A 144,179-nucleotide genomic window follows, 5' to 3' on the forward strand; every position below is an offset into this window, starting at 1 on the left:
CCTTTATTTCGAGATGGTCCAGAGATCAGGGCGCTTAAAACCAGATCAGGTGAGGTCCTGCAAATGAGAAGACTTTTTAACACCAGGTGTGTACAAGACTATGTGAAAACTTAACAGGGAAGGTGTGTGGGGGGACAGATGGCAGTATTTTGTGCATGAATACCGTGTTTAATTGTATTTATTTAATTGGAGAGCAGACACTCATTAACCATTTCTCGAACCAAAGGTAGTCCAACCTGTGGTGTACAATAGGAGAAGGCTTTGATATCAAAGGTTGGATGATGACTGTGTGCAAGAACCCATGTGCTCCGTCTTCAGGAACCCTACCATTATTCCATTAGCTCCACATGGACTTGTACTAGTCCACGAACGTCACGGTTCGTTTTGCAGTCCATTTAATCCAAAGAAACTTCCATAGGCTATAAAGAGATAATGGTATCCTGTGAGTTCAGTACCATGGAGAGCTCCTGAGCTATCTAGGTGAAGAATGTTTTTAACACGGGAGTTAATGGAGGTGGCCCAGGGTACTAGAATTCACAGCATAATTGAGGCAGATTACGTCACAACTTTTTTCACTTGATCCCTCCAAATATTTGATGTTTCTGATTTTTTCCCTCTGTCAGCCTGTGTATTTTTTCCATGCCTAATGATTTCATGACGTACATCTAACAGCTCATCAACATGTGATAATGTCCCCAGCCTGGCTCAGTTCCCGCTTTCCAATCCTGTCACCAAGGCAATGGTGCATCCTCCTCTTTAATATTCTGTTTTTCTTTTCCGTGCTTCACTTTAAATTGTTCGAAAGTTAACCCATAATTGGAATGTTCAAAGCATGTAAATGCAATCGTCGACAGACTCTGACTAGTAATACATGTCGTTCGACCCACCATGGGCCCTTTCAGTACTGAAGAGTGAAGCAAGGAGCCTGTGATAACACAACAATGCTGCCATAGCAGAACAACCCATTGTTAACACAAGAACAAAGCATCGGTGCTTAATTAAAAATAAGTGCAGGGGCACAAAAGTATATCTTTCAAGCTATCCACCAGTGCTGATGATTACGGAGGTTGCCCAATACCAAGGCTGCCTGGTATTGTTTCCGCCTCATGCCTCTTTCTTCCACCACCTTACATACACTTCCTGCTCTCGATCTCTGTCTTGTAGGTTCTTTTTCACCCGTTTTCTCCCTTTGTCAGTGTTTCCTATCTCTCTCTTGCTCATTTGACCCTTTCTCTCTCGACCTGGGGCAAGTACAGTGAAAAAAATGAATATGGGTCACTAAAATGAATGCTGGCATCCACCACCTGCATAAATTAAGCACTAAGGGTCACATGTATGAAATGAGCATTTTGCGATTACCAAATGGCAATTTTTACTGAATCGCTATTTGGCAATTGCAAAATGCTATTTATGTAGGAATCGACAAAAATTTCGTGATTCCTTAATATTACCTAATAGTGATTCAGTAAATAGCAAAGCGCTATTAGGTAATATTACTCCATTCGTTCCTATGGGTCAAAAGGCCACTATGTTCGAATTGTTTTGCATTATCTAATTTGCGATTACCTAATTGGTAATTGCAAATTAGCTAATGCAAAGCCAAAGGTGCCGGGGGCCTACGGCCCACCTGAAGAACCCCAAAAAAAGAAAATGTGCACATGTAAAGCACATACATGTCCTAAGCGCCAAGAAGCTCCTGGGCGTATGTGCGCTTTATAAATTTTAAATAACATAACATAACATAACATAAGGGCATGTGTGCGCTACATGGCACTTAAATTCCCGTTTTGTGCGTTTTTCAAAGTTTACACATGGTTACCATCAACTTGCAGTTGATGGTAATAGTGTTTCCTAAATGCACAGTTTGCATTTAGGAAAGGCTTCTTCCATGTGCATTAGGGATTCATAAATTGCGATTCCCTGTTTGCATTCGCAATTTAGGTAATCGCTAAAAATTGTGATTACCTAAATTGCGAAACCCAAAGCCTTTCATACATTCAGAAAGGCCATTTTGCATTTGCAAGTGGGGGAATATAGCAATTTGCAGCGTTTGTAAATGGCAAATTCTTTGATATAAGTTCCCAAAGCAACTTAAGAGCCCTGGGGCTTTCAGATAGAGGCTAGCCAGAAGCCTGTACATGAAGAAACAAACCTCCTTCTGTAAAGCTGAAACCATACACGCCAACATTCCTAATTTAGGCAGGAGACTACTGATTTCAAGGCTAATCTCCTGCCTCTCAATTCCTGCAAGCAGAAACCCGATTGCCGAGTGATGATCTGCTGGTAACAAGGCAGCTTGAGCTCCAAAAGGATCTCCGCCCCCAGTAGTTGTCAGCAAAATGAAGGATACATATAAACTTTCAGACAGTCGTGTGCGCTAGTCAGTGGATTTTCCAGCTACAAGGCAGCCTAAATCTAATGGCATCTGGAAACAAACACATGTTCCTACACGCTTCAAACACATGTGTGCCAATAAACCCGATTAAGGTGGGTTATTCCAGATTTTTTAAGCCAAAATAGCTTACTTTGGCTGCCTCCAGCCTGAAATTGCCTCTTCTACAATAGAAGTCAGTGTTGGAAAAACATTCTCCCGATTCATTTTTTTTTAATCGCCCACTTTCCTCTTCTAAAATGTTGGCATGTCAACCATGCTAAGTACTACGCATCAGGGGTCAGATGAACGCATTTTAGTGCCGTGTCCGCATCACTGCATTAAAATGCATTAGTCAGGCATAATAGCTCTAAACTTGATGCAGAGAAGCAGAGAAGTCTCAGACCGCGATGCTGAACAAGGCTCATAGATTAACTTGCAACGTGGAAATAACCCTCACCCTATAATATCATTATATATAGAGTGAGTTGTACCACAAGACTCCCATTTCTAGGCCCTATAGTTTTCTTATCAAACTGTGAGCTCACAACTCACTTACTCTTTCTAGCATACCTTGTGATTGTTTATGAGGTCTTCAGTTTAATCCTTTTAGAAATGATGTGCAAATTGCAGACATGTTAGCATACACTTCAGTGTACACAAAAGTGTAATTTGTGAAATATAACTATTTACAGGGACACAGCTGCTTTGCTCCACTTGTGCGTTACTCAGAGTGTCACACCTTAGACATTGAGCAGGTGCCCCTGTGCCTAGAGGAAGGGCACCCTTAGTCACTCCATGGGCCAGAGTCCTGCCCGCATAGGAAGTGCAACTGTCCTCAGTGGCTGGGGGAACATAACTTATAGGGCTCTCTGTGGTGGGCCAGTGCTCTACAGGGTGAGGCGGCATGTGGGTGCCCATTGGCTTTCCGGCGCTCGTTGCCTTGATTTGGAGGCTGCCATGCGGTAGCCTCCGGTGAGGGGTAAAGCTTGCCCACGGCCGTCATCCTGTAGCGAGCCAGGAGCTGTGGCTCGGAGGCAGGGTTTAGGGCCATTAGTCGCACATGCCCATCCAATATGCTGCAATGCATACACACAGGCCGATTGTGTCCCAGGAGGCCGTGGGGGGCCAGGGAATGGATCTGGGGTGTGGGTCTAGCCGACATGCATAGGGCGGCTGCATCTGTTCCAGCACATAAAGAAAGGGGCGGACGGGGTTGGCTATTTGGGGGGGTATGGCGTAATCCACCAGATGCCGATCAGAGTGCGGGGAAGGCAGGTTTGAGCCTTGGGTTGTCCCAACTTAATGAAACTCCTCCCAAACTACGGGGCACGGCGGGGGTATCATATGCTTGGCACATGAGGCATTGACAGCGTGCAGCTCAGAGTGGGTGGTTCTGTCGGACAGAAATACACAGTGATATAGTATTCCAATAATATTATTTGTATACTTCGTCCCTCATCAGAATACAAAGGCAATGGTTCAGATACCAATACAATTAACCACACTGACCACAAAGTAAAAAATGAAAACACATTTTTACTCATATACTTTCATATTTCGAATTTGAAACAGAAAAATTCCAGTTGCTGTCCATAGAACAAACTTAAAACATACACATCACATAGATTTTGTGCAAAATTGATACACGATTAAAACAACAAGTAAAATTGTCACTTCATATACTTATTGGTAATGACAACTATATATACAATAATCTAATAGGTACATCAATTAAATCTTGGGTCCTTAAAGATTTTGGATAGTTGGTTCGTGCAAGAAGGGATTGCGTCGATGTTTCGACCCTGGGGAGCGATGCGGTAATTTGACGCATCAAGGACGGGTCTTCATCAGGACTGTATATATGTAGGACAGCCTATTAGACATAATGGACATGTGTCAGGTATTAGTCAGTGGTATATACAGGAGGTGGAATGAGGCGTTGTTTCTGTGATCTGAAATGAAGGGAGTGATGTATTCCATTAATACCGGATTTACTGTGGACGATGGCTGCATTCTATTAAACGTAACTGCTGGGTTACCTTTAATAGAATGCAGCCATCGTCCACAGTCCACAGTCCCACCTCCTGTATAATTAATCATTACAGAGGTATGTATTTACTAGTGACTGTGGGGGGAAAGTACAGTACAGTCTCTGCTTGCAGTCAGCCCCATGATTATTGGATCTGCTTCTCTGGTTTTTACCCCCGTCAGCAATTGCATGGTATGTCCCTGCAGAGACAAAAGAGAAGGTTTATAAAGGGGAAATTATCGATATTTTGTACTTACTTAATGGGTGGGTGGTCCCAGGCAAGGCCAGGCGGGGGAAGGAGAGTGAGCAGAAGCCTAAGAAGGTATGAGTGGAATGGTCCCTCAAAAACTGGGTGACAGGGTTCTCAATTTATGCTGCAATTCTGACTGAGAAGTACCCAGCACTGGTGTCCCAATTATTTGTTTTTTATGTCCCTGATACATGGGGCAACCTCGGAGTTCCAAGGTTCTTCCTGGCTCCAATATGACGTTAAGCTTAGACAGATGAATGCAGTTAGGCCAGAGATTGCTTGGGACCAGGGGGAAATTAATATGTGGCATGAGTTTAACATGTCCCAGTCATCAGCAAAACGTGTGCAGTCCTTTTGGTTTGACAAAAACTCTGGGGACAAACAACTGGCCTGCTGGCATTACAACAAGAGGGATTGCACCACGGGTTCAGCATGTAGGTTTGAGCACCTCTGCTCCTTTTGTGGGATCCAATGGTACATCGAGATTAAGCACTTTAAGAAGCATGGGAAACAGAGAACAATCAGCCCCAAAAGGTCGTCAGCCCAACTAACCCTAACAAAGTGCCAACACCCATTTGCTTCCACATACTCACTCACCTCCTCAGCGAGCATTATAAAGGGCAAGGTGTGCATATGCTGTACTACGATTTAGGGATGGGTTCTGCAACCCCTTCCACTCCCTTCCACGTCCTTCCTACCCTGGTTCTCCCCAAGAACCAGTTGTCAGTGCTGCAACAGCCTGTGGTGGTGGGAGAGAAGATGATGAAGGAGGTGGGTGCAGAGAGGGTTACGAAACCCTTCAGGTCTCCCCCATGCTCGTCTCTGGTGTGCTCACCTCTGGATCTTGTCCCTAAGAAAGGACTTGGAAAATTCTGCTTGATTAACAATCTGTCCTACTCTACCAGGTTGTCCGTTAACGATGGCTTAGACCAAGGGCTGTGCACAGTGCGATATACATTGTTTGATGAGGCCATTACAAAGCTCCAGAGTTTAGGCAGAGAGGCCTGTATTGCCAAATCAGACACTGAGGCGGCTTTCTGACTTCTGCCCGTGCGTCCAGATTATACTCGGTTACTTGGTTTCACTTTTGAAAGCCATTGTTTTGTTGATTTGTGCCTGCCCATGGGATACTCCATAGCGTGCTCAGTAGTCGAGACATTCAGCAGATTCCTAGAGTGGGCAGTGAGGGACTTGGTGATATCAAATGATGTGGTGCATTACTTGGATGATTTTATGTTCATGGGTCCTTCGGGCAATACAGGGTGTGAGAGGGCCCTGCAGGGATTCCGGTGACTGTCGCTGGCTTCGGAAGTCCCTTTAGCAGACGACAAGACGGAAGGTCCCACATTGTGCTTTGCTTTCCTAGGTATTGAGATAGACTCTGTGGAAGGGAAGTGTAGGTTGCATCAGGACATGGTGGCAGCTTTCATGGACTAAACCATGTGTAGCAGCCAGGAAGGTCTCTTTGCACCAGTTGCAGGTCTTCGGGAAGTTGAACTTCTTCTTGAGAGTGATCCTCATGCAATGGGCCTTTTCAAAGAATATTGCTAGGGCGATGTCTGGCCTGCAGGCAAAGCAGCACCACGAGGTGGCCCTCTACACTGAAATGGTGGGCAGTATTGGCTTTGCGGCAGTGTGGGACTTCAGGTGGTACATGCAACATTGGCCAGGTGATTCGGTAGTGTCAGGGATCACACGCAATGTTAGCGTTTTAGAATTGTTCCCCATCATTGTTGCCTTACACAATTAGGGCTCTCCTTAAGCCAATAGCAGAATAATTGTTTGATGAGACAGCATGTCAGCGGTCATGGCAATCAATAACCAGAGTGTGAGATGCCCTTTAGTGCTACGGTTGCTTAAGGCACGGATTCACTTATGTCTCTCACATAATGTGCATTTTTCTGCAAAACATGTGCAAGGGGTTGTTACTGCAATTTCTGATGCTTTGACTCAGTCTAAGTAGGCAGAGTTCAAGGCGCTGTAGCCAGAAGCAGATGAAGTGATATCGGAGTTTCCGGAGGAGTTGTGGAGGTTTGGTGCCCCTGATGGAGCAAGGATTCGCATACGAAGCGTCTTGCTTGTACTCATGAACCTTGACTAACCTTAACGAAGTAACCAATCTGTTTGTTGTACTGATTTTGCACATCTTACATTTACATGGGGTATCCGAGCGAAGTTTGCTTATGTGTTTTCTAATCCTAATGCGCTTGCGTCTAAAATGGCTGCTGCTACGCAGGAATTTCTGCTGCGCATGCGTCTGTCATACCCATGTGACATGACGTACTCGCAGTTGTGGAGGGAAGTCTGTCGCATCTGCGCCCTAGCGTTAAAATGGCTGTTCTGTGTTCTCACATGCTAGAAGCTTGCACTGCTGCTTTTGCTAAGCTGTTTGTCCTGCTTAATCCTAATGCTATAGTTTATTTTAAAGTATTGGGTATAGTGTAGAGATTCATGGTATAAAGTGTAATAATTTATTTCTGTGTTTTAAATTGTTTCCTTTTACCTTTCATGTATTGTATTCTTTGGGCCTGGGAGGTACTTATTACTCCATCTTGGAAGTATTTTCCGCGGATGACAGTCTGCAGCGGGAAGTTGAAAACATTTGACATTGAATGGGATCCAAGAAAAGTCACAGCCAAGATGCGCCTGGGAAGATGAACCCTAACCCTGCTAGAAGAAGCTCAACTGTACTGAAATTATTACATTGTATTTAATGTTAAATTCACCATTGTTAGATGGAAGGAATATGTCATGTGAACCTGAAATTTAAGGGGCGTATACGAAATTTGAATAGGATGACAGAGGAAGTCTAAAATGTAGGTGGTGTGATGACCTGTCCTCCTCCTTTGTCCAATCAAAATAGGGGATCCTTACACTTGCAACATTGGGGGGTGGTACACTGACCTGAAAAACAGTATAATTTGCGTAGGCTTAGCTAGAGAAATTGTCCGACTTGTCTGAATAGCTGACCTGTCACTGACCCAACGCACTCAATAGGTGACTAAGAGCAGAGAGCTGCGGAGCACTCTGTCAGGAGGTTCGAGAACCCAATCGGGGTTTTGGCAGATCCCTTGCAGAGAGGGAGTAGCGCAGGCGTTGCAACCAAAAACTGCGGGTGCTGGTCTTAACCTTTGGTGGTCCGGTCCGGATCCGAATTCTAGGGTTATCCTGTCCTGATTGTCCATGAGCTGCACCTGCTTGCCTTCTGGCACTGAAGTCTTTGGGGTTTCTCCTGTCCTTTCCAACTGACCCGTGGCCAGGGTTGGTCTTCACACTGTTCTAGGTAAATATAAATCTGTGTGGGTGATTGTCTATCTAAATCGCTTCCTCTTCTTTACCCTCCCTGAAATATTGCAAAGTTTTGATTGCATATGTTCCTTTTCTTTCCCCGTCCTTGGTAAAATGAGAACTTCATGTATTACTGTCTATTAGCGTGTTCCAATTTTCAACCCACCTTTAGTCAATGCTAGATTGTTTCTATAATATTATATGTTCCTTTTCTCACCCTCCCTTTAAGGAGATAAGCTGAATCTATAGAGTGTTCCAATTCTTACCTTCCCTATAGTTATTGTGCTAAAATCTGATTTTCGAATTGCATAATTGTGTTCTCTTTTTCAAACTGCCAATGAATTACGAAAGTTCTTGGGTTTAGTATGTTCCCTTTCTTTACCCTCCTTTAATTAAGTTGCAAAACTCTGTTTCTAAAATTAGCATGTTCCTTGTTTTACCTTCCCTTTATTTCAAGTTTGCTAAATGGTTGGCATAATCTATCTTTTACATAGCTTTACGCTGGTTTTGATCTTGGTTATTGATAGTTTATTGCTTTTAATCTATGGCTCATGACTTTTGATAATGATTAGATAAAGATTTTGAACCTGTCCTGAGTCTGTGGTTATTATATAAATGCAAATGTTATGATATTTTTGAGTGTCTTTCTTTATTGAACTCCCTGATTTATCGTGTTTAGGTATCTAGTGACAAGGAATGGTAAGTTACTGGTATAGGAATTAGAGTAAGCACAAACTGATAATAGAAGCATGGGTTACCTGTCTGAGGTAATAAAATTGATGTCGTTTTTTTTAAGTATGGGCCCAGGCGAGTATTGGTATATTTCTTGGTAGCAGCAGTATGGTTAGGGATTAGTTAAATTTAGGTAGTCAATTAGTTAGTAGGTTAAAGATCATATTTTATTGATCAATCAAATGTGGTATTATTGAAATGTTTATTTGATGCTGCTATATTGAAGTTTATGTATTAACCAAAATTGTTCGTACCTGTTATATGTTTTGTCTGGAATCCCCGGGGGCAGAATAGCGGGTGGTAAATAGAAGCCACATCGCTGCAAGGTCACTTACCTGTAGGAAGTTAGTGCATGGTTGGGCAGAACCGGAAGCACTATTTAGGGTTCTTCATATGAATGTGTGAATAAGTGATAGCAAAGAGTTTGCTAGCAAAACTTCTATTGTGATATAACCTAGTGAGGGTCACACGGAAGGAATAGCAGGTTCGTCTAAGCTTGATTGATTGCAAAGGGGTTCGCTGGGGAAACTTTGGCCTCAGTATATATCCCGGAGTGGATGAGTCTGGAGGAGTAGCAGGTTCTCTAATGCTTGTGTGAAGGGTTCTACTTGTAGTGTATGAAAAGTAAACGGAAGGGATTTACTTGCAGTGAGATACTTCTTTCCTATCTAGTCACTTGGGTACAGTGGCGAATGTGTGTCCGTTGTTAAATAATCAAATCTGCACTTTAAAACAAAAGAATTTAGTTTTCGAATTACCGTGTGAAGGAGGGAGTCAGTTGCGGAACTGCGCTGACGTCACTCAGAGCCGCGCTGATATTGGTCAAGACAGCGGGCGTGTAGCTGAGATAGCATTGTAAAGGAGGGGTGAGCGCAGGAGCGTGGGAACACGTCTCACAAGAAAGGCCACACACCCATTGGTTGAAATTATTTGAAACTACAGTGTTGTTTGTTTGTCGGGAAATAAAAGACGTGCTAGTATTGGAAGCATTTAGTAAACAGAAAGAGGTATTTTTGCACGATTTGAATTTTTGTGAAATATATGTAGTGTCCAAGTCATCCAGAAACTCGACCTGATCCCAGATACTTAGGGTTTGCTAAGGATCAGATGTTAAGAGGCAGACCTTACAATATGTATGGAAGTAAGAGAAAATTGTCACTTGTCGACAAAGTAAAAAATTACCTAAAAAAAGACAAGCCCATTAAAACGAGAGAAGGGGTCATTATTCCACCACCGAATACTCCTGCATCATTCATGATGTTTGACAGGGGATACCGGGGCATATTATCAAGGGGGTTTATCTCCGCTTTTTTGGCTTTAAAAGCCAAGAAAGTGGAGATAAAATTATCTCCCTATTACCTAGCTGTCGCTAACACCAGTTAGCGACAGCTAGTAGGAGATAGCGACCATCTTGGGCCCCACTTTGCATGTCAGTGATATTTATCACTAATGACATGCAAAGTGGGCGTGCCAAGATGTTAGCGACTGAAAACAGTCGCTAACATCGCTATCTCCTATTACCAACTTTTGGAGATATTCGCGTTAAGCGCGAATATCTCCAAAAGCTAACACCTGCCCTGAGCAGTTCTTAGCCATGTTATCCAATGGGAGGTGGATAACATGGCTAAGAGCATTAGCTCGGTAATGCATGAATATTGCTGACTTTTCAGCGATATTCATGCATTGCGGCGATTTTTATCGCATTTGCGATAAACCTTGGTAATACCAAGGTTTATTTGCGGTAAAAATCGCCGCAGCTCAGCGGTAAATTTTTGTCTCTAACCAAGCAATAGCGATAATTATCGCTATTGCTTGGTAATATGCCCCATCATTCCTGTGTATGGTTAGAAAACTGGGTGGAATATACATAAGATGATGGGATTCTGGCATTTCCCTTAGAAGGCACCTTTAATGGAAGAATTTTGTTTAATTTAAGGACCCGAATGAACGACTTACATCCCAGACCTAGATTAACGCAATATGAGGCATTAGAAGAATGGGAGATTGAGGCTTTTGAGCGAGTCAGACCCAGAATTGATAAAGAACTGAGTACATTTTACCCAAAGGTTCCACGAGATTCCAAAGAAAAACAAATGAAACAATGGAGACAGAATATGTTGGTGGAAGTGCTTTACCCAGTACTAACTTTAGAAGAGCCTGTGGGAGGTAAAAGGACTGAGAAAGCTAAACATTTAATGACTAGTGGTGATTCAGACGATGATTACATGGAGGATTTATTAATGAAAAATCCACCACCCTATAACAAAGAAACGAGAATAGTAAATCCGAATAACCCGTTCTTTAAACCACCTTTATAATGAGGAGTCAAGCACATCGAACCCAACTGCCCCGTTTTTAAAGCCACCTTTAATTCCGCAAGTGATACATGAGACCTCCATCAAAAGGGTATTACAAGAAAGAGAAAGAGAAGCTTTAAATAAACAGAGAAGTGAATTAATTCAGAAAATCTCCCAATTAAATAAAAGTCCTGAGGCTTTGACAATTCCAGTAACTATTGGCCCAGTTGTTCCTTTGTACAGAGATAAACAAGCTAGTCCAAAAGCTCCAGTTATGACTGCATCAGTAGTACAGCCAAGAAAAGAACCACTGATAGTAGATGATGAGGCAAGTGAATGTGAATCAGTGATATCCTTAATGAATTTACCAATAAGGGAACCTGAAGGTGGTTCAATGAGGAAAGCCTCTCCTTTAACTTCGAGAGAAGTACAGATGGAGACTTCCTCAGGCTACGAGAAGTGCCACTGTAGTAACTCCTGAAGAGATAGACAGATGGACACGAGAAATAGAGAGACCAAAGACACAGCCCAAGCCATTAGACATATACAAATTAAGGATTGAAATAGAAGAAATGATGTCTGGGAATGTGGGATTGGAGAGATTAAATACCCTTAGTGAAGATGAATTACTGTTTATCTGTAAAAGCATCACTAGAAATACAAAGGTGTTTCACGAAAAAGTAATGGACACGGCAGCTAGCATGGGAATCGACATTGGTAAATCTAAAGTATTGCAAAAACCCTACGAGTAGAATTCTCTGACAAAGATTTAGAAAACATGAATGTGTCAGGGAAAAAAGTGCAGATAAGAGAGCTGATGAATTTAATGCAAAAATGGGGAGAACTAGAGAAATGGAAAGCAAGATGGGCAAAGAAAAAGGAAGAAATTCGATCAAGGCAAATGACTTCAGAATATGTCTTAAAAGAGGCAGAAAAAGTAGAAAAATTATGTCCAATGTGAGAGGTACCAGGTGGAGGCTATGTGCATGTTCCATGGTCCCGACAAGATATTTTATCATTTACAAATGATTTTCCAAAACTTCGAGAAAAACCTGTAGAATGGTACAGACAGGTCGAGAGATTTGTAAAAGTGTCGAAGTGTCTTTTGAAAGACTTAGATGGCTTATTTGACATTGTAGTCTCCGTAGATTTGTGGACAGAATGCAAAATTGCTGTTGATTGGCCTAGTGATGAGTACCCAAGAGACCCAAAGACAGGGGCGCCTTCCGAGGATGTAATGAAAAAATACAATTGGGTAATACTTTACCTGAAAGGAAAGGTGCCTGCAATAGAGACAGATTGGATGAAAATAGATAGAACCACTCAGTATAAAGACGAAACTGTGCACTCATATTATGAACGTCTATTACAGACATTTAAACAATACAGCGGACTAGACAACATCAACATGAAAGACATGACACATTTTATTTATCGATTTGTGTTAGGATTGAGACCAGAAATTTCACAATGGATTAAAGACAATAACATTTGTTGGCAAGCTAAGCCCATAGATGAGGTCCTGAAATATGCAAAATATTGTGAAGATGAGCTAGAAAACAAACGGAAAGAATTAAAAGAAAAGGTTATGTGGGCACAAGTAAAATTAGCAGAGCACCAAGAACAACAGTTAAATCAGATTAGGGCGATGGAAGTGGGGGAAGGCCCAGGGGAAAATTCTATAGAGAAGATGCGAAAAAGAAATTCCCCTGTCACGGATGTGGCAAGTTGGGGCACTGGAAGGACGAGTGTAAGGCTCTGCAGAATGGTAATGTGCAAAATAATGATTTAAATCTGCAGACGCAGCCTGAGGTGCCACGGAAGACCCAGCAGCAGGTAACACAGAACCAGATACCCCCGGCGCCTATGCCAAATTATAGGAGCAAAGCACAACAAAATGTAGAAACTCAGAATTGGGAAGGAAGGGAAAAAAGAGATGCATCAACCTCACAATTTCTTTTGAATGACACATTCTTTTGTGAAGAACCTTACTGACGGTGCCTGAGGGGGGAGGACGGGGAGTGCGTGCTTGGTGCCTCCTTGCCGGTAGGCCAGTCAGGGCCATACATTGAAGGAAAGGTAGAAGGAAATGATGTTACCTTTCTGTTGGACACTGGTGCTACCCTTTCTACTGTAAGAACAGCAGACGTTCCAAACCTACCCCTCTCGGGAGAAGCGATCCAAGTAGTGGGCGTTTCTAATAAACAGATTAGTACCCCAGTCACAGAACCAATGGAAGTAAAAATAGGGAATTTTAAAGAAATGCATAGATTCGTAGTCTGTGACTCAAGTCCTGTAAACTTGCTAGGACAAGATTTGTTGTGCAAAATGAATTGTACCATCTTTTGCACTCCAAATGGCATTGAAATTCAGACCCCAGACGAAGACGGAATTTACAAACTAATATTAGCCAGACCAGAGACAGAAGTTGCCAGAATGACAATAAAAGACTTACCAGAAGAACTGCAACAGACGGTAAAACCAGAGGTATGGGACTTTACGGGAAAGGATGTAGGATTAATGGCAAATGTGGACCCAATAAAAGTGACCATAAAAGAAGACGCAGTTTACCCAAACACACGACCGTACAAAATGAATGTAGAAATAAAGGCAGGAGTTGCAGTAGAAATAAAGCGGTTATTGGAAGCAGGCATCTTGCAAGAAGTAATGAGCAGTCCTTGTAACTCCCCTATAATTTGTATAAAGAAACCCACCGGTAAGTCCAGAGTAGTACAGGACCTCGGAAAAGTTAACAAGATTGTTGTCCCTTGCTGTCCAGTTGTGCCAAATCCTGCAGTGATTCTGTATCAGATACCGTGGGAAGCTGGATGGTTTACTGTCATAGACCTATGCCATGCATTTTTCTCGATCCCATTGCACCCAGATAGCAAATTTCTTTTCTCATTTGAATTCGACAGTCATGTCTATGTTTGGAATCGTGTCTCTCAGGGGTACACAGAAAGCCCCTCAATCTTTAATCAGATTTTGAAAAAGTGTCTGGAGTCGTTAGTACTACCTGGACGGTCAGTCTTAGTTCAGTACATAGACAACCTTTTGGTGGTCTCAAAATCACGAAAAGACTGTGTTGCCGATACCATTGCTTTACTGAATCATCTGGGTGAAGGAGGACATAAAGTGTCCCCAGAGAAATTGCAATTTTGTGCTACCTCAGTGAAATATCTGGGATATCAAATAGAGAGAGGTGTCAGGAGAGTTTCCACAGAAAGAATCAGGATAATTAAAAACATGAATTTGCCAAAGACACAAAAAGAGGTCAGAATGTTTCTTGGAGTCATAGGATATTGCAGGCAATGGATTGTGGGATTCGCAGTCCTTGCAAAGCCTCTGATACAAATGACAAAGAAAAGAGCCAAAGACCCAGTAGAATGGGATGACGAAAGCATGACTGCCTTTGTAAATTTGAGAAACTGCCTGTGTACAGCTCCAGCATTAGGAATGCCTGACTATTCGAAAGATGTTGCACTTTTCTGTGACACACAAGATAAATGTGCACTTTCAGTTTTGACTCAAGATTCATGGATTAGTGCGACGACCCGTGGCATATTTTTCGTCCACATTAGACTCAGTGGCCGCCGCATTACCTGGATGTCTGAAAGCAGTAGCTGCAACGTGCATGAGTCTTGAGCAGAGTGAATCCATCATTATGGGACTTCCTGTAACCATATATGTTCCACATTCAGTTGTAATCTTGCTAACCAGGACTAAGATTTAGTACCTCACACCTAGTCAGCTGACTAAGTACGAGAGAATTCTTGTAGGTGCAGGAAATGTAACCATTGCTAGGTGCAACATTTTGAACCCAGCAATCCTACTGCCAAATTCATACAGTGCAGAACTTAAGGAGGAAGTTGAGCATGACTGCATTGATCTGACTGAATACAGTACAAAGCCAAGGCCAGACATAAGAGAGGGGCCCCTAATTGAGTCAGACTATGAGCTGTTTGTTGATGGCTTATGTATGAGACATGAGGAAGGAGGTTTAAGCGCTGCCTATGCAGTGTGTATCTTGGGAAGCCCAGTGGAAGCATCCTATTTACCTGGAGTCAAGTCTGCACAAATTGCCGAATTTATTGCCCTGGCAAAGGCTGTAAATTTGGGAAAAATTGGAAAGTGACCATATTCACTGACAGCCAGTATGACTACGGCAAATTATGGATGCAAAGGGAATTTCTGACTTCTGCAGGCACCCCCATCAGAAATGGTCAATATGTGAAAGATTTACTGGAAGCAATCCAGTTGCCAAAAGAAGTGGCTGTGGTAAAGTGTGCTGCTCACAAATCTGGCAATGACAAAGTGACAGCTGGTAATCGATATGCTGACTAGTTAGCCCAACATTGTGCGAAATACAAAATGGCTGTAAATAAGAAGGTTGAAGTGGGCGGAAACAGCTACCAACTTATGTTACTGGATGGTGTGGATACATGGGAAGAAGTGAGAGATTTGCAGAATGCAGCAGAACCTAAAGAGAAGGAACAATGGAGGAAATGAGGATGTAAGAGGAGGGTTGAAGATGGTGTCATTGTTTACCTTGACGACACAGTAGCGTTACCCAACTGTCTGCTTGCTCCTATGGCTAGGTTGATTCATGGAGATTCACATTTGGGAAGAGATGCTATGATACGTCTGTTCAGACGAACATGGTTTAATGCGAAATTCAGGAACATAACAGAGGCACTCTGCCAAAGGTGTTTGGTTTGTCAGCAAATGAACCCAGAGAAGAGAACAGTGGTATTGCCAGGAAAAATTGGAAAGGGAGAAGGTCCTTTTATTCGATTGCAGATTGATTTTATTCAGTTGCCCTCTTGTCGAGGACTAAAATATGTACTTGTCATTGTCTGCCTGTTTTCAAAATGGGTGGAAGCTTACCCCACACGTAAGAACAATACCATCACCGTGGCTAAGCTTCTGCTTAGAGAGCTTATCCCACGGTTCGGATTTCCAGTAACAATTGAATCTGACAGAGGAAAACATTTTAACAGTGAAATAATGGGTCTACTTTGTGAAGCATTCAAAATTAAGCAAAAACTCCACTGTGCATATCGTCCACAAGCATCTGGAGTGGTAGAACAATTGAATGGCACTATAAAGTCAAGATTGGGAAAGATGTATGAGTCAACTCGATTGGAGTGGCCAGATGCTCTGCCACTTGTTCTGATGGGACTTAGAAGTATTCCAGACCGGAACACAGGCTTAAGTCCCCATGAAATACTGATGGGAAGAGTAATGCGGCAAGCATGGGTGCCAGGACACAGACTGCTAAACATATCTGATGATTTGGTACTGGAATACTGCAAAGAACCAGCTGACCAAGTGAGTTCTATCTCTCGCCAGGTTGGGGAAGACGCTGTCCCAGATCAGCAACTCCAGCTCATGACTTGAACCCAGGGGATTGGGTTGTCATTAAGAAACATACACAAACATTTTGCCTCACACCCAGGTGGAGTAAACCACATCAAGTGGTTCTGATTACCACCACAGCAGTAAAGTGTGCAGGAGTTCCACGCTGGATCCATGTCAGTCACACGAAGAAGGTGACGGAAGCTGATGAAACTGAGGCTGAAGGTTGCGCAGCTGAAGGGTCCCGAGATATCGATCCTGAATTAGTTGAAGAAGAACAACCGAGCACCAGTCAAGATGATTGGATTCCAGAAATCGACATACCTGCAGAATATGTTCGAACAAGGAGTCAAACTTATTTAGACAGACAGAGTGATAGCGAGGATGAGACAGGTGTAGAGCAAGATACTCAGGTCATTGAAATCCATGTTAAAAGTGATTCTGAGGAGGACCAGATAGGGAGAGATCAAGTAATCGATACTCCACCCAGAACTCCTGAATCTGAAAAGGGACAGATAGAAATTAGGGCGGAAACTCAAGCGGAAGAATATCAAGAGTTCGGAGAGCTTGAGCAGGACCAGATAGGAATAGACAATTGTGTTCAGGACGAAGAAAGTGAAACAGATCAAAGGCAAATCCAACAGATTCCTGAACAAGGCCAGTTTAGTAACCAGGCAGAAGAAAAAGAAAAAAGGCCTGGAACTAGTCAGATAGAGAGGGAAGAAGGAGAAAAAACTGAAATTGATGTGCCACAATTGAACGAGAATAAAAGAACATTCGAAGAGGGCCAAAGCACAGTGCCACTTAAACGACTCAGAAAAGGATACAAATGGCCTAGATACGTCAAAAGACTGAGACTGCGGTTAAAGAAAATTAATGAAGAGCCTGAACAAGTGGATGAGGTAACAAGTCACACTGATCCACCTGTGATACAACCCAGAAGAAGAAGTCCGTGACTAAAAAGACTGAACAACAAATACAAAGGCCCTGAGTGGACCTACATAGTACTGGAAGAATTTGAGAACCTAGAGATAAGTGACGAGACTGATGAAGAATTGATTGTGGATCAAACTACCGAAGAAGTAAGACCCACCTGAGAGTTGCACAGGGTAAAGACTGTGTAAAAGCTTCAAAGAGGGGTTGAGACTCCTTTAATCCAAATGGCTGATTCAACTGTTAACGGAAGACCGAAAAATAGTTGTTTAAAAACATGCTGCAAAGTATGTTTATGTAGTGTAGTAATAGTACTTATACTTTGGATAGGACTAACCATAGCTATTCCTTACATGATGAGTAAAGATACTAATTTGTACCCTGCTAAGCCAGGGACAATGGACACAGAAGAGCTGCAAACGAAAGATACACCACAAAGAGTAGATTCACAAGAGAGACCACTTAGCCTTAGACAAACTAAAATAGACTTATATGCACCAGATGAGGAAGGACTGCATTATGATAGAATCAAAAACAGAACTCATTTAAATGTATTTGCAAAACTGTTAGTAAACTATGTAGAAGCAATGGAAATAGAAGACTGCTATGTCTGTTTGAAGCTGCCTACTTCGGTAGCTATGGGTGTGACGTATCACCACTTGCCGCTAACATATGGAATTTCCTGTAGTATTCTAACTAGCTTATTTTACAAGAAAGGACCTTTACAATATTATTATTCTTACTCAGATGTGATATTTTCCGAACTTCTTGTACGTAGAAATCAAAACCCTGTCCATACTACTAGAGATGTAGCATGTTATATGAATGAATATTTTCTAACAGTAGGTAAAACAGATATAGGTGACGCACATTAAATAACTTAACATGTCCATTACACGAAAAAGAAAAGATATTTCTAAACATGGTAGAGAAAAGAAGAGAGAGTTTCCAGAGAAAAGCAAATGACAAGAATCAGAAAACTCCTAAATGGGCTGAAAGTATAGGGAGCACTTCAAATGGTGGAGCTAACGCTGCTATGTTGCTGGATTTCGAAAAGAAAGGGAAACTCTGTCTTCACAGAGAAAAGACTAGCTATTATAACAATATATTCATTTGTTCCAGTGAATGCAGTGTTTTACTTTCCTTCCCTGAGATTAGTTATAGTGACACCCAAACACTAATAAACAATATGAAAACAGGATCCCCTCTTGATTTGATACCAGCTAAGCTAACTGTTACCTTGAACAATATTCTTTGCCCCACAATTCAAAAGATTTTAAACCTCTCCTTTAAAGAAGGTCAGCTCCCTCGGCAGTGGAAGGAGGCAGTTGTGAACCCAATACGGAAGAACACGGCCTTGCCATGGACAGAACTCTCCAACCTCCGCCCCATCTCTCTCTTACCTTTTTTAAGTAAATTGGCAGAGAAGCATGTAAACATCCATGTTTCCAGGTTCATAGAGGCGACAGGGGGCCTGGACCCATCACAATCTGGGTTCAGGCCCAACTAGAGCACAGAATCGGCACTCCTCTCCGTGACTGACAACATCAAGATGTCACAGGATAGAGGAGGATCAATGATTCTGGTGCTGCTAGACCTGTCGGCAGCCTTTGATACTGTGTCTCATTAGATTCTTCTCGGCCGATTACAGAGAGTGGGTATTGGAGGATTGGCACTGTCCTGGTTGGAGAGTTTTCTCTCCGGCCGCTCACAATCTGTTAGCATGGGACCCTATCGTTCCACCTCGAGGGTACTCACTAAGGGGGTGCCACCGGGCTCATGCCTAAGCCCCACATTATTTAATGTGTATGTGGCCCCCCTTGCAGAGATTGTGAGAAAGTTTGGGTTCACTCCAGTGTCATATGCTGATGACACCCAGCTGCTTTTCCCTTTCAACTCTCTTACGCCCGATGTGAAGAACAATTTTGCCGAAGGCATGAGAGCAGTTTCCAACTGGATGGCTTCTAACTGCCTCCAGTGTAACGTCGGGAAGACCGAGGTAATGCTATTTGGGAAAGCTAGCATGCTCTGGTCTCCCGACTGGTGGCCTTTAGATCTTGGCCCCGTCCCATGCCCAAAGCCAACTGTTAAGAACTTGGGGGTGAAATTGGATCAGAACTTGAGCTCAAAGGAGCATGCTAACTATGTCACAGGAGCCTGTTTTAAACAATTGGCCAGTTAAGGCGAATTTTCCCTATGCTGCCTGACAATCACAGGAAGACCCTTGTACAGGCCCTGGTGATAAGTCGCCTAGACTACTGCAACGGCCTCCTCATATCAGCGAATGAGGAGGCGTTAAATCGTTTGCAGGTGGTCCAAAATACGGCGGCCAGACTAATTCTAAATGCTCCCGCAAGGACCCCGTCCAAACCCCTGTTAAGACACCTTCACTGGCTGCCCATACGACAACGTGTTACGTTTAAAATCTGTTGTTTAGTGCACAAATGCCTCTATGGGCAAGGCCCTAGATATTTGGCACAAAAATTTCAGACATACAAACCTGAACGTCTATTACGTTCCAGCAACCAATGTCTACTGGAAATCCCCACTATAAAAAAAGTCAGACAAGGTGGACGTGCCCTATCATTTATAGGCCCAACCATGTGGAACAAACTTCCATCTGACCTAAGACATAACAACAACCATCTATGTTTTAGGAAGGCCTTAAAAACTCTTTTGTTTCAGGTAGCATAACCTTCCCTGTGGTATTCCACAGAGGCAACATATTCCAGAATTTTTGCGAGCAAAGCGCGGAGATACCTCATGGGTCGATTCTGGCGCGATATAAGCAATTAAATAAATAAATAAATAAATGCGAGCACAATTACAAGGTAATTGGGGGCTGGGGTTTCAAAGATGGGTCATAACCTGTGTTTCCTGGAATTTATTATATATGTGGGAACAAGGCTTATTTCAAGTTACCAGATCACTGGTATGGAAGCTGTTATTTTGGTATTGTCTTCCCAAAGATATACCATGTGGATAAAATCACTGGAAGCAATGAAGAAACTACGGCTTAGTATGTAGCAAAAGAGAAAGTGTTGGAGAAATAGTAGGTGATATATTTAGTGCATTGATACCTACAGTGGGAGTGGCTCTGGATACCCACAGAATCTGCAAATTGTCAACAGTAGTAGATCGGTTATCAACTGACACTGCTAGAGGTTTCCTGATGGTCAATACCGAATTGGTTGCGATCAGATCTATGGTTTTACAAAATCGACTTGCTCTTGACACATTATTGGCCAAAGAGGGCGGAGTCTGTAGAATGTTGAAAGCGCAAGATTGTTGCACTTACATTCCAGACAAAAGTGTCGAGATTAAGAATTATGTGAAAAACATTACTAATTTGGAAAGAGAGCTTAAACCACTGGAGGTTGATAGTGCCTGGAAGAGACTGACTGATGGTCTCTCCTCTGTAGGTAGTTGGTTTTCTAATCTAGGTAAGAGTCTTGTGAGTAAAATACTGATGCCTATGGCAGGAATAGGTTTATTAGTTTTAGGGAAAATAATTTGTGGCAAATGTCGAAAACATAAGAAGAAATATTCCGTAAATCAGCGAGGAGTAAAAAGAAATATTGAAGAACTTGAATTAGAAGAATTGAAGAGCCAGATTTATAAAAAAATGAAGAATTCTCATCCGACTAGAAATAATGAGAAAAAGAAGAATAGAAAGTTTGAAGAGATTGAAATGGGAGAAATGTGAAAAGTTGGCATCTGTTTCACTAAATAGTTATGATATAAAATATCTTCAAAGAGGGGATTGATGTAGCAAGGATTCGCATACGAAGCGACTTGCTCGTACTCATGAACCTCGACTAACGTTAACGAAGTAACCAATCTGTTTGTTTTACTAATTTCGCACATCTTACAATTACATGGGGTATCCGAGCGAAGCTTGCTTATGTGTTTTGTAATCCTAATACGCTTGCGACTAAAATGCTGCTACGCGGGAATTTTTGCTGCGCATGCGTCTGTCATACCCACGTGACATGACATACTCGCAGCTGTGGAGGGAAGTCTGTCGCATCTGCGCACTTGCGTTAAAATGGCTTCTTAGTGTTCTCACATGCTAGAAGCTTGCACTGCTGCTTTTGCTAAGCTGTTCGTCCTGCTTAATCCTAATGCTATAGTTTATTTTAAAGTAACGGGTACAGTGTAGAGATTCATAGTATACAGTGTAATCATTTATTTCTGCGTTCTAAATTGTTTCCTTTTACCTTTCATGTATCGTATTCTTTGGGCCTGGGAGGTGCTTATTACTCCATCTTGGAAGTCCTTTCCGCGCATGACAGTCTGCAGGGGGAAGTTGAAAACATTTGATATTGAATAGGATCCAAGAAAAGTCCCAGCCAAGATGCGCCTGGGAAGATGAACCCTAACCCTGCTAGAAGAAGCTGAACTGTACTGAAATTATTACATTGTATTTAATGTTAAATTCACCATTGTTAGATGGAAGGAATATGTCATGTGAACCTGAAATTTAAGGGGCGTATACAAAATTTGAATAAGAAGACAGAGGAAGTCTAAAATTTAGGTGGTGTGATGACCTGTCCTCCTCCTTTGTCTGATCAAAATTGGGGATCCTTACACTTGCAACATTGGGGGGTGGTACACTGACCTGAAAAACAGAATAATTAGCGCAGGCTTAGCTAGAGAAATTGTCCGACTTGACTGAATAGCTGACCTGTCACTGACCCAACACACTCAATAGGTGACTAAGAGCAGAGAGCTGCGGAGCACTCTGTCGGGAGGTTCGAGAACCTAATCAGGGTTTTTGGGAAGTGAAAGTGCTGGTGAAGCACTTTGTTGGTGAAAGCTGTAACCCAATCGGGGTTTTGGCAGATTCCTTGCAGAGAGAGAGTAGCGCAGGCGTTGCAACCGAAAACTGCGGGTGCTGGTCTTAACCTTTGGTGGTCCGGTCCTGATCCAAATTCTGGGGTTATCCTGTCCTGATTGTCCATGAGGTGCACCTGCTTGCCTACTGGCACTGTAGTCTTTGGGGTTTCACCTGTCCTTTCCAACTGAACCGTGGCAAGGGTTGGTCTTCACACTGTTCTAGGTAAATATAAATCTGTGTGGGTGATTGTCTTTCTAAATTGCTTCCTCTTCTTTACCCTCCCTGAAATATTGCAAAGTTTTGATTGCATATGTTCCTTTTCTTTCCCCGTCCTTGGTAAAATGAGAACTTCATGTATTACTGTCTATTAGCGTGTTCCAATTTTCAACCCACCTTTAGTCAATCCTAGATTGTTTATAATAATAGTATATGTTCCTTTTCTCTCCCTCCCTTTAAGGAGATAAGCTGAATCTATAGAGTGTTCCAATTCTTACCTTCCCTATAGTTATTGTGCTAAAATCTGATTTTCGAATTGCATAATTGTGTTCTCTTTTTCAAACTGCCAATGAATTATGAAAGTTCTTGGGTTTACTATGTTCCCTTCCTTTACCCTCCTTTAATTAAGTTGCAAAACTCTGTTTCTAAAATTAGCATGTTCCTTGTTTTACCTTCCCTTTATTTCAAGTTTGCTAAGTGGTTGGCATAATCTATCTTTTACATAGCTATACGCTGGTTTTGATCTTGGTTATTGATAGTTTGATTGATTTTAATCTATGGCTCATGACTTTTGATGATGATTAGATAAAGAGTTTGAACCTATCCTGAGTCTGTGGTCATTATATATATGCAAATGTTATGATATTTTTGAGTGCCTTTCTTTATTAAACTCCCTGATTCATCGTGTTTAGGTATCTAGTGACAAGGATTGGTAAGTTACTGGTATAGGAATTAGAGTAAGCACAAACTGATAATAGAAGCAGAAGCGTGGGTTACCTGTCTGGCGTAATAGAATTGATGTCCTTTTTTTTAAGTATGGGCCCAGGCGAGTATTGGTAAGACCCTAGTCGGGTGACCTGCGCGCTCTATCACCCCATTGCCACAGACTTAATCACTGCATCCCTTGCTCGCAAGACCAAACGTATAGAGAGGTCGGGGCAAATCATTGTCACTAGTTCAGGGCAGTTGTCTGCAATCACCTTCTTCACAGGATTAAAAGGGGTCTGGGATCCCACCAAGGACTTAAGAGTGAGGAGGGCCATTAGGGGATAGGAGTGCTTGGCCCGGGCTGTGGAGGATGGCAGGAGACCTATTAATGTGGCTAGGCTAGCACAAATAGTTGGTGTGCTACATCAGATTTGCCTGTCCCAGTACGAAGTAAAGTTCTTCAGCCTTGCATACTCCTTTGTGTTCTTTGGCGCCATTCGCATCTCAGAGTTGGGAGCTTCCTCCAAGGCAGGAAGGGGGTTTTGAACTGTCTGATGTGCTCTGGAGGGAGGCACTCTCCACCTGAGGGTCAGGAGATCCAAAACAGACCCGCTTGGGAAGGGTACGTGGGTGAACCTCCATGCCTATTTCCCAGGAACTTTGGCACGGCATTCCCTGCTATGGCGACCAAGGGGAGGATTTTCCAGGCTATTAGTGCACATTGACGGGACTCCAATAAATCGTTTCCATTTCACTAGGGTCTACATGCATTCTTTTGCGCTACTGGGTGAGGAGTCGTCCCTTTTTAGCTCTCATTCGTTGCTCATTGGAGAAGCCACCACAGCTGCAGGGATGGGACTACCGGCGGAGGCCGTTAAGGGTGGGTTGATGATGTTCAGAATGATTTGAGCATTACGTGTGATCACATCTAGTCTTGTTGGGTGGATGGGGAGGAAAGGTCAATCAGTTTTAACACCAGCAATTCTCTCTCTTTTCACAGTTGATGAGCGTCAGCCATTTCATGTGTGTTGGTGGGGCAATACCTTTATTAGCAGAGCAGCTCTGGAATTTTGCAGTTCCGGCCTTGAAAAGGCCCAGTTGGATGCACCACAGGGTGGGTATTTGGGGGGTTTAGATTTCAGGACCCAGTGAGCATCTTTGGGCATCTTAGGCAGGCCTTGGGGGGAAGCGGACTCCACACACCAGTTGTTTTGATCATTCATGCGGGGGGAATGATATGACCCCATTAGGTAGGCGGGGAATGAGAGAAGCCTTGTTCTCCACTATCTGTAGGATAAGAAACCATTTACCTGCAAACTCAATACTGTGGTCGGAGCTCATTTTACGGTCAGTCTGGGGGCAGGGGTGCACCAGTAAGAGCCAAGAATGAGTCCGTGAAAAAATGGAATCATTCAGTCCAAAGGATCTTGGCTGGTTCCACCATGGGCACGATTCAGCATAATTTGCTCCAGCTATGTAAAGCAGAACTGTTTCACAATGACGGTGTTCACTTTTTTGTCAAGGCTCAAGAGCTTTTTATCCAGACGATACTCGGGGCAGTTGCGGAGCTCAGGCAACATCATTTGGGGGGAGGACGAGTGCGGCAGTAAGCTTCTCACTCTGTGGCAGGTCCTAGGCAGATAATAAACGGGTATACACAAGAATAGAGATTCTGAGAATGGGCTGACCTTATGAGGGGGTATGATTTGTGTGTACACCGGGCAGGCAGTGGGGGTCTGGACTGACCTGCTGGTGGTCCTGGACTCTCCTGCCCTAACCCTCAATGTCTGGATTGACTAAAACTTTGGGGAGGCTGCCTGTGTTCGGGTACCCTAGTGGGTGGGTGCGCTAAGCGGTGCCCTGGATCTCAACTCTTGCTAAACTCCTCTATTCGACTTGATTCTTGTGCTTTCTCTTCCACATTGGTCTAGGTCAGGGCCAGCCTTAGCACTGGTGGCGCCCTGTGCGACAGTGTCTTTTGGCGCCCCCCCCAATGACCACCTCTGCCACGGATTCCCTCTCTAACACCCTTTAACAGTGCCCTCCACTGCCTCTCTGATTCATTTAGTTTTATAGCACCACTCATATCTGTGTAAGGTGTCATAGCACTTTACACCACACACACATTGCACAGAGACAATCATATGTGTGTAAATCAGTGTATAGGAAATGATACATCAGACAGCAGCGCAAGGTGTAGTGTGGGAGTGACATGTCATTGATACTGGTAGGCAATATAGCTTAAGAGTCCTTATTCTGGAAAAGCGCAGATTCAGAATGTAAAACATAACATCATTGTTAAGGGTTCTCTATAATAATAAGAATAGTTTTCTAACCTAATGAACCCTTTTAGCAAGATTATGATAATGAAAGACGGAAAAAAAACATATAGCTTTAACATATACCTTGCAGTTTACATGCAGCTCTTTGATGACATTTATAGCTCAATGCAGAGGCGTTTTAAGGCATGGGCAAAGTGGGCCCTGGCCAAGGGCCCCAGGCTTTTAGGTGGCCCGATGATAGAGGCAGCTCAGTTATGCAGAGAGGCTTGCCCTGATGACCTCTTCGCCGGGGCGGGCAGTGCTGAAAAAAATGACTTGTGCTCAGTTCGGACGGCCCCCGGCCGTCCTCCACACACGCTGACGTCTGGCGGCCGGGGGCCGTCTTACGCATCGAAGAGGTTAATCATTTTTTGCTTGTTTTAAATACTGTTTTATTTAATTTTTTTAATGTGTGTGATGTGTGAGAGGCTGCTGCAGACAGTTTCCAGAAAATATTGTGTTTACATTTATTGTAACATCCATAAAACAAGTTTCTTTGAGGTTAAAACAGAACCTCGCATATTCGAAATGGGAGGAAGTCACAGATTTTATTTCACAGAAACTATTTGAAGTAATATTAGTGAGCTGCTGGTGTCTCTCAGTATCTTAGATGTAACTGCATTTACAATTTGGATGAGTGCTACTGTGCACTGTCTGTGACCTGGCCAGAGAGAGAGCTGCAATTGGTTAATAAATTCAAACCTAATCCAAACAAGGGCCCCCAAAATCCTCTAGATGTCCCTGGCTCAATGTTCTATATTAGAATTTTGACTTATAAACAAGTAACAAAATTAGCTCTCTTACAAAAGCAGCAACCCACTGACCTATTTACATTATATGCACTTTGTTATCTGCATGGTACACGTTCTTAGCAGCAGGCAATTTAACACTCTGCACTACCTTAGGTGTCAAAACTTCCACTACACAAACCTCGGGTCTCTTTCCAGGAAAATGATTAATCACTGTAGTTCCCTTGGCATTTTAATTGATGCCTGAAAATTGCTGGAAGCCAGGAGGCGGCAACAGGTGCTCCTAAATGATAATATACTTGGGAAAATGACACCCCCCACCCCAAGTCAGCGCCCGGTGCGGTTGCACCAATCACACCACCCTAGATACTGGTAGGCAATATAGCTTAAGAGTCCTTATTCTGGTAAAGCACAAATTCAGAATGTAAAACATAACATCATTGTTAGGGGGTTCTCAATAATAATAATAATAATAGTTTTCTAACCAAATGAACCCTTTTGGCAAGATTAGGATAATGAAAGACGGCAAAAAACATATAGCTTTAAGATATACCTTGCAGTTTACATGCAGCTCTTTGATGACAGTCCATAGCTCAATGCAGAGACTTTTTACTGCATGGGCAAAGTGGGCCCTGGCCCAGGGCCCCAGGCTTTTAGGTGGCCCCCTGATAGAGGCAGCTCAGTTCTGCAGAGAAGCTTGCCCTGATGACCTCTTCGCCGGGGCGGGAGGTGCTGAAAAAATTACGCGTGCGTGGTTCGGACAGCCACCGGATGTCCTCCGCACACGCCCACTGTGACGTCGGCGGCCAGGGGTCATCTGACACATCGAACAGGTTAATAATCTTTACCTTGTTTTAAATACTGTTTTAGTTTTTAAAAAAATCATGTGTGTGATGTGTGAGAGGCTGCTGCAGACAGTTTGCATAAAATATTGTGTTTACATTTATTGGAACATCCATAAAACAAGTTTCTTTGAGATTAAAACAAAACCTCACATATTAGAAATGGGAGCAAGTCACAGATGTTATTTTACAGAAAATATTTGAAGTAATATTAGTGAGCTGCTGGTGTCTCTCAGTATCTTAGATGTAAATGCATTTACAATTTGGATGAGTGCTACTGTACACTGTATGTGACCTGGCCAGAGAGAGAGCTGCAATTGGTTAATAAATTCAAACCTAATCCAAACAAGGGCCCCAAAAATCCTCAAGATGTCCCTGGCTCAATGTTGTATATCAGGATGTTGACTTATAAACAAGTAACAAAATTAGCTCTCTTACAAAAGCAGTAACCCACTGACCTATTTACATTATATGCACTTTGTTATCTGCATGGTACACGGACTTAGCAGCAGGCAATTAAACCTTCTGCTCTACCTTAGGAGGTGTCAAAACTTCCACTAGACAAACCTCGGGTCTCTTTCCAGGAAAACGATGAATCACTGGAGTTCCCTTGGCATATTAATTGATGCCTGGAAATTGCTGGAGGCCAGGAAGCAGCAACAGGTGCTCTTAAATGATAACATACTTGGGAAAATGACGCCCCCACCCCAAGTCAGCACCTGGTGGCATCAATCGCACTGCCCTACAGCCGGTCCTGGTCTAGGTTTCAGCACTGGACACACTATTTGGGTATAACCATACCCTTTACAAATCTGTTTATTATTACTATTAAGTGGTGCAATGTTCTTCCTGGCCAGGCCTCATTGAGAGCGCAGCAGGCTTTTGCATGGGTGTCCTGATGGAGCCAGGAATGGGATGGGAGGTTGGGGCCTTTTGGCACAATGCGTGCAGCGGATGTCACAACAAGAGGGGCTGGATGGGCCTAAAATGGGGAGGTGATATTTTAATGATGCGTTCATCTTCCCTACAGCCTTTGATGACTATGGATGTTTGTTTTGTAAACTAATGCAAGAATACTAAGAATACTTCTCTTTCTCGCCTTAGCTTTTGAATAACCTTGTGTGATGTAAATAAAAGGCCACGCCTTGGAAAACCATGACATGAATTGAATTTTTTCTTGAGCATTCAACAAAGCGGTTGGAGCGAGGAGGTGTTAGAAGGAGGCCCAAAGTGGCACGTTGTGCACGTACTATGAAATGTTACACATAACCTGAAAACATAGAAATTTCATACAAGACCACAATGAAAACGTGGCAGCTATTGACATGTATGTGAAACATCAAATAGAGCAAAAGTTCTAAGCACATGCAATCTGTAGTCCAAATGAAAGTACTCCAGAAGTCTTCAGGTTCCTTAAATCTTGTCTTTTTAATCAGATAGCATATTTCACACCTTATTATTTATATTCAATGCATCACTATCAGTTGTGGTTTCTAGGTGTCTAAGTATCCAAGGAATCTGGTTGCCACCTACCGAGTGTGGGCCAGCGTGTCCAATTCCTCAGCACGGTGTATCGGTCCGTGTCAGTCGATCGAAGCCAGGCGTCTGACTCCTTGGATACTTAGACGCCTTGAAACCACAACTGATAGTGACACATTGATTATAAGTAATAAGAATATGATACATATGAGTCAGAGACACACCACGCGAAAGAACAAACAGCCCTGAGGAAGTCGTAGGGTGAAACCCGAAGACGAAACACGTGTTGGCTAGTGCGTGGATGGTGGCTGGTGTGAAATATACTAGCTGATTAAAAAGACAAGATTGGAAGAACCTGAAGACTTCTGGAGTACTTTGATTTGGACTAAAGATTGCATTTGCTCAGAAATGTTGTTCTATTTGATGTTTACTTGGGGATGTGGGTTGACATCCCTACGCTTGGAGCACTGTTTTGATTATTTGCATTGAAATTAATATGGTCACAATGTTCCAGCGCACCCAACTTCCCTTATTCACTGGTATCAATTCAGGTATGCGAGTTGTGTATAAATCTCGTTTCAGGGCCCCTCATGAGTGGAAAACGAGAGGGAGAGGCCGGGGCTTTAGTTATCAGGGTTGGGGAGCCCAGTGAAAATCTGTTTTTCCATTGGCATCCTCGGGTCCAGTGGCCTAACAAAAGCACCGGCAGCCCTCCGCGGTGCGGGAGGCCCCCAACCTCCGGCTCCCCCGCTCGCCCCCCCCCCCCCCCTTCTAAGTCCCTGGCCGTAGAGTTTCAGACTGGGTCTGGAAGTGGGGGGCTGCATGGAATTTGCAGGGGGGCCCTCCCGTTTCATTGCGCCACTGCTCGGGGTCACCTCACGGGAACAAACGCTTTTAAAATAGTTTCTCCGGTGCTCCGGGAGAGGTGGGCCGAGCCTGGCTTAATGCCTGCCTGCGGCCTCTACACAGACGCAGCCTGGACTGGCGTCTCTCGGCGTGAGATCACAGCCCCCACCCAGCGCGGGTTCGGGGCGCCCGGTAACCTCTCATCACAAAAACTTTCCACAGCTGCCTGAGAGATGCAGCGGCCTCCTAAATATAGAAGAGGCTGGATGTCTGCCCGGCGAGGCCTTATAAACCCAACAGCTGCCCGGGCCCGTGTTTTATTCACTCGGCTATAAGAGTACTGAGAGGCCCAGCCACCTGGAACCGCTCCGGCTCAGACCCACCTCACGGAGTCATCGCGGCCGCCACGGTTTGTTTAGACCTCATTTTCACCAATCTCTTCCAAGCCCTCCTTCGTCAATGAGCCTGAAATCCACCTCTGCCTTCCGAAAGGAGCACAGCTTCAAGCAGAGCTCGTCCTCGTCTTCCTCCTCCTCGCTGCCACCCCGGGATCAGTACATGGAGAAGACCCTTGGCATTTTTGGCGATGACTTTGGGAACTTCCGGAGGCCCCGCACTGAGGCCCTTGGGTTTACAGGCAAGTTTGCGTGTCGTCATTTGGAAATGCCTGTTCGCCCCCACTAGGCTCAATTGGGTTCGCAGGCAAAGTGTTGTCTTATTTGGAAACTTCGAGAGAGTCTGGAATGAAAGGTAAGTCTTTATAAGAAACTTACAGACTACCGGAACCAGCCCCTGGGGTTGGTGGCCAAGTTTCCTTGTCATCTGAAACGAACCACTGAGGTTCAGGTGAAACGTTTGGTCTCTTTGGGAACTTCCGGGGGGCGTAGCTTCCATTGGTGGAGCAGGTGCAGTGGCACCAGGGCCCAGAGGCATGAGGGTCCACCGAACCCCGATTACTGCTGTATTTTATCCCTCAAACAGAAAATAGGGGACCCCTTTGCTTCACTGTAGAAGGAACCATAACACTGTGGCTATGCCGATGCCAAGGGCTCGTCTATTGCTACACAGGTGAGTCTTTCTTTCCTCTCTATCTCTTTGGGGGGCATATTTGAGGCCAAAGGATGGGCCCCTCATATGTCGAGGTACGTTTCTCGCATTTTCTCTCTTATCTGAACATCCTAGAGGCCTGATAATCCAATAGAGCTCATAAATTCACCCATCTCTCTCTGAGTCCTTTTGGGGGGCAAGAAGAATCCTTCGAGGTTCAGTGACGAGTTGTGCCCTCCTTCAGAATCCCTAGAGGTCATCGGATGAGTCCACGAGGGTCACGTGGTTGGCACGCAACTCGGTGGCGCTGTTGGCGATACTGGGTGCTGGGGGTGTGGGATCGGTGCTGGAGCCGTAATTATCAGTGAAGGCGTAATTGTGCAGTAGAACCAGCTGTGGCATGCCCATGTGAAATGGGTCCGAAGCGCTAGGCCAGACAGCTGTAAGGAATGGAGCGCACGTGCAGACTCTGGTGAGCTGTGCTTAATGACGCAGTGACACGTAGGGAATAACACCGGAGTGCTGTCTTTGGAACGATGTACGGTATGACACGAGAGTGCCTCTTCGGGGAGCTCTAGGGGGAATAACGCCGCAGTGCTGTCTTTGGAACGCTGTACGGTATAACGTGAGAGTGTCTCTTCGGGGAGCTCTCGGGGGAATAACCCCGGAGTGCTGTCTTTGGAACGATGTACGGTATGACGCGAGAGTGCCTCTTCGGGGAGCTCTAGGGGGAATAACGCCGGAGGGCTGTCTTTGGAACGATGTACGGTATGACGCGAGAGTGCCTCTTCGGGGAGCTCTAGGGGGAATAACGCCGGAGGGCTGTCTTTGTTTGAGGAGCTGTAGATATAGCGTAGGAGTGCTGTGGTTATTCATGCCGCCGTGCTGCCCGTAGAGAGCTGTAGGGTGTCTCTACAGAGTGCTGTCTTTCAAGAGCACTAGAGCATGACATGGAGTGCTGCGGGTGCTGTTGGGAGTGATTCCGCCGTGCTGTCTTCGGAGCGCTGTAGGGGATGATGTGGGAGTCTTAGGTCGATGCTGGCTGCTGTAGGAGTTATTGGAGGAGGGCCGAGTTTGAGAGCTGGGAGGGCTGATGCACGAGACGAGCGGCTTCCGAGGGAGCCGCAGGGGCAGGGCATGGTGTACTCGACTTCTGTGAGACGTAGAAGCCGTGAAGGCTGAACTGAGGATGCATGTTGTAGGAACGCACTTACTAGGTGGCATAGGGTGAATGTCGCAGTCGCCGGTAGTAATGGCTGCGGGGTCGTGAAGGGAATTGTGCAGGGCCCTGACTGCAGCGTCTGCAGTGAATGATACAGAAGGTACTAGCTGTGGGGTCTGCAGTGAATGGCGCAGATGCGTTGGTTGTAGGGTGCAGGGAATGGTGCAGGGACGTTGGCTGTAGGGTCTGCAGGATATGGTGCAGGGGCACTGGCTGCTGAGTCATGCAGTGAATGGTGCAGGGACGTTGGCTGTAGGGCCTGCAAAGAATTGTGCAGGGGCGCTGGCTGCTGAGTCATTCAGGGACGTTGGCTGTGGGGTCCTGCAATGAATGATGCAGGGGAACTAGCTGCGGGGTCTTGTAGGGAATGGTACAGAGGCGATGGCTCTGGGGTCTTAGAATGATGTAGGTGCGCTGGCTGCTGAGTCCTGCAGGGAATGATGCAGGGACGTTGGCTGTGGGGTCTGCAGGGAATGGTGCAGATGCGCTGGCTGCTGAGTCATGCAGGGAATGGTGCAGGGACGTTGGCTATGGGGTCTGCAGGGAATGGTGCTGGGGTGCTGGCTGCTGAGTCATGCAGGGAATGGTGCAGGGACGTTGGCTGTGGGGTCTGCAGGGAATGGTGCAGATGCGCTGGCTGCTGAGTCACATGCAGGGAATGGTGCAGGGACGTTGGCTATGGGGTCTGCAGGGAATGGTGCTGGGGTGCTGGCTGCTGAGTCATGCAGGAAATGGTTCAGGGACGTTGGCTATGGGGTCTGCAGGGAATGGTGCCGGGGTGCTGGCTGCTGAGTCATGCAGGGACGTTGGCTGTGGGGTCCTGCAATGAATGATGCAGGGGAACTGGCTGCTGGGTCCTGTAGGGAATGGTACAGAGGCGATGGCTCTGGGGTCTTAGAATGATGTAGGTGCGCTGGCTGCTGAGTCCTGCAGGGAATGGAGCAGGGACGTTGGCTGTGGGGTCTGCAGGGAATGGTGCAGATGCGCTGGCTGCTGAGTCATGCAGGGAATGGTGCAGGGACGTTGGCTATGGGGTCTGCAGGGAATGGTGCTGGGGTGCTGGCTGCTGAGTCATGCAGGGAATGGTGCAGGGACGTTGGCTGTGGGGTCTGCAGGGAATGGTGCAGATGCGCTGGCTGCTGAGTCACATGCAGGGAATGGTGCAGGGACGTTGGCTATGGGGTCTGCAGGGAATGGTGCTGGATGCTGGCTGCTGAGTCATGCAGGAAATGGTGCAGGGACGTTGGCTATGGGGTCTGCAGGGAATGGTGCCGGGGTGCTGGCTGCTGAGTCATGCAGGGACGTTGGCTGTGGGGTCCTGCAATGAATGATGCAGGGGAATTGGCTGCGGGGTCCTGTAGGGAATGGTACAGAGGTGCTGGCTCTGGGGTCTTAGAACCATGCAGGTGCGCTGGCTGCTGAGTCATGCAGGGAATGGTGCAGGGACGTTGGCTGCGTGGACTGTAGGGAATAATACAGAAGCTACTGACTGTGGGGTCTTAGAATGATGCAGAGGTGCTGGCTGTTGAGTCATGCAGGGACTTTGGCTGATGGCTGTGGGGTCCTGCAATGAATGATGCAGGGAAACTGGCTGCAGGGTCTTGTAGGGAATGGTACAGAAGCGCTGGCTCTGGGGTCTTAGAATGATGTACGGTCGCTGGCTGCTGAGTCATGCAGGGAATGGTGCAGGGACGTTGGCTGTGGGGTCTGCAGGGAATGGTGCAGGTGCGCTGGCTGCTGAGTCATGCAGGGACGTTGGCTGCGGGGTCTGCAATGAATGATGCAGGGGAACTGGCTGCTGGGTCTTGTAGGGAATGGTACAGAAGCGCTGACTCTGGGGTCTTAGAATGATGTAGGGGCGCTGGCTGATGAGTCATGCATGGAATGGTGCAGGGACGTTGGCTGTGGGGTCTGCAGTGAATGATACAGAAGCTACTAGCTGTGGGGTCTTAGAATCATGCAGGTGCGCTGGCTGCTGAGCCATGCAGGGAATGGTGCAGGGACGTTGGCTGCTGAGTCATGCAGGGACGTTGGCTGTAGGGTCCTGCAATGAATGATGCAGGGGAACTGGCTGCGGGGTCTTGTAGGGAATGGTACAGAGGCGCTGGCTCTGGGGTCTTAGAATGATGTAGGGGCGCTGGCTACTGAGTCATTCAGGGAATGGTGCAGGGACGTTGGCTGTGGTGTCTGCAGCAAATGGTGCAGGTGCGCTGGCTGCTGAGTCATGCATGGAATGGTGCAGGGACGTTGGCTGTGGGGTCTGCAGCAAATGGTGCAGGTGCGCTGGCTGCTGAGTCATGCATGGACGTTGGCTGTGGGGTCTGCAGCAAATGGTGCAGGTGCGCTGGCTGCTGAGTCATGCATGGAATGGTGCAGGGACGTTGGCTGAGGGGTCTGCAGTGAATGGTACCGAAGCTACTGGCTGTGGGGTCTTAGAATCATGCAGGTGCACTGGTTGCTGAGTCATGCATGGAATGATGCAGGGACGTTGGCTGTGGGACCTTGCAGAGAAAGGTTCAGAGGCTCTCTGCCTGTAGGGTATTACACCAAATGGAGCAGTGGCCTCGCTACGGGGTCACTTGGGGCGAGACACATAAGTCCTGTCGTAGGACCCTGCAGGGAATGCTGCCGGAATGTGCAATATGCAAAAACAACAGTTGAGGGACAGAATGCAGAACAATGTCATACATTCACCCCAGTACAGAGATCTGGCCCTAAATCCATTGCGTTTTTGCTTCCCATGCGTTCCAGTTTGAATCAAGCAATATGCAAATCAGTCTTGATCCTGCACCCAATGTGAACAGTTCAGCCAGAACTGTCAGGCCAGGTCCTCCCTGGACTTGGAACAAGCATCCTAGGACCGGTTTCAGGGTTTCAGCCCTCATCAGCCAGGATAGCTTGACTCCAGTGGCATGGAGAGCACGGGACCCTCGTCTGGGCATACCCATCCCACTCGGGATGACAAATGCAAAAGAAACAATTGATGGACAGACTTCAGAACAATGTCATACATTCACCCCAGAACAGAGATCTGGGCCTTAATCCATCCTTTTTTTGCTCACCATGCTGTTCCAGTTTGAATCAAGCAATATGCAAATCAGTCTTGATCCTGTGCCCAATGGGAACAGCCCAGCCAAACTGCCACGCCAGGTCCTCCCTGGACTGGAAACTAGCATCCTAGGACCGGTTTCTGGGTTTCACCCCTCATCAGCCAGGATAGCATGACTCCAGTGGCATGGAGAGCACGGCACCCATGTCTGGGCATACCCGTCCTACTCGGCTCACTGTGCCACTGGATTCAAGTTATCCTGTCTGATGAGGGGTGAAACCCCGAAACCGGTCCTAGGACGCTTGTTTCCGGTCCAGGGAGGACATGGCTTGGCAGTTCGGGCTGGACTGTTCCCATGAGGCACAGGGTCAAGACTGATTTGCATATTGCAGGGTCTAAACTGGTGAGCAAAATAAGGATGGATTTAACCCAGATCTCTTGACTGGGGGTGAAAGTTTTGATTTGGTCTGCATTCCATCCATAAATTGTGTGTCTTTTGCTTTCTCACCCGGAGAGTGCAATATGGCCAGGAGTTCTTGTCCTGGGTGACTTGTAGATATGGTGGAAAATCCCTAGCTGTGGTTGCTGAAAGAAATTGTGCAGGTGTGCCGCCTTTGGGTCTTACTGGGGGTGTTGCAGGGGCACCCACTTTGCGTCCTCCCGGGGTTGTGCAGGGGTGCCAGCTTTGGGTCCTACTGGGGGTGGTGTAGGGGTGCCGGCTTTGGGACTTACTGGGGGTGGTGCAGGGGCCCCGGCTTTGGGTCCTACTGGGAGTGGTGCAGGAGCGCTGGCTGTAGATTCTGCAGGTATTGGGGCCACTGGCTGTAGTTCCAGCAGGGATTGGTGCAGGGGCGCCGGCTTTGGGTCTTACTGGGGGATGTGCAGGGGTGCCGGCTTTAGGTCCTACTGGGAATAGTGCAGAGGCGCCAGCTTTGGGTCTTACTGGGGGATGTACAGGGGCAACGAACAAAAAGAGTTGGAGGGTCTGTAAACCAACAGAGCCGAGCCTATACGGTCCTGTTTAGGAGACCACACTTTTGGATTGCACTAAACCAGACCAAGTGGTCACATGACACAAGTATATGATAGATATCCTATCAGCCCACCCACTTGGCGGAGCCTCATCATGTAGGACGTCTAACCAGGATGGTGAGTCCAAGCCCAGATGAATTGGCCAGACAACACACACTACTGGTTCATATAGTAGAAGTGTCCATGCCACAGAGTGGTGCTGAAAAAGTGCAGTGCAAACAAAAAGGAGTGAAATAAGTGATGTTAAAATGACGGTCGAGGCAAAAGAATTTTTTTTTATTGATATTCACCAGGACGCCAGGTGAAAAAGAGATGTAGGACAGTGTGAAAAAATCACTGTTATACTTTGCTGTGTTGTGGATTAGGCCAACATGTTTCTGCCAAAGGTGAATCTACACCGGCATTCTTCAGGGCCACATACATAAGATATTGCTACTGCAAAGGTACACTCAAGTATTTTTGTGTAAAGTGAAAAATGAAAAGGACAGACCAAATTATTTGTTAACGGACTGTCCAAACTACTGGAGTGGTCATGTAGACCATCCTACCGTATCCTCTCGAACCAGTAGTTGATAGAGGATGTGATCCCAGCAATATGTGGGAGTCAAGCCTCACCTCACCCGGCAACGGCTCGGAGATTGAGGCCCCGCTCTCTCCGTCGGTACCTCTCGGCTAACACCAAAGCCGAAGGGGAGGCGCCCCTTCGGCTTTGGTGTTAGCCGAGAGGTACCGACGGAGAGAGCGGGGCCTCAATCTCCGAGCCGTTGCCGGGTGAGGTGAGGCTTGACTCCCACATATTGCTGGGGTCACATCCTCTATCAACTAGTGGTTCGAGAGGATACGGTAAGCATGGGCGAATTTTGCGAATCTCGCGTTCGCGAATTTTGCGGATTTGCGAACTCGCAATCCGCAAAATCCGCGAATTCTCGCGAATTTGCGGATTTTTTTTTGTGTTTGCGCGGGTTTCTGCCAGTTCGCGAGGGTTTTGTACAATTTCGCAAATTGCGAACTTACCTGTCGGGTCGCAAGTTTCGCGAACTTGTTGTTTCTACGTGTCCAGCCTGTTTGGGACACTCTTCTTCATCACTGCCACTCTCTGTCACCACTGCCACTCTCTGACTACTCATGCCACCCTCTGGCCCACCCATGCCACCCTCTGTTTCATCACAGCACCCTCTGGTTGTCCAGGCAGTGTACATTATTGTGGCAACGCAAGCACACCTTCCCTGCCTCAAGTGACCTGAATTAATTTGGGGCTGATTAATGTGTCACAGAATATTTTTTTAGCTGGCACCTGCTTCCTTAGTGCTTCCTGATTAGTGATCTTTTGCACTTGCTAAGTGCTTTCATTGTTGCAAAATTAGTTACAACACCTGCCCTGCCCCAACTGACAATAATGAATTAGGGGCTGATTAATGGATTTGAACTTCCAGCCTGGCTCCTGCTTGTCTCCCTTAGCTGTAATTCAGGACCTTTGTGGCATATGTGTAACTATTCTGAGGTTCAGAGCAGGGTCACATAATAGTTGCAACTGGCAACTGAACTCTGGAGGGGCCCCTCAGGAAGCACTACAGGAAATGGCTACTAATGATGAGCCTGAACTTTTGAACCTGGTAAGTAGTTTCAGTTTTGCTAAGATCGTATTTCTGCAATTTTGCACTTATTCGCGGGGCGCGAAGTTGTACTGGGAAGCCGCGAACTCACGCGAACAGTGCGAGCAGTGCGAGCAAAATCCGCTGCTCGCGGATTTGCGGATTTTGCGGGAGATTCGCGAATCTCACGGATTGCGAATTTACCGAAAATCCGCAAAATCCGGGAGCGAAACGGATTTTCCGCCCATGCTTAGGATACGGTAGGATGGTCTACATGACCACTCCAGTAGTTTGGACAGTCCGTTAACAAATAATTTGGTCTGTCCTTTTCATTTTTCACTTTACACAAAAATACTTGAGTGTACCTTTGCAGTAGCAATATCTTATGTATGTGGCCCTGAAGAATGCCGGTGTAGATTCACCTTTGGCAGAAACATGTTGGCCTAATCCACAACACAGCAAAGTATAACAGTGATTTTTTCACACTGTCCTACATCTCTTTTTAACCTGGCGTCCTGGTGAATATCAATAAAAAAAAATTCTTTTGCCTCGACCGTCATTTTAACATCACTTATTTCACTCCTTTTTGTTTGCACTGCACTTTTTCAGCACCACTCTGTGGCATGGACACTTCTACTATATGAACCAGTAGTGTGTGTTGTCTGGCCAATTCATCTGGGCTTGGACTCACCATCCTGGTTAGACGTCCTACATGACGAGGCTCCGCCAAGTGGGTGGGCTGATAGGATATCTATCATATACTTGTGTCATGTGACCACTTGGTCTGGTTTAGTGCAATCCAAAAGTGTGGTCTCCTAAACAGGACCGTATAGGCTCGGCTCTGTTGGTTTACAGACCCTCCAACTCTTTTTGTTTGTTGTAGCTTGATTAGGGGTATTTGAGTTTGGATGGTCTATAAATATAGTCCCCTTGACCCTCCTTAACCATTGTTTTTCGGATGTACAGGGGCGCCAGCTTTAGGTCCTACTGGGAGTGGTGCAGAGGCACGGGCTGTAGATTCTGCAGGGACTGGGGACACTGGCTGTACTTCCGATAGGGAGTGGTGCAGGGGTGCCGGCTTTGGGTCCTACTGAGGGATGTGCAGGGCAGGGGCGCTGGCTGTAGATTCTGCAGGGATAGGGGGCACTGGCTGTAGATTCTGCAGGTACTGGGGGCACTGGCTGTAGTTACGGTAGGGATTGGTGCAGGGGCGCCGGCTTTGGGTCATACTGAGGGATGTGCTGGGGCGCCGGCTGTAGATTCTGCAGGGATCGGTGCAGGGGCGCTGGCTGTAGATCCGACAGAGATTGGTTCAGATGTGTCTGCTGTGGGGTCCTGCAGGACATGCTGCGTGGTCCCCGACGCGACAGCAGTGAGGGAGGGAATGGCGCACGAGCAGTTTGCCCTCCTAGGAGGGCATTGAAGGGCAAACGGTGCACGTTAGCGGCCCTCTTGATGGCAGTAACGGGGACGCTTAATTGGTTCCGTTAACACCTCTTCTGAGGTAATCAAGGCCAGGCTCGCGCACGCGTGTCTTTTGACGCACGTAATGTATATTTTTAAAGAGCGAGCACGCTGGGGGGTACCGGCGTCCAATCAAGAGGACGCACGGCACAATACATTAGAATGCCAGACATGTATAATGGGCAGAAGGCACCACATGCCGATGCAAACCAGCGATACGAGTCATGCGGAAACGCACAGTCTAGACTTCCTACAGTGCTAGGAGGCCTCACCAATTGATTCTGGTCGCTACACAGCTGCAAGTGAAATAAGTAAATGCTCAATCCAAAATTATAATTGTGCCTAAAAAATGGCAGAATTGTGCTATACAAATAAATGGTTGTAGTGTACTGCTCAGCCAGGATGTATGACGTTCATTACAATGGTGAAACCTGGACAGAAGGGCTGACGTTTGTGCAGTTGAGATCAAATCTGGATGCAAGACATGCATGATACTCTTTCAGGGCGACTGGTAGTGCTGGGAATTATGTATCTTTACTGTCGATGCATGACTATATAAATGTACTGGTATTTTAGATACCATGAGCTTAGTTGTGGGACAGTGCAGTATTGTATTTGTATTTGTATTTGTATTTGTTTTTGTATCGCGCATAGCTCACCCGTTAGGTCTCATAGCGCTGACAGATGGATAAAACAGAACCAGTAGGTATGGAAGGTGGTTGACTAAGGTTTGAAGAGCAGTGTTTTTAAGTTCTTACGGAAGATAGTCAGATTGGGTTCTGCTCTCAGATCTAGGGGAAGTGAATTCCAGATGGAAGGACCAATTTTTGAAAAGCATCTATCACCGTTCCTCACTGTGCGGACTCTAGGTGTCTTTAACAGTAGTTGGTTGGAGGAGCGAAGATTTCTCGTTGGGCTGTATAGATGCAGTTTATCTCTGATATATGCTGGTCCTTGTCCGTTTAAAGATTTGTGGACTAGGCAGCAGACCTTGAACTTTATGCGTCTGTTAACTGGTAACCAGTGTAGTTGATTCAAGCAGGGGGCAGACGGGGTTCTTGGTGGAAGGTCCATTGCAAGCCTAGCCGCGCTGTTCTGAATGGTCTGTAGTTTGGCTATGTTAGAAGCATTTATATCAGCAAACAATGCATTGCCATAATCCAGCCGGCTAGTTATTAAGCCTTGGATTAGTGGTCTTCTGCTAGTTAAAGGAAGCCATTTGAATATTTTTCTGAGGCTTCTCATTAAGCCTATACAGGTGTGTACCACTTTATTAATGTGTGGTTGCATTGTGAGTTGATCATCCATTGTGATTCCTAGGTTTTGGACTGTACCTTTAGGGGGGGGGGCATTGACCAAGTTCAATGGGCCACCAGTCCTGTTCCCATAATTGGTGTGCCTTTCCGAACAGCATTATTTCGGACTTTTCTGCATTAAGCATTAAAAAGTTCTCAGTCATCCATTTTTTGATGGCCACCATGCAGGATCGAAATCTGATTTTGGTGTCGCCTGGGTCGGGGCCCATGGTGACCAGGATCTGTGTATCGTCAGCGTATGAGACTGTTTGGAAGCCATGATCCCTGATTATTTTGGCTAGGGGGGACATATAAACGTTGAATAACGTTGGGCTCAGGATTGAACGATGTTGTTATCTGTAGTATCGGACAGGAACGGACCGGTTTTAACTCTAGATTTCCTGTCTGCCAGGTAGCTTTGTAGCCAGCCCAGCGCCTTGCCCCCGACACCAACCCCCACCAGTCGCTCTATTAGTACTGTGTGGGAGATGGTGTCGAACGCTGCAGAGAGATCCAACAGAATTAGGATTGCTGATTTCTTCGAATCAATGGCAAGGCGGATATTGTCTACTATTTCGAGCAGAGCTGTTTCCGTACTATGGTGGGCTCTAAAGCCTGATTCGGTGGCGTCCAGTATCTTATTGTCTTCTAGATGTTTCATTAGTTGGGAGTTTATAGTTGTCTCCATCATTTTGCCAAACAGGGGGAGGAGGGCTATTGGGCGATAATTTGAAGGAGCAGTGTGGTCAGCGTTGATTTTTTTGATAATGGGCCTAATCGTTGCTTCCTTCCAGCTGCTTGGGAATGTGCTTTGTGCGAGGGAAGTGTTAAAAATTGTGGTGAGTTCAGTTGCTATGGCTGGTCCAATTTTGGCTAGAATTTGTGATGATGCTGAGTCATTTGGGGATCCTGATTTAATCTTTCCTAGATTCCTTATTACCATATCTATAGTAAAAGGGTTGAATTCTAGTAGCTGCATGGTGGGTGTCAGGTTCTCCATATGTGAAGGATACAGGGGGAGTGGAGTATCTGTGTTGGGGGTGGGATTAGGGAAGGTCATATATATATTATTTATTTTGTCCTTAAAATATACGGATAGCTGGTTTGCCCATTCCTGGGATTCAAGTGCGTTAGCTTGGCAAGGTAGGGGATTCGTGAAGTCTTTCACTATTTTATATAGTGTTTTTTGGCAGCTCCCTGCTTGATTTATTTTGTCAGCAAGATAGTTTTTTTTTGCTGTTGCTATATTCGCCATATATTCGCGGTGTGAGGTTTTATATTTGGCTTTGTCGTCTAAGTTTTTGGTTTTTCTCCAACGCCTTTCTAGAGCCCTAGTGGCTACTTTTAATTTCTTCAGTTCCGGGGTAAACCAGGGACTGCTTTTTGTGGGGCATTTGGTTGGGCGCTTAGGAGCTATTTTGTCGAGGGCCTTTACGATGGCTTTGTCTAGGTCCACTGCCATCTGATTCGCCGATTGGGTGGCAGGGGGAGGAATGAAATGCCTCTGGAAAGTGTCTATCTGTATTTTTGTCCATGATCTGGTTAAATTCGATTGTCTAGGGGGTCTGGGGTGCTGTGAGTTTAACTTGATAGAGAAGTTTATGAGTGAATGATCGGTCCATAGTACAGGGGTAAGGTCATTAATGGATAATTGTTGCGAATTGGAGCAGATGATGTCGAGGCAGTGTCCCGCAATGTGCGTCGGGCCTGTCTCTCGTATTTTCAGGTCTAATGCATGTATACTGTTGATCAACTCAACAGTATGGTGATCGGTTTGACATTCTAGGTGGTAATTTATGTCCCCTAATAGCAAGAAATTTTTACATGCAAGGACGTGTACAATAGAATGGAGTGTAGGGAGTTGATACAAGATCATGGACATCAAGTGTATATTCGCATCTTCCAATTCCTTAATTGCATTTGATATATTTCAATTTTTAGGCAGTCTGGAGATTAAGCAACTTGCCAGGAATCACACCATGTTCAGTTCAGTGCCTATTTGAACCATGTCACCAGGTTCCCATGTCAGAATGTTACCTTATAGGACATGTCTCTTCCATGCAAACAATGAACTGAACCATTACACAATGAAGTTGGTTTATATATCGAGGAATTCTATTGTAAGGCAGATACATTATTCAAAGTTGCTGCAAGGGGTGGGTGCAGCTCTCACGTGTACAAATACATTAAATTACAAGGTGAATGGACCTATGATACACGTCAAAAATGGTTTAACTGATAACCACCTTATCCATGAGCCATGTTACGAATAGCACACTGTGTTCCAGATCCTGTGGGGGTCAAAGAGTTCAGTGTAACCATAGAGTTAGTTGACATTTCGGCCCATATTATGTATCAGATATCCACAGTCTTCACCAGGGTCCAAAACAAACATCAGTTGGTTAGCCCCCCTGCATGCACAATTGTTGGCTTCGGGTTTCAGCTGTGTCACCCAGTCTCTATTTCCATCCTGTGGTCACTAAGGCCCGGCTTTAACAAAAAGTTGGTAAGTGCAGCGCAGCAGGAAAATTTGCAGCACTGTGTTACATGAATGCTAAAATATTACACAGCATCATGCTTACTAAGAGTAAAAACAAAGAATTCAGATTTTTTCAGATATGTGTGGCCTTGCACTTCTCAACCAAAGATAAGCAGGAATCCACCTGCCATGTACATTCAATTTTTGCTTGGTGAGGTTCTAAATCAACATATACGAATTCCAGTGTCCACGAAAACATACAAAAAACAATTTGTTTTATATCCAATAAAGATTATATGGAAACGTAATGCATGTGCACACTTTTAAAAACAGCTTCAGTCCAGACAATACCCACTATTTCCCTTAGGTTTCAATACCTTCTTTGCTGTTTAAGTTACAACCTCGTTTTTTCTTCCTTTTTACAAATTCACAAACATGATAATGTTAAATGGATTTCAAAATGTCTTTTTCCCACAGTCAATACGTGGATTACGTATTTGCGCACTTTTTCAGAGCTAACTCAACCAACATCTCTACCTATTGGGATTGTGATAACCTCAGATTTTCACAAGTCTTTTTATTGATGTAAAAGTCATAGCTGAAGGTCACCAAGAGCTAAAAGTGAATTCCACTGTTTTTCATTTACTGCTATGTTTCCAATGCTCTTTGCTACCATTTTCACAGTTGGAATGCTTTATATTTAAAGACTGTTGGGATTTGTTTTGATATTCTTTAAATATTGTTGTAGTGCATTCTTTTTCGACAAATCCGTTTTTCGGCCAGCACCTTACATTTCTCCACCCCCACCCCACCGGCAGAAGTGCTTCATGCACAAAGTGCTTTAATAATTACAAAACCTCACATTCAGTAATTCTGAATGTTTGCGCCCACTAAAACACTTCTTAAAATGTACTAAGCACATTTAACAGTTTGTAAAATGTTTTCCAAATCCTTAAATGGGTTTAGTAAGCATTAAGGAATGCTATTTGGTGGGGGCATTTTAAGGGTGTTCTTTCCAAATACCAATTCATTAAGGTATGTATTCATGTTTTGCAACCAAAATCTAGTTACCAGTGCTTCATCTGAGTGGTTGCCAGTGGGGCCTACCTGCATTCATTTTTGGGGGCCAGCACTTGTTTTTCTTCATCGGACATTTCCAGAGAATAAGAGAGGGAGAATTGCACACAGCCGAAAGAGGAAGAGAAACACAGAAAATCAACACAAATGGAGAAAGCAGGAACCTGCAAGAGTGAGTTAGAAGAACAGGGAGTGTCTGGTAGTGGATTAAAGAGCCAGGAAGTGGATATAAGACTATGCTCCTTACCTTCAAGCACACAAAAAATGTATTTACATCTGCAGTGGGTTTCTGGCACTGGCACTCATTATTTTACTAATTATGTACTGCTAGTCGCAAAGCATTAATATTTTACCACACACCCCTTAGAGGGAGGTAACTTGTTTGCAAACTGGAAGGGGTCCCCAAAGGGTCCCTTTGTCAATGGTAAAAAAAATAATTCTACAGTAGGTGTAAAAAAAGTTTGTAAATATTTTCATTTTCTTCTTTTTTTAAAACTTTGTCCCGTTTTCCTTCTAGAAAAACAAGCTACATTAAAAAAGAAAAAAAGTGAGTCTCAGACATGGTGGTCTGCTGATCCCAGCATGCTACTGTGTTTGTGATTGTAGCCACTCGTAGTGGATCACAATTTCCAACCAATCTCATAAATATTTATGAGGTATGTCGAATTACTGACCACTGTGTTTCTGTATTTTGTAAACTGACCTATTAATACATGTCGGTTCGGAAAATACGGATACATTCGCAATTGAAACCCTTTTTATTTAATGCATTCTTTGTACATGGTGCCCTGTAGTTCCTTGATGTTTCTTGCGACCACTTGCAACTCTCAGGTACAGAAGTACTTTTTGAGAGTAGTGGGGACAAACTTATGTAGTGGTATGCCTTTTCCTACACAGCCAAAGCTCTACAGGAATATTTCTTCAGTGGCAAGTGGCAGACTCAGTTACAACAGTATCTCTTAGTTGGCAACATGGAAACACCTAGGTACATTTGTGCCTCTTTAGTGACAGCTGTGGCATACCCAGGTACAAGTGTGGCACTTCAGTGAGTAGCAGGCACGGTAAGGAATAGAAGTGCAGTACCCTGCATAGATGAAGGTCACATTACTTACCCAAGTGTCCTGGGACAGTCTACTTCACACTCAGGGACTGCAGTGTTTGTTCACGGAGAGTAGGAGCAAATTCGGGTACAGGCGTGGCTTTTCATGGGGGGCACACACAGACAGGAGGCCTGTTCCTGGGAAGTAGGGTACTTGAGTGCCTCTTTAGGGCCAGATGGAACACACTTAGTTGCATATGTGCCTCTCTAGGTGGCATATGGCATACACCTGTACTGGAGTGCTTCTTCACCAACATGTGGGCCACACTCAGGTTCAAGTGTGTCCCTTAAGGAACAACCAGGAGCAGACATATTCAAAGAAATGAGTGCCTCTTCAAGGACTCTAATGGGACACTCAGATAAGGGAGTGTCTCTTCAAGGACTCTAAGGGAACACTCAGATAAAGGAGTGCCTCTTCAAGGACTCTCAGAAGACACTCAGATAAAGGAGTGCCTCTTCAAGGACTCTAAGGGAACACTCAGATAAAGGAGTGCCTCTTCAAGGACTCTGAAGAACACTCAGACAAAATGAATACCTCTTCAAGGACTCTAAGGGACACTCAGATAAAGAAGTGCCTCTTCAAGGGCTCTAAGGGACACTCAGATAAAGGAGTGCCTTTTCAAGGACACTCAGATAAAGGAGTGCCTCTTCAAGGACTCTGAAGAACACTCAGACAAAATGAATACCTCTTCAAGGACTCTAAGGGACACTTAGATAAAGGAGTGCCTCTTCAAGGACTCTAAGGGAACACTCAGATAAAGAAGTGCTTCTTCAAGGACTCTGAAGAACACTCAGACAAAATGAATACCTCCTCTTCAAGGACTCTAAGGGACACTCAGATAAAGAAGTGCCTCTTCAAGGGCTCTAAGGGACACTCAGATAAAGGAGTGCCTTTTCAAGGACACTCAGATAAAGGAGTGCCTCTTCAAGGACTCTGAAAGGCACCCAGATAAAAGAGTGCCTCTTCAAGGGCTCTAAGGGACACTCAGATAAAGGAGTGCCTAGTCAATGAGTCTAAGAGACACTCAGATAAAGGAGTGCCCCTTGAAGGACTCCAAGAGACACTCAGATAAAGGACTACCTTTTCAAGGACTCCAAGGGACACTCAGATAAAGGAGTGCCTCTTCAAGGGCTCTCAGAAGACACTCAGGTAAAGGAGTGCCTCTTTAAGGACTCTCAGAAGACACTCAGATAAAGGAGTGCCTTTTCAAGGACACTCAGATAAAGGAGTGCCTCTTCAAGGTATCTGAAGGACAGATAAAGGAGTGCCTCTTCAAGCTCTATGAAGGGACACTCAGATAAAGGAGTGCCTCTTCAAGGACTCTGAAAGGCACTCAGATAAAGGAGTGCCTCTCCAAGGGCCCTATGAAGACACTCAGATAAAGAAGTGCCTCTTCAGTAGCATTGGGGTCACACCCGGCTGAAACTGTGTATCGTAAAAAGCAACGAGGAAATAGGCACACTCAGATAAAGGAGTGCCTCTTCAAGGACTCTAAGGGACACTCCAATAAAGGAGTGCCTCTTCAAGGACTCTAAGGGAACACTCAGATAAAGGAGTGCCTCTCCAAGGACTCTAAGGGACACCCAGATGAAGGAGTGCCTCTCCAAGGACTCTAAGGGACACTCAGATAAAGGAGTGCCTCTTCAAGGACTCTCAGAAGACACTCAGATAAAGGAGTGCCTCTTCAAGGACTCTAGGAAGACACTCAGATAAAGGAGTGCCTCTTCAAGGACTCCAAGGGACACTCAGATAAATGAGTGTCTCTTCAAAGACTCTTAGGGACACTCAATTAAAGGAGTGCCTCTTCAAGGACTCTAAGGGCACTCAGATAAATGATGTCTCTTCAAGAACTCTAAGGGACTCCCAAATAATAGAGTGCCTCTTCAAGGACTCTGAAAGGCACTCAGATAAAGGAGTGTCTCTTCAATGACTCTGAAGGGACACTCAGATAAAGGAGTGCCATTCCAAGGGCCCAATAAAGACACTCGGATAAAGGAGTGCCTCTTCAAGGACTCTCAGAAGACACTCAGATAAAGGAGTGCCTCTTCAAGGACTCTGAAAGGCACTCAGATAAAGGAGTGTTTCTTCAAGGACTCTCAGAAGACACTCAGATAAAGGAGTGCCTCTTTAAGGACTCTGAAAGGCACTCAGATAAAGGAGTGCCTCTTCAATGACTCTGAAGGGACACTCAGATAAAGGAGTGCCTCTCCAAGGGCCCTATGAAGACACTCAGATAAAGGCGTGCCTCTTCAGCAGCATTGGGGTCACACTCGGCTGAAACGGTGTCTCGTAAAATGCAACGGGGAAACAGGCACACTCAGATAAACAAGTGCCTCTTCAAGGACTCTAAGGGGACACTCACATTCAAACATGCCTTTTCATGGTCATAGGGGCCACACTCACATAAAGGGATGCCTCTTTAGGTACTGTGCGGCACAGTCATGTACAGGGTTACCTCTTTAGTGCAGCTGTAAAATGAAAATCAAGTACTTGTATAGCGCACAAATCACCCCCGAAGGGGTATCCCGGCGCTGGGGGGGTTGGGAAGATTAAGCAAGCTATTGCCCAGAGTCGCATGGTGCTGGGCAGACCCCTGCTGCCGGAGCCAGGGATCGAACCGTGATCCCGAGCATCCAGCGTCTGTCGCCCCGGCTGCAGCGCCACACCTCTTCCTCACGTAGAGGATGTTCTTTATCAATAATGTGAGAACGCTTGTACACTCCAAAGAGTGAAGCAGTAGGGAAAGCGTTGCATAGCGTAATGGTAAAAATTACTATTCCCACTCCAGTGGGTGCAACAGTAGGGAAAGCGTTGGATAGCGTAGGGGTTAAAATTACTATTCACACTCCAAAGAGTGCAACAGTAGGGAAAGCGTTGGATAGCGTAGGGGTTAAAATTACTATTCCCACTCCAAAGAGTGCAACAGTAGGGAAAGCGTTGGATAGCGTAGGGGTAAAAATTACTATTCCCACTACAGTGGGTGCAAAAGTAGGGAAAGCGTTGGATAGCGTAGGGGTTAAAATTGCTATTCCCACTCCAGTGGTTGCAACAGTAGGGAAAACGTTGGATTGCATAAGGGTTAAAATTACTATTCCCACTCCAGAGAATACAACATTAGGGAAAGTAAATACTTCATATATTATTTAAAAATGTATAAATGAATATCTATTAATCATTAATTAAAAATATTTAAAATGTTTCTATAATATAATAATTCATATAATACAATGTCTAATTAACAATAATTATTTCAATTGATCACCTATTAACAATTAATTATTTAATAATAAAAAATTATTTAACAATTATTTCCAATTAAATAAATTTAAATACATTTAATTATTCAATTAATTATTAATAAATTACTTCCCACCCTATTCCCGTATAAACCCACAACCCGCTACAGAAAATAAATTATTAAAATGAACATAATTAACAATTAATCAATTAAATTAAATTAATTGGCAAATACATTTTTTATAATTACCCATAAATACTTAATTAATAATTAATTCTAAATAAATACCAATAAATAATTTTACATATTTAATCAATTATAATTTAATTACTTCCCACCCAATTCCCCTATAAACCCACAACCCGCTACAGAAAATAAATTAGTAACATTTACATAATTACCAATTAATCAATTAATTAAAATTAATTACCAATTAAAATTTAAATATTTAACAAATATAAATTAATTAACAATTAATTAAAATTTACTATCAATAAATTAATTTACATATTTAATTAATTATAATTAGATTACTTCCAACCCTATTCCCCTATAAACCCACAACCCGCTACAGAATTAAATTACGCAATAATTATAAAAACAAAATTCATTAATTAAAATTAATTATAACATAAATACACACTTTTCACACATATTATAACATAAAAATACACTATAAAAAATTTGATAGTATTAAAAAATCGATATTTTTAACTATCTATATTATATACTTCGATATTTTCACTTTCTATATTTTTAACAGTCGATATTAAATCACTTACCTTAAAACAATATTTTGGTTATCTATATTCTGTCCTGTCGATATTTTGTCCAGTCTATATTTACTACACGATATTATGTCCAAACGATATTTTGGAGTCGATATTATGTCTTTGCACCATTTTGATACCCATGCCAAGCCCAAGGCTACTGAAGTATAAGCCCAAATTAAGCAGACCAGGTAGCAGCCCAAATGTAGCCCATACTTGCTACTCTTAAATAATGCAAACATAGCGTTTAGGAGACATATAACAGAATCGATCTAATTTCTTCCCTCATATTTTGAGTTTTTGTTGTGGAATCAATGTCAACTGTCAATAAGAATTTATTGAACAAACGAAACTACAAATCTAATTTCTATTCAAGACAACTATGAAGGAGTCCCAGTGCCTAAAATACTACATGTATTTTAAATATTAAAAAGAGAAATGTACAAGCGGGGACATTCTCACAATGTGTTGCAAGGTGAACGTTCTTCTAGGACTGGCTGTGGCAATCATAACTACACAAAAAGGTTCTTCTGGACCTTAAAGGAGGTGGGAATAGGGAGGCTTTATAATGTGATTGCATTTAAGTCAAAGGAGATGACATGTTTTTGGAGAGCATGTAAGGTTGCAAGGCGGGTGATCTCATTACAGTCTGTGAGAGCCATTTTGTTTGTTTGGAGAGTGAAGAGCACTCCAAGTAGGATGAAAGCCTCTAAATGAATGTTATTTAAGGGTATGAGTCGAGGCAACTCTAAAATACCTTTGAGTTCATTTATTAATTTATTTTATGCTACATATCAAGGGGAAAAAGTATGCTTTTTTTCAGATCCTACCTATATTTTTACTGGCTTTTCTGCTTTAAATGGCTAGATACTGCGTAACCGCACTTTTGTAATTTGAAAGGGAAGGTAGCAGTACCTCTCAGTTGGCACTGAATTCTCTTAATGCGAGAGTACCATCACCTCTCTCAAACTGATACTGGGGGATAGTGAGTACCATCCGTTTAAAGCAGTCACCGGTTTTACATCAAATTACAATTTATGCAGGTAAATACTAGCAATGTTGTAATTCTAGGTGCAGCAGGTGCTGTTCATCACCAACTCAAATCCCTTATTACAGCCCGAGCTCTTGAGTTTCTCAATTCCATGAGAGAGAGGTGGGGGACCGTCCCGTGGCCTGTCCAAAATGATCCAATAAATGGGGTTCCACGCCACCCTCGCTCCCCCGCAAGGTTGGAAGTCACTCGAATGTATAAAGTGATAGAGACAAGCTGACGACATTCCTGCATTTTAGAATATAACAATTTTCAGGTGGTATTTATTACTTCATAAACACAACATTAACAAATTCTCCAGAATTCTTGCATCATATATATAATATTTACATCAATATGATTTAATAGGTAAACTAATGCATGACATTTCCTAACCACATATCGTAAGGATTCATGGTTGTCCACCGCCCAGGCACCATGGCATCGACTATTCCAAAGGAATCGGGGGCTGTGATCCCCCTATCACAAGTACTTCAGTAATTCCATATCACAAGGCGAACTCACCTGCCCCCTCAAGTTAGAGGGAGCGTGGGCCAGCATGAAGTCTGGACCCCCAAACACAACCTTGCAGGAACCAACCCTAAAGGGATCCCCCCTGGCACCCAATGGGAGATCTATGGGATACAAAGGTATGGCCTGGTTACCTTGGTCCCCTGGTGCAGTCGCCATCTCCCGCCATCCTCTTGGGCCATGTAATGGAGTTCAGTGACAATCACTGTCGTGGGCGTCCTGAGCCCTTCTTTACACCTCCATGGCACCCCAGCCCCGATTTAAGCCAAAAGACTTCCTAATTCCAATTTGAATTTGCCTGCACTTCCATTACTGATGCCAAGGTTGTCCACCTGTTTTGTGTTCAAACATGAATTCTTCCGTAACTCCACCAAAAGGAAACTATCCAAGGGAGATGGGAGGGCGGGAAGATGCTGATCCTTGGGCGCAGTGGGGATCTCGAATGTGGGCGTGTCGTTGGTCGTTGGGGGCAACCAGGCAGGGAAGAAACCAGGTAAACTGCGAAGGGGACAAGCTCCCCTGTTAAACCACCTGGCTTCCCCCACGACCGCCCACCGATAGCCTGTCAGACAATTGGGACCCTGCTGGAAGCCCGCGAAAATGTAAAAACGCGGCCCGATCCGGCTTGCACCTGTCCTGCGAGCCCGCCATCAGTTGGCAATGCCCCCTGGGTCCAGTAGACCATCCAGTCCAGGAATGTAATTTTTGAATTCTGGGACTGCCCTTATTTTATAATGTGTTAACAACAAAAAAAACAGGACTGGATGAGCTAAGCAAGCATGAAACTGAGTAATTTCAGAGCTCTGTAATAGTCTCACAAGGGGTATAGAAAGCACTATATATATAAATATGCAATACAGTACAAGGGTACTTGCTGATTCCTCGCAAAGCATTATTTTGCAAGGAATTGCATTTATTTAGTTGTGTTAAAAAAAGATACTTTCCTTTACTCACATACTTGAGCAGTGTTTCATAATCTCACTCCCTCTGGCTCCTTCTGTAGGATAGGACTTGGAGGGGGAAGGACTTGGCTTGAGTTGGGGTTAGGGAGGTGGAAGGCACTGTGACAGATAAAGATACTGATTCAACATGCAGTGGCAACGCCAATAGATCTATTCTATTGGCTTTGGCAATTATTTTTAGTCTTGCTCTACAGTAGTACATGCTGATGCGCAGCATGACAAAATATAATGTAAGAGTTCGTAACCAAAAACAAAAAAGTAGAGCCTGAAAATGGAGCAGTGGTATAATACAAATAATGCTCCAGGGGAGGAACAAACACCAGAAGAGGAAGGAAAGCTCACATAAGCGGACAAGTAAGAAACAAGCAAATGAGAGACAACCTATCTTAAGCAATGGGTGGCTTTAGGCCCACTGTAAGCTAACAGTGTGTCTTTAAAAAGATAGCACAAGTTCTATCTTAGGCAGAAATTAGAGACTTCTGCTGGCCAAGCTGCCACCATACAGGCAGTGCAGCAAAGGACTGTACAGAACTACTTGTAGCATGAGGCAGACCTCCTTTTCTTGGCCTATCTCCAGTCTTCTTATTGCAGCCTCAGGGTGGGCAGGACTCACCACTTGCACTGCTCACGATGCAATGCAGAGAGTACAGAGATACTGTAACCTCAGCAGGACTAGGGCAAACTCTTGTCCACCTCCTGCCTAGCCTAGATAGATAAAGCAAACACAAAGAGATAATGAACGGAGCGCTGAAACTTTTCACTCACCCCTAGTCAAAGATCTAAGTTGAATCTCTCATCGTTCTTTAGCTCACTTCGCCACCCCAGTTCAGACCTAGCCATATGCAAATCAGTCTTTACCCTGTCCCTCATCGGAACAGTCCGGCCCGAACTGCCAAGCCAGGTCTTCTCTGGACGGAAACAAGCATCCTGGGACCGGTTTCAGGGTAACACAGGGAGACGATGGAGGGAGCGCTGAAACTTCTCAAACACCCCCATTCATAGATCTGGGTTGAATACATCATCGTTCTTTAGCTTACTTCGCCACCCCAGTTCAGACCCAGCCATATGTGAATCAGTCTTGACCCTGTTCCTCATGGGAACAGTCCAACCCGAACTGCCAAACCAGGTCTTCCCTGGACCAGAAACAAGCATCCTGGGATAGATGCGACATGGTTGCCATGAGGTGGCAAGGGCAGTCTTCCAGTGCTGGCAAAGAGCCAGTTGATGCAGCCCTGAAAATAATGTGTCCACGTCACAACAAAACTGAATTAAAGGCAAAGATGGAGTCGAAATGATGACACCAGTCCCACACTGATCACATTGGCCCAGTTGCTCTTGGGTAAGCCAGAAGCGTGAAGCAGGGACATAATTTGTAATACTTTCGCACTGTCTGCATTGTTGGCAGCCCTACAAGACAGAGGGCATGGAGCCTGTCTAAAGGCCATAATATTGCCATTATGGGGAAGTAGGTGCTCCACCCAAATATAGGATGCCGAGGGGCCACTTATAAGCACAAATATAGCAAACCTTTTAAAGTTTTTGCTCTCACAAATGAGAAAAATATCATGGCTGTTGCATCAGAAGCCTGAAGTGATCTGCCCACCAAGCACATGTGGAGTTCTCTCAAGGATCCCATAAATGGAGAAGGGCCTATGTTTAGCTCCCTCAGAAGCTCCACCACTATACATTTGGGAGGTGTCAGGAAACCACAGGACAGCTTGCAGAGATAGAGGGAGGATAACCCCATTTGGCTCTCACGTTGGGTAAACTTGGACCATGATGGCAACCAAGCGGCTGCCCTCAGCACTGCAGTGCCTTAGGCCAATGAATCTTGCAGGAGGAAGCAGTTCAGGCCTTGAAGACAGGGAAGCAGGCCTCACTGTCAACTCACCATTGTTTGAAGGATGTCTCGCTCTTTTTAGTGATGTTAACCCTCTTTTGAGTGACACGTGCGTCTGTGGACTTTGGTGAGGTCACCCTCTTTGGAGACCTTCAACCATCACCTCCAATGGGTTGTCCTTAATTCGCTTTAGTTCATTGCTTGAATGGAAATATAGAAGTGCGAGTACTCACTACTCCAGAGAATCGTTTTGCTCCTGAGAGCTGCCAGTACTCTCCCACTAAAAGTATTGCACCACAGCTAAGAAGTTCTGGTGATCTCGTTTTCAAATTAATTAAGGGTAGACCTGGCAGTACCTGCCCACTTGTAGCACTGCTTTGAGTGGATCACTGTCTAAGATATCCTATGTCACCATGGCCAAGAGGCCGACAGGTAGAGCTTTATATGTGGATGTGCGGGGAGTAGTGGCACCTCGACAGACAGCATGGGGGGCATTTTACATCAGTTGTGTATGCCTTTCAGAATGCAACCGGGCTTGATGAGGTCCATTTTTTTTACTTGTGTTGGGCCTGATAAAGGATTAAACCAGTACTAGACTGGCAAGGCACATACGTTCTTAAGATTGCTGCATTTTCTCCAAGGAGGATATCACTTGTTTGGGTTTGGAGGTTCTTCAGGAGCCAAGAGCTCTTACCTGAATAAGGTTATTGTATTGTAAAATTTATATTGCACTTGCTACTCCAATATTAGGCGAAGAAGCACATGCCTACAAGAGTAGCATGCTACACTGTGTAGGGTGTGAGGTGGAAGGGTGTTGTCTTCTTTTGATCCTAATTGGGAAGTGTTTCTATGTCATGCGTGATGACCATAGTTGTGTGATGATCATGTAATGTGACATAGTGCTTAGCCGTGTGATGTATGAAAAAGTGTGAGAGATTGTGCAGTTTCATGGTTTTCAGTAAGCTACCAGCTTTAAACAGCTCGGCACATCCTTTTATAGTATTTCTTATAATTATAGTTCACTAAGATGGTTACTGGACTGGGTGGTCCATTCTGAAATTTTTAGTTTAATGTGTATGGTCCTGAGCGTGCCTGGGTTCAAATGGGAGATGGTGGAAATATTGGCTGAGATAGATATTTTTTACTACTATCTCATATATGCAGTGGCAGCTGCCACAACATGAAGGTGGGGGGAGGGAGGGCGGGATGGGGGATGCGGGCGGGACAAGGGGGGGGATGGGAAGGAAAAATAATTATTTTGTTTAATGTACCTTTCGCCCACAGTCTCCGTAGGCCGCCATTGCCTCTGAGCTCTCGCAGCAGTCTCTGGGAAGGCAGAGGCTGCTCAGGCATTCCTGGCGCTGCTCTCTGAAAGCAACGCCGGGATTGGTCTGAGCGGCCTGCTCTGCCGCTCAGACACTGCCTGTGAGCCTGTGGCATTTCTCTAACCCGGCTGTGAACACAGTTGGGTTGAAAAAATAGAATTACGCATGTATGTTTGGCCAGCCTAGAACGACCGGCCAAACATACATGCACACTTTTAAGTGCCACCATCTGCCTGTCATGGCCCAGCCCCGCCCCGCCCTGCACGCATGTCAGAATCAGTCAAAGAAAAGAAAATTATATTGTTTCTTTAACATTTTTTTTTGACTGACTGACGATTGAGGCGATGCTCCTCCCGCTGCATATATGATTGTGATTGTGAGATGTCAAGAAGCTGTCATATTACGTAGCTAGTTGGGACCTGGATTTGTGGACTAAACTAGAGCCCTCCATTGGCCAGCAGAGCCCTTCTGTTAATCTGTGTCTGTTCAGTTGGTGATGGTGGGTTTATTGAGGGGGCTGGTACAATACTATGTGATGGGAATGATCTGTAGGAGTTCTTTCTTATTTGAGTTTAATTGGGTCAAGTAGCATGAAGGATGTATTATGCAGCCTGTTTGAACCACAATTGGCTGCCAGACCGCTGAGTGGTTATGGTAATAGTTTGAGTGAGGGCCAGCTGAGTTATATATAAATTTACTTTACTATAAAATACCCAGGATAGATACAAGTCAACCCCACATAACTTATCTGGATATAGATAGTGGATGGATGTGCAATGACAGCCAAGTGACCCCTTTCAGTACTGATGAATTTATGGTACCTATTTTCATTGAGTATAGAGTTCACTTATGAGAGTCGCCTGGTGAGATTAATACTAAGGTATGCAGTGTATTATCTTGTGACATGCACACTACAACCTGTTACAGTATGTTTCTCAAGTTAGAGATTTTGGCAAGTTCCTCTCATGGTTGTGAACACATTGGATGACGCAGCCATGTAATCTTCCCCGACCTGTGGCCTAGTAGCATTTATACCCTCCTCTACATAGGTGCAGCCTTTCTGTGCCCAATATCTGCTATACAACCTTGGCCTATTCTCTATGCCCTCTCTTGGAGCTTATGTCTCTGGCTTCTAGTTAGGTATTTACCAAAGGTGGCACACCTGCAAACCTTCCGCTCTCCATGCACTAAATCAGGTCCCCCTGGAGTTAAGAAACATAAAAATGGGTAGAAGTGGCTAGGAATGGGTGGCCTGGATTACGGGTTGTCAGGTACAGAACAAATATGTCTGGCGAGGGCTTTTCTAGTGGTGGGAGAAGGCTATGCAGAAATAAAGTGGGCATGGTATACGCTTGGAAAGTTGATAGAAAGGGGGAGGTGAAGCGAGGAAACAGTGAAGATCAGCAGCCCTAGTCCAAGTGTGAGCAGGCTGACCAGTACACGGGTGATATACATTCATGTAGAAATGGTGGAAAAGAAGGCAAATGGGGGACATCAGACCTGGAGAGAGGTAGGTCAGAATTATTGAAGGAATAATGGAGCAGAGGTCATAGGGCTGTAGTCAAGAGACTTCAAATTGGGGGTGCCTGTGGGGGCAAGAGGACTGTAGGCCCTCTGTGGGTCCAATAGGCCTAGAATAGTAAAAGTTAGCTAATACGTTTTGGAGTGAGGAATGAGTCATTGGAGCCAAACGGGGTTGGGGTGCTGATTTGTATAGCAGTTATGAGGGATCTTCAAAGTATTTGTGGGATGTGAGGGGCATCACTAGTGTGTATGGCAGAAGGGCTGGCGACACAGAGTGTGAGCTTTGTCCTTATTCTGTATTAAAGGGACCTTTTCTGCAAACTTAGAAAGAGCCTGCATGTCTGGTCCAACCTCCAAGTGTCTCCTTGGCTGCCATACACAAGTTCTTTGGGGTTTTGTCTGAGACACTGGGGACACAGTCATAAACAGGACAGTCACCGTAGGGCAGGTAAGCTCATACCTGTGAAGAGGCATGAGTTTTCAAGAAGAAAAAGAGTTACTCATGTGCTGCAGTGTTAGCTGGGGAAGGGCAAAGTTAGGCGCTTGGGTATCATTTCAAGTAGCAGTAAATGGTGGCACACCCAGGAACAGGAGCTCCTCATTGGAGAAGGAGGGGGCAGACATTTTGCTTTGGGGACAGCTGATTGGAATCATTCCAGCACAGTGGTGACTCTTCATGGGCAGTGGGAGCTCCATCACGAAAAGAAGAGTCTCTTTTTGGTGATTGTTGAAGCCGCATTCACCCACATTTGTGTATCATCAATGAGAGTGAACGATGCACTCAGGCACACGTGTGTCTCTTCATTGGGTAACAACACAGGTATTCAGGAAGAAATCATGATAGAGATTACTGCATTCATTGGTCTACTATAGCAGTGTGGTGGATGACACACCCACGGGCAATACTCCCCTGATAGAGTGCTAGAGGATACATCCAGGTATATATGTGTCTTGGTAAATGGTGATGGGAGAACTTTGTGCTTCTGTAAAGGGTGGTGGAGGGCACATTCAGTTGCTCTACTGTCTTGGCAGAGGGTGTTGGTGGAGGGCACTTATGTACCTTAATCCTTTGGTAAATGGTGGTAGAGGCCTCATATAGGTGCATTAGTGTCTTGGTAGATGGCAGTGGTGGGCAAACTCAGGTGCATTTGTGTCTTGTAAACAACGTTGGAGGGTGCGCTTATGCCCTTTAGTGCCTGGGTAGATTGTGGAGGAGAGTACATTCAGAAACTTTAGTGTGCTAGTAGAGCGTTCTGAAGGGCACACTCAGATGTATTAGTTAGTGTCTTGAAACATGCTGGTGGCAAAGAGAACACTCTGGTACATAAGTGACTTGGTAGAGAGTAGTTGAGGGCACCTCGAGTGCATTAGTGCCTTGGTCGATTGTCGTAGATGGCATATTCTATTGCATTAGTGTCTTAGTGGAGGGCACATTCTAGTATACTAGGGTCTTGGTACATTGTGGCATGGGGTACTTATGCCCAGTTGTCTCTTGGTTCATGGTAGAGGAGGGCACTTATCACTTATGTACCTAAGTGCCTTGGTAGACGATGCTGGAGGGCTCATTCAGCTGCATGGTATCTGAGTAGATGGTTGGAAGGGAAAACGTATATCCCTTAGTGCTTTGGTAGAAGGTGGTTGAGGGCAGTGTCAGATGTAATAGTGCTCAGTAAAGGGTGGTGGAGGGTACATTTTGGTGCATTAGTTTCTTCATAGAGGGTGGAGACAGGCACACACATGCACATGGGAATCTTGGTAGTGGGTAGTGCAGTTCAGTCACCGATACATTACTGTATTAGTAGAGAGCACACTTAGTTACATCAGTGTTTTGGTAGAGTATAGCCGATGACACTCTCAGATGCATTAGTGCCTTGGTAGAGAGTGGTGGAGAGCTCATTCACATACATTACTGTCTTTCTAGAGAGCACTGGAGAACATATTTGAAACAGTTTATTGTCAGAAGATACTGCACATCACTCAATGGAGTGTTAGTGGAAGAGAGTGTTGTAGGGTACACTCTGTTACGTTAGTGACTTCGTTCAAAGTAGTGGTAGACGTAATGAGGCACATTAGTGTCTTCGTGGAGCGTGGTGGAGAGCAAACTCAGGCATCTTCGTTTCATGGTAGAGTGTAGCAGACGTAATATTCAGGCCAAAGTAACATCTATGCTATGTTATATCAATCAATCAGTATTTGTTAAGCATAACTACTCACTTGCTAGGGTCTCAAGGCGCTGGGGGGTGGGGGGGGGGGAGGCGAGGGAGCACTGCAGGTCCTACTGTGCGCCGAGGTTCAGTCGAGGAGCTAGGTCATGAGACCCTTCCTGAACTGGGTTAGCGACGGGGATAGCCTGAGGTGGAGAGGCAAGGTGTTCCAGGTCTTAGTGGCGTAGTAGGAGAAGGATCTTCCTCTGGTCCTGGTCTTAAGGATCCGAGGAACGGTGGCGAGAGCCAGTTAGGCAGAGCAGAGGTTTCTGGTGGGTACTTGGAATGAGAGCCGGAGGTTCAGGTAGGCTGGTCCAGTGTCGTGGAGGGCTTTGTAAGCGTGTGTAAGGATCTTGAATGTGATTCTTTTGTTGACTGGGAGCCAGTGAAGTTCACAAAGGTGTTTGGAGATGTGGCTGTGGTGGGGGAGTTTGAGGACGAGTCTGTCTGCGCATTCAGAACATTCTGTAGTTTCCTGAGGAGTTTCTGGCTGATGCCTGCGTAGAGTGTGTTGCCATAGTCCAGTCTTCTGCTGATGAGTGCATGGGTGACCGTCTTTCTGGCCTCAGTGGGGATCCAGCGGAAGGTCTTTCGGAGCAGGCGCAGAGTGTGGAAGCATGATGAGGAGACAGCGTTGATCTGGCGGTTCATCGTGAGCGAGAAGTCCCGTTTGATGCCGAGGTTTTGTGCATGGCCTGTAGCTGTCGGTGGGTTCCTAACACATTTATACTAAATAAATACTATCCTATCTTCAATTAGATATATTTTGCTGTGTTATGCTCTCCTAAGCTAACCAATTAAGCTATGCTGTGGTATGCTGTGTTATGTTATACTATGTTGTTGTAGTATGCTGTGTTATTTTATGCTGTGCTTTACAATATTATGTTATGCTGTGTTGCGTTATATGTTCTGTTCTATGTTATTTTATGACTCTTAGGTTAAACTGAGCTGTTCTCTGTTTTGTTATATTATCTATGTTTTGTCATGCTGTTATGAAATGATGTTATGTTTAACTATTTTATGCAACTTTATTCAATGATATGTTGTGTTTGGTACATTATGCTGCGCTATGCTAAGTTATCAAATGAAATGTTATGCTGTGTGAAGGTATGTTATGCTCTACTCAGTGGTGTTGCGGTGGTTTTATTGCAAACATAACAGTCAATGGACAGAATGCAGAACAATGTCATAAAATCAACTCAGTTCAGAGATCTGGGCCTAAATCCATTGTTTTTTGGCTCACCATGCCTTTCCAGTTTGAACCCAGACATATGCAAATCAGTCTTGATCCTGCACCCAATGGGAACAGTCCAGCCCAAACTGCCAGGCCAAGTCCTCCCTAGCCTGGAAACAAGCATCCTGTGACCATTTTCAGGGTTTCACCCTCATCAGCCAGGATAGCTTGACTCCAGTGTCATGGCGAGCACGGGACCCACGTCTGGGCATACCAGTCCCACTCGGGTGACAATTGCAAAAGAACAATTGATGGACAGAATGCAGAACAATGTCTTATATTTACCCAAGTACAGAGATCTGGGCCTAAGTGGTTTTATTAAGCTAATTGTAAACTGCCAGGAGGCTTGTTGGCACTTAGAAACTGAACTTGCTGACTTCGAGCCAAATTAACAACACAGGGTTTGGCTTATGCGCAGCAAGGCCACGCCACAATAGCAATTAACAGATCAAGAATGCCAGTACTGCACCTTTCCTTTATCTTTTCTTTTGACGAGCAATGAATCAAACAGCTGCCCTCAACAACCACTTTTTTCAGTTTGAATTATTCAAAAACTTTATTTATACCTGTTTACATCTATTTACTCAAAGCTTCTCAAGTTAAAAATACTTCATTATTTAAAGAAACCACCTTCTCCCCCTCTAAATTGCCATTTGGACACCCATTTGAAAAAACACTTTACACTCACTCTCTCATCTACAGACTCCCACATACCACACACATTGTGTCTGATTCATACTCCTATTACACTGGTCACCACATTCACGATGAAGGCCACCTGGTGGACGGCGCAGAGATTCATACCTAAGACCTTGACGAACTGCCTGCCGATGACGTAGCATTGTGTTGCGATCTGGGTTTAATTGTCAGTGCTAAAACAACATGCAATTGGAATTTTCACACTAAATGCCCCATCAAAGAGGGTTTGTAGCACAACTATATTTTAATAAATATACTTGTAGTGCGTTAGTCATGTTTTTTTAATCGTCATAACCTGCGTGCCTTAAAGTTTACTAGGCACAGTCTGCGCACACTAAAGGCCCTGAGCTTGGCCTACGTGTGCGTGCCAAGAGGACGGACGCCGCGTGCCCGGAGCGTGGGCCTGACGTGAGGCGCGCGCTCCATCTGCAGTACGGCTCCCAACCAAGAGCAGATTAAACACGCAATGCTGCCAGCAGTGCTTGGGAGGCGAGACCCCAAGCCGTGCCAGTAATACTTCACATGGCGTCCCTGCCAGCCCGGCAGGCCTCTGGCACACGAAACCCTAGGAAAATATTGGTCACACAATCTTTTGTTCTTTTGCCATTCTCTCCTCTTTGCTTCTCGACACCTTCTATATTGTGACTTTTAGTGTGAATAAATGGTTCTTAAATGTGATTTTCTCTCAACTTCTCTAGCTGTCTGAACTTTTGCCATCAGCAGTATTTGCTTTTTTCTTCTACTACTACTAGCATCTTTTCACTCTCCAGCACATATAATGTAGAATTTATACCGCATCATACTATTGAAAAGGCCACAAAGTACTCAGTTTCAGGTCAATTTTCTGGGAGGAGCTTTCAGTGCATGCTTGAAAGGTTGTGGGGTTACGGTTATGCCTAGTGTGGGGCATGCATCCTCCAATCATAATGCAGCAAGCTTGCCGCTTCCGATGAGCATGATTTGATGCAGAAAAGTATGAGAATAGGTGGAGCCTCCCATGCAAGTATCCACCATCTTCTTTAGAAATCATCTGCATCACTAAAAATATGTGAAGGGACGAGCCGGGTAAGGTTCTTGCGAAGTCCAAAGTACTTGTCAGTTATTCTTACTTTTGCAAGAATCTAATTCCAGAGCTGGCCCATCGAGACCGAGAAGGAACTCCCTCAAATAGAAGCCATTTTTGAAGAAAGTAATGGTCAAGAGTGGAGCCAACCTGGAAACTAGTGGTCGATTTTGGACGTAGAAGCAGAGCTTATGTTGACGGAAGAGTGGTCCAGTACTATGGGTGGATCCATGCGCGTTGAACATTATTTTAATGGTACTACGTGCTAAGCAGCTGGTGTACAGATTAGAAGGCAGGTGAGCCGTGATACCAGATCCAGGAGCTGTCTGACCACAGTGGTCCAAATTCTCTGTAGCACGTGAAATAGGTGGAACGGGACTCCGAGATATAGTCAGCTGGTGTAGCTGAGAGGGAAAAGCGGTAAGGGAATGGTTGCATAAATTTTTTGAAGTAAAGTAGCATAATGGAATATTAAACACGGATCACATGACGTACAAAGTTCATTTGTGTACTTGATTTGCACCACAAGAGAGGATTTACATTGCATAATCACTTCTCACTTCTTTACTTATGTGGAGAAGATTTGAAGTGAACTCGGTATTGTGACCAGAAGGTGAAAGGCTGATTTATGGGTAATTTCCTGCCTTAGTTCTATTCACTTTCTACCCCCTCATTCCCTGCTCTGTTGTCTTTCTCTGTGTGCTCCTATACCTCCCCTCAAGCAGTTCTAAGTCTCTTTGCTTCTCTTCACCTTGCTGCCACTCTGTCTATGCACCCTGCAGCTCTCTTACCTGTTGTCCTCCTGTCCCCTTGTCAGCTCCTGCTCACTCCACTTCTCTCAAGGTCCCTGTACTATCTCCCCTGAACAGATCCTGCTCTCCTCACCATCTCCCCTCAACAGTTCCTGCAACCAATACTAATTTCTTACATGCCCTTATCTGTGCCAACCTGTCTTGCGTCATGCACGCCATTCGCCTAAATAGTCCAGATTTTCCTACTGTTCCCCCTTCCTCTCTTACACCCAGACAGCTCCTGTTGTCCTTGTTCTGTAATGCCTGCTCCCCTGTATCCAGAACAGCTCTTTTTCCTGCTTCTCTTCTGCCTACTGCCCTTCTCTTTCCCCAACAGATCCTCCTCTTACAGCTTGTCTCCTCTCCCAATTAAAAAGTACTTCTGTTACCACCTTTCAGAAATGGAATTTACTGTGAATATTATTTCAGAAGACCCCATAGCAACGTGGCGGTACCAGGGACATAGCACATGTGTCTGCAGAATTTTTTGATTTCTTCAAATCAAGCGGTTAAGCATCCCCAGAAGCTAATCCATGCTTCACAAATACTTCAAACACTAACAAATAAATAAATGCTCGGTAAAGTTTCGCACAAGGTATTACTCTTGTGATGACGGATCGGGCCTAGCACGGTCAGGATCTTGAATCCTCTTTTCATCAGGGGTGTTAGTAAGACAGAGCAATCACTGCCCCTGTAGTTACTTCCTAGCCTCTGGGAGTTAACAAATCGGACTACATATCTTTTAATAGAAAGTATGCTTTCAGCTGTTGCCAGTTTTAATAGCTGGTGTTTTGAATCATTGTGGTCTAATATGTTGCAAAAAGAAAACATTTGAAGGCCCTGCTATCAGTGTCTAGGTCATGTAATGTTACGTCCACTGATGTCCACGGAGTTCAGAAGGAATGTAATGTAACTTCAGTTAACCTATAGAATAGACAAAGGTCTATGACAACTCTGTGCAGCTGCCGTCCCCGCCATTTTTTATCTCTGCCATATTTTTCAATTTTTCACTTTAAGCTCCCCGTACATTCTTGTTTTCGTAGCAGCCAGTTGGAAGGGTCCCTAATCCCTGGGCACCACCCAAACTGCAGATTGGGTATATCATGGCTACCCCTTGCAATGCTCCTTAGAGGTTAGTCTTCACCATTGGTCTCCCCAAACCTTTTTGCTGATAGACCAGCCCCACTTAGGTCCTTCAAAAGATCCCTAGCTGCCGGTAGCTGGCTCGCAGTGTTTTTAAGATACACATTGGGCAGCTGCCCATGTACGTTGAAGTCCAGAAGTTCGGGCGCAGGGACTCCATTGTGCATGTATATATTTTTAATGAATCTAATGCTGGTGAGCTTTAATGTGCAGCAAATTCTTGCATGACTCGTCACAAACATTAGTGTGGCTTTCTTCCATCTCACAGGTTTGGCATTGGTGGGCATCATTGATGACATGAGAATGCTTATTGACCATGGTTCTTCAGCTGCCCTCATCATAGTCGATCTGTCAGCAGCCTTCAACATGGTCTCCCGCTCCATCCTCCCCTAGAGGCTCTTCCAAATAAGCATCACTTCAGATGCGCTCTGGTGGCTTGCATCCTTTCTCTCCTAAATCACAATCTGCCTTTATGCCTGCTTTCAAATCAGGACCTCACGAAGATACATGTGGTATTGCTCAGTGATCTTCCTTCAGTCCCACCCTTTTTAATATATACTCCACTCTTGCATGCTTTTCGGCTGTAATCTTTTGTCATATGAGGACGACACTCAAGTAGTTGTGACCATCTCCGAAAATCCTGAGCTTGCTCGCAGCAATTTCTGCCTTTTAGTTCAGTTGCACTTTGAAAGAGCAACAAATGCCTGAAACTAAGCACAAACAAATCAGAGGTTCTGCTTTTCAGCAAGAAGGCTAACCTTTTTGACTCCTCCTGGTGGCCCTCTGACTTTGGTCTCCCCCTTACACCTGAGAGCAGATAAAGATCCTAGAGAGAGTTTTTAACTGTAATCTAAACACATAGGCAGGTTCCCAGTACGTGATTCAATCTCCTTCAGATGAGCAGAAAAGTCTTCCCACATCTTCCTCTTTCTGTACGCAAAACTATAGTCCAAGCAATCATCACCTTCTACCTGGAGTATGGCAATGTCATTAATCCGGGGCATCCAGATCACTTTACCTGCAGACTTCAATTGGTTCAGAACTCACCAGCTTGACTGATTCGCCAGCTTTGACTCTATTTCTGAGCTTCTGAAAGCCCTTCTTTGGCTTCTCATTAAAAAAGCGCACCAGTTTATGCTTCCCTCACTGTGCCCTATACAATGTCGCCCCCATTTACCTTCGGGACAAATTCAAGCACTTGTTTCCATTGAGGGCCTTAAGATCCTTCTCATCTCTCAGATTGTCGCTCCCTTTCATCACAAAAGCGAGACTAAGGGTTGAGCCTTCTCCTACCTATCGTCTAAACCCAGTAGCGGACTGTGAAGGGAGTTCCGCAGGGCGGTGAGGCAGGGCGGGGTAGGGGCAGGTTGTGGGGGGGTAGTAAACTCCGTCTCGCAGCCGATCAGAGTAATGTAAATACATAAATAAATAAAATGAATTTCATTGCGTGTGCTGAAACGCATTTTATTTATTTATTTATTTATTTGCATTACTCCAGTCGTCCGTGAGCTGGAGTTTACTACCCCCCACACTGCCCCTCCCCCGCACCACCGCCCCCAGAACTTCCTCCATGGGCCGCTACTGTCTAAACCAGTGATACTCAAAGTGCTGGCCGGGGCCACATGCGTCCCTCCTGACCTTTAACCACATCCGTGTGGGTAACATTTACCGCCGGTGCTGAGCCCTAACGAAAACGGGCGTGGTCATGACGGAACGGTTCCGTCATGAGCACAGCTCAACCGATGCTCATGACGGAACCGTTCCGTCATGAGCATCGAAGGGGTTAAATGCAGTCCTCTGCTCAACAGTAGCACTGGGCTGCTGTTTATTCAACACAGCAGTGACATTAAAAATATGTTAAATAAATAGATATACATTTATTTAAAGGTCAATTTAAGTTAAAGAAAGCAAGTAACTAGGGCATCCTCGACAGGTTAAATTTATTTAGAAACACCTTTATTTTTAAAGACATCTTATGGCAAAAGTGTAACCGTATGATAACGCCTGTTAAACATTCGAAAGATGTATATCATTAACATGCAAAACCTTTTCACCGTAGTACATCAGATTATATCAGTGCATCCAGAAGTATTTTGTTTTAGAAGTGATAATGTTAAAACATGAATTTTGAAATGTTCACACCCCCACGCACACATCCTGACAACAGTGCCAATAGTGAACTAAGAGGCAATGCAGTTGTTATATGCACTTTAGGTGGCCTTGGTTTATATCATACCTGAACAACAATATGGTTTATTGAATCAAACACAGGAGAAGGTTTTGTACAACACATGTCCTGAAGTCATGTATTTCGAGATCCTCATTTGTACTAATAAAAAAGGAGGGAATGTAAAATAAAACAATTGCCCAGGAGCACATAATTTAGTTAAGTGGAGAAGCCGGGATTAATCCCAAATTTTTGGTTTCGCATTGTGCAATTCAGACACTAAATGTATATGCTTTGCTTCCCCTACATCCATCTTACAGCAAATGGCTCCCGAACCCCCGACCGCCACCCTGCTGGCCCTCCATCACATCACAGTCCAGACTTTGTGGTCCCTGGAAAAATGTTTACAAATACCCATGATCTAAACTTTGGAATTGTCTTCCATGTTCATTGAAAAATACACAGGACAAGGTTGCAGGCTGTATTAAACAATTAGTTCCATCAAACTGGGTACCTTCTTGCAGAAGGCCAGCTGAAATGGATGTGCTGCTATGAAGAAACTCTAATCTAGAGAAACCTGTTTCTTTATCCCAGTGAATTTGCGCCTTCTGGAAGATTGGCTTTGGTGGTTTATCCTGTTTCTCCAGAGGTCTGGAAGTCACAAAATGTTTTAAATCTCAACTTTTTAGAGGTCTTCGGAGAAGTCCCAATATACATGGGTCCCAGGACACCAAGAACAGCATTTGAGGGTCATGACTCACTCCAGCAGAGGCCACCAGTAGGGTCCAGTCCAGGTCCGTTAGCTACTAGTCGGCTGGCTATTTCAGAGAAAAGACCTCTTGGAGCTAGTTTTTCACCTGTGTCCTCACAGGATGTCAGCCAAATGACCCTTGGAGAATAGTCTTGTCCAGGGTACAAGTGGGAGCAGGCCCAGCCCTTTCAGGTCCGCTCACAGGTCTCAGACCACAGGCGCAGTCCTTCTTTTGTTCTTCCACAGGTCCATAAAGTGTTCTGAGGACGGTGCCTTGGGTCACCATGTCCCTACTTGGCAACAGCTAATGTTCAGGGATGTCGCCTGGATCCTCCCTGATCAATGGGGTAAAAGTTCCCTGGGGCAACCCTACCAAATTTTGCAGCAGTTCCTGTTTGCCTTTTGGCAAACAATTCCATAGTGCACCTTACTTCCGAAATCAAAGTTAAAAAACCCTTCTCCCCTTTAGAGAGCCTTTGTGCCCACCCAGAGGTGTGGTTGGGTTAATGAGCAGTCCCCTTCTCTGTGGTCACTCAAAACCGATTCTGGGGTATAGCTCTCCTTCCTCTGAGTTTGGCACCATGCCAGTCTGACTAGGGACAAAGGCCGGCCTTTTTGAAGTTAATTAATGGCCACATGCATCAACCTATTTAGGAAGTGCAAACGGTGCGAATCGCTAAATTCGGCCGTTTGCGATTCCTAAATAGGTTTTTGGGATGCATGAAACATTTTTGGAAAAATCGCTATTTTTAGCGAATTCCAAAAATGCGATTGCTTTTAAGATTGCGAATTCGCAACTAGGGGGTGCAAATTACCACGAGGGTGAACCTCGTGGTAATTTGCGAAAATGTATTAAAATGCTCAAAAGTGCATTTTAAAACACTGTCATGTTACAGACACACATGTCCTTAGGACATGTGTGTGTGAAACATGCACTTCAAAATACATTTCAGGGGTGTAGGGGGGGGTCCTTTGGACCCCCCTGCACCCATGGAATGCATTAACATTTTGCGAATCGCTAATTGAAATTCGCAAAATGTCAATGCCTTCCCATTGATTCCTATGGGCCTTTTGGCCCATAGGAATCAATGGGAATTGCGAAATCGCAAAATAGAATTCGCAAAATATTTGCGATTCGGTAAAAATTGCGATTTTTACCGAATCGCAAATATTATGAGATTTTAATCATGCATCCCATTTTGCGATTCCTTATTTGCGATTCCCTAAAAATCGCAAATAAGGAATCACAAAACCGGACTTTGATGCATGTGGCCGCATGTTCCTGGGTCAACCCCAACGTGTCTTCCTGCCATGGAAAGGAAAACACACACTGGTCATTGTCACTGCTCTGGGATCACTTTTCGTGTTTCTTTATGGGCAAGCACGTGCCATACAATTGCTGAAGAGCTAATATGAATTAGCCACTGGGAGCTTCAGATAAAGAAAAGACATCTTGTTAAAAGTAACGTATTAAAAAATATAAAAAAAATTTAACTTCACCATGGAATTAGGTTTTTAATAGATATTAAAAAGAGTTGTTTATTTTTCTAGATGGCCACAAACCCAAGATCGATTCAGAAAAGGGGGTGGTGATGAACAGAGTGTCTGAATTAAGCAGACCACTCTTACCCAGTCCAAAGATCAGGGCTTGATCCATCACCGTTATTTATCTCACTGCACCATCCCAGCTCAGAACCTGGCTATATGCAAATCAGTCTGTCACTGGCCCAGTGCATCATGGGAACAGGGCAGACTAAACTACCAAGCCAATTCTTCACCAGAAAGGAGACAAGCTACCGGGGACCGGTTTCTGGCATTTCAGCCGTCTTCGGCCCGGCTTGCTTGAATCCTGATGGTGCAGTGAGAAAGGGACTCATGTCTGAGTATACCCTGCCACACCTATTGTGGCCAAAATCGATTCAGAAAAGGGGGTGGTGATGAACAGAGTGTCTGAATTAAGCAGACCACTCTTACCCAGTCCAAAGATCAGGGCTTGATCCATCACCGTTATTTATCTCACTGCACCATCCCAGCTCAGAACCTGGCTATATGCAAATCAGTCTGTCCCTGGCCCAGTGCATCATGGGAACAGGGCAGACTAAACTACCAAGCCAATTCTTCACCAGAAAGGAGACAAGCTACCGGGGACCGGTTTCTGGCATTTCAGCCGTCTTCGGCCCGGCTTGAATCCTGATGGTGCAGTGAGAAAGGGACTCATGTCTGAGTATACCCTGCCACACCTATTGTGGCCAAAATCGATTCAGAAAAGGGGGTGGTGATGAACAGAGTGTCTGAATTAAGCAGACCACTCTTACCCAGTCCAAAGATCAGGGCTTGATCCATCACTGTTATTTATCTCACTGCACCATCCCAGCTCAGAACCTGGCTATATGCAAATCAGTCTGTCCCTGGCCCAGTGCATCATGGGAACAGGGCAGACTAAACTACCAAGCCAATTCTTCACCAGAAAGGAGACAAGCTACCGGGGACCGGTTTCTGGCATTTCAGCCGTCTTCGGCCCGGCTTGCTTGAATCCTGATGGTGCAGTGAGAAAGGGACTCATGTCTGAGTATACCCTGCCACACCTGTTGTGGCCAAAATCGATTCAGAAAAGGGGGTGGTGATGAACAGAGTGTCTGAATTAAGCAGACCACTCTTACCCAGTCCAAAGATCAGGGCTTGATCCATCACCGTTATTTATCTCACTGCACCATCCCAGCTCAGAACCTGGCTATATGCAAATCAGTCTGTCCCTGGCCCAGTGCATCATGGGAACAGGGCAGACTAAACTACCAAGCCAATTCTTCACCAGAAAGGAGACAAGCTACCGGGGACCGGTTTCTGGCATTTCAGCCGTCTTCGGCCCGGCTTGCTTGAATCCTAATGGTGCAGTGAGAAAGGGACTCATGTCTGAGTATACCCTGCCACACCTATTGTGGCCAAAATCGATTCAGGAATCTTGCACTGGGACAGGAACAGACTAATTTGCATATAGCCAGGTTCTGAGCTGGGATGGTGCAGTGAGCTAAAAAACGGTGTTGGATCTAGCCCTGATCTCTTGACTGGGTGAGAGTATTCTGCTTAATTCAGAAACTCTGTCCGTCACCACCCCTTGTTGTTTAATTATTTTATCCACCATAAGCGTGGAAGGGTATACTCAGATGTGAGTCCCTTGCTCATTGCACCATCAGGATTCAAGCAAGCCGGGCCGAAGACGGCTGTAATGCCAGAAACCGGCCCCCGGAAGCTTGTATCCTTCCCAGTGAAAGAATTGGCTTTGTAGTTTGGTTTGCCCTGTTCCCATCATGCACTGGGACAGGAACAGACTAATTTGCATATAGCCAGGTTCTGAGCTGGGATGGTGCAGTGAGCTAAAAAACGGTGTTCGATCTAGCCCTGATCTCTTGACTGGGTGAGAGTATTCTGCTTAATTCAGAAACTCTGTCCATCACTACCCCTTGTTGTTTAATTATTTTGTCCACCATAAGCGTGGAAGGGTATACTCAGATGTGAGTCCCTTGCTCATTGCACCATCAGGATTCAAGCAAGCCGGGCCGAAGACGGCTGTAATGCCAGAAACCGGTCCCCGGAAGCTTGTTTCCTTCCCAGTGAAAGAATTGGCTTTGTAGTTTGGTTTGCCCTGTTCCCATCATGCACTGGGACAGGAACAGACTAATTTGCATATAGCCAGGTTCTGAGCTGGGATGGTGCAGTGAGCTAAAAAAACGGTGTTGGATCTAGCCCTGATCTCTTGACTGGGTGAGAGTATTCTGCTTAATTCAGAAACTCTGTCCATCACCACCCCTTGTTGTTTAATCACAAACCCAAGATAGCACAATTAATATTGTAATATGTACTCTAGTTTTCTCATAGAACATCCAGGGCCTTCCAGACTGAAAATAGCTTTTAGAGCTTTGCCACTGCAGGGACATGGTGACATTACATTCCAAACCATGTATTATGTACTTATATGAATGTTAAATAAGCACAGTAGGATTTAGCCAACTTAACCATACTTTAGGGGTCAGAGAACACGCACTAGAGCCTGGACAGGCAGTGTAAAAAAACAGCAGCATCAGTCCAGAAAAAGGGGGTGAGCATGCAAAAAAGGGTATTTTCTCACATATTGTACTTGCAGCTTCTCTGCTTGTGCTCAGAGCGCCACCTTGAGACTATAATTCCCACACTGAACCCTGTCTCACTGTATAACATTGTGCATTATGGTGTGTATTAAGTGTACTTCAAGATTGGATTGCATTTTGTTTATATGTATATACATATTAGTACAGGAGGTATATCACTTCTTATTGGGTGAAAATAATCAAGGGAATCGAAAGTTGAAATTATCGTTCTGAGTGTTTTGTCTTTATGTTCCCCTTGCAGGGCGTTCAGGGGATGTGGAGAATGTCAAGACCCTCGGAAATAACTACCAGTTTGCTGTGGATGTGAGTGACTTCTCCCCTGAAGATATCATTGTCACCACCTCCAATAATCAGATCGAAGTCCGTGCCGAGAAGGTAGGAAGTAATCCACCCCAGGTTGCATCTCTAGCCAACCAGCTGTCCCTGCAATCGGGAAGAGTTATTGTTTATTTTTTCCTTGCTTTATGTAGCACCAAAGATGTCCCTAAACAGATACATTATGGAAGGTCCTTTACAAATAAAATGGGTTCAAAGATTTTTGGGAGGCAGATGATATAGGCGAGACAGAGTCCAACTGGGGGTAGGTGTTTTAGGCAGGAAAAGCAATAGACACAAATCAGATGGGACCAGCGTTTGTCCAGCCAGTAGATACGTTAAATTCCAGATAACTAGATCCCATGTTATTTGAGTTAATTGAAAGCTTAATTGAACAGATTGTGAGATTATGAGACACAGGAGGCTTATTGTGCTCTCGAAGATAGTTTAAACTCAATAGGTGTGTTTGTGTGTTTTCATATGTTGCGGAGAACAATATAGAATATATTCTTGATTTTGTCAAAAACTTTGGGACATATTTACTAGGAAGTGGCGGTAGCCACCTTGGCTTAACACCGCGCTCCACTACTTCCCAAACGCTGCACCATATTTACAAGGATACAGTGCAGCCCTGCGTTGCCCCCTGCGCTGGCACTCATTTTAGATGCCTAGTGCCAATACAGACACCTTTGCACCATAGTGCAAGGGTGCCTGCGTTGTAAGGGAAGATTGTTTATTGAGCAGGAAGGTGTCTCTTCCTGAACTTAAACAATCTGAAATGACATTTTGAAACTTCTATGTGTGCAGCAAACATCATTTTGTTTACTTGATTGTTTATGTGCAGGAAGGGTCACTTTCCTGCACAAGAACAATCAATGGCCTTTTGCTGTTTCTATGTGTGCTGCACAACGCAGCAGCACATATAAAACCTGATTTTAGAAAGGGCGTTTTGGGGGTGTCATGCGACTAATTGTGATGTCTGAACAGGTGTTCAAGACCATAATCTCTGACTGCATGACTGTATGAGTGCCATTTAGAGGATTGTCTAATGACCAATTGGGGCTGTCTGAAGGCTGGCTGATATTCTTTGGTGACCAGGACCAGGACCAGGAACGGCAGAGTCAGCACAAGCAGTGCCGAAGGACGCGAGCGACAGAAGGCGCCCCCTCTCCCGACTCCCTGGCACCTGTAGACGCGCAGCAAGTAGCGCAAAGAGGTACAAAATTGACCTCCATGAAGTAAAGGACTAACACGTCACTTTACTACACACATCCCAATTGGTCCTGAAGAAAGCCCAACTGACCTACCTAGGCAACAGCGGGCTGAAACATGTTGACCTTTTAGTACATGAAAATTGATTGCATAAGAATCCTAAACATTCTCCACACGCATATCTACGATATTTTCACTCCTAACTCAAATCCAGGAAAATAAATTGAACTATCTGGCTGTCCGAGTTATTTTAAACCTCACACTCACCACTTATCACTGGTCACTACTGCTTTTATATAACAAAAAGGAGGAGTACCACCTTAGATAAGGCTAAAAGGCGATATCGGTGGGATGAAATTCTAATGAGGAAAAAAGAAGAAGTCCTTCTTTGTTTTTAATGAACCCCTCACTCACCGACCTGGTCGGTGACATGCTTCATCATCGGGGCCACCTTGACAGCCGAATGCCGTCAAGGTGTGCTGCGACACCTGAGATACAGTGGAGCGGGTATGTGAGTGATGAATGTAGAAAAAGAAGTATGTGAGTTAAAAATTGTCCTGGTATTGTCCAGTAGTCTTAGAATAAAATTTTTTTTATAAGCCATACCAGGACAATTTTTAACTCACTTACTCCTTTTTCTACATTCATCGCTCACATACCCGCTCCACTGTATCTCAGGTGTCGCAGCACACCTTGACGGCATTCGGCTGTCAAGGTGGCCCCGATGATGAAGCATGTCACCGACCAGGTCGGTGAGTGAGGGTTTCATTAAAAACAAAGAATGACTTCTTTTTTCCTCATTAGAATTTCATCCCACCGATATCGCCTTTTAGCCTTATCTATGGTGGTACTCCTCCTTTTTGTTATATAGTTACCTACCCAGGGGATCAGGAGTACTCTTCCGTCCACCGAGGTGGATAAAATCCCTTTACTCTCCCCTTTTTGTTTATAATATACCTTGGCAGCGCACTGCTGCGAGAGTTTTGTCCTTCTTTGATCCAACTAACTCCTTAAGACACTTCACTTATACACATAAGTTCCAACATGGGGGACAACCAAGGCCTTACATATTCTACAGAAGAGATTGACGCCATCATGGGCGAAATCTCTGGTTTGCAGATGCAAGCATCTCACAAACAATATCACAGACAGGCGACTGGGAAAAATTAACTGAGATGAAGAGGGAACGTATAAGGACTATACTACACGGCACCATCTTAAAAGTGTATGTTACGAATAACACGGCCCGAAGGGCCTTCTGGTGACAAACGCTCCACGGATCTTTCTAAACAATGCCACATTCAGAAAGGACTGGGCTTTAATAGCTTGGCATTGTACGCATGATTGGATTGTACTAATTCTAAAAACGGCTCTAAGATTATCCGAAGCTATCCAAATAGAAATTTAAAAAACTGAGACACATATTAAGACAAGCATAACTGGGTACAAAAGAAAACTTGATGAAATAAACAAGGAGATAACTGAATATAAGGACAACCTGACTCAACAAAAAGTCACAAAATTCCAAAAGGATCTGAAAAGGTTTTCATTCGTCAAAACCTACCCTTACTCTGACCCTGACTTCAAACCACCGGAAAAGCCTACATCTGATTCGGATATCTCAAGTAACTCATCAGGCAGTAGCAGTGGGTCAAATACTAATATTAACAAACAGCGAGGCAGAGGAGGTAGAAGAGGGCAAGGACATTTTTGGCCTGGTTTCAATCCTCCGATGTTTCAAGACCCATTCAACCAACCAGCGAACTTCCCAATGTATGGATGGCAACCTCCTTTTCAGCCACATTTCCAGCCCCCCCCCCCCCCCCCCCCCCTTTTCATCAAAATCAATTTCGTCCCCCTTTTTTTCACAGGGGCAGAAGGGGAAGAGGAAAAAACAGACAACCCAACCAAGTACACTGGGAGGAAGACGACCCAGTGAGCAACAGAACAAAGAGCAAGGCAGGCCCGAGCAGTGCGAAACCCTAGTTACCAATCTATCTTCAAGACCTCTAACACCTACTGAAGAGTGCGTTTTAAACAAGGGACTTGGTTTTGTGCCCACAGCCCGGTTGGACAAATTCCAATTACATTGTGAATTGGCTGGTTTCATTAGAAAACTAAGACTAAAAGCTTTCTTTGAAAAGCAGGGCCCACCGAGAGAATGTGAAGTGGAAAATGAGAGCGGACTAAGGGTGAAATACACCTTTATGCCACCACCACACACTACCCCAGTTGAATTGATTGCTTTTGAGCAAGCTGTTTATAATGATGTTGAAAAGATGCAGGCTTCCTCCCATTTTCAAAACTTGAGCAAAGCAGAAAACACAGCATTAAAGGAACTACGTGCCTGTGAAACCACTATAATAAAACCAGCTGACAAAGGTGATGGACTGCTGGTTATGGATATAACCTCCTATCGCGAGGAATGTGTCCGACTCCTCAGTGACACCAGGAACTATCAGATTCTAAATACAGATCCCACGAGTGAATTGAAAGCGGAAATTCATCAATTAGTCAAAATTGCAGAATCCTCTGGTGCAATATCCAAGCAGGAAGCAGATTACTTGGGTACCACTGAAGGCAAAATTCTTTATTTCTACATCTTGCCCAAAATGCATAAGGGTAGGCTACCCCCTCCTGGACGTCCAATCGTTTCAGGCATTGGCTCCTTGTTAGAACCTCTGTCAAGGTTCTGTGATTTTTTCTTGAAAACTATTGTTCAAAAATCAGCTACTTAGGGGAGGAGCCAAGATGGCGACCGGAGCAGACCTGTAGGCTCCCGGCTCCGCCAGCCTTTCAGCGCCGCACCGACATCCTGACACAGATCCTGGTGTGAATTGGCGGCAGATTGTGTGCGGCGCTGCGCTGATCGCGGCGATGCTTCCCCGGACTCTCGACCTGCCCGGCGGCCGGAGATAGCCGCGGAACAGCCTGCAGCCCTAGACCCCGTTTGCACGGTCCCTTCCTGCCGAGCCCCGGTGAACTGCTGACGGCCGGAGTGCTTGATCAGCGCCGGCTGCTGGACCACCGGTGAGATCCCCGCGATGCGCTCCCTGCTATCAGCTATCTGAAGCGACTCGAAGCGGGCCGGGAGAAGGGAGCACTTGAAACGCTGCAGCATCCCTCCGGACCACTTCCTTTGTTTGCGGCAGACGATACGGAGAAAGGCTTGCTCGGCCATATTTGTTCAACCAGGATTGCCTGCCCCCATGCCTCTCCACCCGGATCTGCCACAGGGCGCATATCCTGTAATGTGTGCCTCATTGGAGCGGTATACAGTGCTCCTCCAGTATTGAATGGGCAAACGCTGGTACTTTGTCTATCCTGTGATTACCCCAGAGTCTCGCCATAATGGCTTTGCTTGGTGCTTTGTGTGGTGGGGGTGAGTGCCCGATCCCGCCAGTGGCCTGTGTTGCCCCGCCTGAGATGGGGTCCGAGTTACCAGAGACTCCCCAGGGAAGCGAGAGGCAGGGGCTGCAACCCACACTTTCCCTTGACACCGTTCTATCCGCCCTGTTTGACCTCCGTGCGGATATGTGCCATAACTACGGAAGATTGGGAGGCAAGCTGGACGACATGGCGTCCGCGCTACGGAGGGGGTGTACCGCGCTGATCCCGCAGAGCTGCCACTCTTCTCCACCCGCAATCCACGAGGATACAGCGCTTCCTCCTGCCTGCTGGTCGCCTGTGCCCGCTTCCGATTTTGCTGGCGCTCAAGTCCACCCGCCTGACACATCCGCCCGGGATACTTTGTTTCCCCCTTTCATGGAGAGTGCTACATTGTTGTTGGACTTAATATCGAGGGCGCCTTGGGATCTATCTACGGCATTGCTGGTTCCATCGATGGCTCCTGTGTTGTGTTTTTTGACTTTGCTGCCTGAAAACTCATACTATCCTGATGTCTCGGTGGATCTCCTTGCTACAGTCGACGGAATTCCTGGTGACTTTCGACGGCCATTTTGTGTTCCCACATTACTTTCGTTCTTTCTCTCGCCATGTTGCTTTTTTGTTCTACAGTGGGCGGGCCTCTCCCGGCGAGCACGTCTGGGGGTGCACCCACGTTCGGGCCAGGGCTAGGCTGATTTCCTTAATATCTGCTTCTGGGCGGGTTGACCCGGGTTTGGGATTATTTTTGTGTTCAGTTTAATCGAACGCTGCTAGTTGACGTCTCACCCCTATCTCTGCTTTATTACTTGCCGGCTATCCTGACCTTGGGGTGGGAGATGTATACGTGACTGGTGGGGACTGGGATTGCCTAGAATTGATCCTCCTCCTGTTTTATTTGTCTTTGAGAGTTGGTGAATGGGGTGTCCTTTTCTCACTCTCTATATTAGATGTTATATCTTTTTCTTTCTCTTTCCTTTCTTTCTTTCTCGCTATATTTCGGGTTTATTGGGCGACAGACACACTGCTGGGGGGGGGCAGGCCGTAGCCTCTGCATGCGTGTAGGGTGGGGGGTTAGTAGTTAGTTTCTAGTTATTATTTCTATGGTGCCTTATTTTATTCCTATTCTTGATTTTCTCCTTTGTCTGGGTCCATGCCTAGATTACTAGAGGTTGGGTGGTGACGGGCGATGGGTGGGACGTTTTGAAGGGTCACCAAGTTGGCTCTAAAATTGCTGCCATGCCGCCTGGGAGGGACTTGAATGTTGGGCCGATATCCTGTGGAGTAAATTTTAGTAAATGTCATGCTCCTCCCGCATGGATCCTTCCTTTTGTTTCTTCTTCTCTTACGATTCGGGACAGTACGATCTGATTTAATGATAGCGTAAAAAACTTTGAAAATTAACCTTCACTGGTTCTGGGACACGGTACTACAGTAATTAATGTGTAACTCTTTACTGCTTGACTACGATGATGGGGTACTACTGTGTCGCCGTAATGCTTGCACTGGTGCTTTAAACGTTTTGTGGCCGGCCGGATGGTTGTAGGCCCGTATTTGTCCTCCTTTCATGCACAATAAAGGTTTTCAAAAATTAAAAAAAAAAAAAAATCAGCTACTTACCTACAGGATACAAAGAGCCTACTGAACTTACTACAGAATCTAGAGGTTGATGAAAATACTGTCCTACTAAGTTTTGATATTGAGATTCTGTACACAAGCATACCCCAGGACGACACCATCCAAGTCCTGGGTAACACCTTGGATAATGCAGACTGGTAATTTCACACACCAAAAGCTTTCATCTTGGAATGTGCTAAGTTGGCTCTAAAACGCAACTACTTTGAATTCGAGGGTACCCTGTATTTGCAGACTGGGGGCACGTCAATGGGAAGCGTTTTTGCCCCCAGCATAGCTGGTTTGTACGTATATGACTTTGAAAATAAGTTCATTCTGAATGAAATAAACCCTTTCCGCGAAAATCTGACCTTCTGGAGACGTTACATCGATGATGTCCTGGCAATTTGGCAAGGACCTGTCGAACATCTTGATCAATTCATCACCTGGATAAATACCTGTGACAATAACCTCAGATTCACCAATTACTATGATAAAGAAGAAATTGTGTTTCTTGATGTAGTTATTAGCAAAGAAGGCAATCATCTGGAGACAAGGACTCACTATAAACCTACCGCAAAAAACAATCTGTTACGATTTGAGAGTTTCCACCCTCGCCCTCTCAGGGAGAACCTACCGTACGGACAATTTTTAAGACTGCGCAGAAACTGCAGCAAATTGTCTGAGTACAAGGAACAAGCAAAGGACTTATCTGAGAAATTAGGCAATCGTGGATATCCCAATAGAATAGTGAACAAATGCCAGAAGAGGGCCAGAAATCAGCCCAGAGAGGCACTACTTGAAGAAAAAACTGAGGCGAATGATGAAATACCCCTGACATGTGTGACCACATTCAACTCAATATCGAATCAGGTGACCAGGATTATAAATAAGCACTGGGCTATCGTGAACACTGGAAATCTACACTGGGAAAAACCCCTGTTTTCTTTCAAAAAGTCACACAGTCTAAAAGACACTCTTGTCAACACTAGACCCAAAGCAAGGACAGCATCAGTCACACAATCTATCACTAGAACTTGGGGTTTACCGGATATAACCGGGCATTACCGCTGCGGAGATTGCAGCGTATGTAATTTGACCAGGAATACAAAAACACTGGATCTGGAAGCTGGTAAAACTTGGATAGTATTAGGAAGGAGGGTTAACTCAATTAAGTCACTGGGACCTGGGTAATACAGCATTAAGAAAAAAGGGGTCCCAGTTACGGAGGGGTGCGCGTGATCACAACCAATTAATTAAATCAAATGAACAAAAAATGCGTCTATAATGTTTTATTCACATTATAGGAAAAAACAACAGTTATAATTTCAAACATTGCGATTGTATTAGTGCCCCTGGGGGTAAGGAGGACGTGAAGTCGTGAGGGTGGTGTAGGTAGGGGATAGTGACAATAAAAACACGTATATATCAGACGTTAGCACAAATTCAATGAAAGATATATAACAAAACGGTCATAGTTCAAACCAATAGTTCATAGTACACATGCCCCATTGTCCATAATATACAGAAATAGTGGGTAAGGGGAGGCTGTGTCATAAACCGGGGAGTGTGTCGACGTTTCGACCCCAAGTATGGCAGGAATCAATGAAGTCCTTGCATGAGGGTCTTCATCAGGACGAAGGGAGGGTGGTGGGGCTAACAACCTGAATAAATCAGTGCTTCCTGGTCGTAGGTCAGGATGGGTCCGATGGGAAGCATTCAATCTTATTATATTAAATCCGGTATCCCGATATAATGGGGGAGATGGATCCGGACGCTGGGCATAGGAGACCACTCTACGTATCGATTAGCGTAGAGAATTTCAGAGTGTCCCCATTTCAAAGGATTACGTCCGCATTAATCAGGAGTCGTAGCCGATGGAAGATTTATCCAGCGGCTTTGCGGGAGCCTCGAGGTAAATGCTAGGTAAAACTTGGAGGCAGTTTTCACACACCAACTGCAACAGTAGTAATGTGGTATATTTGATCGAATGTACATGCAAGAAACGGTACATAGGAATGACCACTCGTAAAGTTAAACAAAGGATTTGCGAAAACCGCAGCACCATACGCTGCAAGAAAAATGCAACCCGGCTAACTGATCACTTTATTGAGACGGGTCACACACCAAACGACATGTTTTGGACTATCATTGAGCAGGTGTCTTCTGGACCTAACCTACAGAAACGTCTGTATGAGAAGGAGCAAAGATGGGTATACAGACTATCCACACATCTAAATGGCCTAAACGATAATATACCATGGGCGAGTGTACTCTAACGTTTGACCCTCCTGAGTACCTTTATAAAACTCTAAACCCACTGGTTTATATCCTGTACACCAACCCCCATGGTCCTAATATATCCCGTGTTGAATGATTGATTCTCTTTGAGTTCCCCTGTCATTGGTATGATATCATATACCCCCTGGTGCTGACCCCTTTTTAACTCTCTTTAGCAGGGAGAATGTCTACCCAATACCTTGCATAATTCAAATGTCACTTGTTCCAAATTTAACCCCACTTCGACCATACTAGTGAAAATATGATCAACATCTCCGCGATATTTTTCACCACTTTTGCCAGTTAAACCTCCCTCTCAGCCTGTCGATAATCTCCCAACAGCTATAATTATCAAATCCATTCCGGATTGAAACACCACGAAACGCTATTACGTTTCCTTGACAACCCCCTTTTGCCTAGACGTTCCTCTCAATGGAGCACCTTGAAACGCAATCCCGTTTCCATGACTACCCCCCTACACCTAACGGGCTTCCATAGTTTCCCCGATGGCCGCGTGACGTCATTACGCCACGGAAACCACGCCCACTCCAACTCCGATGGCGGCCGCCTTTACCTTCGGCTCCGCATTTGGCTCTTGACGGGCGCACGGAGGGGCGTAATAGGTATACGTCTATAGACCGACCACTGAAACTGTAAGTAGATCCTGGCTTTGTGAAAAAGAAACGTGTCCGTTTCAATCTGCCCAACTAGAGTAGCAGCTCGGTGCCGATAAGCATACCATCGGTTACTCAGCTGACCCATCTTACTTTTCATTCACAGAATATGTTTCCTGAACCGTGGCCTCCCTTCCCTCTAAACCCGTGCAGTCAATTAACCCCTAACTAGGAGTAAGCACGTTTTATTCATAATATGTGTTTTGTGTAGTGTCTGTACTGTATTGTCTGTTTGGATCAAGTTGTAACATTAGCACGTCGGTAATCCTTGGCACTATTAGGATATGAATGCTACTTAGGCACGCACTTTACAGCCTAAGAAAGCAAGCGGTAAACATATTACGCTCGTTCACCTTCACACTTACATTGATAGGTGTGTCCAGAAACAATACTAGATTCACCGAAACAATACTCGATCACCGCACCTGAGTAGTCCGCATTAAATGGATGTGGGATGATTCACAGAAAGAGCAGATTCCGTCACTTCACTACGTTGCAGGCACGTAACTAGTTTTGGTGACTTATACTTTCTCTTTCTTTACAGGTTTTTTGCCTTTAATGTAACCACTTTTGGGTTACTTTTTCTTGCCCTATAACTACTTTTGTTATTAGGGAACAAAGGATTGCAGGTATGGCAAGGTGTTAGTGTACCTTGACCACCCAATTCCTTTACTGGTCCTGAAGAAAAACCGGCACTTTCCACTCGGTTTGAAACATGTAGACCTTGCACATATATTACAGATAAATTTGGTCATAATAAAACCTTTACTGTATCGACACACACCGTTTTTATTATTGTCCAGTAGTCTTAGAATAAAAAATTTTTTATAAGCCATACCAGGACAATTTTTAACTCACTTACTTCTTTTTCTACATTCATCACTCACATACCCGCTCCACTGTATCTCAGCATTCGGCTGTCAAGGTGACCCTGATGATGAAGCATGTCACCGACCAGGTCGGTGAGTGAGGGGTTCATTAAAAACAAAGAAGGACTTCTTCTTTTTTTCTCATTAGAATTTCATCCCACCGATATCGCCTTTTAGCCTTATCTATGGTGGTACTCCTCCTTTTTGTTATATAGTTACCTACCCAGGGGATCAGGAGTACTCTTCCGTCCACCGAGGTGGATAAAATCCCTTTACTCTCCCCTTTTTGTTTATAATACACTACTGCTTTTAACCTAGGGCAAACACCTCCTGGCGGAGGTTGCATACCAACTAACCCGATGATTGTGCAGTCACATGAATAAATGAGCGGAGAATCAAGATATACCGCTATTACGTACAATTTTACACATGCATGAGGGTTTTTTACCATGGGACATACAATTCACCTGTATACCCAGGTTATGCAGGACAAGTGATCCTCCTCCACAATTGATTTATGTGATATTCTTTGGTGGCAAGCCGGTTAAGTCTAGATTTGAGCTCTGAGGGTTGCCTAGTTGGAGGAATAATAACAAAAGGAAGAGAGTGTGAGAACAACTCAGGATCACTCTCAGATAGAGACTAAACAAGGAAAAAAGGATCCTGGAAACCAAACTTGCCTCTCTTATGAAGCTCAGATAACTGTCTGGTACCGTAACTAAACAGAGGCTGCTACAACAATAAAAACGTTCTATTTGTGTATGTCACAAGAACATCAAACCAGCAACTGGAAACTCAAGCCTGTGTTTTTATTCAACTAATTACTATATTCTGGGAGTTGCAGTCGTTGGTGCCTTGAAATAATAAGCTTGAACTATAGTGCAAACTTACACCGATCTGTGAAAAGAAGCGCACAGGAATGTAAACACTGCTAATGTACAGCCATTTAATCACACTCCAAGAATGCTGACTGAAGAGTGGAAGTACTCAACCTTGTATGTGGTGTACAAGAAACACTCTTAAAAATGTCTGTGCCATGAATACGTTTACTGTAACTTGAGAGCACCGTGGGAACCAAGAAGACTTTTTTTGCATAGAACGATTTTAGAAATGCTCACGGGCCACCTGAGACAATGCTCGACCACCTCTTAATGTTGGTTCTGTTCTTCCCCACATCTGCCTCCGACCAATATTCCCCCCCAACCACTACCTCCCTACTCACCGGTGACCGTATGTCATGTTGTGGTGAGGTTGCCAAAGCAACCAGCAATGTGCTCCTCAATAAAACAATAAGACACTGCGTCTATATATATTTCTTAATTAAGAAAATAAAAATTGTGGCCTGCACTAACAATGCTTGGAGAGCCTTGGCAAAACGATCCCAGACCCCTGTGCTCTATTCCCCGCTCCTGCCCCTACGTGACCAACATAACCTACCGGTCACGCAAGAAGCCATTTGCAAGCGCATGCTTCTCAAGCTAGGCATACACACTTGGGGGGATCTATACCAAAAGGAACAATTTAAAGCTCTAAAACCGAGGCACAAGAAACCTAAGAAAATAACGCGAAAAGGGGGCAGGGGAAAAACACCCTGATCCCCAGGCCTGCTCAGGGGGTCCCACAAGGACAGGGTGCGCGGATCCACCCGATAAAAAAAACTAAGCGCTAATGCCCAATCCCCTCCACACTGCCCCGGGGTCCGCCACCCCCAGGCCAAAGTATGAATAATTGTGGGGGCGCACGGCCCCCCTGCAGTCCCGGGGACCTCCACCCTGGGGCTTTTTTTAATGAATAAATACCCTGTGTGGGGGGGCTCAAGCGACACAGCCCCCCTTCTTAAAAAAAAAAAGACCGTCCACGCCCCCTCCTTTCATCACTTTGCAAACGCACCCCCTGGCGCGCTTGAAGAGGGGGAACAAATTCCCCTTGAATACTGGGGGTCCCTGGGGGGCAACTAGCGCCCCAGGAACCTCCAGGATGCGCCAGGGGGCTGCATTGCAGAGAGGTGTTCTGAGGCCACGCCCATTTTTACACCTCTCCGCAGCGCAGCTCTGTGGCGCTTACTGGAGGAAGCTGGTGGGCTAGTTGCACCCCAGGGACCGTCAGTATTCAAGGGGAGTTAATCCCCCAACCTACAACGCGCCATGGGGCACATTTGCACAGTGGTGAAGGGAGGGGCCTGAGTTCACATGTGTGCAAACACACCCTGTGGCGCGGTTTAAGTTGGGGAATTAATTCCTTGTCAATCCCCGCAGCCCCCTGGCACATCATGCAGTTACCTAGTGGGCTAGTTGGCCCCCAGGGACCCACAGGATTGAGGAGGAATTAATTCTCTAACTTAAAACGCACCACAGGGCGTGTTTGCAGACATGTCACCTACAGCCACGCCCCCTTCCTTTACCACTGCGCAAACGCGCCCCATGGCACGTTTTTAAGTTGGGGAATTAATTCTCTTTCAATACTGAGGGTTCCGGAGGGCCAAATAGCCCAATAGGTATCTCCAGTATGTGCCAGGGAGCTGCGTTGCAGACTGGTGTTCAGAGGCCACACCCCTTTTTACACCTCTCTGCAATGCAGCTCTGTGGCACTTATTGGAGGTACCTAGTGGGCTAGTTTGATCCTAGGGACTCTTAGGATTGAAGGGGACTTAATCTCTCAACTTAGAACAGCACACTGTACGACCCACACCCAAGAATGCAGAGCTGTTAGATATATGCTAAATGTTTGAGCTCGCAAGACTCTCGCGAGAGTCAGAAAAATATATTGGTGGAGGCAGGAATTTGGGTGCTTCCGCTCTCACGAAAGTTTCACGGGTGCTGCTATCCTAAAAAAGAAAAGGAGTTATAGCATGAAATAATCACATAATGTAGCAATATGGTGGCTCTAACAAGAGCCTTTGTGTTTATAGTGTTTAGTGTTAAGATACACATAGAACTGGATGCATTCCTTAATGTTATTAAGAAGGATCCTGTTTCCTTCTGCTGTGAAGTGCACTTCATCTCTCCTACTGACACCTGATTTATAAAAACAGATATTGTTGTGATATGTAAACCCATGACATGGTCACGGAGAAATACAGAAACTGTTTTATTGACGTTTTTCCGAGACTTCTCAATCTTAGGACAAAACTCTTTTGATCATTGCCGTTTTTGCCTTCGATATATATTAGAATATACAAAGGCAGAATGAGTAAAAAGAGACATCAATTGTGAAAAAGTCTCTTTTATTTGGATTTTAAACGCAACCCCTGTGATTGTGCCTAGGTCATTGCCACCACAGTGCACTATCATCAGGTCTGGATGCTCACAATCCAAATGCTCTCATTCATTGGTAACAACTGATGCCACTTAATGCCTCTATGTCCAAACCAGGTGATGTTCAAGTTTGGAAATCTAAGATTTTCGTCAGTACAACAATTAATGACATATTCTCTAGACCAGTGCATGAAGCTGTGTCCCGAATCATGGTGCAATATGGAGATGTCAGTCACCAGAGAAGTGCTCAGCAAAGGAAAACGGAGTTACAAGATAAGAGACAAAATGGGAGGGAGGCAAAAATATACGTGTAATTGGTAGATTTTTTGCAATTAGAAAAGTAAGTTAGGTTGGGACCAACTGCTGTTTATTTCGTGCAGAGTCACTTGATTAACAGGAGGAGCTTTTCTATTGGGTGATTTTGAAATTGTGCTACGGTCCTGCTGGAGTCTCGCAGGAGCCTTTAGCTTGTTCCATGCGTCGGACGGCCCCCGTCCGTCTGACGTCATGGTGGGCATGTGAGTCGGACACCTGGGGGCCGTCCGATTTGCACACACATAGAATCCGCCCGCACAGCGGGGAAATTTGCGCCGCAGCGAACGGGTTAACAAGCTTCTGGGGGGAAATATTGCTGTTGGGGCCTCCTACGACCCCAAAAAATACATTTACTTTTTTTTTAAACCTAGAAATTCACTGAAAAAACAGCAGGCTAAAGCAACGTTATAATTTGTGCAATAAAAATATCAGCTTTCGTTAAAAAAAAACTTTGAATTTCACAAAAAAAGGTTAAAGTATTATTAGTTTGGTGAATTTCTCAGTCACAACATTAACATTTTAAACTAAAAAAAAATCAGCTTTTAAAGTTATTGGCACTAACTTTAACTTGCACCCCCACCATGCACTGCTTATGCACATTCAACATCACTTATAACATGTTCTATGACATCATTTATGACATCACTTATGACATCTCAAATGACATAATGGATGGCATCACTCATGACATCATCCAAACGTCACTATCACACATATTGCTCTATAAATTAATCTAACGTTAGAGGCCTGACAATAAGTACAAAATAGTTCAGGAGAAAATCAACCATTACTACTGCCACCACACAAACAACTCACTTAGATGTTGAAAACAAGCATTATATGCAACATTGAGCCTATAGCACTTTACAGGTAGCATAGATCAAATTAACATTCGACCACTAATATACGAGATACACTCATTGACTGCAGTGTTCAATATCTATACATTTGTTGACAGAAAGCCAAAATAGTGAATGCCAGTTGAAAAACAGATGCCCTACTATGGCCAGCGTTTATCTGTATCAAACCCTTGACACTCAACTAACCTACATTGAGAAATGAAGGTGATATGAGCTGGAAAGTTGGTACTGTAAACAGTTTTTTGTCTATGGAGAGAGTTTACTCTGTATCACACTCTGTTTGCAGACAGTAAAACGCTCATGAGAAATGCACTAGTGTATTAAAAAATCTACTAATAGTGTACAGTGTAAAAAAACATTATTTGCTAAAAATAACCACAATCTGAAGGTGCTAAGGAACATACTACCTGCACTCTTCAGACTGTGGTGAAAACTTTACAGATAGCTCATCTATTCTAGCAAAACTAGCACATATCCATATCTTAGGGGCCGATTACGATGGTGGGAAGTCCGCCACCACTGGGCCGGCGGTGAGGACCGACGGCCCGGCAGTGGCAGACTTCCCACCATCACCCTTAGAATTCCCACCATCACATTAGGATGGCAGTGGGCAGGGGAAAGGTACCTCGGCGGACAGAAAGACCGTCCGCCCTGTACCCGCAAGGCGGGCCTTTTCCGCCCGCCTTGCGGGACCAGGTACAATGGGTCTATGGAGGCGGTGCCGTGGGCATTATGATGCCTGTCTTTTGCGGCGGAGTTCCCGCCGCAAAAAGACAGGTGGAAAATGCCATCAGGCCAGTTGCGGGCCCCCAGGGGGGTGGGGTGCTGCATGTGGGGGGTACCTATGGTAACTCCTACATTTGCATGTACAAGGTGGCAGCCACCGCACGGTGCCTGCCCGTTGTACATGCAAATGTAAAACATGTATTTTTACATTGTGCCACCCACCACAATGTAAACATACAGGATGCGCCCGGCAGTGTGGCGGGCGCATCCTAATTCGTTTTGCGGGACCCCGCACCAATGGTGGGCGGTCCCTTTTCCAGCAGCGATGGCAATCCTAATCGGCCCCATAGTTCTTGGTACATACAGTCTTCTATGTTAAATATAAATTATCATGCTGACACAATTCTCCTTAATAAGTCAAGGCAGCTTACAAAAGTTAGTATCTATTACATAGAATCTTCCTCGCTGTAGGAAACATTTTCTGTAGAACTAAAAAGCTTGTCTAAAGCATAATGAACACAAGTCAACTGTACACAGAGTTATTCTTAAAAATAAAATGTATAACGTGTTCAATAACTCTACACAGCAATGGTGCATTACATGCATTTTGTATACATGCATTAACTGAATCCAAGCTGTGCAAAATTAGGTAGAAAAGTAACAAGCATTTACAATGCAACGGTTTCGCCTTTGGAAAAGTTAGAGCTATTGGCAATGTAAATGACAATGCCATTTATTTATCTGTTTTCAAAACCAACACATAAATACAAATTTTGTCATTTACAATGCCAATAGCTCAAACTTTTCCAAAGGCGAAACCGTTGCATTGTAAGTGCTTTTTTTTTTAACTCAAGTAGCCAGCCCGACCGCCCAATTCTGAACATGGCGGGCAGTCCACCTCAAGACCACCACCAGGATCCTGGATTCCGTAGGAGGGAGGGGAGAATTGGAGGCAGTGCCGATACTGGCACCGCCATGCCAATTAGGATTTCCATGGACAAGTGAAAATGCAAGGAAGGGACCCCAAAGAGGGCCCCTGGGTGCGCTTTCCCATTGGGCATTGTGGCTGGGGGCCCATGTTGTTCCCCCAATGCTTGCACTGTCGTGAGCACACTGTGTGCGAATGACAGTGCAGCGCTGCAGTGCTGCATTGCCTTGTGGCTCACTCTGTGAGCTGAAGCATGTTACTGCCTAAAGACCACGCTGGCCCGGAGATTTACTCGTAATGCAGCCTGATCTGATATGGGGCTAAGTCTTGCGCGGTATAAAAACGCCATTCATTCATATGCAGCCGCAGGGGTCAGGAAAGGGGAATCAGAATAAACAAACCTCTTATCTCCAGGCTGAACAGAAAAGAAAATATCCACTCAGAACAGTAAAGAAAAGTTACTCAGAGCTAAATAAAGAATGTGTCCCCTTCGCCATGCCCCTATTGTACCTGCAGGACAACCCACCTCTCTAAACGGAGTTGGGTGATGGGGGCTGGCTGTGAGAAAGAGCCCAGGCCCAATCGCGCACCTTCCAGAATAGGAACGTTTTACTGCGAGGGCCAAGGCTCATGTTTGGGTGGGCCTGGCTAACCTACCTCCCCCCTCCAGTACCGGGCCTGGATGGACGCAGCCTTTCCAGCAGGAACCCTTCTTCGGGGCTGCCGTGCCACCACACGTGCAGCCTGGCTAGCCCCGCTAGCCAGGCTCAGTAGTGTCACGCCTCACAAGCATGAACGCTACATCAACATCTTGGCGCTAGCCTCGTCTGTCTTGAGGCGGAGGATTCCTCGCAATGCTCTCTCTAGGAGTAAAGAGACGGCACTGACACAAGGTCACACACTTCATCCGCATGGTTTGCCGCGGTGAGCAGTCCTGCGTCCCGTGCAAAATGTAGTCGACGTCGGCAGTGGGGGTTCCAGTGCATTTATGGGGCGCGATGGTAAAACAACGGTGTTGTTTTGCTGGGGTAAGTTATGCACCAAATTGAAATGCAATCATTCAACACGCACAATTCACGCCACTTTTGGCACTTGACTGAGTTCTGCTGCCCGGTGGGAGTCAGTTCCTTGCTCCCCAGAGCCCTAAGGGTGGTCAGGAGTGAGCCCAGGCTCTTGCTGAGTGCACGAGACACGTCTGTGATTGCATACAAAGAGTCTGTGGTATTTGGAACGACATGTAAACAAGGTCTGCGATAAGGACAGTACCACTGGGCCTACCCTGCGCACACCAGTCGCGCCCCTGCACGCCTCGCTCTGCTGGCCGCTCATCCTACCGTGGGTCGTTCAGGCAGACCCCGCAGGGGCAAATCCGGAGGGCAGGCGACTGCTCGCTGCGACCTGCGCAGACATCGTCACTGTTGGGTTGGCAACAGGTAGGCCTCGTTAATAAAGTGCAGCACAAAGGAAAATGACCCAGGCACTTCCAAGCGGAGCACCCAAGTGACCTCGAGGTTGGCCCCCGCCCCTTTCTTGATTACCCGTGACGTCACCGCAGTAACCATTGTTGCCCAGGGTGTCGGGGTCCGTTTACGGAACACCCCTGGGTAACTAGATGGGTTGGGATGTCCCATCCACGACATAACATCCCTCTTCCTTCCATCCAGACCTCCAAATAAAAAAAGATAACAAGAAGAACACGAAATACTTAGTCCGAGTTAAATATTTGCCAGGGAGGAAACGAAACGTTAACTTTCTCTGCAAGTCTGTCGAAGCCGCCTGCACGGACACACACGGACAGCGGGAGGGGGGTGGGCGGGCACTGCAAGTCTGTCAGAGCCGCCTGCACGGACACACACGGACAGCTGGAGGGGTGCGGGCGAGCACTGCAAGTCTGTCGGAGCCGCCTGCACGGACACACACGGACAGCAGGAGGGGGGCGGGCGGGCACTGCAAGTCTGTCGGAGCCGCCTGCACGGACACACACGGACAGCGGGAGAGGGGCGGGCGGGCACACGGACAGCGGGAGGGGGGGCGGACACGGACAGGGGGGGGCGGGAACAGCACACGGTCAGCGGGAGGGGGGGCCGGAACGGGCACTCACCTGGACTTCTTCCGGCGGCCGTGGTCGGCATGGAATGAGGAAAACAAACACATAACAAAAAAAACCAAAACCCCGCCCACTGCCACCATGACGATGCGAAAAGGGTGGAAAGGGAAAAAATTGCAGGAACGCCCACGAATCTGGTCCGGCCATGACGGACAGATCTCTGTTCCAATGGCTAGCCTCCATTTATGGAGCTAGCCAATGGAACACAGGGATCGGGACTAAGCCCCACACTATAGGGACATAAGATTTCTCCTGGGCGGAGCTAGGAGCTCCGACGCCAGACGAAACCTAAAAAGGACAGCTTTGCGCCACTATGTAAACTATAAAACAATGTAGAATACTCTTTGGATGAAATTATCAGTGATGTCATCAATGATGTCATTTGAGATGTCATAAATGATGTCATAGAACACGTCATGAGTGCTGTAGTGTGTGAGGTCATAAGATTTGCATTGCAGGCGCAAGTTATAGTTAGTTCTGCTAACTATAACTGCTGAATTTCTGTTGCTTTTGAGTTTACAGCGTTGAAGTTGTTAGTTACTTTAACCTGTTTTTTTCAGTGAATACATACATATTCAGTGGCTATATATATATATATATATATATATATATATATATATATATATATATATATATATACATATATATATATATAATATATCCACATAAACCTGTTTGCTTGTGCCCAAGCCACTCTCCACAGGAAGCCGCAATGGGGTAGCAAGCCCTATAAATCCATCAAAGCGTGCTCCATGTATTCAAAAAAGGACGCGGCTTAATTGCTTCCACCAGTGTGATTTATTTCATGGCTGAATCAAGGCTCAATGCATTTTGGAGCTCCTGGCTCCTTGTTTGTGAACAAGAAGCCAGGAGCTCCGAAACTCGTTGAGACTTGATTCTGCCATGAAATAATTCATGTTGATGGATGCAATTAAGCCAATAAGTGTCTTTTTTTGAAAACATGGAGCACGCTTCGATGAATATATATATATATATATATATATATATATATATATATATATATATATATATATATATATATATATAATTTTATATATATATGTATATATATGTTTCTCACCAAGCACAGCGGCCGCTGTGCAAATGCACTTCCACTCCAGTCCTTCACAAAATTTTCAACGAGAAAGGCGCGTGTGCTCAAGTTGTTATTTATTTCCTCATTTTGGTTCCAGCATGTAAATACATGGAAAACATGGAACAAAAACCCAACGCGTTTCGGCGATTTAACTCTCGCCTTGCTCATGGGTAACTCATGTAACGGAAATGAAGCTTTTAAATAAAGTTGTTACAAAGGTGCACATGTGATGTCAGTGAGATAAACATAGACAAAGGACATGGACCCTGTAACTTTGGCGGCCATCTTATAACATTGTTATATACAGGCTGATCAGATCTAATATATACATTCCACATGGATTAATCGTCTGATTTGTTGATTTAAATAAAATACCTATTTCATGATAAATATTCACAATCATATTCTACATGATATCCCTATAATTCATATATCTCTCGTAGTTAATAGGTCAGCCCTGACCAAAATTAATGCGCAACATGATAAATGTTTCAAATTAGATGCCAAGTGACCATAGTCCATTTAAACCATACATTTGTAGAGTGTCCGAGCACAACAAAAACAGGTCTATTATATATATTCCAAGTGGATTTTATCTAATGTCCGTGCACATTGAATGCTCAAATCATAAATCAATGAATTCAGGTCATTACTACCCCCAGTACCTGGACCTATTTCTACGCTCATCAGAGACTTTTAATTAAATTCTTATCTCTTCCCCAGTGGGATATGTTAGGATTTCCAAGGAATCACGTGTATTCTCACAAAGCAGGAATTCAAAAGTTATTTTCTTCAGTTGACATATCTTCTAGATCCTGTACATCAGCAGGAGAAAACAAAAAAGAGAGAGGGATACAGCCTGTCAGATTTGCATACTTCATACCAAATCATAAGTAAGTGCCAATGTATGTCCAAAAACAGTTTAAATTATACATCCTCTGTCACTGTGATAACAATGTGATTATAATAAGAAAATATTAAAATAACGTTGTATTGCAGGAGTTCGGGAACATGCAATGTGTATCAGCACTGTGGGTCAGTGCTAACATACTCACGAACAATATTGAAGAACCATATTAAAATTCATTATAGGTATTTACAAAACCGAAAGACAAAGTTTTTAGCCATCACTCTCCGAGGTGCCAAACCATTTCTTCCTCGGAGTTAAGTCCTCCCGGAATCAGGGTATCCAGATTTATAATGTAACTGTTCTCTAGCTGTCGTAGCTTGCAAATCTTATCCCCCCTCTCTTCATTTGAGGTAGTTTGTCAATTACGAAGAATTTGAAAAGGTTGCGATTGCTACCGTGTAGTTCCTCAAAGTGTCGAGCAACAGGTGAATTTTGTTCTTTGTTCTGGATTGCCCTCATGTGTTGTAAAATCCGGGTCTTTGCAGGGAACATAGTACTACCTACATACTTTTTGGGACAGGGGCACGTAAGCACATATACACAGTATTCCGATAGGCAAGTGAGATGTTTCTCAATGTTTTTCTCTTTGTCTTCCACCGGATAGTATACTTTTTTCACATTTGTGCTGTACCTGCAGGCTTTACACTTCATACAGGTATAAAAGCCCTGAATATTAGAGGTGGTTGGTTTTATCATGCTCACCTCATTTTGGCTTACCTTACTTCTGAGTGTATCTGCTCTGCGATAGGTGACACATGGCCTTCTTTCAGAGCGTCATTCAGAGTTGGTTCTGTCCTAAGGACTTTCCAATGTTTATTCAGGCTTTTTTGGACTTTCCATGATTTTGAGTGGAATGTGGAAATGAATCTAATGGTTTCATTTTCTTCACTTCCACTTTTCTGTTCTGGGGTCAGTAGGGACAGGTGGCTAATCTTACTCGCTTTATCAAATACATGGTCTATGACATTTTGTTTATAACCTCTCTCCCTGAAACGTTCTTTCATACATTCCCCCTCCTGGGCAAAGTCTGAGTCCCTGCTGCAATTCCTCCGAGCCCGGAGGAACTCGCCAAACGGAATGCTTTCGATCAATGCCCTGGGATGACTGCTTTCCGCATGAAGTAGTGTGTTCCCTGCGGTTTCCTTGCGAAACAGTTTCATCGCAAGTTTACCTGCCGAGACTTCCACAGATAGATCCAGGAAAACTGCCTTAGATTCACTGATCTTGCCTTCTAGGGTTAGGTTGAGGTCATTTCTGTTAAGTTCTTTGATAAATAGCTCAGCAATGTTGCCTGGACCCTCCCAGATGATAAATAGGTTGTCTATGTATCGCAGCCATACTTTCACATGGCTGCGATACAGAGTGTTGGTCCTAGCTACTTGCTGCTCCCAGCTTGCCATGAATAGTTTAGCAAAACTGGGAGCAAAACAAGTTCCCATTGCTGTTCCTTGACACTGGCGGTAGTATGTATCATTAAAGACAAAATAGTTCTGTTCAAGGCAGAACTGCATCATTTTGATAATCATTTCCGTATGCTCCAAATACGAGATAGACCTTCTCTTCAGGAACATACGACATGCCTCAACACCATTACTGTGCTTTATAGATGTGTACAAACTGCACACATCCAGTGTAATAAACAGATAATTGTCATTCCAAACAAAGTTCTTAAGTTTGTTTATAAAGTCCCTACTGTCTTTTAAATAGGATGGAATTTCTTCCACAAAAGGGCGCAGGAAATAGTCGATATATCTAGATGTGTTCTCCAGCAAGGAACCAATCGAAGAAACGATCGGTCTTCCTGGAGGATTCTTTGAGTTCATGTGCAGTTTTGGTAAAAGATATAAAACTGCTATCTTTGGGTTACGATTGAGAAGAAATTAATATTCATTCCACTCAATCAACCCTTGGTCTTTCCAGCATTTTAACATTTCAAAATATGTATTATTCATTTTTTCAATATTTTGTAATGAAGATACTTCATAGCAGTCTGCACAGTTCAATTGTCGCATACCTTCCGCAACATAGTCTTTCACATCCATAATAACCACATTGCCCCCCTTGTCAGATTGTCTAATAACAACAGAGGAATCATCCCGTAGTGATTTTATGGCAAGCCGTTCACATTTAGTCAGATTGTCTTCTGACCAATGTTTCTGTTTTGCCAGATTCTTGAAATCAGCAATCATAAGTGATTCGAAGGTATCAATGCTGCAGGTAGGTAAAGAGGGGTTAAATGTGGACTTGGGTTTAAACGAATTGGGAGAGTTTAAATTGGTGGTAAAGCCTAAAGTTTTAGCATTGATCGATTCATTTTCAGGGGTTCTCAATTCTAGGCATTTCAGTGTAATTAAGGATTCCACTTCAATAATGCTTTCACTGACTGGTTTAGTGCTAGACGGAGTAGAGGTGGTATTTTTTACCTTAAGTTTGTTCCACTTGTGTAACCTCAACTTTCTTGTGAATTTAAAAAGGTCTATGCGTTCCTGTGAATAGCAAAAGTTAGTGGTAGTGCAAAAGGAAAGACCAAATTGAAGTACCTCATGCTCACTTTTGGAAAGAGAGCGGGATGACAGGTTGATTACATTTTGTTGATTCATTTTCCTCTTCTTTTTTGACCCAGTGTTTCCACTCCCATAGGGGTTGTATTTCCTCTTGCAGCTTCCGCCCCGCCTGACTTGTGACTGGACTTGGTTGCATCTTCTCCTTGATTTCCTCTGCCTTTGCCTCTGAATCCTCTGCCCCTTCCTCGACCCCGGTCTATTTGCCAGTTCTGCTGTTGTTGCGTTTGGTTCATGCGTTTGAACTCCTCCCAAAAATTTGTCGATTTAGTTGGATTCTTTGTTGTATTTTCCGCTGTTCCTGGTGTCTGCTCTTCCACAGAGACATCGCTTTCTACCACTTCATCCCCAGATTCAGCTTCCATCTGGGTTTTGTCAATGTTGGCTTGTATTCCTTTGCGTGTCACATAGTCGTATTTTTTGCTGAATGTGAACACTCTGCCAGAGCTGTAATCAATTTGATCCCTCAGGAATTTAAGTTCCTTCTTAGCAACTATTTCGTCTTCGTGTTTGCCAATTCTTTTGTTGATCTCCTCCATTTTCTTAGAGAAGGCCTCTGCTGTTTCCTCTTTGCAAATCTCCTCCTTAAGTTCTGCTATTGTCTTGAGTAGTGTTAGTCTGTCCTTCCACGCATGTTTTATTAGGATTGATAACATCCTATTAGAACAGTCCATCAAGTTCTCTGCCCATTCCTCTGCTAGTTCCATATCCGGTTCCTCATATGAGGGAGCTATCAAGATTCTTAATCCTCTAGGGATTCTTTTTTCTTCTTGATATTTTTCCAGCGTTATAGCTTCCCACCATTTTGATACCTCTTTGCGGATAAGTTTCTCTAGTTTGTTATATTTGTTTTGTAAATTCATCATTGCAGATTGTTGCAGATTTGTTCACGAAGGCCACATTATTGATTCCCAAGAAATAATTCGTCCGTTTGTGTTTAATTCTACAGCGTTACTGTCCTGTGTTCAACCGGCATCGCACAATAAGTCTGCTGATAGGTGACACGGGCGTCCAGCCATAAACGATTTTGTAAACAAAATTCAGCGTGTGTGCCTAACCAAAAGGTGATCCAGATTAAAATAGCATGTGTAGAGGCATTTAATCCACTACGAAACGGAAACATGGATGAGGATACGGAGTCACGCAGGAGGCTCAGGGCACAGACAATGTTTGTACAAACAGCCACAGGCCAGCCCAATAAAGAACCACAATCTGCAATGATGAATTTACAAAACAAATATAACAAACTAGAGAAACTTATCCGCAAAGAGGTCTCAAAATGGTGGGAAGCTATAACGCTGGAAAAATATCAAGAAGAAAAAAGAATCCCTAGAGGATTAAGAATCTTGATAGCTCCCTCATATGAGGAACCGGATATGGAACTAGCAGAGGAATGGGCAGAGAACTTGATGGACTGTTCTAATAGGATGTTATCAATCCTAATAAAACATGCGTGGAAGGACAGACTAACACTACTCAAGACAATAGCAGAACTTAAGGAGGAGATTTGCAAAGAGGAAACAGCAGAGGCCTTCTCTAAGAAAATGGAGGAGATCAACAAAAGAATTGGCAAACACGAAGACGAAATAGTTGCTAAGAAGGAACGTAAATTCCTGAGGGATCAAATTGATTACAGCTCTGGCAGAGTGTTCACATTCAGCAAAAAATACGACTATGTGACACGCAAAGGAATACAATCCAACATTGACAAAACCCAGATGGAAGCTGAATCTGGGGATGAAGTGGTAGAAAGCGATGTCTCTGTGGAAGAGCAGACACCAGGAACAACGGAAAATACAACAAAGAATCCAACTAAATCGACACATTTTTGGGAGGAGTTCAAACGCATGAACCAAACGCAACAACAGCAGAACTGGCAAATAGACCGGGGTCGAGGAAGGGGCAGAGGATTCAGAGGAAAAGGCACAGGCAGAGGAAATCAAGGAGAAGATGCAACCAAGTCCAGTCACAAGTCAGGCGGGGCGGAAGCTGCAAGAGGAAATACAACCCCTATGGGAGTGGAAACACAGGGTCAAAAAAGAAGAGGAAAATGAATCAACAAAATGTAATCAACCTGTCATCCCGCTCTCTTTCCAAAAGTGAGCATGAGGTACTTAAATTTGGTCTTTCCTTTTGCCCTACCACTAACATTTGCTATTCACAGGAACGCATAGACCTTTTTAAATTCACAAGAAAGTTGAGGTTACACAAGTGGAACAAACTTAAGGTAAAAAATACCACCTCCACTCCGTCTAGCACTAAACCAGTCAGTGAAAGCATTATTGAAGTGGAATCCTTAATTACCCTGAAATGCCTAGAATTGGGAACCCCTGAAAATGAATCGATCAATGCTAAAACTTTAGGCTTTACCACCAATTTAAACTGTCCCAATTCGTTTAAACCCAAGTCCACATTTAACCCCTCTTTACCTACCTGCAGCATTGATACCTTCGAATCACTTATGATTGCTGATTTCAAGAATCTGGCAAAACAGAAACATTGGTCAGAAGACAATCTGACTAAATGTGAACGGCTTGCCATAAAATCACTACGGGATGATTCCTCTGTTGTTATAAGACAATCTGACAAGGGGGGCAATGTGGGTATTATGGATGTGAAAGACTATGTTGCGGAAGGTATGCGACAATTGAACTGTGCAGACTGCTATGAAGTATCTTCATTACAAAATATTGAAAAAATGAATAATACATATTTTGAAATGTTAAAATGCTGGAAAGACCAAGGGTTGATTGAGTGGAATGAATATTCATTTCTTCTCAATCGTAACCCAAAGATAGCAGTTTTATATCTTTTACCAAAACTGCACAAGAACTCAAAGAATCCTCCAGGAAGACCGATCGTTTCTTCGATTGGTTCCTTGCTGGAGAACACATCTAGATATATCGACTATTTCCTGCGCCCTTTTGTGGAAGAAATTCCATCCTATTTAAAAGACAGTAGGGACTTTATAAACAAACTTAAGAACTTTGTTTGGAATGACAATTATCTGTTTATTACACTGGACGTGTGCAGTTTGTACACATCTATAAAGCACAGTAATGGTGTTGAGGCATGTCGTATGTTCCTGAAGAGAAGGTCTATCTCGTATTTGGAGCATACGGAAATGATTATCAAAATGATGCAGTTCTGCCTCGAACAGAACTATTTTGTCTTTAATGATACATACTACCGCCAGTGTCAAGGAACAGCAATGGGAACTTGTTTTTCTCCCAGTTTTGCTAATCTATTCATGGCAAGCTGGGAGCAGCAAGTAGCTAGGACCAACACTCTGTATCGCAGCCATGTGAAAGTATGGCTGCGATACATAGACAACCTATTTATCATCTGGGAGGGTCCAGGCAACATTGCTGAGCTATTTATCAAAGAACTTAACAGAAATGACCTCAACCTAACCCTAGAAGGCAAGATCAGTGAACCTAAGGCAGTTTTCCTGGATCTATCTGTGGAAGTCTCGGCAGGTAAACTTGCGATGAAACTGTTTCGCAAGGAAACCGCAGGGAACACACTACTTCATGCGGAAAGCAGTCATCCCAGGGCATTGATCGAAAGCATTCCGTTTGGTGAGTTCCTCCGGGCTCGGAGGAATTGCAGCAGGGACTCAGATTTTGCCCAGGAGGGGGAATGTATGAAAGAACGTTTCAGGGAGAGAGGTTATAAACAAAATGTCATAGACCATGCATTTGATAAAGCGAGTAAGATTAGCCACCTGTCCCTACTGACCCCAGAACAGAAAAGTGGAAGTGAAGAAAATGAAACCATTAGATTCATTTCCACATTCCACTCAAAATCATGGAAAGTCCAAAAAAGCCTGAATAAACATTGGAAAGTCCTTAGGACAGAACCAACTCTGAATGACGCTCTGAAAGAGAGGCCATGTGTCACCTATCGCAGAGCAGATACACTCAGAAGTAAGGTAAGCCAAAATGAGGTGAGCATGATAAAACCCACCACCTCTAATATTCAGGGCTTTTATACCTGTATGAAGTGTAAAGCCTGCAGGTACAGCACAAATGTGAAAAAAGTATACTATCCGGTGGAAGACAAAGAGAAAAACATTGAGAAACATCTCACTTGCCTATCGGAATACTGTGTATATGTGCTTACGTGCCCCTGTCCCAAAAAGTATGTAGGTAGCACTATGTTCCCTGCAAAGACCCGGATTTTACAACACATGAGGGCAAACCAGAACAAAGAACAAAATTCACCTGTTGCTCGACACTTTGAGGAACTACACGGTAGCAATCGCAACCTTTTCAAATTCTTCGTAGTTGACAAACTACCTCAAATGAAGAGAGGGGGGGATAAGATTCGCAAGCTACGACAGCTAGAGAACAGGTACATTATAAATCTGGATACCCTGATTCCGGGAGGACTTAACTCCGAGGAAGAAATGGTTTGGCACCTCGGAGAGTGATGGCTAAAAACTTTGTCTTTCGGTTTTGTAAATACCTATAATGAATTTTAATATGGTTCTTCAATATTGTTCGTGAGTATGTTAGCACTGACCCACAGTGCTGATACACATTGCATGTTCCCGAACTCCTGCAATACAGCGTTATTTTAATATTTTCTTATTATAATCACATTGTTATCACAGTGACAGAGGATGTATAATTTAAACTGTTTTTGGACATACATTGGCACTTACTTATGATTTGGTATGAAGTATGCAAATCTGACAGGCTGTATCCCTCTCTCTTTTTTGTTTTCTCCTGCTGATGTACAGGATCTAGAAGATATGTCAACTGAAGAAAATAACTTTTGAATTCCTGCTTTGTGAGAATACACGTGATTCCTTGGAAATCCTAACATATCCCACTGGAGAAGAGATAAGAATTTAATTAAAAGTCTCTGATGAGCGTAGAAATAGGTCCAGGTACTGGGGATAGTAATGACCCGAATTCATTGATTTATGATTTGAGCATTCAATGTGCACGGACATTAGATAAAATCCACTTGGAATATATATAATAGACCTGTTTTTGTTGTGCACGGGCACTCTACAAATGTATGGTTTAAATGGACTATGGTCACTTGGCATCTAATTCGAAACATTTATCATGTTGCGCATTAATTTTGGTCAGGGCTGACCTATTAACTACGAGAGATATATGAATTATAGGGATATCATGTTGAATATGATTGTGAATATTTATCATGAAATAGTTGCTTTATTTAAATTAACAAATCAGACGATTAATCCATGTGGAATGTATATATTAGATCTGATCAGCCTGTATATAACAATGTTATAAGATGGCCGCCAAAGTTACAGGGTCCACGTCCTTTGTCTATGTTTATCTCACTGACATCACATGTGCACCTTTGTAACCACTTTATTTAAAAGCTTCATTTCCGTTACACGAGTTACCCGTGAGCAAGGCGAGAGTTAAATCGCCGAAACGTGTTGGGTTTTTGTTCCATGTTTTCCGTGTATTTACATGCTGGAACCAAAATGAGGAAATAAATACCAACTTGAGCACACGCGCCTTTCTCGTTGAAAATTTTGTGAAGGACTGGAGTGGAAGTGCATTTGCACAGCGGCTGCTGTGCTTGGTGAGAAACATAGTTTACAGGGCAACCTCTGCCCCTGGTATGCACCGCAGTTACAGGTTCAGGTGAAACGGAGGAAGTGGATTGGTTTATATGTATATATATATATATATATATATATATATATATATATATATATATATATATATATATTTTTTTTTTTTTTACGGGCTTCACTTAACTGATAAATACCTACATTTTCGTTGTAAAGGCATGTATGGAAAAGGCATATGCGTGGTAAAGACTTGGTTGGTAAAGGAAATGCATGTTAAAGGCATTGCATGGTAATAACTGCATGGTAATGTATGGTAATGACTGTGTGGTAAAGGTTGTTTGCCATGTAGAGCAGCATGACTTGGAGGAACAAGCTGGTCTACCCCTAATTTCTCTATCATACCCTAGGTTAGCCAGTTAATTGAGAGCCTAGTGACCTGTGAATGCCTTGGAGGTCACAGACCAGGATGAGTTGTGGGTAACGTGCTCCTGTTGTTTTGAAGCTCTCGTAGACACTTGCAGTAAGACCTTCATGTTATTGTCCTGTCATGCAGGTATCTACTCTTCCCACCCTGACACTCTCTTTGATTTTTCTTCCAGCTTGCTGCTGACGGAACTGTTATGAACACCTTCACACACAAGTGTAAATTGCCAGAGGATGTGGACCCCACCTCAGTCACTTCCGCACTAGGTGAAGATGGCATGCTGACCGTCAAAGCCAAGCGGCACCCAGCCAAGCACACCGAGCATGTCCAACAGACCTTCCGGACTGAAATCAAGATCTGAGACAGTGGGGGGTGTAGAGCAACCCTTTAATCTTATGGGGAGGGGAACTGGAATGCAGCCTTAGCCGCCTGTACCTAGACATATAATAACATTCCCCAATTCTGCTATTTATTGCCTTGGGATGAACACATATCCCTAGAGTGTGATGTGTAGTCTTTCTGTGCCACTGTATCATGGGAGCTCTACTCTTGCATTTTCTCTGAGCTCTGCTGGATTCCCATTATTATAGGCTTAAGAGTGACACCATGTCACCAGTACACATAGGGAGTTACTTAGAGTTTGGTGGATGGCTCACCATTCCTCCAGGATCCCTGCGGTTATATGCATTGGGACCCTGGCTAACAACCACCTGACGACCACTCACCATATTTAGAGAACTCTACCTGCCTGGCAAAAATCTCTGTGTTTTTAAAGGAGTCACCACCATGGCGACTCCTTGGAAGGCACTGTAAGTTTATCAAATAGCTACAAAGTTCATGTGCCTTTCCAGCAAACTTTGTTGCTTTTCCAGAACAAATTTCCAAAGTGGTACCTTGTTTAAAAAATTTTTTTTTTTTAAAAAGAATGACTATGTCAGCCAAGGAGAGGGGCGTCAGGGTCCTTTTTATTTGTTTTCTGTTCAGGACCGCCAGACTTTTCCTGGTGGTCCCGCACAGAAATAAATTATACCAGAATTCCCAACCTGAATAGGGCAAATAGTCCTAGGTACTTAGACCGATGGCCCGATATATGTGCCACTGTTAGTCTAGGTTTTTGCTGAAAGAGCCAGCAGGCCTTCCCCCAGCAGAAACATGAATGTTCGCTCATCTCTAAATAGTTGAGACGGACCATTGGTTTGCCAGACAGCATACTTCACCACATTTGTGGCAAATAACCGTATCCGCTAAAAGCTAAATGACCCCCTTAGCAGTTCTGTGTTTTTATTAAACAAAAAATGTATTCTGGGAGCAATAGTCCCAGCTCCCTTGGAATAAAGTGATTGAACAACGGTGCAGAATTCACCAATCGCTAAAAAGTAAACTTGGTCCTCTGCTTGTACGGTACCATTTGATCAAACTCCCTGGATGCTGATTGTAGAGTGAAAATGCTCAGCCTGTGTGTGGTGTACATGATGCGCTCTTCAAAATTCATATGCTATGTATATGCTTTCTATAACCCCAGGGCCCCGTGGGAAACAAGGGGACAGAACAGGAACCAATGGGAGGTGAGGGAGCAGCTGGTAACAGAGGTAGGCACAACCAATGTAAGAGTAAATCCTTTAATGAAAGAAGTACCGATTAAGAGGGTTTTAGTGGGCTTGGCAAAACTGAAGATTTAATTTAAAAGCACATACTTTCATTTTGTCCAAGCCTGATATTGATCTGGCTACCAACGACATGGTCTATTGGCCTTTCCGTGTTTCAGCCCATGTCTTCTAGGAGGAGTACATTACTCACAATTATCCAGGCCTGTCTGTGTGTTAATTGCTATGTGGGCCACAAACACTGAAGAAACACATTTCTTAAAACAAGCACTGGTGGTCGGCTCCAGTTTCCAGTAGGCTACAGACCATACCCATGTACCCCACCTCATATTCAGAAAGGATCTAAATTGTAATTTTCCTGCCAAGCTCGTAATTAATTATGCCCTTTTCCTTTTTCCCTTTCTTTTAAGTATAAAATCAGCTACCGTCTCAACTATCAAATTTACTCTACACTACTTTCCCATGTGTTTCTCCCCTTTTTCCACTTAGATCTCAAGTCATACTAATTAACAATTATCAGATTCAATATTGCGTTTTCTGTACTTCAAATAAGAATTTACTGTGGTCTACGCAGAAGGATAATAATTTTCTATGACAGCTCACCATCTCTTTGGAGCAGTAATATGAATGTGTGATACATTTTCCAATGCCAAGTGTAATTTCTTTCTTATTGAAAAGGATGTACCATGTTTTGAGTATACAAAAAATATGTAAAACGCCTGCTGTGATTTCCACAGACATTAAATAAAAAACTATAGCTATGTGCATGGATAGTTTAAAATCAAGTTTTCATATATCACGTTCTACACTAATTTGGGGTTTGAAAGAAAACTGGGTGAATCCAATTGACTCACCATTAAAGTTTCTAATCTTCTAGAACAGTGGCTCTTAACCTTTTGACTTGTGTCGACCCCCACTTAATCATTACTGGAACCCAAGGACCCCCACAGAATCATTATTGGAATTCGGGCACCCCGACTGAGTGATTACTGAAAGTCAAGGACCCCGGCCTAAGTATTTTCAATCATTTGGAACTCAAAACAACACATAAAAAATACAGAAACAAGCATTCATCAAACAAATATATAAATGATTAAATATTGTATATAATTCACAAAACAAATATAAAAGAAATCTAAATTTAAATGTTAGGGAGACAGTTGGAACTTCTCTAAATTCAATTGAAACCACTCATTGTTCATAGTATAATCAGCTTGATGCTTTTTCACTGCTCCCATTAATCAATAAGAGGATACTAACGTACTTATTAGCCTCTAATTTCAAATTCCTTCCAAAGTTTTTTATTGTACATTTTGTTTCTTTATTCATATACACAATCTGTTAATATTATTTAATTTACTATGTTTTGTGGACCCCCAGAGTAAGCCTTGCGTTCCCTCTGGGGGTTCCCGGACCACAGGTTAAGTAAGAACCACTGATCTAGCATATGGATATAAGATCTACATTTATCGATGCAATGTGAATTTGCCTCAGCTGTTTTGCCCTTATTACTCTTGAGCGCCTTCATGCTGCTCTAGAACTGCTTTGAACTATAGGGGTCATGTCCATTATGGGGGCCTGGTAGGAAGTTTAAAACTATTATCGAACAGGAAATTACCTGGCCACCAATTTAGTGTCCTGCTAATTTATTCAGCAGATTCAACATACAACATATTTAGTCAAAACATTTTAAAGCAACAATTATTCATATTTGATGCATTGGTGTAATGTAATGATTTGATGTTACTGTCTCTTCTTTTCGTTATCAGTTCATGAATATATGTTTTGTTATGAGTTTTGAAAGTTACACAATGCAGAATGAAATGTGTATTCTTTCAATGCATCAAATATGAATAATTGTTGCTTTAAAATGTTTTGAATCAAGTACAATTGTTAAAGTATAATACAATGACTAAATGTGTTGTATGTTGAACCTGCTGAATAAATTAGCAGGACACTAAATTGGTAGCCAGGTAATTTCCTGTTCGATAATAGTTCTAGAACTGCTAGGCACCCATCGTGGATCAGCCGTATTAGGCTTCATGTCGGACATCTTAATCTTCCCTATACTCTTGGAGACATGTATGTGCATCAGACATTTTGAATCTGGCTCCCACGTGTCAGCTAATCTGGATTCACCTCTGCTTCTAGGATTGTCTTTTTTGATATGATTATCTTTTCCTTCCACCCCAGAAACACACTAATTGTGCGTAAGTGATAGGTCTCAAACCACAAAGAAATTGAATTCTACATTGAGTTAAGATTCATGCAAGAGTATTGGCTTTTTTTCATATTCTACCAGAGGTGGCCAAAATATACTTCAAAAAGCTGTTTTGTGCTTGTCCTGTAATGCATCCCACTTAATACAAGTGGACGTATAGTGTAGTAAAGTTCAAGCCTTCTTTTCAATTAGTCTCCACTGCAACATATTTTGATGATATTAGTAGTGATGTACTGCACCCCACCAAACACCCGATTTCACAGCAGACAGTGCTGGAAAGGGGCCTACTATTTACAACAGAGGGAGCTGGTGCCACAACTCTTTAAACAGATTAAGATAAAGTGCATGGATTGTATGGCAAAAGGCTTAAATTAAGCTAAGTGTACAGACAAAATAAGCAGATTCACAGATTCATCCTCGAGGACCACAATCACACCACGTTTTTCTAGTTTTCTTCAGAGTTTTCTAATAACCAACTTATTCAGATTTTCTGAAAATCTGACATGGCTCTGGACCACAGGAGCAACATTGGATAGCCTTGTCTAGCCTTAGCCAGCTACTCTCTCAGGACAATATTGCCTCCCTCATTCACCTGCCCCAGGCCCGGCTGATGCTCTTACAAGCACAAACAGGTCAACCAAATAGGTATCTGTTTGTCACAGATGTACCTGGATATGATTGTAAAGGAGGTCTTGGGAAGGGGTTTTGTTTCTCAATAATATTTCAAATAAAATTGTTACAGATGGCCCATCCAAGACTAATACCTTGAACTCATAGATGTCATATCCAATAGGCTTTTAGGTTAGAGTTGCTGGTAAGAGAAGGTAGTTTCATTCTTGTGGGCAGGGGATTTGCTGTGGCTGCCTTAATTTCGGTGTCTTAGATCAAAAAGGTCAATACTGAAGATTAGCAGTCTTAGATAATGTTATATATAAACACAGGCTGGTATTACAAACAACAACTACATTTGGATCCAAGTACTTAGAAAGAAGGTGACACATCCTGAAGACCCAGGCTCGGTTTGGAGCACCGCTCCGCTGCCCCCCATAGTGATATTCATTGGTAACGTTTAAGGTTAACAGTTGTGCATTTGTTTTCATTATGTATATAAATTGTACGGTATTGTTTGTGATTACTGTAAATGATTTTCACTTCTGTGAAATTGTGTCTGGTTCTTTGCAATGATTGAGTCTTTTCTTTACCTCCACATATTGCAAAGTTTTTTAGGAAGGCCTGTCATATTTTAGATGGTTGCATATCAAAATATCTTAGTAATAAATATCGTATGACATCAATATCATGCCTAAAATATTGTTTACAAAAACAGTTATGTGACAGAATTTCGAGGACAAAAGTATTGTGGAGCCAAATTATTGAGACCTAAGTATCAAAGGAACAACATTTCGAGAAGTTAAGGTCATATAGGTAAGTATAGATATACTGTTTCTAACGCCAAATGTACATACTTTAACAATGTATATATATATATATATATATATATACATATATATATATATAGTTGTGATATATATATATGTGGAGTTACGTATAGTAAATGATGCTTACCTATATGAACTTACCTTTTCAATATGTTGATCCTAAGGGCCTTATTTATGAGAAGTGTTGCATCGCTGTGACATAGGAGCGATGCAACACTCCTCAGTACGCCCTCCGTGCGACACCATGAATGCGCCGTATTTACAGTATGGCGCATCATGTCGCAAAGAGTCACTGAAATGAATTACTGACGTATCTGTAGGCGCATAAGTGATGCATTGCTGGAGCGTATCTGAAAACAGATGCATTACCCTTACACTTGTCATGATGCCGGCATATGGTTTTAACGCAATGGCACCTTAGAAGTGGTGCACTGAAATCTTATAGATTTCAATGCACCACTCTACGAGGCTTTGACGCTGGGGAAGGCCCACCCTTAATACATTATACCTGATGCAGGTATAATGTAGCGCAGGGATTTACGAAGTGACGCATCTGCCTCAATGCGTCACTTCGTAAATATGGCTCAACGTGGTGCATTATTTACGCCGCCTCAGCGTCACAAAAAGTAACGCAACGGCAGAATAAATATGACACAGGGTTTCATAAATAAAGCCCATAGTTTTCTGTAGTTGATATTTTGGTGGAATACCACAAAAGCACCACAACACTGGGCGTACATTTTCTAGTATTCTTTTGAGTGGTGTGATTTGTTTGTAAATGATGTTTAGGAAATTATATTTCTACCAGATTATATTCTGACTACAATCTTCTGGTACTACACCGTTTTGGTTAGATTTCGCTGTACAACGGAAAACCTGAGTTGTAACTCCTTACAAAAGTTGTAAAGTTGCGTAAGCTTTTCCCATCCTTATCATAGGGGGACCCCTCGCCTAAATATAGAGTCTCTGCTTTAACAAGGTAAACAAACAAGAACAAGGAAGGGAATTGGAGCATAGATGCCTGCACTAGTACCAAAGTTGCTTCTATAGTAGAAAAAGAAAGGTACAACAAAGGGCTGAGGGCACAATTCCCTATACCACCGCAAAATTGCGAAGCAAGTAAAAACCGGCTTCCACCAAATCAAATATACACAAGATTCCTCAGCACACCTTTATACAAAATTATTATGGAGATATAATATTTACAAAAAGAAGATTAATCCAAGGATGAGTCGATGTTGTGTTGATTTGAATCCTTTATTCATTTCTTTTTTTTAAAAGTAAAAACTTTTGAGACGGCCAACGCGTTTCGTCCCTTCCAGGGACTTCTTCAGGGCTACAAAAGTGTACACATAAAAAGAACATTTTACAATACTGTACAAGAATCGTTTTTACAAAACATCGACAATGTACTAACAAATATTTAAAAAGTACAACAGCTAGCATTGTATACATATATTCAGAACATAATGTATCCTGTTTTTAGACTACAAAAACCAGTTTCTTGGATTGTAATTTTCATGATCATATGCATATTTCTTTTTTACTCCAGACCATACATAGTATATAGAGTACCCCCGGAGAAGGGAGGAACAACTCCATAAATTCCCAATTAATACTATTAATGCATAAGCTGGATATGCATACCTGATTTGTATAACGACGTACAAGTCTAATGTTATGTATATTCGTTGATAGTGTTGATTTATAAAAAACTGTAAGACAGAAAAATTATATTTAGAACGTGTTTTAAGCATTCTATTAAGCGTGTTTACTGTTTGTTTATTTAAGATTAGGGATGCTTACTTTCCAATCTTTAAGAGAGAACGTTGTTTCTTCAATTGTTAGTAAGAGCTGTCAGTACAGTTCCACAGAGGTTCACACATTAAAGGCAAATTGTCCTATGAGAAAAAGTGGAAACACAGCACCATACAGATTGTACTGAATAATATCGAATAAACAATACTGTCTTAGCTACTTTTAAAAATTGTACACCCCTTTTTATGAATATGTAGGTGTATAAATGATGTCTCTCCCCTTAAATAGGGTTCATCAATATATATAGGGAAGACACTATCGGTCAGATATATCTATCAGAAACGTGTGCATTTGTTTTAGTCAAAGGGACAGAACGTGCACATAAACAGTCTAGTGCATGTGCAAGTCCGATTAAGACATAGAGGCTTCATGTGATAAAAATGTATATAGTAAATGGAACTAGAGGTCTTTTTAAACCAGAAGGTACAGTTTTTTTACCCCGTTTATTTCTGAAACTCTAATTTTAATGTCCATAACCGATCTATCGAGCATACATGTTACAAAACAGAATTTTTTTGTTAAGAAGGCAAAACTATTATAAGTCCATTCATGTTATGTTTAAAATAAAAGTCCCCTAGACAATGTATAGCGCCATGCTGGCTAATCATATGGACAGGGTAAAATCCCAGACATAGAGTGCACCAAGCAGGCAATGTTCCCCAAAAACACTCACCTATTTCAGAAAGTTGTGTCCATACCGGCATTGTGGTGGCGAATGTAAGAAAGCCCCCACCGTGGATCTTATATACACGTCTTAATTGTTTAATAGATAAACAATTAAACAATAATTGGACAATAATGCAAAACCAAAGCAGACCCTCGAATCATGCGAGTTATCGCAAAAAAGCACACCATCTTTCAATGGTGCTTGCATCCAGTATAGGCTGTTTGCGCCCAAGAATTGTAATCTTACAGGACCTATCCAATGCATTATTAGAGTATATTTCTGTGTCGAGGAACGTCTTCATTCTAACATATTTGTTTAAGGTGCACTACTAGTCTTATTAAAACACATTGTACATGCTTGTGTAATAAACCGCTTCTATCGCGATCTTGCAACCGTCATAATCATACCACTCAATGCTGAGCTTTTTCATAAGTCAAGCAATGTTGGTACATGTCATAATTGGAGAAACACATTCCGAATCGGGTAGATGTATGCGGGCGCCATCTTAGAGCAGTATCAACAACCTATGCTTGCATGCGCCATCTTGGAATGGTCTATTGAAGTGCCACTTTGTGTGTAATCGGAAAGGAATACATGTCGTTACTGGGAGTTTGTCCCTATATGTTATCAAAGATGAGTGAAAAGCGCTTTTATTCGAGAATTCCGATTTTGCGTAATTACAGTTTAGATACCCAGTAACGAAACAGTGGCATCGTTTTCGAACAATGTAGGCATACCACTGTTAGTATGCGCCATCTTAGAGTGGTATTACGAGGTACTGAGTTATCAGAAAGTATTTTTTATGTAAGGGGAACCCTACTCATGTCGAAGCGAAGGAAATATAATCTGTTGCACCTCGTGCAATTGCCCAAGACTCGGGCCGTAATTACCGCACCCTGAGTGTAAGCTCCACACCCGGAGCGGAATTTCCACGATCTGGCCAGAATCTCCGCTACCGGGCCAGAATACCCACAATCTGGTGTTAATTGACTATATCTGATGCATTGTGGGTATTTCAGCCGGGAAGCGGAGATTCCGGCCTAATGGTGGATTTTCCGCTTCGGGTGCGGAGCTTACAGTCGGGTGCGGAAATTCCGGCCCGAGTGCGGACGTAAATTTAGGACAGTAGTGAGTGCATTCTGTGAATACCATGAGTAGTAAGTTGAGGAGTTTGTCATACGTTAGTTCTGTGAATCGGGCCCCAAGAGTTGGTATAACATTGGTTCTCTAAAAATTTAAAATATTGATTTTAGCTAGACTGGGAGCGGTGGAAAGCCATTTAAAGGTATGAATGGAGCTATGCAGAATTTCATAAGTATTGTGTAAAAGTGATAAACGCTTTGTGAGAGAGAAGTTAATTGAGGAATGTGCTTTCAAGTGGTCTTAAACTTGAAGTCAAAATATACAGATTTTCGGACATTCCCACAGAATATGAACTATATCACTATCCAGTGTTCTACATCTACAACAAAGAGAATCAGGACTAAGTTTAGGTGAGTGTAATTTAGCCAGACACCAGTGCCATCAATGCCAAACCTGGAAATAATTATATTTAAGACAGGAGTCTCTAAGTCCTTTAATATAGTTTTTTTATCTAATATAATGTCCCTTGCTTTATCTGTAAATTCCATATCCAAACGCTTGGACCACCATGATTTTAAGTTGTTGGAGGTTTCTAGAGAAAAGAAGGAATCAATTTGAAGGGCGTATAGTCCAGAAAAATTACTTTTGAAATGTTTCCATGTGTAGAGATATAGTACAATTGGAGATTGAAGTGTTAGATTGTGAATTTTAGCCAGACATACTGCAAGGGCAGAGGCTAGTTGAGTGAATTTTGTACATGCTACACGGTATATCTTATGTCGGGTCCAGATAAACCAATTGAGTTCAGTCCCATTGTACCTAATATCTGCAATATTTCATAGGGGGCTTGAGAGTAAATTCGGATCTGAGTATTCATAAGCTTATGTGCTTTCAGCCATGCCAATAGTGAAGAATAAATATTAGGAATAGTGGAATTTGCAAATTGTGGTCGTTTAGTATAATATATATCCAGACCCTTGTCTGATTGGAATATCGATCATTCAAGCGTAACCCAGAGTGGTATATTCCTATGAGTAGGTAACATCTAAATAAAATGGGCCAATTGTTGTGCAATCCAATAATATTCCAAATTAGGAAGTCGTAGGCCTCCTTTAGTTGATGATGAGTGTAGTTTGAACCACTCAGGTGAGGTCTATCACTGCCCCATATAAACAGGGAGATAGTAAATTGCAATGCTTTCGAAATAGATTTTTATATAGTTCAATGTAGGAATCGTGTTCATTTTTATAATCTGAACCCTACTCTGCAGTGATAAATTAAGGAGCATCCAAAGTTGAAAATCTCTTTTGGTCTGCTCGAAAATGGGATTCAGATTATCAGTAATAATATCCTTCAGGCCACTATTAAGGTAAATCCCTAGATATTTTAATTTCAAAAGTAGCCATTTAAATGGGAGTCCACTGAGGGTAGCGATAGTAGTAATGGAGTCGCAGCTAGTGCGTCACATTTAGCCCAATAAATGTTATAAACAGAAAAACTAGAAAAAGTGTTTAATTGAGAGATAAGGGAAGCTGCCAAGGATTGCAGATGTGAGAGAGTGAGAAGAGTATCATCTACATAATAAAAAACTTTAATTTCCCCAGCAGAGTTGTCAATGCCCTTGATATCTGTATTAGATCATATAGCTGTAGCCAAGGGCACCAAACTCAAGAGAAATAACAAGGGGGAAAGTGAGCAGCCCTGTATAGTACCACAATAAATGTTAAAATGAGACGTAAATCCACTGCATGTAACAGTTGCTGTGTGTAAGTGATGCATACCACTATTTAAAGTAAGGAAGTCACTGCTGAACCCCATCCTCTGCATAGTATGAAATAAGTAACCCCATTCTACTCTGTCAAAGACTTTTTCCTCATCTCAAGAGAGAGGAACTCTCTCCTCCTTCTCATTTCACAATTGCCATAGCGAGTTTGAGATAGTGCGAAGATGGTTAGTAGATGAGTGACCTGGGACAAACCCAACCTGGGAGGGGTACATTGCAGAGGTAATATCTGACCCAAGACCATGGGCTAAAACTTTGGACAGAATTTTAAAATCTGAATGTATTAATGAAATTGGTGCATAGCTAGAGCATTTCAAAGGTTCTTCACCCTGTTTGGGAAGAACTGTGATACAAGCCCATAAAAAATCAGAAGGTTAATGTCCCAAACGCAATGCTTCATTGAAGACTGAAACCAAGATCGGAACAGAATGAGTTTTTGTAATTTTATAGATTTCTAAAGGGAACCCATCTTCCCCCGGCACTTTCCCAGAAGCCAAAGAGTTCATTTCAGTCAATATTTCATCACGTGTGATCTCTCCTTCCAGCTCATCCCTCTGTTCCTGTGTCAGTTTTGGAAAATTTACTTTGGAGAAAAAGGTATATTTTCCTCTGAATAGGCAGAGCAATCTATAGATTTTTTCTCATTTTTGTTTTCGGAGTTTTATATAGCGTGAACGTAACCCGAAGGTATCGGGTATCAGAGCGCTTTACATGAGCACCAGTTGGGTTACATAAGGACAGATTAATTTTTAGATGTATTTAATGTTTCATGAAATATATGAAATTGTGTCAGTATTTCGGAGGGATGTATGAGTAAGACACCAGTATGGTTTCTAATAGCAGAGATCACTGTAGAGGATTCTTGTTGATGTAATTGATAGGCTAGCAAACTCCCAGCCTTTTTCACCATGTTCGTAATGACATTGGCAAATCTAAAATATACACATCTCGGCATGGGAAGTATAAGGATTTTTTAGATAAAATTTCGCTGAAAGGAGGTTTGTCAATACTACTGGACATTGTGATTGAGTGTAAGTGGTCGTAAGAGTTAAGATTTCTTTTTCAAGATTAATTAAGGCGGTGTTCATGCATTTTTAGTAAGAGCGGTATCTCTCATTCTTAGACCCCTCAGAACAGCTTTCCCGGTACTCCAAGGTGTATGCTTGTAAGAGACCAAATGTTCATTATCCTTTCTAAATTGTTCCAAGTACAGACAAAGTTTTTGTTTCTCTTGGGAGGACTTATACGAAGAAAGATTAAGTCTCCAAGGAGATTTCGGCGATCATGATAGCCCTAAGTCCATGCTAATATCAATGAGACCATGGTCCAATATGCCGCAGGGAGCTATATTTCTCGAGCCACTAATTGTAGGACAGGGGATGATACAAAAAAATAATCAATTCTTGTACGTATGGAGTTAGGGCAGGAGGTGAAATCGTAATCTCTCTCATTAGGGTGTGACAGTCTTCAGGGTTCCTGTAATGAAAAGTCATCAATGAGATCTTTAAGCATATACCTATCTTTAGTGTGATGAATGTCAGGTTTGCCAGACCTATCTATGAATGGGTCAATAGTGGCATTCCAATCTCCCCCAATTAGCAAGCATTTTGGCCCAAATGCTGTTAGTAATCTACTGTGGTGAGATATGAAAGTGAGTTTGGAGCATGTGGAAGCATACACTGATCTCACTATTAAAAAAGTGTTGCTGATTTGAAGTTTGACTAAATCATATCATCCCTCAACGTCTTCCTATGTCTACAGTAGTTTATAGGGTAGGTGTTTGTTGAAGAAAATGGCAATACCACCATTCCTGGATGGTGCTGAAGTGCCATCCGACGTCTTAGAGGTGGTGCTCGAATGTATGACTTGTTCTACCCAATCTCGTTTTAATTTATCGCTTTCTTGTGGTCTAAGGTGGGTTTCTTGCAGTAATGGAATATCTGGTTTATTATGCCAATGTAGGTGAGTATTTTTTTCCGTTTGATAAAGTGTGTCAAACAATGTACATTCAGAGAAACATTTTCAATGGTTTGAAATGAGTGGACTGCATGGGTGAACTTGTTATTGTACGCTAAGATCAAGAAAGCAGGATTACAAATGGAAATACACTGAATATGATTGTAATAACAGGTACGATATTGATGTGAGACAACAAAATCAAAAGTCAAGATAATGTGCTAGAAGGTGTCTGTGGAGTATATAATATGACACCAAACCAACCAAATATGCAAATAAGGGTCAAAGAATATGTTCAACAGTAAAAGTCCAAATAATATCATACAAAATTTCAAATATTAATTTGTAACTTTTAACTGGGGAGGAGTGGAATGGAGGGTGTGAAACCATCAGCGTTGTGAAGATCAAATACCAATACCCAGTATATGAATGGTTGTATCAATCCGGTAAGACAAGGGAGGATGTGTTGCAATTGAATTGCACTATAACCATGTCACAAAGAAGAAGGGCAAAAACAGAAGGGAAAAATCAGAAGAGGGGAGTGTCTAAAGAAAAGCAGTTGATACAAAGGACGTCATCATATTGTTCAAAAACAGAAAGATAATAAACAAGAAGAAAAAAAGAGGAAAATAAGAAAAAGACAGAAGATGAGAACCAAATTAAATTGCAAACCCAAGAGTCAATACTGTAAGAGAAAAATAGGAGGATCATTATCATTTTTTCAGCAGAGCTCTTGAATTGTCCCTTGGTTGTGAGTTTTTCCAAGATTTGAATCTACTACCATAGGATCATTTACGAGATGCGAGTTCCCAATTACCATGATCACGTGAGTCTGAAGAAGTATGGCTGGTCAGGTCATGTGTAGTTGAAGAAGAGGCAGACTTGTGTTCCATTTCTGAGTCATTTTCTTCCAGCTCATTTAAAAAAAGATTCATGAAGTCATGAAGGTCAAAATACTCCTTTGTTTGTCCTTTGTATGTGACGATCATGGTTGCCGGTTCCAAAAGGCCATATTTGATATATTTCTTCTTTAATTTAGGACCAAGAGCCAAGAATTGCTTCCTTTTACGGTTAGTGGGAGTAGAGAAGTCGGCTGTGATAATAATCTGTGCAGTTTCGTAGGTGTATGGACCATGTTTCCTTGCTTTCTTTATGATTTGACGAGCCTCTTGGTGATGGAGGTAGCTTGCCAAAATGTGTTGAGGTTGGGAGGTAAGACTAGGTTTTTTAGAATGTACATGATGGGTACACTGAAATTCAAGCTGGGGGGAGAAGGTGAGCTTCATCAGATTGTGGATCAGAGCAGTGAGAAATTGTATGACATCCTTCTCCAATTGTTCTGGTAGACCGATAATTCTAATTTTGGCCCTTCTGCTGCGGTCCTCCAAGTCAGTTGTATTTTGTTGGAGATACCAAATATCATGACCATGTTCAGGATGTTTATCAAGTAATGTTTCAACCTTAGTAAGCTGACGGTCTACCAATTGCATATGTGAATGAAATTGAGTGACCTCTTACCTTAGAGACTGGACTTCCTGAGTATTCACAGTTACCGTATTATTTACTGAAGCAATTGAGGTTTTAATGTCCAAAAGTTCTTTAAGTGAAGTATCCATTGCCGTAACGGGGATATCTTTTGAGGTCACCATATTGGGAGATGGGGCTCTATTAGGTGGTCCATAAAAACGTATGTACTGTATGACAGATGCTTAGTATACATACATTTCGACATAGGAATGTAACTGGCTATAGATGAACAAAGAATGTACTCCTTTATATGGAATCCGGGTCAAAAGAGTATCGCTTCATGAAGAATAAAGCAGAAGTTGTGGAAAAAAAATACCTGGTGAGGCAATACTATCGCAGTATGAACCCTCTAATTATACTGATTTTACCATATCAGCAGTTGAAGAAGCGAGGAATTCTTCATTCATTTGACATACCTTTATAGGTGCTCCTCCACCATTTTTCTGTACCATACCAGCAACCATTACAAAAAAAACTGTGTTGCAGTAAACAGCTGCTAAATTCAATCTGAAAGTGTAAGAGAGAAAAGTAGAGAGTCAGTAGCAAAATGATTCACGAAGAAAGATATTCGAGGAACTGGCAGCATCACAGTCTTAAACAAATGAGGAAGAGGAGACATAATCCCTTGACAAAACAGGCAGAAAGATCACTAAGTTCGCAGCATGGAAGGCAGGCAGCAAGAAACAAAACATTAATGGAGCCACAAAAAACATTTGAAGGTGCTGCACCAGTGCTCACATAATTTTAGCAGCCTCAGGGGATGCAAGAGGAGAGGAAGTGCGCTCCTTTGTATGCGCTCTTTTCCTTGATGGAGAAAGGACAGGGAGGAGTGCATAGCCAGAATCGGGAGAGGCCAATGAAGCCTGACTCCGATGAGTCCGCTCCAACATGTAGACTTCAAACGCAGTAGTAGCAACCGGTAATTATCTCACTGGGACCTCCGTAATGTCAGACAATGATTTCAGGACTCTAGACCGTGCAAGCACGCATTCCCCCCAAAAAGCAAAAAGTACAGTCCACAATCTGAACGAAAAGTCTTGCATTATTCTGCAGTTGGATGCTTCGGAGATAGCAAGAAACAGCCCGAGACTCGCTTCTCTCCTCAGCAGGGACGTACTGGGAATCAAAACCAGTCCTGGCAAAGTGCTCTGACGGTCCCCCGGGGAGTTGGGGGTGCTGCCGAGCTGTTTGCCAGGGCTGGTTTTGGCCGATTTTGTTACAGGTGCCGATATTGCAGGTATGTTCCAAAAGCGGCCGTGTAACAAAAAAACGCCCTCCAGGGGCCCAACATCAGCCCCCACCTTGGCAGCCCACTGGGGAAATGACGGGTGCCCGCTATGGCCAGTCCGGCCCTGCTCCTCAGAGCCTCGGAGGAAAGCCGTCATTGCCGTCGGCGCCGTGCTCCGCCCCCTAGTCACAATTAGCAGCAATACTCCTGCCTCAATATACAAGATAATTGCCAAGGAAGCTTCCAAGGCACTGTCTAGCTTCCTAAAATAGACACGAAAACTTTGGGATTGGCAAACGAAGGCAAGTCTACTGTTACAGTGAACAGATTCTCCACTGGGGCAGGCAGTGTTGTCGTTCTTAAGCCAGAATGTCAACTTGATCCAGTACCTCGATATTGCTGACACACTCTCTCTCTCCCTCTCTCTTCTGCATAGTGTGGTATGAAGGCCTCAGATAACCTTATAATGGAAAGACCACATAATACAAATTATGGTATTTGAGGGTTTTACCTAAGAAATACTTGGCGGGTCATGAAGTTTGTCTGATACCAGGGGGCAGATTTACAAGCCCCTTCCGCCTCTTTTTACAACGTGACGCATCTGGGAGATGCGTCACGTTGTAAAGCCCTGCGCCTTAAGGAGGCGTTCTGGTGCAGGGGGGGAGGCGTTCCGGCGCAGGAACGCCTCCTAAAAGTGGCTGAGTGAAATCTACAAGATTTCACTCAGTCACTTTTAGGCAAATGCTACGTCAAAACCCAGCACCTGCTTGAAGCAGGCATAGGCTTGACGCAGCATTAGTAGAATGGGCCCCCCAGAGCATTGCTGGAGCTGCGTCGAGCATGCAACGCAACTCCAGCAATGCGATACCTTTACGGCACAGATGCGTGACACATCTGTGCCATTTTTGCCCCATGGTGCACCGCATTGTAAATACAAAAAACACCGTTGATGGACAGAATGCAGAACAATGTCTTACATTCACCCCAGTACAAAGATCTGGGCCTAAATCCATCGTTTTTTTGCACTCCGCACCACCCTAGGTCAGACAATGGCTATATGCAAATCAGCCTTGAGCCTGTGCCTCATGGGAACAGTCCAGCCCGAACTACCAAGCCATGTCTTTCCTAGACTGGAATCCAGCATCCAAGGACCGGTTTCTGGCTATCAGCCTTCTTCAGCCTGGATAGCTTGACTCCAGTGATGTGGAGAGCCTGGGACTCACATCTGAGCATACCCAACCCAGTTATTAAATAGTGCCTTGGGTTTTCCTAGTTATTTTTATCTCACTTCTAGACTAGTCTATTCACACTATCACACCTACACCAAACCTCACTCTTCACATTGACAAAAAAGTAAAGGACTCCGGCAAAGAGTCCCACTGCGGGGCCCGTTGGGCATTGCAGCGCCGGCCCAACGAGTAGCTGCTTGATGATGAAGCATGACACCCATGGTGGTGAGTGAGGGCCCTTGCTCCTGAGGGACCAGATCCCCTGATCTGCTACAACAGGTAGCTCCCGACATTTTCCTTCTCTTCTCTTTTTACCACTGTGGTTTTTGCTGTTCTCTAACTACAGAAAGCAAACACAGGAGACGATGGACGGAGTGCTGAAACTTTTCAGACACTCACCCCCAGCCACTGATCTGGGTTGAATCCATCATCATTCTTTAGCTCACTTTGCCACCCCAGTTCAGACCCAGCCATATGCAAATCTGTCTTGACCCTGCTCCTCATAGGAACAGTCCAGCTCGAACTGCCAAGACAGGTCTTCTCTGGACTGGAAACAAGCATCCTGGGACCGGTTTCGGGGTAACACCCCTCATCAGCCAGGCTAGCATGAATCCAGTAGCAAAGTGAGCAAGGGACTGACGTCTGGGCATACCCTGCCAACTTAGGGCGAACAAAGCAAACACAAAGAGATGATGGACGGACGGACAATGTTGTGCAGATATGTCTATAGAGGTCAGTAATAATACAAATGTGTTCTGCTTCATATGCCTCGATTAAAGTTTTCGCAATACGTGGTTCAAGGAAATAAATCTTCAATGTGGTGACCCTGGCAGGGTTATCTAGATCGTCCTAGAAACCATTTTTGAAAGATATATAGTCTAGTATAGCAGTCGTTTGTTACAAAGCATGCTATATTGGGTCATTTGATATCCACACTACTGCTAGATAGGGTATTTGCAACCGTCTGCAGCAAGCATGTGAACCTAACATATTATCTGGCTCCTGCAAACAAGATTAAGATCTCTTCAGGTACATTATCTCACCAGACTACATTTCCAGTACCCCTATAAAGGCTGTAAACTGAAGCAATGTCAGTCAAATTTAAGTCGTACCTGACCTGTTATGACTTAGCAAAAGGCATATCAAAGCACTATGACATATTGAAAACTGGAGATTTCCTGATAGGACATTACTTCTGAATGGCTGGTGTGTTTAGGTAGTTAGAACGACTTACGTATCAGAAATAGAAAAGGTCATGAACGTAGCCGGATTAAGCACAACATGATTCGATGTTCTGTACAGTTGTGCAATATTTTCACACAGCAAATTCTTGTTTGACATATATGTGAAAGGTGTGTTCAGCTAATAACCACCGAATTGTTGGTCTCTCAGCTGTGACTGCGGGCTAGTGTTGGTACCACCTTTCACATCAGCTTCACACAACACTGGTGTCTCCTTCCAAGGTCCATCATGTCCCCTCTATTATTCAACATCTACCTAACCCGCTTCCCAAACCAACCTCATCTGTTACAACTATGCATATGACAACCAAATTACTGTTAAAAATGGATGGTCTGAAAAAATTAATTAAGAATTTAAAACTTGATGACTGTCTTGGGGCCATGAGCATGGTAGGAGTACAGACAACAGCAAACTATGAGGATGTGGAAATGTGGGGAAATTATTGATCTGATTTATTGAAGTCACATATGTGTAAAAGACTAACAATATTGAAGTATTATCCATTGTTTACCACTAAATCTTGATTCTAGAGATGATATACTATTTTTAAATATTGCTTTAAGAGATGGCTAAAGAAATTGGTCAGAATATAATGTTGTGACTCTGATAATACTCACTGGATGAAACGAAAACATCTTGGGGCATATTATCAAGGGGGTTTATCTCCGCTTTTTTGGCTTTAAAAGCCATGCTCATCTCCAGCTGGAGGGCCTCCATGGGACCGGCTTTCCTTGCCATCAAGTATTGCTGCTCACAACTGATAGTCAGTATTCTTACAACATCCCAGCCCAGAGAGCAAAATACCTGGGATTTTAGCTACATAAGCATGGAGCAATGCTTTGATCTTTTGCCTAAACACAGAGAAAACATAACAGATCATTTCCCGCATATGAAGCCGCTGCAGCTTGTCTCCTTAAAAAGCTTGTTGAGGAATAACTGTCCTTAAAAGTGAACCCTAAATAGATATGTTCAATTCATTTTACAATTCGGTTTGCGTTTTTTTTCCAAATAAATGGTTTGGTACGAGTCTGGTACACGTTTATCACCAGGCACACTTTTTTAATAATTCTGAAACATAAATAAATTGTTCAGAAAGCACCCGTAGTTTGATCTAATACTTTTGAAACCACCAATAAATATTAATAGAAGAATCCTTCTACCACTCAGCTATAGAGGAGAGGAAGTAGGTTTGTTGATTGAGGTGAAAAAAACAGGGGTGTCAAACATAGCCCTGTTATGATCTATTTCTAGCAGAGATCCTCCCAGTCTGTCATTTGTTGAACCGAGAAGGGCCATTATCCAAGTATCATGCAACTCCTGAGGTGTCCTCATAAGATCCAATGCAATGCCCCATTGCCTCAATTTTATCCAGTATTTCATGCGATCCACATGATAGAGAACAGGGGACAAGTCAATAAAGGTAACGTGCAAATATAGCTTCTTCTGAATGGCACTTTTTTTTTGTTTTAGAGCGCTTAGGGCCAAGATATTATCTATGGTTGATCTCCCTGATGTAAACCTTTAGTGTTTGCTCTGCCTAGTCAGTAAGGATGACCAATAGCATGCTACTCGCCAAGAAAGTGCTTCAACCCCCATTAGGGGTAACAAGCGCTATATAAATGCAAACCTTTTTTCCCTCTTCTATCCCTCCGCTATCCTTCTCAATCCAAATAATTGACTAATATCCACCACTCAAATTACATTCATATTTCACTATACTAATACAACAACAAGGGCCTCATTAGGATGGCGGGCGGGCTTTGCGGATTCTATGCATGGAGTCGACTGTTTGTGAACGATAGGAGAATGTCCATAATTCTGGAAGTAGAGGACTCTGTAGCATCCAAATGGTAAAAAGTACTATGCAAGCAGCATCCAAGAGAGAGGGCATCACAGAGCAGGATCCTAGATACAAACTGAGAAACCACCACTCAGAGCCTCAGAAGCAGTGCTTCTGCCTGCGCTTCTCCGGCTCCTCTAACTGGATATGGAATTAGTGTCGTCAGCCAGGCTGCAGGCCTCAAATGAACCCTTCCAAGGCTCACACAATCACTTATCCTTGACCATGCCTATGTGTCTTGCTGCTCAATATCTGATGAATGTCTCCTTTTGTACAGCACCTTTCGCTATACCAGCCTGTATCTCCAGGGGGTAAATGCCAATGTTGAAGCCTCGTTCAAGTCCATGGAGTTTTGACTGATGCTTTGGATCAAATGCAATTGAATTATCACTGTTTTGTCTCACTCTCATAGTGAAATTTGTTGTGCAAATTGTAAAATGACACTTAAATCCTATTTAGTTCTTAACATTGTTACAGCCCTAAAATGTTTAAAACAGACTGTTCACCATTAATTTCCCAAAAAGTCCTTGACATGTATGAGACAATGTCTCTGTAAAGTTATTTTAAATTGAAACTTCACTTAAGACTTTGCGCTGAATCAGGAAACTCCACACTTTAAGAAACAGAGGAAGTTTCCTAACTTTACTTGAGATAAGATTTAAAATGATCTTGGTTTCTTTCATGCAGAGGCAATGATCCTTCATTCAGTGCCGTGCATGATCCATAGATGAGGTGACAGCAATTTTATTTGGATATACATAGATGTTGAACAAGTTGGCCTTCTTTTGAATTGAACATCACATCCTTTTGCTTGATTGGACCATTGTATCCATTTCCAGCCAGCTTATGTTTTGAACATAACAGAGGAACCCAGGGGCATATTATCAAGGGTGTTTATCTCCGCTTTTTTGGCTTTAAAAGCCAAGAAAGCGGAGATAAAATTATCTCCCTATTATCTAGCTGTCGCTAACACCAGTTTGCGACAGCTAGTAGGAGATAGCGACCATCTTGGGCCCCGCTTTGCATGTCAGTGATATTTATCACTAATGACATGCAAAGTGGGCGTGCCAAGATGTTAGCGACTGGAAACAGTCGCTAACATCACTATCTCCTATTACCAAATTTTGGAGATATTCGCGCTAAGCACGAATATCTCCAAAAGCTAACACCTGCCCCTGAGCAGTTCTTAGCCATGTTATCCAATGGTAGGTGGATAACATGGCTAAGAGCATTAGCTCGGTAATGCATGAATATCGCTGACTTTTCAGCGATATTCATGCATTTCAGCCGATTTCTATCGCTTAGGAGATAAACCTTGATAATAGCAAGGTTCCTAAGCGATAAAAATCGCCGCACCTCGGCGATAAAAATATCGCCGCTAAACCAACATAACGATAATTATCGCTAGTTGTTGGTAATATGCCCCCCAGTTATTAAATAGTGCCTTGGGTTTTCCTAGTTGTTTTTACCTCACTTCTAGACCAGTCTATTCACACTATCACACCTACACCAAACCTTACTCTTCACATTGACAAAAAAAGTAAAGGACTCCAGCAAAGAGTCTCACTGCGGGGCCCGTTGGGCATTGCAGCGCCGGCCCAACGAGTAGCTGCTTGGTGATGAAGCATAACACCCATGGTGGTGAGTGAGGGCCCTTGCTCCTGAGGGAGCAGATCCCCTGATCTGCTACAACAGGTAGCTCCCGACATTTTCCTTCTCTTCTCTTCTTACCCCTGTGGTTTTTGCTGTTCTCTAACTACAGAAAGCGCAAACACAAGGAGACGATGGACGGAGTGCTGAAACTTTTCAGACACTCACCCCCAGCCACTGATCTGGTTTGAATCCATCATCATTCTTTAGCTCACTTCGCCACCCCAGTTCAGACCCAGCCATATGCAAATCTGTCTTGACCCTGTTCCTCATAGGAACAGTCCAGCTCGAACTGCCAAGACAGGTCTTCTCTGGACTGGAAACAAGCATCCTGGGACCGGTTTCGGGGTAACACCCCTCTTCAGCCAGGTTAGCATGAATCCAGTGGCAAAGTGAGCAAGGGACTGACGTCTGGACATACCCTGCCAACTTAGGGCGAACAAAGCAAACACAAAGAGATGATGGACGGACGGACAATGTTGTGCAGATATGTCTATAGAGGTCAGTAATAATACAAATGTGTTCTGCTTCATATGCCTCGATTAAAGTTTTCGCAATACGTGGTTCAAGGAAATAAATCTTCAATGTGGTGACCCTGGCAGGGTTATCTAGATCGTCCTAGAAACCATTTTTGAAAGATATATAGTCTAGTATAGCAGTCGTTTGTTACAAAGCATGCTATATTGGGTCATTTGATATCCACACTACTGCTAGATAGGGTATTTGCAACCGTCTGCAGCAAGCATGTGAACCTAACATATTATCTTGCTCCTGCAAACAAGATTAAGATCTCTTCAGGTACATTATCTCACCAGACTACATTTCCAGTACCCCTAGAAAGGCTGTAAACGGAAGCAATGTCAGTCAAATTTAAGTCGTACCTGACCTGTGATGACTTAGCAAAAGGCATATCAAAGCACTATGACATATTGAAAACTGGAGATTTCCTGATAGGACATTACTTCTGAATGGCTGGTGTGTTTAGGTAGTTAGAACGACTTACGTATCAGAAATAGAAAAGGTCATGAACGTAGCCGGATTAAGAACAACATGATTCGATGTCCTGTACAGTTGTGCAATATTTTCACACAGCAAATTCTTGTTTGACATATATGTGAAAGGTGTGTTCAGCTAATAACCGCCGAATTGTTGGCCTCTCAGCTGTGACTGCGGGCTAGTGTTGGTACCACCTTTCACATCAGCTTCACACAACACTGGTGTCTCCTTCCAAGGTCCATCATGTCCCTCTAGTATTCAACATCTACCTAACACGCTTCCCAAACCAACCTCATCTGTTACAACTATGCATATGACAACCAAATTACTTTTAAAAATGGATGGTCTGAAAAAATTAATTAAGAATTTAAAACTTGATGACTGTCTTGGGGCCATAGACACACAGATGATGACTAGCCATCTAAAACTCAATATCTCAAAGACAGAAATTATAACATGCAGTCAAAGGCCACAATAGCAGCCTACCGCCATATGGCCTAAGGAACATGAGGCCTGTCTGACAATATCAAGAGAAGTCAAGGCTTAGGGACAACCGTGGATTCAGACCTCCACTTGAAACCACATCTTAACGTTAAACAGACTGCCTTCTACACAATTAAAAAACTACGCTGCAACTTCCCATACATTGGATACTAACAGAAACTGCAAGTAATCTTCTAAGCTTGACTGTGTCAGCAGCATATACCTTGGCACACCTGCATTCATCACATGCAAAATACAACTCATCCAAAATGTTGCCACAAGACTTGTTCTCTGGCTTCACACAAGAGACTACAACTCCAGTCTTGCAATCACTCCACTGGCTACCTATAGCTAAAAAACAATGTTCAAGGCACTCTGCATTCTACTCAGAGGTTACTAAGCAAAAGGACCTCTATATCTACATGTTAAATTCAAGCAATACAAAAAAAAGGACACGGTGCTCCAGACTTGCACAACTCATCATAATACCGCCTTACTGGCAAATTTAAGTAGGAGGCCTTGCTTTCTCATACAAGTCACCAAGCTTTGGAAATCACTACCAGCCAGCCGTCAAAGCATCCAGAAGCATATAGACTTCAAAAAACAGTTGAAAACATAGCTATTTCCAAGACAACTATACTACCCCACATCCCAACAGAACCCAGAAAGACAGTTCTATCCTCAATTCAATCTTCACAGATTGGAAACAACCCAGCCAGCAACTACATTTGATAGGCAGGAAAGTTAAGGAGGGCTGACCTATGGTTCACTGGGGTATTATATCGGTTTTTAATGTCATGTTATCTGGGGTACACTAATTCTAATATTTTAACACTCAGTGGTCGGCAGCCAACTGTATCTCACACCACTTGCATTTACATAAGGCATATCTGCTACAAGGGTTGCCCATCACCAGCACTGTGCAGTCATTATTTCATCCATCACCGATTGAACAAGCATGGAATAACCGAAGAGATCTGCCACACACTGCTGGTCAATCAGAGGACTTTAATCTAGTCCACCAATGCAGGTCCCAAATATCTATACACTATGGCTGCTTTTAAACATCATACAATGGCACTCAGATATGGGATGATATTAACAATGATATCAACAATGCCCATCCCAGCAGATGTCTCTACTTCTCTCCCTCCAACCATGCCAGCTCAGGCCCACAACTGTAGTAAAATTTCTGATTGTACAACCAAGTGCAGTAACCAGCAAGGCATGACTGTAATCATATGATATACCATTAAGGGACCTGCAGAGCTGTTCAAAGCTGTCACCATACTGAAAAAACGTATTTTGTTCATCTATGTCTCTCACACCGCATCAACCACCACACACAACTTGGTAGTCATTGTGCATGACAGGGAACCACTTTTCACTTAGAATTATACAAATAAGTCAACAGTTCAATTCACCTGATATTCCACAGTGGTATGTCACCAACCGGGACTCAGAGGGACAAAAAGAACCACAGTCGTCAAAAGTAAGTGCCCTCAATGTTCAAATTATCCACTGACCCGACAGTGATGCCCGAATTGTGTGAGCATGAGTCGTGAAAGATTGGAAATCATTCATTCAAATTTACATTTCATGAGTAAAGGACAACTTCAGTTTTAGCAAGTTACAAAAACGCTTGAAATTTGGAAACTACATTCTCCTAGGCCTGGGCGTAGTTTGTGTAGTTTTGCTACGTGGAGATCCGCGAAGTTACAAAAAAACTCAGTGAAGTTCCGCGAGTGGCGGAGTGCAGTGCGAACTGCAGTTTGTGCTGGTATTCCAGCCGCTCAGGTAGAAATTCTACCTGAGGGCAGCTCGCGCTCTCCAACTTACAGTGCGAGCAGGGGAAAAACTCTGCTGTACCTCGTGAAGCGGATTTTTCTGCACTCTGCGAGCACCGCGGAGTGCAGAAAACTCTGCAAACTCTGCGAACGGAGCTAAGTTCACCACACAGGCCTACTCCTAATTTGTAATTTAAGTTGGGGGAATCAAGAGGAAGAGAGATGGACATCCAATTTTTGACGGATGTTCCACTGTCACCCTTTTCTAAATGTGGGCCGAAGCCTTTCCATGGACACAGAGGAAATGACAACAAGCTCCCTCTGACCCAGCCTTGCTGCTCCTGGTTCTCTTACAATCAAGGGTGTATTCAAGTGGGTAGAAGGGATCTAACACCTTTAACATAACATCTGTATTTGTAAAGCATTAGTTCACCCAAGGGTAACTTGGCGCTGAAAAACAGATGTTTAGTGTTACCCAATTCATTGGTATTCATTTTATCAACCTCAAAAGGATGAAAGACTGAGTAGACCCTCCGGGATTTAAACCTGTAACCATATGGTCGAACACAGGCCCCTACAGTGGACACATTAATCCACTAAGCCACCAGACCCGTTCAGACATGCACATCATGGGACCTATGGATTTAGTCGGCAAGGACTTCCAGTCACCTGAGGCTTTGCACGAAGAATCAAGAATAACCTTATTCAATTCAAGTGCATTATATGTTGTAGGATAGACAAAATGTACAAAAAACGTGAATAAACTATAGCAGCTGTGAATAAAAACAACCATCGCTCCTGAATAAGTTAACAATGCCCGGTTTAGCTAATGAATAGGGGGGGCCCTTGGCCCCCCCGCCCGCATGGCAGCGCGGCGATCCCCTCTTCCCATGCCTACCGAAGGTGTAGGGGCGTGATCTTCCGGCGCCCAATGGAATGCGGGAGGTGTGCGCCACACCACCGGTCGGCCGACGCCCAATCCCCGACCCGGAGGCGTGGTCTAGATTCCCGGGTCAGGGGGCGGGCGTCGAGGTGTGAGGGGAGGGGGCGGCCCGCCCTCTCCTCAAGTCCCTGAGAATAAAGGAGGGGGGAGCGCTCAGTTGACCCTTCTTGTCGCCTGACGCTCCCCCACACTGGTCGTGCCCCGCGTTCGGGGCCTCCTAATTTTTTGTTTTCTTTTTCAGATCAAGGACTGCTGACTGGAGTGTGTGGTAGCGCGACATTGGAAGCAGACCAACGGATCGAGGACGGTGGATCTGTAGAGTACAGGACACGCAAGTCAGCGACAGTAAGAGGAAGCGGGGGGCTTGCATTTCATCGCCTCGTGTGGCCGCCGGGTGGTTCCACTTTAGAGTCCGGCCACCCAATACATTTGGAAAAGCCAGTGTTGCGGTCGCTGTTGCGTGGTGCTTATAGCCCCCTGCACATCCTCCGTCTTGTGAAGGTATAGGGCTCACTGGTTGTGAATATGATCTGTGAGTGAAGTGATCAATAGGAAGAATGCCAGGAGCTAAAGCTAAGGGGTCAAAGATGGAGTTGATGTTTCAGGCCATGATGCGTAAGATGAATGCCATGGATAAAAGATTGAGTTCGGTTGATGGCCTAGAGGCCCGTGTGATGAAAAGAATGGATGATATCGAAGGCCCGCGCGGTAGGCCAAAGCGGCAGATTAACGCGCCTTTACCGGAGGGGGATTCCGATTCCTCGCCGAAGAAGGGCAAGGCTAAACGGCCAAGGCGCAATGCTTCTGCTCCTACTCCGGTGGCGGTGCCCGCTACCCCGGAGCCGGTATTCTCGGCCCGCTTGGCACCCGCTCCCACATTGCCAGCAGGGACCAATCCTGTCGGGCCGGCGCCATCTGCCCCAGATGGCCCACTTCCATCGCCCCCAGTGCCGGCACCCTTGGCACCGTCTGCACCGGTGGTGCCGGCAGCAATACCGGATAATGACACTCAGATCCCTCCTGAGTTAACAGCCCAGATAGCGGCGATACTTCCTTGGCTACAGAAAGGGGGTATGATGCCCTCAACGTTAGATCATGCCGCAGAGGCGGCAAAAATGGTGGAGAAGATTAGGGCGGGAACAGTTACAAGTGCGGTTCCGGCCTCTGTTTCTCCCTCTTCTGCTGGTTTGGATGCCGCTTGACCGAACGGAAGCGATGCAGGACCAGCCCCGGCACCCGGTAACGGTAAGGAGGTAGCCCTACCTCTCTTAGGAGACAGGACGATTCCGTCTCGGAGCGAGGATTTAGGGCAACATGTTTCTCGAGCGGTGAAAGAGATGATTTGGGTGGGAAAGTACATATATATTTTCTCTTTGCTGTTAGACAATAGGGAAATGGAAAATGCCAAAATGCTAAAAAAATGGATGCACCCTAGCGAATGGAGAGTACAGTGTGCGAAGTTTAGGGTGGAGGAAACACTGAGCAATTGGATCAGGGCCTTCTCCATTCTTACAGCTATCACTGTTGAACGCCCTCCAAACGTTCAGACTACAATGGCGTGCTATCAGAGCAGGATTGTGGGTTGGAGGGAGCAGTATGCCGGGGACGCATGGAAAGAATATGACGTGAATTTCAGAAAGTCAAAGGAGTTTGACTTATCATTGTCGTGGGACAAGGTGGACTCATTGTCATGGCATAAACAGTTCGGAGGGGGCTTGGCCCCCACCCAGCCCGGGACCGTAGCCAATGTCTTACCCGCAAAGACCCAACAGCCCTTTCGGGCGGCATCAGGGAATGAGTTCACGGGGAAAGGTAGGGGGGCGGTGGGGAAAGAAAAGGTATGTGTTGGGCAAACGTTTGTGTACTAGACCCGCTGGCACTTGTAGATTCAGGCATGCATGTGCAATCTGTGGTCACACCTCTCACCCCGAGACTACATGCAGAAAAAATGGTAATCAGAATCAGAGAGGGGGTAAGAAACCCGAAAAGTGCAGGGAATCCGGTTAGCCCCTCCCCGGTTAATGTCCTGGCAATGATTCCATGGTTGAACAGATACCCAGACCACGGCGCAGCTGCGTTATTACAGGAAGGTTTCTCCCAAGGTTTCCGGATCCCGGCCGGGGGACACATCGGCAGTGCGCACTGTAGGAAATAGTTATCCGTACAACAGAATCCTGTGGTGGTTTTGGCTAAGATTCAAAAAGAACTGTCCCTGAGTAGGATAGCGGGGCCATTCCAGGAAGTCCCGGTGCCGAATTTTGTCTGTTCACCATTAGGCGTAGTCCCCAAGAAAGAGAAAGGCGAGTTTAGGTTGAATAATGCGATAGACGAAGCAATTTGCAGTGTGAAATATGCCTCCTTTGATCAAGCAGTTGAGTTATTGCGGGGATTGGGGCGGGGCACTCTCATGGCCAAATCAGATATTGAATCCGCCTTTCGTTTGTTGCCGGTGCATCCTTTGGACCACCACCTACTTGGGTTTGCTTTTGAAGGAAAGTTCTATATGGACAAATGTATGCCGATGGGTTGCTCGATCTCTTGTGCGTACTTTGAGACTTTCAGTTCCTTTCTTGAGTGGATCATGAGACAGGCCGCGGGCCACAAGCAGGTTATGCATTACTTGGACGACTTCCTGTTCTTTGGAGCGGCGGGGACTTCGGAGTGTGCCTGGGCATTGCAGGAATTTTGCATGCTCATGCGGGCTTTCAGGGTTCCGCTAGCGCCTGGGAAGGCGGTTGGCCCGACCACTTGTTTGGAGTTCTTGGGTATCGAGATTGATTCACTGGAGGGGTGCTTTAGATTACCCGCAAGCAAAGTATCAAAGTTCAGGGCGGCATTGCGCCAATGCCTTCAGAAGGAGAAAGTTACATTGCATCAGCTGCAGGAGACGGTGGGCAAATTGAACTTTGCATTGCGAGTTATCCCAATGACACGCCCCTTCTCTCGGTCGATTGCCCAAGCCATGAAAGGTTTGAGAGAGAAACATCACCGCACTAGACTGTCATCAGAGGTTCGCCAGGATATGCGGATATGGGTAGCATTCCTGGACGATTTCAATGGCAGAGTAGTGTGGCCGGCCCCCCCACGTCATCGGCAGAGTTGGGCCGATGGACCGACGCTGCTGGTAGCGTGGGCTTTGGCGCCATTCTGGGCACAAAGTGTAAATGTGTGTTGTATTTGTATAGCGCGAACAGTAACCCGTAAGCATCCCGGCGCTTGTACTCCTACCACAAGGGAACCCCTCCTGGCTTTTCCTTGTGAGGTGTCCACTCCTGGGCATCCCATGGTGAAACCAGGCATCCCTTGTGTATCGGGGGCCGTTGTGGAGACTAAGCAAGCTATTGCCCAGAGTTGCAGCGTGGGACCCATGCTTAGATTCGGCACTGAGGCGAGAATATCCGGTCAGACGAATTTAAGCCCGATCCCGCCGAGGCGGGAATCGAACCCTGGTCCCTGGCCAGCGCTCTGCATCAGGTCTGCCGCTCTAACCATTGAGCCACACTTTTCCACTAAAGTGGGTACCCAAAAAATGGCCCGAGGAATGGGGGTTGTGGGGATTGACCACCAACATCGGATTCCTGGAATTATTCCCGATATGGGTGGCATTGATGGTCTGGCCGGCGCACCTGAGCAATCGGTCAGTGGTGTTCTGGTCGGACAACATGAGCGTGGTAGAATACATTAACCAGCAGGCAGTGTCTATTCATACTGCGCTTGGTAAAGGAGATTGTGCTACAATGTTTGAAATGGAACGTGACCTTCAGGGCCAAACATGTGCCAGGTGTTCTCAATAATGCAGCTGATGCCCTTTCTCGCTTCAAAATGCAGGTGTTCAGGGAACAGCTCCCTGCAGCGGACCCATTGCCGGCACCTTTCCCGGTTGCTCTCTGGCAGATTGGTGCCCCAGATTACCGTACCTCGTGGCATCTAGCCTAGCCCCACGGACCAGAACAGCATATGAAGGGGCGTTCTTGTCTTATTGTACTTACCTTGGGCAGGGTTGGGAGAATAACTGGGCACGTGAGGACAGTTTTGTTACATACTTAGAGCTGATGCACAGGGAAGGGCGCTCGGTGGCAGCCGCAAACAGACACAGGGCTGCTGTTTCATTCTTTGCTTAGGCCAGGGGCGTGAGGGACCCTACGAACACGTTTGTAGTGCGCAAAGCGTTGAGGGGCTGGCGTTGCATTCAGGGACACTCGACATCAAAGACCGACCAGGAGGGAAAGGGGGAAACGATAGTGCTTCACCGTGCTCGGACCAACCCTTGTTGCCCAGTCTCTCATGTGGAGGCTTTTAGGAGGCAGCAGGACGGGACGCCCGGAGGGGCACTATTGTGTCACATGGATGGTACTCCTTTAACTAGGTACCAGTTTAGGAAAGTCCTGGACTTAACTATTGCAAAGGCAGGCTTGGATCCCGTAGAATTTGGCTCCCATTCTTTTAGAATCGGGGCAGCAACGGAAGCAGTAGTAAGGGGACTCCCAGCCGAAATGGTTAAAAAGATAGGGAGGTGGTCCTCTGAGTGTTACAAACGCTATGTACGTGTTGGCATGTTGTGACAGAGCTGGATGACTCACGCTTGTATCTCTTGGTTTTGCAGTTTCTTGAACCTGTCACGCGGGAGAGGAACTTGCCGAAAGTCGGCAGAAGACACCATCATCACAACAAAAGCATCAGGAAGATCGTCGGACATTGGTGACTTGGGTTGTGGGCCACTCCTATGTTAGGCGTGCTAAAACTGTATTTCTTTCAGGTGACAGGATGAGTAGGGTGAAAGAGGAGGAGTACTCCATCTCATTTTTTGGGAGGGGAGGCCTGGGTATTCGGCAGTTCAGGGATTACTTTCTGGAATTATTGTCGCAGCAACCCACCCCCCCGTCAGTGGTGATACTTCATCTGGAGGAGAATGACTTGACCAAACTGGGGAGACGCATCCTGATAGAGGAAATCATATCCACTGCGGGGTGGGTGTCTAGGACTTGTCCGAGTTGCACGGTAGTCTGGTCTCAACTTATTCCTCATTAGCAGTGGCGAGGGGGGGACTCGGTCAAGGCGTTGAATCACTCGGTAAAGAGGATCAACACGCAGTTGGACAAATTGTTTCGAGCCCCCCCGGTTGCAGACGATTCCGCATGGGTCAATTTGGGGGAAGCATTTCTACCTCCAGGACGGGGTGCACTTGACTGAGGCTGGGAACGTCCTGTGGTCAAATAGCATTTTGGCTTGGCTAGAGGGTTATGCGAAGGGGACATGACCTTTCTTAGGAGTAGGTAGGGGGAGGCCAGATCGTCGGGTAACAATGCTGGCCTGTGGCGATAAGGTCATGACCGGTGAGCAGCTATTTTAAGGGGGCGGCATCATCCTTTGGAGGTGTCTGCCCAGGGGGAGGAGGGGTCACTGGCCCCTCCTAGAACTTCAGGGGCAGCTGGTAACGCAAGTTAGGGCCCTCCTTCACTTGTTAAATGAAGTTCACGGGGTGGACTGAGTAATTAACGGGCTCGGCTGCATGGGGTGGACCGAGTAAGTAACGGGCTCGGCTGCAGGGGTGGACTGAGTAATTAACGGGCTCGGCTGCAAGTGTGGACCGAGTAATTAACGGGCTCGGCTGCAGGGGTGGACCGGGTAATTAACGGGCCCGGCTGCGCATGCCCACCTGCGTAAGGGCGCAGCTTGTAAGACCTGACACCGGTTAGCGACCTTGCCATATCGCCATCAATGTTAGTATGCAAAATTTTCAGATGAGGATGTTAGATTCGGTTAGGAAACAAGCTGTATTAGAATCTTGTTAAGGCTAGCCGATCACAATTGTCGATATAAATGTATCTAAATGTTCCTGAATAATTTTGCATAAAAAATTGTATATTTTGTTTAACAATTTTATTATTTTGTACCTTAATAAATACGGCCAGGGGGTTTTGCGACCCCCCCCCCCCGCCTTCCGAAGACAAGTCATTTCCGGTCGTTGTGTTCTGGGTTGTTGTGGGCAAACAGGGAGGGGGGCGGTAGCCGTCGCTGACCATGTGAAAATGGGGGGCCCTTGGCCCCCCCGCCCGCATGGCAGCGCGGCGATCCCCTCTTCCCATGCCTACCGGTGGTGTTGGGGCATGATCTCCCGGCGCCCAATGGAACGCGGGAGGTGTGCGCCACACCTCCGGTCGGCCGACGCCCAATCCCCGACCCGGAGGCGTGGTCTAGATTCCCGGGTCAGGGGGCGGGCTTCGAGGGGTGAGGGGAGGGGGCGACCCGCCCTCTCCTCGAGTCCCTGAGAATAAAGGAGGGGGGAGCGCTCAGTTGACCCTTCTTGTCGCCTGACGCTCCCCCACACTGGTCGTGCCCCGCGCTCGGGGCCTCCTAATTTTCCCCACCCACCATCCCTGGAACAAAGCTGTGTTGTGCATGATGTATACCTGTTTTGTTATTAATTATGTTATTTTCTCTTAGGTAGTGAATTGGAGCAGAAATGTCATTAGACTGTTTGTATAGATGTGAATTGCATACATGTCATGTATCAAGTATTTGGAGAAATGTAAAATGTAATTGTTAAATGTTTTTGTAGTTCGGCCCTTTTTCCCATAGTAGCTTGATGATTGTATGTCATACATGTGTTGTAGATAGTGTAGCTGTCCTTCAGTTCCTTTTTTCCACAGGTCGTCTTATTTGTTAGGGTATTGGTCATGTGGTAAGGTCATGACCGGTGAGCAGCTATTTTAAGGTCTTAGGGGGCGGCATGATCCTTTGAAGGTATCTGCCCAGGGGGAGGAGGGGTCACTGGCCCCTCCTAGAACTTCAGAGGCAGCTGGTAATGCAAGTTAGGGCCCTCCTTTACTTGTTAAATGAAGTTCACGGGGTGGACTGAGTAATTAACGGGCTCGGCTGCATGGGGTGGACCGAGTAAGTAACGGGCTCGGCTGCAGGGGTGGACTGAGTAATTAACGGGCTCCGCTGCAAGTGTGGACCGAGTAATTAACAGGCTCGGCTGCAGGGGTGAACCGGGTAATTAATGGGCCCGGCTGCGCATGCGCACTTGCGTAAGGGCGCAGCTTGTAAGACCTGACACCGGTTAGCGACCTTGCCATATCGCCATCAATGTTAGTATGCAAAATTTTCCGATGAGGATGTTAGATTCGGTTAGGAAACAAGCTGTATTAGAATCTTGTTAAGGCTAGCCGATCACAATTGTCGATATAAATGTATCTAAATGTTCCTGAATCATTTTGCATAAAAAATTGTATATTTTGTTTAACAATTTTATTATTTTGTACCTTAATAAATACGGCCGGGGGGTTTTGCGACCCCCCCCGCCTTCCAAAGACAAGTCATTTCCGTTTCGTTGTGTTCTGGGTTGTTGTGGGCATACAGGGAGGGGGGCGGTAGCCGTCGCTGACCATGTGAAAAGGGGGGGCCCTTGGCCCCCACGCCCGCATGGCAGTGCGGCGATCCCCTCTTCCCATGCCTACCGGTGGTGTAGGGGCGTGATCTCCCGGCGCCCAAAGGAACGCGGGAGGTGTGTGCCACACCACCGGTCGGCCAACGCCCAATCCCCGACCCGGAGGCGTGGTCTAGATTCCCGGGTCAGGGGGCGGGCGTCGAGGGGTGAGGGGAGGGGGCGGCCCGCCCTCTCCTTGAGTCCCTGAGAATAAAGGAGGGGGGAGCGCTCAGTTGACCCTTCTTGTCGCCTGACGCTCCCCCACACAGGTCGTGCCCCGCGCTCGGGCCTCCTAATTTTCCCCACCCACCATCCCTGGAACAAAGCTGTGTTGTGCATGATGTATACCTGTTTTGTTATTAATTATGTTATTTTCTCTTAGGTAGTGAATTGGAGCAGAAATGTCATTAGACTGTTTGTATAGATGTGAATTGCATACATGTCATGTATCAAGTATTTGGAGAAATGTAAAATGTAATTGTTAAATGTTTTTGTTGTTTAGGCCCTTTTTCCCATAGTAGCTTGATGATTGTATGTCAAACATGTGTTGTAGATAGTGTAGCTGTCCTTTAGTTCCTTTTTTTCACAGGTGGTCGTATTTGTTAGGGTATTGGTCATGCGGTAAGGTCATGACCGGTGAGCAGCTATTTTAACGTCTTAGGGGGCGGCATCATCCTTTGGAGGTGTCCGCCCAGGGGGAGGAGGGGTCACTGGCCCCTCCTAGAACTTCAGAGGCAGCTGGTAATGCAAGTTAGGGCCCTCCTTCACTGGTTAAATGAAGTTCACGGGGTGGACCGAGTAATTAACGGGCTCGGCTGCATGGGGTGGACTGAGTAATTAACGGGCTCGGCTGCATGGGGTGGACCGAGTAATTAACGGGCTCGGCTGCATGGGGTGGACTGAGTAATTAACGGGCTCGGCTGCAAGTGTGGACTGAGTAATTAACAGGCTCGGCTGCAGGGGTGGACCGGGTAATTAACGGGCCCGGCTGCGCATGCGCACCTGCGTAAGGGCGCAGCTTGTAAGACCTGACACCGGTTAGCGACCTTGCCATATCGCCATAAATGTTAGTATGCAAAATTTTCAGATGAGGATGTTAGATTCGGTTAGGAAACAAGCTGTATTAGAATCTTGTTAAGGCTAGCCAATCACAATTGTCAATATAAATGTATCTAAATGTTCCTGAATAATTTTGCATAAAAAATTGTATATTTTGTTTAACAATTTTATTATTTTGTACCTTAATAAATACGGCCGGAGGGTTTTGCGACCCCCCGCCTTCCAAAGACAAGTCATTTCCGTTTCGTTGTGTTATGGGTTGTTGTGGGCATACAGGGAGGGGGCGGTAGCCGTCGCTGACCATGTGCTATAAATACTTAACGTTGGCTTGCTCTGATTAAAGCTGGGCAAAGAATCCTTTAACAGACAAGTGCAGAGCTGCAGTTCCTATATGCAGGCGCCCATAAATTCAACCATAGACTATCTCCTACCTGTACACTCCATGTCTTACAATGTATGCAGAATCGACGAGCCTGCATATCTATAGTAGTTCTGAGATATTATTGCATGTCTTTGGTAGAAAAGTGTTTACGTAACAGTCACAGTCACAACATGTTTTCATTTCATCCAGTGAGTATTATCAGAGTCACGACATTATATTCTGACCAATTTCTTTAGCCATCTCTTAAAGCAATATTTAAAAATAGTATGTCATCTCTAGAATCAAGATTTAGTGGTAAACAATGGATAATACATCAATATTGTTAGTCTTTTATATTTATGTGACTTCAATAAATCAGATCAATAATTTCCCCACATTTCCACATCCTCATAGTTTGCTGTTGTCTGTACTCCTACCATGCTCATCTCCACCTGGAGGACCTCCATGGGACCGGTTTTCCTTGCCATCAAGTATTGCTGCTCACAACTGATAGTCAGTATTCTTACAACATCCCAGCCCACAGAGCAATATACCTGGGATTTTTTTTATTTTTTTTATTTATTTATTTATTTATTTATTTTTGATTGTAATAAAGCTTTCTTTATTAAACTTTGATTTACAAAAAATACAATTATACGTTCATAGCTGTAGACGCTGGAACGGCAAAGCCATACTTTCTGCACAAAGTACTTTCTTTGATGCTAGCTTGAAAGAGTACGGAAAAGAGGTCTGTCATACTTGCGTCACACTAGTAAACAGGTACATTTGGGCAGCTGGCATTTGCCTAAACACAGAGAAAACATAACAGATCATTTCCCACACATGAAGCCGCTGCAACTTGTCTACTTAAAAGCTTGTTGTGGAATAACTGTTTTTCAAATTGAACCCTAAATAGATATGTTCAACTCCTTATACCATTTTGTTTGTGTATTTTGTTTCCAAATAAATCGTTTGGTACGAGTCTGGTGCACGTTTCTCAGAGGCACACTTTTTTTATTAGTTCTGAATCATAAATAAACTGTTCAGAAAGCACCCGGAGTTTGATCTAATACTTTTGAAACCACCAATAAATGTTAATAGAAGAATCTTTCTACCACTCAGCTGTAGAGGAGAGGAAGTAGGTTTGTTGATTGAGGTGAAAAAAACAGGGGTGCCAAGCATAGCCTTGTTATGATCTATTTCTAGCATAGATCCTCCCAGTCTGTCATTTGTAGAACACAGAAGGACCATTATCCAAGTATCATGCAACTCCTGAGGTGTCCTCATAAGATCCAATGCAATGCCCCATTGCCTCAATTTTATCCAGTGTTTCATGCGATCCACTTGATAGAGAACAGGGGACAAGTCAATAAAGGTAACGTATATACTTAATATCCTTAACATCTTGGTGCAGTGAGCTAAAAAACGGTGATGGATCAAGCCCTGATCTGTTGACTGGGTAGGAGTATTCTGTTTAATTCAGATGCTCTGTCCATCACCAACCCCTTTTCTGAATCGTTTTGTCCACCACAAGCGTGGAAGGGTATGCTCAGATGTGAGTCCCTTGCTCACTGCACCATCAGGATTCAAGCAAGCCAGGCCGAAGACGGCTGTAATTGCCAGAAACCGGTCCCCAGAAGCTTGTTTCCTTTCCAGTAAAAGAAGTGGCTTGGTAGTTTGGTCTGCCCTGTTCCCATGATGCACTGGGCCAGGGACAGACTAATTTGCATGTAGCCAGGTTCTGAGCTGGGATGGTGCAGTGAGCTAGAAAACGGGGATGGATCAAGCCCTGATCTGTTGACTGGGTAGGAGTATTCTGTTTAATTCAGATGCTCTGTCCATCACCACCCCCTTTTCTGAATCGTTTTGTCCACCACAAGCGTGGAAGGGTATGCTCAGATGTGAGTCCCTTGCTCACTGCACCATCAGGATTCAAGCAAGCCAGGCCAAAGACGGCTGTAATGCCAGAAACCGGTCCCCGGAAGCTTGTTTCCTTTCCAGTAAAAGAATTGGCTTGGTAGTTTGGTCTGCCCTGTTCCCATGATGCACTGGGCCAGGGACAGACTAATTTGCATGTAGCCAGGTTCTGAGCTGGGATGGTGCAGTGAGCTAAAAAAACGGTGATGGATCAAGCCCTGATCTGTTGACTGGGTAGGAGTATTCTGTTTAATTCAGATGCTCTGTCCATCACCACCCCCTTTTCTGAATCGTTTTGTCCACCACAAGCGTGGAAGGGTATGCTCAGATGTGAGTCCCTTGCTCACTGCACCATCAGGATTCAAGCAAGCCGGGCCGAAGACGGCTGTAATGCCAGAAACCGGTCCCCGGAAGCTTGTTTCCTTTCCAGTAAAAGAATTGGCTTGGTAGTTTGGTCTGCCCTGTTCCCATGGTGCACTGGGCCAGGGACAGACTAATTTGCATGTAGCCAGGTTCTGAGCTGGGATGGTGCAGTGAGCTAAAAAACGGTGATGGATCAAGCCCTGATCTGTTGACTGGGTAGGAGTATTCTGTTTAATTCAGATGCTCTGTCCATCACCACCCCCTTTTCTGAATCGTTTTGTCCACCACAAGCGTGGAAGGGTATGCTTAGATGTGAGTCCCTTGCTCACTGCACCATCAGGATTCAAGCAAGCCGGGCCGAAGACGGCTGTAATGCCAGAAACCGGTCCCCGGAAGCTTGTTTCCTTTCCAGTAAAAGAATTGGCTTGGTAGTTTGTTCTGCCCTGTTCCCATGATGCACTGGGCCAGGGACAGACTAATTTGCATGTAGCCAGGTTCTGAGCTGGGATGGTGCAGTGAGCTAAAAAACGGTGATGGATCAAGCCCTGATCTGTTGACTGGGTAGGAGTATTCTGTTTAATTCAGATGCTCTGTCCATCACCACCCCCTTTTCTGAATCGTTTTGTCCACCACAAGCGTGGAAGGGTATGCTCAGATGTGAGTCCCTTGCTCACTGCACCATCAGGATTCAAGCAAGCCGGGCCGAAGACGGCTGTAATGCCAGAAACCGGTCCCCGGAAGCTTGTTTCCTTTCCAGTAAAAGAATTGGCTTGGTAGTTTGGTCTGCCCTGTTCCCATGGTGCACTGGGCCAGGGACAGACTAATTTGCATGTAGCCAGGTTCTGAGCTGGGATGGTGCAGTGAGCTAAAAAACGGTGATGGATCAAGCCCTGATCTGTTGACTGGGTAGGAGTATTCTGTTTAATTCAGATGCTCTGTCCATCACCACCCCCTTTTCTGAATCGTTTTGTCCACCACAAGCGTGGAAGGGTATGAGAGAACTCTCCTCTACTACCACCTTCTCTGGCATTCTCATCTATCGCCCTCCCGGCGCCCTCACTGATTTTATTACTAAGATCACCGAGTTGGCTGCCAGTGTCATCTTATCTTCACCTAATCTTACCCTGCTGGGGGACCTCAACCTGCACTTTGATGATCCTCTCGACAATGCTGCTAACTCACTCCGTGCCAATCTTCAAGCTTTGGACCTCTATCAAAAGGGTTTCCATGTCACGCACAATAGAGGCCATCTTCTCGACACGGTCTTTAGTAATATCAATGACATCACAGTGGAGACCCCTATCCCTTTACCTTGGACGGACCATTTTGTGATACCTTTCATCTGGCGCACTAACACCCTCCCCTCTGCCTATTGTCTTGCCAAACACCAAGCTAGGAAATGGTCCTCTCTCTCCCTCCCTGCATGGGAAGCTGCTTTGGCCAGAGACCCTCCGGGGAAGGTGACGCATGCCAACATAGCAGCCAACAATTTTGACGGCTGGATCACCTCTACACTTGATTTGGTCCTTCCTGCTCAAAATAATAATCTCATAAAAAAACCAAAACCAGCCCCATGGTATACCCCCGCACTTAGGAGTATGAAATTAGCCTGCCGCAAGCTGGAGAGAGCCTGGAGACAGGACTATTCCCAAACTAAGAAGGATGAATATAGAGCCAATATTAGGCTATACAAACAGGAGCTAAAAGTAGCTCAAACCTCCTTCTATGATAGCAGAATTCAAGCAGCAGCTAATGCCCCTAGGGAAATTTTTAAAATTGTGAAATCTCTTGTCTCCCCCCCAGTTGAATGCCCCGAAATTGAGGGCGCTCAAAACCGCTGCAATGATCTGGCTAACTTCTTTTCTCAGAAGATTCTTACAATCTACTCCTCATTTGAGGACTCTAATAACGAGCTGGAACCCTCTACTCCCCCAACCTTTGATGCCTTGGCCTCTTGTAGGCTAGACACTATTCCTCCCTTGGACGCCCCAGCACTGGATAAATTGACTGTTAAAGTCACCTCTGGCTCTCCCAATGATCCAGCACCCCCAAACACTCTCAAACTGGCGATGGATATGATCCGCCCTATTATACTGGATGTCCTTAACACCTCTATCTCCTCCAACTCCGTTCCCCCGACATGGAAGTGCGCAATGGTTAGAGCGCTGCTAAAAAAGCCCAATCTCGACCAAAGTAATTTAGCAAACTACCGTCCCATCTCCTTGCTCCCCTGGTTGAGCAAACTGCTTGAGAGGCACGTAAACAACATCCTAACGAACTATCTGGAGTCAAACAGTCTCCTGCGTGCCTCTCAGACAGGGTTCCGTCCGCGACATGGGACGGAAACTGCGCTTCTAGCGGTTACGGAAGAAGCAAGAGCTGTGCTGGACCGGGGTGGGAAAGTCGCCATTATTTTATTGGACCTGAGTGCCGCGTTCGACACGGTGAACCATGTCACGTTGTTGCAACGACTAGCGGACATGGGCGTGTCGGGCGCGGCCCTGGAATGGCTGACGTCTTTCTTGACCGACCGGTTCTTCCAGGTCTTTGAGGGTGAGGCAGTATCATCTAAACATTCTCTCAGGTGTGGGGTTCCTCAGGGCTCCTCCCTGAGCCCCACCCTGTTTAATGTTTACATGGAGCCTCTAGACAGGATAGTCCAACCCTTCGGTGTGCGTATTGTCACCTACGCGGACGATACCCAACTGGTGGTCTCTTTAGACCACGCGGAGGGTTCGTCCCACACCTTAGGTCCCTGTCTAGAGGCGGTCGCCAGATGGATGCATTCCTCCTGTTTAAAGCTCAATGGAGAGAAAACAGATGTCATTCTGTTGGGAAATTCTCCCCCCTCTGTTTTTACATCCATCTGGCCACCATGTCTGGGTGAGCCCCCGACTCCCAAGCCCCAGATAAAGAGCCTGGGGATCTGGCTTGACCCAGCCTTGAATTTTTCAGTACAAGCCACTAAGATTGCAGCCACCTGTTTTGGGTTGATGAGGATGCTGCGGAAGGTGCTCCCTCTGCTCCCTTTTCAGGCCAGGAGGATTCTTGTCCAGGCCCTGATATTGTCGCGCCTGGACTATGGGAACTCTCTTTTTTTGGGAGCCCCCTCCTTTGTCATCCAAAAGCTCCAAGTCACCCAAAACAGTGCGGCCCGCCTCCTCTACAATCTTCCTCGCCGACAGTCAGCTAGGGATGCCTTAAGAGAGCTCCATTGGCTCCCTATTGCGGCGAGAGTGCAATTTAAATCTATGTGTATTTTACACAAGGCCTTCCATCACACTGGTCCCGCAATCTTGCAGACTTTGGCCACCCCCTACCTGCCTGGGCGTTCTCTCCGTTCTGGCTCCCTTCAGCTGGCCACCTCCGTCAGAGTCAAGAAGGCTCGATGGGGTGGTCGCTCCTTTTCACATAACGCGGCCAGGCTCTGGAACGCCCTCCCCCCCATCTCTTCGGGAAATCACTAATCATCTTGCTTTTAGGAAAATCCTCAAAACACACCTGTATGCAAAAGCACACTGATCTGCCCTGCGCATGCGATAATAAAGAGTAAGTCATGAGCGCTACGAGGCCTCCGGGTAGATAGCGCTATACAAGTGTAATTTAATAATAATAATAATAATAATGTGAGTCCCTTGCTCACTGCACCATCAGGATTCAAGCAAGCCGGGCCGAAGACGGCTGTAATGCCAGAAACCGGTCCCCGGAAGCTTGTTTCCTTTCCAGTAAAAGAATTGGCTTGGTAGTTTGTTCTGCCCTGTTCCCATGATGCACTGGGCCAGGGACAGACTAATTTGCATGTAGCCAGGTTCTGAGCTGGGATGGTGCAGTGAGCTAAAAAACGGTGATGGATCAAGCCCTGATCTGTTGACTGGGTAGGAGTATTCTGTTTAATTCAGATGCTCTGTCCATCACCACCCCCTTTTCTGAATCGTTTTGTCCACCACAAGCGTGGAAGGGTATGCTCAGATGTGAGTTCCTTGCTCACTGCACCATCAGGATTCAAGCAAGCCGGGCCGAAGACAGCTGTAATGCCAGAAACCGGTCCCCGGAAGCTTGTTTCCTTTTCAGTAAAAGAATTGGCTTGGTAGTTTGGTCTGCCCTGTTCCCATGATGCACTGGGCCAGGGAAAGACTAATTTGCATCTAGCCAGGTTCTGAGCTGGGAGGGTGCAGTGAGCTAAAAAACGGTGATGGAACAAGCCCTGATCTGTTGACTGGGTAGGAGTATTCTGTTTAATTCAGATGCTCTGTCCATCACCACCCCCTTTTCTGAATCGTTTTGTCCACCACAAGCGTGGAAGTGTATGCTCAGATGTGAGTCCCTTGCTCACTGCACCATCAGGATTCAAGCAAGCCGGGCCGAAGACGGCTGTAATGCCAGAAACCGGTCCCCGGAATACTTGTTTCCTTTCCAGTAAAAGAATTGGCTTGGTAGTTTGGTCTGCCCTGTTCCCATGATGCACTGGGCCAGGGACAGACTAATTTGCATGTAGCCAGGTTCTGAGCTGGGATGGTGCAGTGAGCTAAAAAACGGTGATGGATCAAGCCCTGATCTGTTGACTGGGTGGGAGTATTCTGTTTAATTCAGATGCTCTGTCCATCACCACCCCCTTTTCTAAATCGTTTTGTTCACCACAAGCGTGGAAGGGTATGCTCAGATGGGAGTCCCTTGCTCACTGCACCATCAGGATTCAAGCAAGCCGGGCCGTAGACGGCTGTAATGCCAGAAACTGGTCCCCGGAAGCTTGTTTCCTTTCTAGTAAAAGAATTGGCTTGGTAGTATGGTCTGCCCTGTTCCCATGATGCACTGGGCCAGGGACAGACTAATTTGCATGTAGCCAGGTTCTGAGCTGGGATGGTGCGGTGAGCTAAAAAACAGTGATGGATCAAGCCCTGATCTTTTGACTGGGTAGGAGTATTCTGTTTAATTCAGATGCTCTGTCCATCACCATCCCCTTTTCTGAATCGTTTTGTCCACCACAAGCGTGGAAGGGTATGCTCAGATGTGAGTCCCTTGCTCACTGCACCATCAGGATTCAAGCAAGCCGGGCCGAAGACGGCTGTAATGCCAGAAACCGGTCCCCGGAAGCTTGTTTCCTTTCCAGTAAAAGAATTGGCTTGGTAGTTTGGTCTGCCCTGTTCCCATGATGCACTGGGCAAGGGAAAGACTAATTTGCATGTAGCCAGGTTCTGAGCTGGGAGGGTGCAGTGAGCTAAAAAACAGTGATGGATCAAGCCCTGATCTGTTGACTGGGTAGGAGTATTCTGTTTAATTCAGATGCTCTGTCCATCACCACCCCCTTTTCTGAATCGTTTTGTCCACCACAAGCGTGGAAGGGTATGCTCAGATGTGAGTCCCTTGCTCACTGCACCATCAGGATTCAAGCAAGCCGGGCCGAAGACGGCTGTAATGCCAGAAACCGGTCCCCGGGAGCTTGTTTCCTTTCCAGTAAAAGAATTGGCTTGGTAGTTTGGTCTGCCCTGTTCCCATGATGCACTGGGCCAGGGACAGACTAATTTGCATGTAGCCAGGTTCTGAGCTCGGATGGTGCAGTGAGCTAAAAAACAGTGATGGATTAAGCCCTGATCTGTTGACTGGGTAGGAGTATTCTGTTTAATTCAGATGCTCTGTCCATCACCACCCCCTTTTCTGAATCGTTTTGTCCACCACAAGCGTGGAAGGGTATGCTCAGATGTGAGTTCCTTGCTCACTGCACCATCAGGACTCAAGCAAGCCGGGCCGAAGACGGCTGTAATGCCAGAAACCGGTCCCCGGAAGCTTGTTTTCTTTCCAGTAAAAGAATTGGCTTGGTAGTTTGGTCTGCCCTGTTCCCATGATGCACTGGGCCAGGGACAGACTAATTTGCATGTAGCCAGGTTCTGAGCTGGGATGGTGCAGTGAGTTAAAAAATGGTGATGGATCAAGCCCTGATCTGTTGACTGGGTAGGAGTATTCTGTTTAATTCAGATGCTCTGTCCATCACCACCCCCTTTTCTGGATCGTTTTGTCCACCACAAGCGTGGAAGGGTATGCTCAGATGTGAGTCCCTTGCTCACTGCACCATCAGGATTCAAGCAAGCTGGGCCGAAGACGGCTGTAATGCCAGAAACCGGTCCCCGGAAGCTTGTTTCCTTTCTAGTAAAAGAATTGGCTTGGTAGTTTGGTCTGCCCTGTTCCCATGATGCACTGGGCCAGGGAAAGACTAATTTGCATGTAGCCAGGTTCTGAGCTGGGATGGTGCAGTGAGCTAAAAAATGGTGATGGATCAAGCCCTGATCTGTTGACTGGGTAGGAGTATTCTGTTTAATTCAGATGCTCTGTCCATCACCACCCCCTTTTCTGAATTGTTTTGTCCACCACAAGCGTGGAAGGGTACGCTCAGATGTGAGTCCCTTGCTCACTGCACCATCAGGATTCAAGCAAGCCGGCCCGAAGACGGCTGTAATGCCAGGAACCGGTCCCCGGAAGCTTGTTTCCTTTCCAGTAAAAGAATTGGCTTGGTAGTTTGGTCTGCCCTGTTCCCATGATGCACTGGGCCAGGGACAGACTAATTTGCATGTAGCCAGGTTCTGAGCTGGGATGGTGCAGTGAGCTAAAAAACGGTGATGGATCAGCCCTGATCTGTTGACTGGGTAGGAGTATTCTGTTTAATTCAGATGCTCTGTCCATCCCCACCCCCTTTTCTGAATCGTTTTGTCCACCGCAAGCGTGGAAGGGTATGCTCAGATGTGAGTCCCTTGCTCACTGCACCATCAGGATTCAAGCAAGCCGGGCCGAAGACGGCTGTAATGCCAAAAACCGGTCCCCGGAAGCTTGTTTCCTTTCCAGTAAAAGAATTGGCATGGTAGTTTGGTCTGCCCTGTTCCCATGATGCAATGGGCCAGGGACAGACTAATTTGCATGTAGCCAAGTTCTGAACTGGGATGGTGCAGTGAGCTAAAAAACCGTGATGGATCAAGCCCTGACCTGTTGACTGGGTAGGAGTATTCTGTTTAATTCAGATGCTTTGTCCATCACCACCCCCTTTTCTGAATCGTTTAGTCCAGCACAAGCGTGGAAGGGTATTCTCAGATGTGAGTCCCTTGCTCACTGCACCATCAGGATTCAAGCAAGCCGGGCCAAAGACGGCTGTAATGCCAGAAACCGGTCCCCGGAAGCTTGTTTCCTTTCCAGTAAAAGAATTGGCTTGGTAGTTTGGTCTGCCCTGTTCCCATGATGCACTGGGCCAGGGACAGGCTAATTTTCATGTAGCCAGGTTCTGAGCTGGGATGGTGCAGTGAGCTAAAAAACGGTGATGGATCAAGACCTGATCTGTTGACTGGGTAGGAGTATTCTTTTTAATTCAGATGCTCTGTCCATCACCACCCCCTTTTCTGAATCGTTCTGAGTCAGCAAGCAATGTATGTAAGCTGTAGAAAGAAACAGCATTATACCTAGTGCTCCATATCCAGGACAGACAGCTTAACAGGTGATTCCAAGTGTACACATCATTTAAACATTAAAAGCACCAGCATGTTGTACCCCACGCCTAGGACAGTCCTATTAAACACATTCTCGGGGTGTCCCAACCTTGGCACAAGGTCTGTACACTGCATAAGGGGAGATGGAGCATAAAAAAGGCATAATTTAAAGTTCTTCCCTCACTATACTGGAAATTAAAGGTTGTTCACTCATTCACTGAGAAAATAGTCATTTATTTGGCAGTGGCTAAGAGTGTCTCACCAATGCTTAATCAGATTTACACCCCGTTTTGTCACCTAATCACATCCAAGTTTTTGTTGTGCGTGTTTGTGTATGTAGCTATTGTAGTATATGCATTGTATGTATAAGCGAAGCAGAGTGATAATGGCCTGTGGGTCCATTTTGGACGTCCGGTGCTTGTTGCAGTGCACAAATTGGGGGTGAAGTTATTCTCCCAGACAGTGGAAGTGTCTCAGGATGCAGGAGAGAGGAGCCCTAGACAGTGAAATGAGGGCAAAAGAGACAAGGCTCCTGTAGAAATTCGATTTGGTCCTTCCTATGAGACTGCCACTTGGCAGATGGTGGGGGTAAATGCAGCACCAATGTGTTGTTGAGAGTGAGAAGGGTCTTTTTTAATGTAAAAATATTTTTATTTTACAGAGTGATACAACAAAGAATTGCCTTTACCAACAGGAAAAAAATTATAACAACCGCCCCCCCCCCCCCCGCCCCTAGGGACCCAGTAAACCATCGGTGCAGATGAAAAAGAAGTCAGTTTCGAAAGTAAAGAAAAAAGAAGCACAGGAGATATCGTGATTGACCTAAACAAGACAATGTATGGAAGTAATTAAATGAAACGGGGGGTTTGAGAGAGGTAGAGAGAGAAAATGAAGAGAAGAAGGACAGCGTGTAGGAAGAAAGATAAGAAGCATCAGTTTCAATCAAGTTTGCAAAAAGGA

General features: G+C 44.7%; 1 protein-coding gene across 1 annotated transcript; it reads left to right on the forward strand.

Annotated features, from left to right (window-relative positions):
* Positions 1-29,333: 29,333 nt before the first annotated feature.
* On the forward strand, positions 29,334-101,500 carry HSPB7 (heat shock protein family B (small) member 7). Its single transcript, XM_086921683.1, has 3 exons — positions 29,334-29,899; positions 70,275-70,408; positions 99,307-101,500. The coding sequence occupies exons 1-3, from the start codon at positions 29,722-29,724 to the stop codon at positions 99,490-99,492; spliced, it is 498 nt and encodes a 165-aa protein (XP_086777809.1). The 5' UTR covers positions 29,334-29,721; the 3' UTR covers positions 99,493-101,500.
* Positions 101,501-144,179: the final 42,679 nt, after the last annotated feature.

The sequence above is a fragment of the Lissotriton vulgaris genome, chromosome 5 (genome assembly GCF_964263255.1).
Source record: "Lissotriton vulgaris chromosome 5, aLisVul1.2, whole genome shotgun sequence".
Lineage (NCBI taxonomy): Eukaryota > Metazoa > Chordata > Amphibia > Caudata > Salamandridae > Lissotriton > Lissotriton vulgaris.

What these genes read in the sequence shown, in the direction of transcription:
- HSPB7 (XM_086921683.1), top strand. Translation starts at nt 29,722, where the DNA reads ATGAGCCTGAAATCCACCTCTGCCTTCCGAAAGGAGCACAGCTTCAAG. An exon ending in TGAGGCCCTTGGGTTTACAG is followed by an intron (nt 29,900 to 70,274) that starts GCAAGTTTGCGT and finishes TTCCCCTTGCAG; the next exon opens with GGCGTTCAGGGGATGTGGAG. An exon ending in TCGAAGTCCGTGCCGAGAAG is followed by an intron (nt 70,409 to 99,306) that starts GTAGGAAGTAAT and finishes TTTTTCTTCCAG; the next exon opens with CTTGCTGCTGACGGAACTGT.